General features: G+C 42.3%; 1 protein-coding gene across 5 annotated transcripts; it reads right to left on the minus strand.

The window, feature by feature from the left end:
* Window positions 1-38,475: 38,475 nt before the first annotated feature.
* On the minus strand, window positions 38,476-109,249 carry SLC28A3 (solute carrier family 28 member 3). 5 transcript variants are annotated; one of them, XM_030567705.1, is made up of 18 exons: window positions 109,106-109,249; window positions 91,293-91,376; window positions 85,082-85,161; window positions 79,012-79,103; window positions 76,484-76,673; window positions 73,204-73,348; window positions 69,821-69,934; window positions 67,029-67,106; window positions 58,799-58,879; window positions 58,599-58,679; window positions 57,386-57,511; window positions 56,039-56,169; window positions 54,966-55,134; window positions 53,207-53,404; window positions 47,441-47,522; window positions 46,375-46,473; window positions 42,232-42,355; window positions 38,476-39,607 (listed from the first exon to the last, which is right to left on the minus strand). In XM_030567705.1, the coding sequence occupies exons 1-18, from the start codon at window positions 109,169-109,171 to the stop codon at window positions 39,481-39,483; spliced, it is 2,067 nt and encodes a 688-aa protein (XP_030423565.1). In that variant the 5' UTR covers window positions 109,172-109,249; the 3' UTR covers window positions 38,476-39,480. The 5 variants fall into 5 exon arrangements, with proteins under 5 accessions (XP_030423565.1, XP_030423566.1, XP_030423568.1 ...); XM_030567706.1 differs by lacking the exon at window positions 91,293-91,376; XM_030567708.1 differs by lacking the exon at window positions 46,375-46,473.
* Window positions 109,250-117,802: the final 8,553 nt, after the last annotated feature.

The raw sequence follows: 117,802 nt of genomic DNA on the forward strand, positions 1-117,802 counted from the left end.
GCTGGTACTCAGGCAGGTACTGGTGGATTTCTCATGAGAGGATAGCAAGACCCACAGTATTGAAAGCAAGAACCAAAATGCAAAGTTTTAATATTAAATTTCTAAGAAGTTATGGGATAACAGTTTAGGGAGAAAATCAAAGGCATTAAGATGCAGTACAGAATAGCCAGGGACCATAGCTCCCAGGCCAGTGATTCCATGATGATGTGTCCATATTATGATGAGATGGATTGTGTCATTAGCAACACCCCAACCATGGACCCCCATCTTAGACTGGGCTGTTTAAAAGCACCAGGCAGATCAGTGGATTAGGTGGATGGGGGAGCATACAGAGCCAGAGGATGGCGAATTGGAGCTAGGCCCAGAGTCCAAAGACCTATTCACGGAGAAGTCCAAAGTGGCGGGAAGACTTGAGATGGATGTGGCAGAAGGTCTGGCATCATAGCTTGTTAAGATGTGTGCTGCCATTCTGGGTTAATTACAATGAAGGAAGGAATGGGGGGAGAGGGTTCACCTGCTAAGGGCCATTCTCGATTACTGTTAGGAGAGATATTACAAAATGGAGTGTGGCTTTTTGCTATAACCAATATAGTGATATCTGCAGAGAGTCTGGAATCACAGCTATGAGAGGTCTGACCTGTTCTGTTAACCTCAGTTAGACACTGACAGACACCCAATAATGATAATATAAATATCAACTGTGCGACTATGTTACTACTATGTTACTGACTGGACACAAATCAAACATTAGGAATGGCAATATACAAAAACCTGTAGGAGAACACTTCAATCGCCCTCGACACACAATAGCAGATTTAAAGTGGCCATCCTGCAGCAAAAAAACCTTCAGGACTGGACTTCAAAGAGAAACTGCTGAGCTTCAGTTCATCTGCAAATTTGACACCGTCAGCTCAGGATTAAACAAAGACTGTGAATGGCTAGCCAACTACAGAACCAGTTTCTCTTCTCTTGGTGTTCACACCTCAACTGCTAGAAGAGAGCCTCATCTTCCCTGATTGAACTAACCTTGTTATCTCTAGCCCGATTCTTGCTTGCATATTTATACCTGCCTCTGGAAATTTCCACTACATGCATCCGATGAAGTGGGTATTCACCCGCGAAAGCTCATGCTCCAATATGTCTGTTAGTCTATAAGGTACCATAGGACTCTTTGCTCAGTAGTAACATAGCAATCATGTAAAAAGAGAGAGACGGGATCACTGATTTGCCCTATCTACTTACTATACCTGACATTTAATTTTAGGATTATAAGAGGATGGCCCTTGGGCAAGCATCTTTTTTTTTTTTTATTTCTTCTCGATATGACCTATGAAAGCAAAAGGCCAAAGGGGAGCTGAGCCCAGAGGGGTACCTGAGACCCACTAAACAGGCCAACACTGCAGAGCTCATTGGTACATCCAAACCCTCTTCCAGTGAGCCACCCCACTCAATGCTGTGCTCTGGTAATGAGTGTGGGGACCAGCTACTCCTCTTTCTCCTGGAAGCTGTCTGTGACCTCCAGAAGACAGCACTGCATTAGTTACACTCAGTTCCCATTTTTGGGCTTCCCTTTGCAAAAGATGAAAGCTAGAAACATTTACAGATTTTCATATCACATGGGCAGAACCCTATGCCTTTATCTGGGCCTGCCCAAGGGTGTAGCCACACCTCACAGATGGAAAGTCAAGCTTACAGGAGCCCAGATGAGTCCATGTGATCATATTTTGAATATCTGCACAATTTACTGTGAGCAACCTCTCATGTGGTATCTCAGGTGGGCATAGCTGGCTTGAAGGACAAGCATTACTACCATTTTGCCCTTTCAGTTTGAGACCCTCTGCTTGGCTAGCTTGTTTCATCAACTTGTTGTGTCACGTCTTTTAGAGTATAAGCTCTTTGTCACATGGACTGTCAGTTACCATATGTTGGGACAGTTTCAGCCACACCTGTAATTTTCCATTGTCCCTGGTACCATATTTAATCATTCTTTGGTCTCAATACTTCATGGATATTAACCCAGATCTATTTATTTCCTATCAATAGTGGTTCCTAGCTCATGGTCTCCCTCTTTGGGGATGCCGTCACTGCAGACTGAACTCGGGCTTCTACTCAGGTGTTGCCCCTAACTTCCCTCTCATTCACACATAAAACCCTCTCATCAGAGCATGGTGGTGCCTTAAACTCAAGCTAGCTGGCTCATCTGGGGGCATGAGCTAAACACTGGTAGCCTGTCCACTTTCCAATGAAGAGGCAGGCTAAACCACTTGAATGCTGATAGTCCTCCCATGCCTTCCGGTAATTAATTCCTACTGGGTGTCCAGACAGACAGATAAGCTCTCCCACAATTTACTGGGAAAGAATCCTAGAGTGGTTCAGTTTACTGCAGCACAAAGAGCTGTGGGATGTACCCTGAGTCATCCTGGAGAGAGACAAAGGAGAGAACACAGTAACTCAGATATGGCTTTTTCACTGTGGCTGCTCAAACTCAGGCTAGGCTAATCCAGCTGCTCAGAACCCAGTGCCAATCACTAGCATAAATTGCAGTGAAAACATACAATTTGAAATGAGTGTCTGGAGTTCCTAAAATTAAATCCTCTGAAGGCTTAGGAACATACCAAAAGTGTTGAGGAAGTTCAGGAGCAGTGAGTTATCTGTTCCATTTACATAGTTAGGAATTGTTTATACTTAGAACTTTAACAGTATAGCTATTTCAGAATAAGAGTGTCCACACAGGGGCTAACATTGAAATAATTATTCCAGAATAGCTATTTTGCTACATTTCCAAGTGTAGACAAGTTCTTAGTGAAACCATTAGGAAGTAGCTTGAAACCACCATTGTACCCAGAGATTACTTTTTAATCCCCTTCCTGCTTCTCCAGTTGGGCACCAGTGATACTGCCAAGAAGGACCTTGAGCAGATCACTGCAGACTATGTGGCTCTGGGAAGAAGGATAAAAGAGTGTGAGGTGCAAGTCATGTTCTCGTCCGTCCTCCCTGTAGAAGGAAAAGGCCCAGGTAGAGACTGTTGAATTATGGAAGTCAACCAATGGCTACGCAGTTGTGTCGGAGAGGCGGCTTTGGATTCTTTGACCATGGGATGGTGTTCCAAGAAGGAGGAGTGCTAGGCAGAGACGGGCTCCACCTAAGGAAGGGGAAGAGCATCTTTGCAAGCAGGCTGGCTAACCTAGTGAGGAGCAGGGCCACCCAGAGCGGGGGAGAAAGTGGGGAAACTTGCCCCAGGCCCGGCGGCAGTCTGGATCTTCAGTGGCATTTCAGCAGCGGGGGGCCCTTCAGTGTTGCTGAAGACACGGAGCAACTGAAGGGCCCCCCGCTGCCGAAATGTCGCTGAGACCCTGACCGCCGCCGGGTGAGTACAAGCGCTGCAGCTCCTCCGCTTTGCTCCAGGCCCCCTGAATCCTCTGGGCGGCCCTGGTGAGGAGGGCTTTAAACTAGGTTAACCGGGGGAAGGAGACCAAAGCCCTAAGGTAAGTGGGGAAGTAGAATACCAGGAGGAAGCATGAGCAGGAGAGCACACAGGGAGAGGACTCCTGTCTCATACTGAGAAAGCAGGACAATCAGCGAGTTATCTTAAGAACCTATACACAAATGCAAGAATCCTGGGAAACAAGTAGAGAGAACTGGAAGTCCTGGCACAGTGAAGGAATTATGATGTGATTGGAATAACAGAGACTTGGTGGGATAACTCACATGACTGGAATACTGTCATGGATGGATTAAGTTTAGAAGTGTGAGCAACAAGGGTGATGTTGTGGTGGGAGTCTGCTATAGACCACCACACCAGAGGGATGAGGTGGACAAGGCTTTCTTCTGGTAACTAACAGAAGTTACTAGATCACAGGCCCTGGTTCTCATGGGGGACTTCAATCACCCCGAAATCTGCTGGGAGAGCAATACAGCGGTGCACAGACAATCCAGGAAGTTTTTGGAAAGTGTAGGGGACAATTTCCTGGTGCAAGTGCTGAAGGAACCAACTAGGGGCAGAGCTCTTCTTTACTTGCTGCTCACAAACAGGGAAGAATTAGTAGGGGAAGCAGAAGTGGATGGGAACCTGGGAGGCAGGGATCATGAGATGGTCAAGTTCAGGATCCTGACACAAGGAAGAATACGGACCCTGGACTTCAGAAAAGCAGACTTTGACTCCCTCAGGGAACTGATGGGCAGGATCCCCTGGGAGAATAACATGAGGAGGAAAGGAATCCAGGAGAGCTGGCTGTATTTTAAAGAATCCTTATTGAGGTTGCAGGAACAAACTATCCCAGTGTGTAGAAAGAATAGTAAAAATGGCAGGCGACCAGCTTGGCTTAACAATGAAATCCTTGCTGATCTTAAACACAAAAAACAAGCTTATAAGAAGTGGAAGATTGGACAAATGACCAGGGAGGAGTATAAAAATATTGCTCAGGCATGCAGGAGTGAAATCAGGAAGGCCAAATCACACTTGGAGTTGCAGCTAGCAAGAGATGTTAAGAGTAACAAGAAGGGTTTCTTTAGGTATGTTAGCAACAAGAAGGTGGTCAAGGAAAGTGTGGGCCTCTTACTGAATGAAGGAGGCAGCCTAGTGACAGAGGATGTGGAAAAAGCTAATGTACTCAATGCTTTTTTTTGCCTCTGTCTTCACAAACAAGGTCAGCTCCCAGACTGCTGCACTGGGCAGCACAGTATAAGGAGGAGGTGACCAGCCCTTTGTGCAAAAAGAAGTGGTTCACGACTATTTAGAAAAGCTGAAGGAGCACAAGTCCATGGGGCTGGATGCGTTGCATCCAAGGGTGCTAAAGGAGTTGGCAGATGTGATTGCAGAGCCATTGGCCATTATCTTTGAAAACTCATGGCAATGGGGGGAGGACCCAGATGACTGGAAAAAGGCTAATGTAGTGCCCATCTTTAAACAAGGGAAGGAGAAGGATCTGGGGAACAACAGGCCAGTCAGCCTCACCTCAGTCCCTGGAAAAATCATGGAGCAGGTTCTCAAGGAATCAATTCTGAAGCCCTTAGAGGAGAGGAAAGTGATCAGGAACAGTCAGCATGGATTCACCAAGGGCAAGTCATGCCTGACTAACCTAATTGCCTTCTTTGACAAGATAACTGGTTCTGTGGATGAGAGGAAAGCAGTGGACGTGTTATTCCTTGACTTTAGCAAAGCTTTTGATATGGTCTCCCGCAGTATTCTTGCTAGCAAGTTAAAGAAGTATGAGCTGGATGAATGGACTATAAGGTGGATAGAAAGTTGGCTAGATCATTGGGCTCAATGAGTAGTGATCGATGGCTCCATGTCCATTTGGCAGCTGGTATCAAGCAGAGTGCTCCCAGGGTTGGTCCTGGGGCTGGTTTTGTTCAATATCTTCATTAATGATCTGGAGGATGGCATGGACTGCACCCTCAGCATGCAAACTAGGAGGAGTGGTAGATACACTGGAGGGTAGGGATAGGATACAGAGGGACCTACACAAATTAGAGGATTGGGCCAAAAGAAATCTGATGCGGTTCAACAAGGACAAGTGCAGAGTCCTGGCCTTAGGATGGAAGAATTCCATGCTACAGACTAGGGACTGAGTGGCTAAGCAGCAGTTCTGCAGAAAAGGACATAGGGGTTACAGTGGACAAGAAGCTGGATATGAGTCAACACTGTGCCCTTGTTGCCAAGAAGGCTAATGGCATTTTGGGCTGTATAAGTAGGAGCATTGCCAGCAGATCGAGGGATGTGATCATTCCCCTCTATTCAGCATTGGTGAGGCCTCATCTGGAGTCCTGTGTCCAGTTTGGGCCCCACACTATAAGAAGGATGTGGAAAAACTGAAAAAAGTGCAGTGGAGGGCAACAAAAATGATTAGGAGGCTGGAGAACATGACTTTTGAGAAGAGGCTGAGGGAACTGAGATTGTTTAGTCTGCAGAAGAGAAGAATGAGGGGGGGATTTGATAGCTGCTTTCAATTACCTGAAAGGGGGTTCCAAAGAGGATGGATCTAGACTGTTCTCAGTGGTACCAGATGACAGAACAAGGAGTAATGGTCTCCAGTTGCAGTGGGGGAGGTTTAGGTTGGATATTAAGAAAAAAACTTTTCGACTAGGAGGGTAGTGAAGCACTGGAATGGGTTACCTAAGGAGGTGGTGGAATCTCCTTCCTTTTAAGGTCAGGCTTGACAAAGCCCTGGCTGGGATGATTGGGGATTAGTCCTGTTTTGAGCAGGGGGTTGGACTAGATGACCTCCTGAGATCCCTTCCAACCCTGACATTCTATGATTCTAATCATAAAAATTAAAATCTCTGGATACAACGATACTCAAATACACTTATGTTGCCATGATACTTTGGGTCAAGTTAGCAGTTGCATACATGTATTTAAGAACTTAATTTGGCCATTCCAAAGCATCATTTAAGTAAAGTTACTCAAAGTGGCCAAAGACAGACAATTCACAATTAAGATCCCCCGTAACTTATGTTGTTAGCAGTACACTTAACTCAGCAACAACACATTTCACAGCTCTTTAGTAGTGTGTTAGCAGTGGTGGATTAGTCACTGGGCCATAAGACCCGTGCTCAAGGGCCCCGGCCAATCCCAGAAAAATGGATGCCTCCGCACAATGACCCACTCTGCCTGCCTGGGACTCCTGTGGGCAGAAGGGGTGGGGAGGGGCCCCCACTTGTTCTGGCCCAGGGTCCCACCAACTCCTAATCCACCTCACAGTGTTAGTGTTTCTTACCTTAGTATTACTAACACTTTTGTGTATTATTATAGTAGGGTGTTTCATGGATGGTAGCACTGCTTATTTTGAAACACTTAGTTTATCACTCATTTCTAGATAAACAGGAATGGATTTCAATTTAAGAGCCTGCCCCTGCTCATATAGAAGTCAATGTCAAAACTCAAATTGACTTTAATAGGAATAAGATTGAGTCCTTAAACTGTAAGATCCATACCATGAAGAGTTCATGGCAAATTTGGGTGGGAGGAGGATAGGAGTACTTAGAGATACATTTTGTTTATGTTTTGAACAAACCCAAGAGCAAACATTTTGAAACACTGCATTTTTTATGAGTCAAAATCTGATAAGCTCAGAAAATCTATTGCTTTCCCATTGTACAAAGAGCTTCTCCTGAGAGTGTTCCTTATCAAAAAGTTCCCTGAGGCCTGGTCTACACTGAGGAGGGTGGGATTGATCTAAGTTATGCAATTTCAGCTACATGAATAATGTAGCTGAAGTCGACATACTTAGACCTACTCACTGCAGTGTCTTCACTGTGGTGAGTCAACTGCTGCCGCTCCCCCGTCGACTCCACCTGCGCCTCTCACAGTGGTGGAGTACAGGAGTCAATGGGAGAGTGCTCGGGGGTTGATTTATGGCATCTAGACTAGACATGATAAATCGACCCTTGCTGGATCAATTGCTGCCTGCCGATCTGGCAGGTAGTGTAGACATACCCTGAGATTCCCTTATTTCCCACCCTTTTCTGTGCAGGGCAGTTTCACTCACATTGGTCTTTATTAAAATGAGTGCTTGACAACCGCTGGGCAATAACTATATCCATTCCCTGCTTGTTCTCCCCTCTTGATGCCTATTGGGAAGCACTTAACATCTTGGATTCCTCTTACAATAGCTGTATCCAGACAATTTGGGCAAAAGCTGGTTATCAAACAAAACATGATTTGGATGACTTGTGCTATACCTAAACATATAGAAAATCATTTAATCTATCTGTTTTCATGATACCATTCAGCTTCTCTGATCTCCTGCTTGAACTTTGCTTCTGTTGATGATGTCTTTCTCTCCCCTCACTGAAATATATCTGATGAGTCCTTCTCCCAGTAAGACTCCTGGCAGCTGGCCACTAGGAATGGACAGTAGGCATGACAGACAACTGGAGTCTTGCCCAATTTTTCTGGTGAATGGTTTACAATCTACAGGCGGTGGTGAGAAGCTGGAATTTTCCTGGAGGTGCAGCCTAGTTGAAAGGTTATGCCATTCCCCTTGCCTCTTCAGTGCGGCTTAATTTTCTCTATCCCAACTCACTTTGCTACATTTTGTTAAAAGGAATTGCCTTGTGTACCTTGATTGCTTCCGAACATTTTAGTGTCACTTGAACCAAACTGCTCCTGCTGTTTTATGTATGAACGCATAATGAATGAACCATGAGTCTTACGTTTCTCATGCTACAGAATCAACCAAGTCTATTATCTCTGTCACATTTGGCACCTGCAGCTGTTTAGAGCTGTATATGGAGGAGCAGGAACCTGTGTGGGCCTGCATACCAGGAAGCCTTCAGAAAACAGTTGGATCTTTGTTTCTTAAACCCTTTGGGGGCAAAATGTAGCCTTTCTGGAGAAGCACATCAATATAAAATGCAAGTAGGTTTAAGAGAAATTCACCAGGAAAATCCAAGTTCAACATACGAACTTTTGAAAATTCTCTCCTAAAAAGTTTCAACTACATGCTACATGAGTTCTGAAAAGGTTTATTTTGGTGCCAGGAAAACTGTTTGGGTGCAAACAGGAGGCTCCTCTCCTCCAGCCAGGACTGTTATGTTTTAGTCTGCTGAAACACGATCCAGAAAGTGCAACTTGCATTCAGCAGATGCTTGTGTGACATTTGTATTCTGAATTTGTGCGGTGACATAAAAGGAAGCTTCTTCAATGGCTATCCTGGAAGAGCTCTGCATTCTGGGAGTCCAGCCCAAAAGCAGAGGGAGGAAGAGTGTTTGGATTCCATTCCATTTTGCTGAATTTGTAGTCAACAGATGACCCACAAACGTGAACTTCTTCTGATTTCTCGCTTACACCTCAGGTGCCTTGCCATGTGAGGACGGCAAACTCATGAGTTATGGTGGAGACTAGCTTTCCATTACAAGTCAAATTTTTTAAAAGTTCTTTTCACTTCAGGTTTTGCATGTGTGCTCTGTTTACAGAAAAGATTTTTCCCCTTGATTCTCAGGTGATTTGGAGAGCATTTGAAATCTGGGACTCAGGAAAAAAAAATGAATGGAAAATTCTTCTAATGTTTTTTTGCCATTTCATTCTCAAAACAACTTGTATTAGAAACTTGACATGAAGTTCATTTGAAAAATCCTAATGAGATCCTTTACCATGATGGGGAAAGGCATAAGAAACTTAGAAAGTTAGAATAATCTTGTAGGTTCTAGAGAACCAGATGATACCAAATGACTGCTGGAGATCTAAGCTTTCATTACAAAAAAGTATGTTGGTCTCTTTTCCTTGCAGAGTTAACTTTAAAACCATCATCAAATTATTTCAAAATGTAAAGAGATTGTCATTGAAGTTTATCATAGAGATTTATCTGGGAAAAAATCAAATCAAAACATCACAGACTGACTCCCACACCATCTTTGCTTAACTCTCCTCTTGTTTGATAACCCTCCAGCAGCAGAGATCCTATCTTCTCCTTCCCCCTGTGGTCCACCGAAGGGAGTTTTCATTCCCCTTTGTACTCCTCCTAGATTTTTTGCATGTGTTTCCAGTGACATTAGTAGCATTGCCACTAGGAGAAACTGGAATTGTTGTATTATGCAGTATTTAATAGTGGCTGTGTTGCACCCAAGAGCTGGCTACATTACGTGGTGGGAGAAGCAATATCCTATACATAATCATTACAACTTTGTAGGGCACTGTGAGGCTTAATTTCTGTGGCAAACTGCTTTTAGCTCCAAGGATGAAAGATGTTACAGAAATACAAGTATTATTGATCCACCAAAAATTGTGACTCATGAAAATTAAAATTTAGAAAACATTAATTGTTGTAAAGGAATGAATCTTCTACTTCACAGCACTTATAAAGTAAAAATGATCCCCAGCCCCAATCTTCATTATATGCTGCATTGCCACTTAAAGGAATGATGCTGGAAAATGGAGAGCAACCAGGGAAATGTCTGACATAGAGTTGCCAACCCTCCAGGATTGTCCCTAGTCTCCTGGAATTAAAAATTAATCTTCAGTTAAAGATTATGTCATGGAATAGATCCAACCAAAATTGGCAGCCCTATTGGCATATTCACTTAAAAACAGCGCAACAATAATAATACAGCTTCCATTAATATCCAACATAATGGGGAAGTAACGTCAAATAAGTAAGTAGATAAAGTCTGTAGGCTAGTCTCAGCAGATATATACTTTGAAAATGATCACCTTATGTATATAACAAAAATTAATGGATTCCTTAACAATCCACAGATGCCCAAACTACAAACACACACAAAAGGATAACTTAGAAAATGCATTAGATGAGAAGACTATTAATGCACTAAATAATGGGAAAACAGAGGGCCTGGATGGTTTACCAAGAAAATTCTCAGAAGTCTTTAAAGAAACCCAGGGCTCCATTTTGTGTGCAGTACTCCATGTGGCCTCTGAATGTGATAAATCACCCAAGACATTCTGGAGCATTCTTATGTAAAGCTACAGACGTGTAGTCTTTATCTATCTTATCAGCAAAGTACTTGTAAAAGTATTGCCAAAAAACTGAATCTATTATTCAGTAAAACATGAGACTCAAGTTAGCTTGTTAATTTTTTTTGACAATAAACTTATTAACTTTGATAAATGTTAATCAGAATAAATACAACAGAGGCCATTGACTACAGAGAGTTTTTTTTTAAGCACTGATAATGTCCTTGTTCAGCAACAGGAGTTGTCCATACACCAAAGAGTTTACAATCTAAAAAGACAGATAGATAGAAGATGGTATATGCTGGGAGAGACCCAGAGGAGGATTTAAAAAAAAATCTAAAATGTATTTTGGGGGATTATTTTTCTAAGAAAATGCCAGTTTCTCAGTAAAAAGAGAGGGAAAACATAACAGAAGCTTATACTTACCAGCTAGAAGAGAAAGAGATACTGCTAGTTACAAAGCACAAAAAACAAACAAAAATGTGCCATTGCATTTCTGCACTGCAGATCCAGAGGTATCATCACCACTAGCTCTTCCAGTGCTTTTCATCAGCAGATCTCAAAGTGCTTCACAATCTTTAATGTATTTACCCTCACAATACCCCTGCGAGGTAAGGAAGTGCTAGTATCCTCATTTTACAATATGGGAACTGGAGCACAGAGAGATTAAGAGACTGGTCCAAGGTCAGACAGGAAGTCTGCGGTGGAGCAGGGAGTTGAACGCAGGCCTCACAGTCTTAGGCTAGGGCCCTAACCAGCAGACCATCCTTCCTTTCTTCCTCATGTTAGGGAATAGATGATTCCCTCTTCACTCTACTGTTGAGCCTGTGGTTAGAGTTATGGGCACCTCAACCAGAGGAAGACTGCATCAACAAAAATGCTTCATCTCCTTAGAAGACAAGATTAAATGGACTGTTGTAAATATATTAAACTTGATGAAAAGATGGAAGAAAGTGATGGAAAATAATCAGTGGAAAAGTGGAAACACTTAGGAGGGAGGGGAATGATTTTGTGTGGTCCAGGGGGTAGAACTGGATATAGGTCTATTAGGCTGAGGAATAGCATGCTAAGTAACATGGTTGAAGCCCCATTGCGTGAATCATTTAGAATAGACTACAGAAAGCACATGCACAACACTTAATCTGGGTGTGGGGGGAAGTGCTGGTCTGTTCCCTCCTGTGGGCCACAAGTCTGAAGACAATCTAAAACAATGGTGAGCAGGCCCAACCTGAGGGCTGTGTGTCTTACACAGAGCCATAGGCTCTTCCTACCACATACATCTCCTGTAAGTCAGAGCATTGTCCTTAACTCCCTGTTGTCTTCCCTCACTGAAGGACAAGCAGGACACAGAGAATGAATCCTCTCACTATTCTCCTTAGTCTCCTGGTTGGAAAGTTATACTTGGCTTCCTGGGCTAGGTAGGTGGATTGCCAATGGCCACAGGACCTCATCAGCTGGCTAAGGATATGGAACTTCCCACAGCTTGGGTGTGGGTCACAGGCAGGAGATGGCACTGGTATGTGGAGTGAGTGTGAAGGTATGCACTGTTGTAGGAGGGGAGGGAGCTTGGGGATGCCTACAGTGTTACTTCTCATTGGGGCCACCAAGCTTAAGGCCAGCCCTGTGGCTGGGCCATAATGAAATAGAAGATTTTCCCTCCACCCTGTCTAGGCCAAGGTTTGCCCAAAGACTCACTCTGGGCTTAATCTGGACTGTCTGCCTCTCCCTTCATCTGCACATTTCTCATGGGAAAATACAACAACAGCAAGAGGATTTATACATAGACAAATTCTAAGTACAGTTGTGCATCTTGCTTTTCTTGTCCTTGTTTCTCTATTCCTCTATTTATCTTGTCCCTATATTTTCCCCTCTCACTTTCATGTGCATTTCATCCCTTTTCTTTCCTTCTTTCTTTCTCTCTTTCTATTGCTTTCTGTCACCCTTTCTTAGGTCTACTCATCTCCCTCTCTCATCTTTTCCAGGTTAACCCTTTAAACTCTTTCCTGCCACCTTTTCTAGTTACCCCTTTCTGTCTCCTCCTCCCCAATTCTCTCTTCTCCTGGCTCCCTGATTTCTCTTTTCTACCCTCATTCTTCTCCCTCTCTTCTGGTTCTCCAAATATTTCTTTCCTTCTTTTCTAGCTCCCATATTTTCTCCTGCTTCCATACTTCTCCCTTCCCTACTATTTCTGGCTTCCTGTAAGTTATAAAGCTACACAGTAGTTGCTGTTTGTCTCAGGGTAGTTAGTGCATTACAAAGAGAGCAGGGTTAAGACTGTTCCAGTGACCGTAACTGTGCATTTCATATTTTGTGAATTATTAAATATTAAAATTAATACGAAAAGAAACCCATTTCCTAGCTTCCTAAATGTTTGTTATTCGAATATCACTGTCAAGGTTTTTTCCCCACTTTGAACTTTAGAGTACAAGAAGTGGGGACCTGCATGAACACTTCTAAGCTTTATTACTAGCTTAGGTCTGGTACACTGCCACCAGCCAGAATTTAGTGTCTGGCACACTTTCTGTTCCCCCAAAACTTTCCCTGGGGAACCCAGACCCAAACCCCTTGGGTCTTAAAACAAGGAGAAATTAACCATCCCCCTCCTTTTCCCCCCAGACTTTCCCCTCCCTTGGTTGCCTTGAGAGGCTTCACACCGATCCAAACTCCTTGGATCTTAAAACAAGGAGGAATTAACTATCCCCCCTCCTTTCCCCCCACCAATCCCTGGTGAGTTCAGATCCAATCCCTTGGATCTTAAAACAAGGAAAAATCAATCAGGTTCTTGAAAAGAAAGCTTTTAATTAAAGAAAGAAAAGGTAAAAATTATCTCTGTAAAATCAGGATGGAAAATGCTTTACAGGGTACTCAGATTCATATAGACTAGAGGGACCCCCCCACCCCCAGCCTTAGATTCAAAGTTACAGCAAACAGAGGTAAAAATCCTTCCAGCAAAAGAAACCTTTACAAGTTGAGAAAACAAACATAAGACTAATCCACCTTGCCTGGCTATTACTTACAATTTTGAAACATGAAAGACTGATTCAGAAAGATTGGGAAAGCCTGGAATGATGTCCCATCCCTCTCAGTCCCGAGAGTGAACAACGAACAAAACAAAAAGCACAAACAAAGACTTCCCTCCATCAAGATTTGAAAGTATCTTGTCCCCCATTGGTCCTCTGGGCAAGTGTCAGCCAGGTTTACTGAGCTTCTTAACCCTTCACAGGTAAAAGAGACATTAACCCTTAACCATTTGTTTATGACAACCACAACCAGGCTCTCACATGTTCCATGAAGCTACATAGGGTGTCGCACCTTTATACGGCCCTGGCTGCAGATTAGTGCCCCAAAATCCAAACTTCTATTAAATATTTTTAATAGAAGTTTGGTAACAAAAAAAGCATTTAAAACATCAGCTACGTATAACCAGTGCAGTGAGTCTGCACATGGCATGAAACAGCTCAGAAATATGAGTTATTCATCTGTCTCAGTGGGAGGTGAACTCTGAAAGCTAATGATGACAATTTACAATATTAATTATTTTGCTGCTGATCATTTCAGCAGAAACATCCAGATAGTGTATAATCCCCAAATTCCATGCAAATCATACATGAAAGTTTTCTGAAGAGGATTTTACCTAGAGGAGAATGACTTTGTAGCCCACCAACAGTCCCTTGAGCTGTCCAGTCATATATTTTCATAGTTCACTCTCCTCCCTCCCTCACCTCAAAAAAGAAGAAAACCAAAAACAACAAAGCAAAATATAGTAACAAGACTAAATTTTGACTTGGGTTGTGTGCATACAATGTCCTTTGGTGAGACGAGGGTCACTTTTTCTTCTTAAAAACATTGAGATAGCCTCTCTATATAAACCACAATGCAGATAAAATGTGCTTAAAGCTCATTACACACACAGACCCTGCCCCCTCAGGGTCCTGATAATATTTCAAGCTACTTAAAAGTCACTCTTCTGGTTACCATGTCATCAGACCCTTGATATGTTTTCACAGAATTATAGCTCACGGCAGTGATTTTTCCTCTCCCCATAAAATATACTCAGTTAATACAAAATTAAATTTGAGAATTTAATCCCTAAATAGTCAGGAAATTCAGAGTCAAGCTTCCCACATTAACTTCAATTCTTCCTTTTGCAACAAGGCCTGGCTTTTGGAGGCATGTTGAGCTAGTAGAATAAATCCAGGCGGCAATACATTGATTCACATAGGGCTTGATCCAAAACATGCTGAAAAGAGGCAGCACAGTCTAACGGGTAGAGCACTGTGCAGCTACTCAGGAGAGAGAGGTTTTATTCCCAGCTTTGAACTTGGGAAAGCCACTTTTCTGTTTTCCCTCTCACCTTTTGTCTATTACGGGCCAGACAGAAATCACATTTGTTTGTGAATACTCTCACTGACTTCACCTGGATTAAGGTACTACTCAGTGTGAGTAAAGGTATTAGAATCTGACCTTTAGATTGTAAAATCATCAGGGCAGGACCCATTTCTCACAGCCTCTGCAGCTCTGATCTCAGTAGGTGTCACTAGCCACTACTGTAGTGAAAATAATAAACAACAACAACAAATGAAATCAACTAGAATCTTTGGACTTCAGTGGCGATATCACACACTTTTTTGCTACACTCTTCTTAGTTTAACGTCTCCCAGCAACTCAGAATCATATACAAGGCTGAATAAAATAGTAATGTATAGCCTTTGGGAAACAGCAAAAACAAATAATAATGGCAACCCATCCAAAAGAAACAGTAACTTACCTAAGACTCTATTGCTTGGCTCTGCAGTCTTTGAGGTCTTCTTCTGAGCCATCACACAGGAGCTGCATGGTATCATTTCAGTAGAACCCTAAAAGGAGAAGAAATTGAAGTTTTTAATTGTTTGCATACTGAATGGCCCATTGGCCTGGTTAGTTCAGTACATATTTCTGTAATAAAGTACATGAACTAATTGTATTTTAAGATCCCCTTCCAGAATTCCTATATCAGGAATAACATATATACAGCACGTATAATTTACTAAACCCATTCCTGCATTATATTTCCCTGAAAGCAACATTGGTAGAGTCTATGTGTATTTCTTTTCCTGTTCATACTGTATATTTGTATGTGTTACAGAACACAAGGATCGCTTATGCATACCCTTAACCAATATTTCATGCCCATAAACCTATCTTCCTTATGCTACAGGTACACTATACACTCTGAGTCTGATTCTCATTGAAATCCCATTGAAATCAGTGGAAGCCTGTAATGGAGTTAACAAACTCCACATTGGGTATAGGCACAAGGGACAGGAAAGTCTTCCATGTTACAGGCAATCAGGCTGATCACATCCTGCACAGCTGCCAGAAGTGCCAATCATGGAGACATGCACCCACAGCTGTGACCAATAAAGAAAACAAGCCCAGTTACAGGGGAGGGGGAAACACAGAAGGAAAAGGAAGCAGAAAGGCAACAATCCCACATCATGCTGCCTCTGAGAAACCAGCAAGGAGACAAAAGGAGACTTTAGCCCTGGAGCTTAAGGGCTGATAACTTAATTGAGTTAAGAGTTTATGGACTGATCTAACTGCAGATAAATTGAAGGGGACCAGTTAGGAACCAGCTGGGACCCCTAGAGAGATTGCACCAAGAGCAGAGGACAAAGCTTTTCCATTAACTTTAGTGAACTTTGGATCAGGTCCTACACTACTTAGCCAGTAATGCTGTGATCCTTTAATAATACATTAGATTGGAATGATTTTGAGGACTCTGTATACTCATATGTTAGTCTTTACAGCTTATATAATGCCATAGATACCAAGAACACCTTGTAGAAAAGCTAAAGAATTCCCTCCCCAGAAGAACTTAACTTAAATTAAGATAAGAACAACAGGAAGAGACAACACACAGAGGAGTTGGGGAAGGGCAGGTTAAGGAAGAGGACAACATGATAATGCAGTCACTTGAAAGATTAGTACATGGTTAAAATATTCTTAGTTATATATTAGGATTAAGGTAAGAAATGGATTTGGAGACGGGATTTAAAAGAGGAGAGGAATGCAATGTAGCTGATGGGATCAAAAAAGTCATTCCAAGAACAGGGAGTTGTGTGAAATAAAGTAAAGAAGTGAGGCCTGGTTTAAACTACAAAGTTAGGTTGATGTAAGTTGCATTAACCTATTTGTGAATATCTACTCTAAAACTTGTCTGTGGCTGATGTAAATGCCCTGTTACAGTGACACAGTAAAACTGTCACTGAATGGTATGGAACCATGCTTGACCTGCTGAGGCAGTGTAGGTGTGACCTGTGTCAATCCAAACTGTTTTCCAGCAGCTGTCCCACAATGCCCCATTCTTTGGGACAGTGACTGCTGTAGTCATAACTGTAAATGCCACTGCCCAGAGATCATGGAGACTGGAAACCTTCATCCTCTTTAAAGCCCTCTGTGTATTTTTGAAATGACTTTTCCTGATTACCTACCTTGGGAAGCATATCTAGCAGCTCTCCCTTGTTGTGTGCAGCTGCCCAACCAACCATGCAGGTTCCATGCACTAGATGCTCTCCAATGCCAGGAGGCATTGGCTCTCCAGAACCTGTGGGAAGAAGAGGCTGTGCAAGCATAACTATGGACCAGGTGTAGAAACGTGGACATCTATGAAAAGATTGCATGGAGGATGCAGGCAAACGAGTTAGGTCAAGAATCATCATCAGTGTTGCATGAAAGTGAAGGACTTGCTTATTTTACAATGAGCTGCATACCATATTGGGCGGAGATCCCACCAGCTCCCCACAGACCACCATGGATAGCTTAGAGGAACCTGAGACACAGAGCCCTGCCATGAACAGTGAGAAGAAGGAGGAGCAGAAGAGCTAGGGGGAGCGGGCTCCAGCAATGCCATAAGCCAGGCCCTGAGGCTCCACTGAAGTCTAGCCAGTTCTGGTAGCCACATACAGATGAGCCCAATGAAGGGGAAGGACTTTGAGTAATTATGCGCATGCATTTTTCCTTACAAAGTTTAAATATAAAGATGTTGCCCAGACCATCCCCAAGTTGACAAGACACGAGTATCAAGTTTTCATTGTTTTACTTTTATGAGAAGAGGTAGACACGCAGTAGGCAACCTATGGCACATGTGCCAAAGGCGGCACATGAGCTGATTTTCAGTGGCGCTCACACTGCCTGGGTCCTGGCCACCAGTCCGGGGGGGGCCTGCACTTTAATTTAAATTTTAAATGAAGCTTCTTAAACATTTTAAAAACCTTATTTACTTTACATACAACAATAGTACAGTTATATATTAAAGACTTAGAGAAAGAGACCTTCTAAAAACATTAAAATGTATTACTGCCACGCACAATCTTAAATTAGAGTGAATAAATTAAGACTTGGCACACGACTTCTGAAAGGTTGCTGACCCCTGAGGTAGAGGTACAACAAACAAAGGCAGAGTTGGCATCAGCTTTTCTTTCTTCTGTTGGATTAGGTGGGGGCAGAGGGCATACAGAGCAGTTTTTTTATGTACACAGGGATGTCCCCTTTATTCTCCAGAGAGGGCTTGAAACTTTCATGGAGATACTCTACAATTCTTTCCTGAAGCTTTTTAGGAGTAGCAGCCTTAGTTCTTTCTGTGTGGTAGGTCACACAGGTCACACTTTCCCACATTACTCCATGATGAGTTCAACTGGCATCATTGCAGTAAACCAGTTAACAGCATATGGGCCTTGACAGCTTTGGGACACGAGTAGCAGCTCTCTGTGCCCTTGTTAACCTCAGAAATGAGATATCAGACTAAACCATCACCAACTGTAGAAAATGCCAGTATTCAAAACCATTGCCCTATACTTGTACCCACGGAATAGGGACCAAATTTTTTTTGTTTTATGCAGCTGAAATTCTTTCCCCAACTCACCCTTGGTGGGCCACACTCACAATGGCTGGGGCTGGAGAGGTGCTGTGCAGGGCCATTCCAAAGCTGAAGTGTCAATAAGTGTGTCTTATTAAAAGTTATGAGAATAAGGGAAGGCAGTTTTGAAACTCTTTCCCTTTCCATTGTGACTGTAAATCCAATGACATGTCTGTCTGTTTTCATCAACATCCTCTTGCCATTGTGGCCTTGAGGGGTCCTTCTCCAGAATGCATGACCATGATGAGAAGTAGAAAGAGAAGGACTAGGAGGACATGTTCAGTGAGAGATTCTGCTAGGAGGTGCTGCACTGGATGTAAGCAAAGGGCCTACATGGCAGATGGCATGGAGAAAGAATGAACAAACAGGAAAAAGGGACAGGAATTCCAGCAGCAAAAGAGGGAGATGTATCAGGAAATAATGGGTATTCTCAAGAAGCAAACCCAGATGCTGCAGACCCAAGTTGACCTACAGGTCCAAAAATCCCAAATTCCACATCCTTTGCAGTCCTTGGAGAACTCCATAGCTGCAGCTCCCTACATCCAACATACCACATGACATCCCAGGCTGCATCCTTACCCCTATCACTTTACATCAGAGGACAGCAAGGAAAACCACTGTTTCATATACAGTGAAGTGTGAGAACCATTTTTGGTGTATGTGTAGCCACAACAGACTACATTTGTGCACCGAAACTGACAAAAATGTTTGCTGCCTTTTCAATTTCAAAGTCCCATATGGTTAGTTGGTTTAAAGTTTGCATTGTGTTGCCCGTTAGTGCAGAAAAACAATATGCAAAAACCATTTTTGCCAGTCAATAAAGTTCACAACACATACTGCAGAATGCATAGCAGTACTTAAAGCACTTGGTACTTGTAAATGTACAGGAAGCATCACATAACTCATACCTTCAGGGTAACATAGTTATATTTATAAATGTACAGCAAGTACTACACCATTGCTAGCAGCACACATGCACCAGCCCAGAGAACAGTCCAGGACAGAACACTACTGTGGCTGACCATTGAAGCGCTCTTTCAAACCTCCTTTAACCACATAGCTCCATGCTGAGCTCTGGTAATGGCCCCTGTGTCTGGCTGTTTAAAGTCAAATGCTTCACCTCTGCCATCCACCCTCGTGGCAGTTTTTCTCCCTTTACCTCACAGATATTATGCAGCAGGCAGCTATAACAAGTGGGATATTTTAATCACTGAAATCAAATCTAGTGAGTAAACACCACCAGCAGCCCTTCAATCTATTAGAAGCACATTCAATCACCATTCTGCACCTGCTGAACCAATACTTGAATCTTTCCTTGGTGCTCTCGAACTGGCTGATGTACAGTGTTATGAGCAAGGAATAGGCTGGGTCCTGCAGAATCCCCACTGACCTTTCAGTATCTTCAATGATAATCCTCTGGTTGGGAAAGAATGTCTTTAATTCCAGCTTTCTGAACAGTCCTATGTTTAGAGAAACAAGTATCATGCACCTTCCCTGAGCTGCCCACACTGATGTCGGTGAAGCATCCCTGGTGATCTACCAGCGCTTGTATCACCACAGAAGAACAGCTCTTTCTGTTAATAGATGGGAATAGGGAAAGGTGGGTTTGTGCCAAAATAAGGATATGTGCAGTGTCTATTGCCCCACTGCAGTTCAGGAATCCCATTGCTGTAAATCTATCCACTACATCAGTGGTTTTCAAACTTTTTTTCTGGCGACCCAGTTGAAAAAAAATTGTTGATGCCCGTGACCCAACGGAGCTGAGGATGAGGGGTTTGGGATGCAGGAAGGGGCTCTGGGTTTGGGGGGGCTCAGGGCTGGGGATTGGGGTGCAGGTTTCGGGTATGGACTTAACCTGGGTGGCTCCTGATCAGCGGTGCTGCGGGGGTGCTAAGGCAGGCTTCCTGCCTCTCCTGGCACCTCAGACTGCACTGCAGCTAACAGCAGGTCTAGCTCCCAGGCAGAGGCGTGCAAGTGGCTTTGCACAGCTCTCACCCACAGGCACCAGCCAATGGGAATGCGGAGCCAGTGCTCGGGATGGGAGCAGTACATGGGGCGCCTAGAAGCTGGACCTGCTGCTGGCTGCTTCCGGAACAGGTAGGGACTAGCCTGCCTTAGTTGGGCAGCACCGATAGGACTTTTAACAACCCGGTCGGTGGTGCTGACCAGAGCTGTCGCGACCCAGTGCCTTACATTCCATGACCCAGTACTGGGTCACAATCTGCAGGTTGAAAACCACTGCACTACATCTTGCACGCTGCTGACAGTCACAGGCCTGCATAACAGGAGACTATTAATTAACCTACATAGTTGTGTGACCACAGCCCTCGCTATGAATTTTTCAAACTCCAAAATGATTTCTCATTGACTATTAGCAACCTGGCATTGCAAACTTCCACAGTGTGATCACCACTCACTTCTCCACTGTCAATATAGCTCTCATTCTGGTGTCCCTGCACTAGAAGGCTGAGGCAAGCTCAGCACACAGATCCAAGAATCAGGGGGTAGCCGTGTTAGTCTGTATCCACAAAAACAACAAGGAATCTGGTGGCACCTTAAAGACTAACAGATTTATCAGTTAGCCTTTAGGAGCCAAGAATGTGACCTTTTGCATCCGAAAATGCTGCAGCACTGCTTGCTGTCCTAAATCTGAATTATGATGCAATCCCTTCAGTCAGTGCTCACGTCTTGGACTCAGAAGCAGCGCTCCACTGTCTGCAGCAGCTCTTTGAATGCTACCAACAACCTTGAATTGTTTTTTTGCTATGTCTCTTAGCAAACTGTCCTCAAAGAAATCATCACGTCTCCCATCATTGCATTACTTCTTGTGGGTTTGCAAATACAGGAGAATTGTGTGTGCTGTATTCGTAACATTGATGAGAACAGTGCAGAGCTCTGTGGGCTCCATGCTTTTGTCAGAGATGATGTACACCATAAAGTGCAATGATGGGACATGGATGGCATTAGGGGATGGAGAAAGTTGCATGCTGGAAACTTGAGTCCTAGCTCCCAGAGATCCCAGCACAACTCATTTCTGTCCCACAAAACACTGCAATCAGCTTCTGAAAGGCATTGTGCTGGAGGGTGGCACATGGCACACAGATATCTGTCCATGATGCACTACACTTTGCATCTACACAAGCACTCCTGGTGAGTATGCCCGCACCAATGCAAGCAACAAAGTGTGCGTGCACGAGTGATATACAAACTTCAACAGTTGTATGCTACTATAACTTTTTTTGACCAAATTTGTCATATAGACATGACCTGAGTCAGAGAAGAACATGAATAGGGTAACTTTGAGATGTGGGGGAGGAGGAACAAGAGCAGAGAGGTGTGAGGGAGCTAAATTGTGGAAGGGATTTTAGGAAGAGCTGAACACGGCAGAAGCAACTGGCAATGTAGATGATTTTAGCATCAGATTTTTGCATGGGCTGGAGAGGGCTAGGGTGACCAAATATCAAGTGTGAAAAATCAGGATAGGGAATAGGGGGTAATAGGAGCCTATATAAGAAAAAGCCCCAAATATTGGGACTGTCCCTATAAAATTGGGACATCTGGTCACCCTAGAGAGGGCTGAGATGAGTTTCGGTGAAGGTAGGGAGAAGGTAGCAATAGTTCAGGCATGAGACAATCAAAGCTTGGATAAAGGTCATGATGATGCATATTTTCTAGTGGTATGCTTGCACAATAGTAGCCCAGCTTGGATTCAAGTATTATTAGTCCAGCAAACACATGAGATGGAAAACTAGGGTCTTAGAGTACTCTTAATGTTCTGTCATTTCAGTCCTAAGAATCCTCTTATGCCTAGATAGGATAAAGCCAGATGAGACTATTAACAGTGGAATGCCAGGAAGCTCAAAGTGAGGTCACCATCTCATAGAGTGCCTGGTCTAGGGGATAAGTGCAGCTCAATCTCAACTATTTCTAGAGTATCCATCACCATAGTATCTAAGCACTAGCTAACTGAAGGGATGTTGTGGCAGCCAAAAAATGAAACTAAAAGTTTCTCCAAAGTTGAAAAAGTTTAAAGAGGGAACATTAATTCCAGTCTTGAAAGATTTCCACAGAAGGCACACTTAAATTTTACTGTAGCAATTACATTTTTGAAACTGAGTAAATCTAAGAGCTAGGAGGAAATGCTGTTGCCAGACAACGTAATGAACGATAAACGTATCAGAGTTTCATGGTGGAGGGTCAGGCTGTAACACTTGTCTGACCCCATATACATTTCATGGGCATAAATCTTGTAAAAATATTTTTAGCAAACTAGGTTTTAAATGCAAACACTATGTGCTTATTATCTCATGAACAAACATAGGTTTAAGCAAATTGATTTTATCAGTTACCGTAATTCCCCTAGAGAACCTATTGTATTTCAGACTTATGACATATGTATATTTCTGAATATTACATATTCCAAACACAGAACATCAATAAAAGTCAGAATTATAATATTAATGAATGCAAAGCTTCAGTCAATTCAGGACAACAAAGTACTCTTCTGTTTTAGAATATAGATATAATATGGAAATCTGCCAACAAATCTAAAATATTTTATACATTGACTGTTTCCTAATAGTTGATATTTTAAAACTCCTCTCTTATTTTTTTTAAATAATTCATCCTTTATTTTGGTGTTCATGGGGTCAGTAGTGGGGAGTGTGTGTTTGGGGCAGATTAAACTTTTCAACAGACTTGTTTTGAATAGGACATTCCTGAGTGTTCCAGATTCTCCTATCTGTCTTGAGAAGTCAGTTAACAAAACTGCCCAAACATTGTGGTACGGCTCACCCCCAATCCCACCAGATGTGGATAGCAAGCCACTAGGCTTCTCTGCAAGATGACATCTTGTGAAGAGATAAAGGAGAGTCTCACAGGACCTTATGGTAGGTGCCATAAATTCAGAGGAGCAACCAACATTAGGATGCTCTTGAAGCTTTGTGGTCCACATCACTAAGCATGTTTTGGTATTCTGATGGAGTTTTGAGGCTTGTATGCAGCTCAATATGTTTCCACAACACTGTATCATAGGTATGAAATATTGAACATTGACGCAATATCAGGATGCAATATAAGAAGCATAGAATGAAGGGGTTTGTAAATTTTTTGGGGAAATTTTTGATGTGCTGATAATTAAAATACTGGTATTTAGAAGGAAAGAAAATAAATCCAACATAAAGAGGACATAACCCTTTGCAAGCTGGACACTTCACACCCCTCCTGTTTTCTTGGAAAATTGTCCCAGGAAAATTTAATAATACAGTGGCAACCACGGACAACCTCTACACCCCTTTCAGAATTCTTAAAAGCTGCTTGTACTTCCTTACCTAGTATCAAAGTCTTTCATGTGGTCACTATCCCTTCAACTGAGAGCGGACAGGACTATTTCTTGATTGGACAGATGCAAGAGATATGCACATACACTTCACGCTAAGGAAATAAGTGTTCCCCTTCCTACAATCCCCTGTATGGGGGTCTCCAAATCACTATTTCAGACCTTGCTATATTTTTTCAGGGTTTAGCTTTTCCACAATGCTTATGCTGTGAGAGTCAAAGAACCTGATTTCCATCTGGAAAGCTCACACAGAGACAACGGCAAAGGCAATTTTTAAGGGGGTGGAAGAGAAAGGTACTGTAGCTTTAGGTGACCACTCTAAAAGGACTGTGACTGCCTCCAGAGGGGCTGCAGAGTCACTAAGGGCTTCTCTGCACTGTGGCTTTGGGGTGTGAGGGTCAGAATTTCAGAAGAATTCAGCTCCCTAAATAAGGACCAGATTTTCAGAGGGCTTCAGCTCATTTGGTATGGAGCTCTTTGAACATCTGGCCATAAGTATCACATGGTGAGTTGCTGGGACCTTAGCATTTGGAAAATGTGGCCCTTATTTAGGTGCCTAAAAGGGAGCTGAGCTCTTGAAAATCAGTCCCCAAAGTCTTGTTTACACTGTGTTTTTTGTTTGTGTATAAAATACACACTAGGCTGAGTCACTTTTTACATTGGTGCAGCGTAGCTGCATTAGGGGTTGTATCAGTTCAGCAAATATAAAACCCAGCATAGACAAGCTATCCAGGGCAAGTAGGATGGACACCAGAGCGGAAGCAAGAGGCATCTGTTGTCCCTTGTCCTCTTCAGATCCTCTAAAATGGATTTCACCTAGTCAGGAAATTCACTGTAACTAAGTAAGCAAGATTAAAAATAATACATTTTATCCTTAAGTGCTCCTATAGTTTGCGTCAGAGTAATGAGAAAACAGAGATAGAGATTGCACTAACTAGAGGCATTAGACCTGCACCTGTATCACATTTTTATGAAACTAATAGTCAGATAAGGTAGTTTTGTTTTTCTGATTAGGCTGGGAGTTAAATTAAGGTGATGACTCAGTTACATTTCCATTAGTCATTTAGTGTGTTTGTGATTTTTTTAATATGTAGCATTTAGGCTTTTGGAGTTTGTTAGTTTTAAACTCCAATGTGCAGGGCCTACCAAAACAGTTTTAGGGTCTAACCTTGGAAACATTTACATACAGGAGTGGCACGTTGAGACTTGAGCTAAGGACTACTCCCGTGAATGAAGACTGCAGGTTCAGGTCCTTGAAAGAGAAGTCTATAGGCCTGCCATAACATTTCTAATCCTACAGGATGGAGACGCCATTATCAAACTGTGTTTATGGAGTGGATTGGGTCCCAGTGTCTCAGCTGCACCCAGAAGTGGTGGGCACAGCAGAAAAAAGGGGTGTATGCAAAAGAGCCCTTTGCACCCCATCTCCAATGTTGGGTCCAAGTTTACACTCACATTGTCCTCAATGTAGATTGAGGCAACAATCTTAGGGCTTCTCTAAACTATGTTGGTTGACAACAGACACCATGGGTGGTTCTGGCAGTTGGGGATCTCTGGGATATAGTGTTGTTGCAAACAATGGCATACACCTGACTCCAGGGGCAAGGGCTGGTTGGTGGTACTGGAGTTCCTTTGGCAGTTCTACACCATCTACATAAAAAGAATCCTACACTGGCCAGATCTGCCAGGTTTTAAGGATGCTTTTTGCTGGGAGAGTGTTGCAGAACTACATTAGTGGACCAGTGAATTGGACCCAATGCTCATTTTAGCATTTGACTGTATGTTTAAGGTTGTATTTTCTGCAAAACTATAGCACACAAAAAGATTCTGTATATTTAAAACCCCATAGAACCACATATTTATAAAATGAAACCCACTCCAGCTCCCCCAGTGCAAGCAAGACTGGGAGTACTAGTGTAGAGTGGCCACCAGCAGCGTTAACCCCTGGTCTGCCTACACTTGAAAACTATAGTGAATCATCATGGTGAGTTGTCTGGCATGGACACAGAGTCTCAATGGCCTTGTCCATAAAAAAAAAATGAAGCTGCAATTCACCACCAGTGCTGAATGACAGCTCTGGAGTTTGTTGGTGTAGTCACAGCCACAGTGTTGTGTTATACCCTTGACACAATAGTAAATGAGAGATATTATTTGGCTCAGTTTAGTAGTTCTTTAAAATCCAGGGACTATGCCATAGAACTAGTTTAAAACAATGCTGGATGTTCATTCTCTTGACTGGAAAGACACTAGGGTATATTTGTACTATACTTCAATAGTGTACCATCAGTGTCTGCTTCATTTGTACTGTTTTTAATTTAATCAAGAAAGCACCTCTATGATTACTAATGTACACAAACAACCCTGTCTCTCATTACCTTGTCTGCCACACCTTCTTTAGCTCTTTCTGCTCTAACAACTGGATTGAAAGCTCTCTTAGGCCAGGACTGTCTTTGGGTTATTCGTTTGTGCAGTGGGGCGTACTCCCTTTTTGGGTTCCTTAGGAATAAATAATAATAGTGTATTATTTTCATAATGTGTTTTGGGATAAGGTTTGCCTCCAACACTGCTGCTGAACAGAACAGCGTCAAGACCAACACAAACTTATTTTGGCCTATTCAGAAAGAAATGTCTCAGTGCAGCATTTTGAGCTGGGACATATTTACTATCTGGGGCTCTTTACCAGATGTAGCTGAATCCCACAGAACCAACAACTGAAATCGTAACAGTAGTACTGAGTGGATTATTTCTAGTGGGAAAATTTAATAATTTACAATGCCCCAAGATAACCCCAGGGCTGGATTTACACTTTATGCGCCCCTAGGCACAGCATCTTCAGCGTCGCGCCCCTGCCCTACGCCTACAGCTGATCTTTGTGTTGCACACAGTTTTAGAGAGGTAAGGCAGACCTACAATGCTGGTGCCCCTAGGCACATGCCTACCATTCTTAATTGGAAATCCAGCCCTGGATAAACCTCATTTCATATGTATTCAGGGCTAAGGGTTTGCACACATCTGAAATACTCCAGCAGCACAGCTGCAGAGCTTCTGTTTAGATACTCACTGCGATGGAAGTGTTCTCCCATTGGCGTAGCTAATCCATCTCCCTGAGAGATGGTAGTTAAATTGATGGAAGAATTATTCTATTGATGTAGCACTGTCTACACTGGGGGCTAGGCTGGCTTAACTACGTTGCTCAGGGATGTGGATTTTTCACACGACCGAGATAGTTGGATTGACTTCACTTTTGAGTATAGACCTATATATTGTCTCCTTGATCCCTCTGTATTGGGAAAGGAGACCTGCAGAAAAGAGGGAGCTGTGCCTTTCAATAAGATGCAAGTCTCAACATTTCCCCCTCAAAATAAATGAAAATAAACTATTCAGATGATCATTTTTCCCTCTGGTTATTTTTTACATTAGGAATATCAGGTCAGGTCTTACAGGTCTTTGGTGGTCTCAGATGTTTACATGTAGAAAAAAAGAGATTTTTCTTCTAACTGCTAGTGCTGCCAACTTAAACAGGGTTTTGAGAATCAAGTTAGGTCCTTCCACTCTTGTACATCACCAGAGACATCTGTGTAACTATTATTACCTTAACGGGGTGCACAGAGATGCTTGGAACATTTCTTTTTGATGATGCACAAGGAGGAACAGAATCCAGCTCATTGCCTCTTTGCTGTGTTGAATCTGTAGTGCTAGTGGGAGTAAAAATCAGTAAACTATTAATTTTGCCACCTAAATAAGCGGATGTGACTGACTACACCCAAGGAACAGTTCTGCTGAGTAAGAAGAGACCATTTTTGTCACTTCCTTTTGTGGACCAGCTAATATTGTTAGGTAGGAATATGGTGTGCAGCTGCAGAGACCAAAGGTCATTGTGATGGGATGCCTGCCCCACACTGGGCTCTAAGGGCTCAATAGAGCCCTAGGGAGGCTGTGCAGGAGACAGCCAATCAAAGGAAGGCTGAAAGACGCAGACAATCAGGACCAAGCAGGCCCATATACAAAGGGAGCTGTAGGGCAGAGGAAGGTAGTTCTCTGCTGGGAGCCCAGAGAGGAAGGGCTGTGTCTCTGGAAGACTGAGACAACTACCAGCACCCTGGACAGAGCAGTGCTGCTAGCAGGGACCAGGAGAGCGAGAGACAGCTCCTGGCTGGCTGCAGGGATTTGCAGGCAGAGGACAGAGCAAAGAGAATGCTGGGGCCATGAGGAAGTGGCCAGACAATTTGCTGCAGTAGCCACTAAAGGAAGTGGCTGAACAGTGGACTGCAGAAGGGGGAAGCACAGTGTGTGGCATGGCTGGAGGGCTGTGTTGCTGAAGAGGACTCTGCGGTCTTTGGAAAGATGTGGGTCCAAGAGGAGAAGTGATGGTGGCAAGGCACCACCTGAAGAGGGCACACTAACATGCAGTGCTAATCCCCAACACAGCCAGCAGGAGGTGCCAGTGTGGTGAGTGAACCCCATTACAGTCATCCTCTATTTTTTAAGACACTATTTCTGGACTGCTGAGAGCTTTTAGCTGGCTACATTGCTGTATTATGGAAAGTTCAAATAATAACAATTTGATTCTTAAATGCAAGCTCTCTGTGCCTTAATAAGAACAATACAATCCATTTTCAGAGAACAACAGATTTTGTTAATTTTTCCACACAGCTGTTCTTTGGATACAAATACTGGACTTTAGGTATCAGTAATTTAAAGTAAAGTAGAATGGTAGAAGGCCAGAACCAGGCATATGCAGCTCTGAAGTCCTGCTTACATCCTGAAAATAGGCCTTTTGCACAGTGATGAATTTCATCTATACTGATGAAAATAGCAGTGATGAGCTGAACATTTTTTTTCTTTGCTATTGAGATAGACCTGACCTGGAGCAGGAAGTCTATCTCATTATCCCCAATGCGCAACACACTCTGGAAAGAATTTCTAGCATTATGCTTCATAGAAGGGAAAGATATTAAAATATTTGGTACTGTCTCTGAGAACAAAAGAAATAGGAAAAAATACTGCAATGACTTAGCATGGTACTCACTCCATTTTATTTTGACTTGATCTTTTTCTTTTAATCTTTATTTGACAGCTTCTGCACTGAAAGTCTGCAAGCCTGCAGCTCAGAACTGCACCACTTGGTACCAACTGAAAGCATCTCTAGAACATATGCTGTCCTGATTAAATAGATATCTGTAGGCCAGCCATAACATTTCTAATCTTACAGGATAGAGAAGTCATTACCAAACTCTGTTTATGGAGTGGATTAAGTACCAGTGTCTCAGCTGCACTAAGAAGTGATGGGCACAGCTGAAAAAAGGGGTGTATGCAAAAGAGCCCTTTTGAGGCTAAATTGTTTCAATGGGAGATGGTCCAGTAAAGTAGCCATCTTGAACGAGTGCATCTGAAGTAAGTGGAATGAATTATGTTATGAAAACTAGGTGTTTGGTTACCACGGTGATGAGCATTGCATAAGAACCTAGCTAGAACAGTACTAGAAAATGAAAACAGCTCACTTAAGCAGATCTAATGTGTGTATATAAAAGCTTTCTCCAGCAGCTTGAGAAGCTTGTAGGCTTTGTATCTCAACCATACCACCTCCAGTTTCTAAGCCTTTCCAAGTTTTTAGTGTGTTTTAGCGAATGGTTTCAGGTCAATTTTCCATGAGGTAAGAATTAGTTCTCAGAATACTTCCACCTCCAAGCACACTTTTTCTGGAGGCAGTAAATAGTTCAGCCACAGCTACAAGAGACAAGAACAGCCATGTAAGCAACACTGTAGTTTGTTGTCACAGGTTAGAAGGTGGAACATCTCAATCTCTCTCCAAGAGAGAAAATTGAAGGACACCATCTTCTATTCTGAAAAGATTTTATAAGAATTAAAGAGCCTTCTTTGTACTGTAGAAGCTCTTGCATCTTACTGAAAACAGGTTTCTGTTCTGTGAAGTGGATTACTTTTCCATATTTAGCAGTGATAAGTATTTAAGCCCATGAGCAGGGTTTCTAGCATCTTTGGAGAGCAAAGCTATTTGTGTTTCCTTCAGCCTTCTGTATAAAAGTTTACCAGCATTAACAACTAATGCTTTTCAAGAAACATAACATTTTCCATCTGGACTAAGGTTGAGGTCAATGATCATACTTTTTGCTAAAGTTCCTTTTCGTTATCCCTCAGCAGTACTTCCAACTCCCTCTCTTTGCCCAGGCTACTATTTTCTAGCGCCACTAGCTTTGCCACCTTTAATATCTTATTCCACTTCTTAGACGGCTTGACCACATCAGCTTCCCTTTACAATTAGAATCCAGCTGGGGAGAATTCCCCAGTGCACAAACTCAATAAGCACCTCAGGTTGTCTTATGAGGCTCCTTTGCAAATGCCATTGTAGGGGGCATGCTGAGGCCTGGAGGGTGGGACTCCAGCAGAGGCTACTAGAGTTATTTGGGTCACAGAACAGCCTATAGTCAGTGTGGCAGGGCTGCTGTAACTCAGGCAGCCCGCACCCTCTCCCCTGCTTCTTAATATTACTGTGGGCCATTTTGTCTTCTACAAGCAGCCCAGAATTAGGAGGATGCAAAGATAGCACAAAACTTTCCTTACCTGCAAGTTTTGTGCTATGTCTCTTAGTATAGTACAAAATCTCACCCTAATTGTTTTTAATTGCAGTATTAATCACTTGCCACCATAATTCTACAACAACCTCAGTGAAAACAGCTTTTAACATCACTGACAAAGATTATTCAAAAGTGACGTGATTGTGGGAGATGAATGAAAGTCATTGTAGAGGGGCCTGATTTTCAGAGGCTGGATGCTCTGCACTTTATAAATCAGGCCCTTTAAAAGAGTCACAAGTTGGGCATCCTAACAGTGAGGCAGCCAAACTGACTAGTCACTCTTCAAAATTGTAGTTCAAAATTGATGGTATTTTTGTATTAAACTGGTATTGGACCGAGTTAATAAAAATATTTCTGCTTTCATTGTGGGCAACAGACATAAACAACTTGTCTCAGAGTAATACAGCGAACTAGTTTGTTACAATATGCAGGTTTTCTTGTGAAGAACTTTCACTGATGATATTCTGCCATCTAGTGATATTTATCTGAGAAGGGAAACATTCTAACAATCTGCCAGTACGTGAAAGGTGTTACTGCAAAGTACCAGTAATACATGTTTCAGAAAAAGGAAAAGATGTTTGGGAGAAAGGAAGCCACAATCTTAGTACCATGAAAGTCACATGGGCATAAAGGCAGGTCTCATTCTGGGCTGCACTGTGGACTAATTATGGCAGCTCAGCCATCTTAAAGAGGGTGTAAAGAGCTGCTTGACCATTCTGAGGGAATCCCTCTGGTACAGGGGATTCGCTGGGTGTGGTCAAGTCAGCATAACTGAGATCAAACTCTGGCTGGGCCAGATTCTGCACTAGTTACATTGGAGTAAATCTGGTATAATTCACTTTACATGGTAGCATTGCTCCGGACTTCCATTAGAATAACTGCATGGATATAGAGCTGAATTCTACTCTCAAACAGTTTGAGCAAAATTCATGGGCAGTTTTTTTTTCAGAATCTATGGCGCTACATTTCATTCACCTACCACACTGTCGCTAAATCTTTGCAGTGGCCTCCTTGGGTAGTACATGCAACACAAATGATTCAAGATACCTACAAGAGCTATTATGGAGCTTATGAACTGTGTAATCAGTGGTAGATTAGGGCAAAATTGAATGAGTTGCATGCAAGTATATATGCAAATGATGGGACCCAGTTTTGAACACTTGGCCCACAGAGCTAATAAACTAGGTAGAGTAGGCAGTTGTGGATCACATAATGGTAAACAGTGAGTGCTTGCTACTGCATGAATTTAAATGCATCTCCTGTTATTGTTTCCTGCCTCATTTTCAATCAGGTTCTATAATAATTGGTTGGTGTTGCATTAGATAATAATAATTTTCTTTCTGTCATCTATTAAGGGATTATTTACTTCCTCCTTTTGTGGACTAGAGTGGTCCTATTCTAAGTCGAAGGCCCAAGACAATAGAGTTGCCTCTGCTTATACCAAGCCTGAATTTGAGCCTATGACTGGGGGAGGGGGGGGAGGGGAGTATTTGCTCTGTGATTTCTAACTCTTCCTTAATCACATGCCCACAATGATCTTGCCCTCACAATCCATCTGTCTAACAACTGCCTGGTCCTCATCACTGTACTAGCTGACCACTTCATAACCACTGATAAATGTACTTTCACAACACCTCTATGGGATAGGGAAGTATTATTCCCATTTTACAGCTGGGAAACTGAAGCACAGAGAGATTAAATAACTTGCCCATGTTTCCACAAGAAGTCTAGAGCAGAGCCAGAAATTGAACCCAACTGTCCTGGAGTCTAAGTCCAGCGCTTTTACCACAAGACCATTTTTCCTAAATGGGGAACTCACTTTCCTAATGTTATTAGGTCATATGATTTTTGAAGCTGAGTGAGAGAAACATTCTCCTAGACCAAGGAAAAGCCTCAGGAAGAAAAAGCTACGAAAATGTGAAGTTTCTTAAAGATTAAATAATTTTATTACATTTTTCTGCACTATTAGTAAAATGCAGCCTATTTTCTGGTTTCCTCTTGACAAACCCAAACCTGAGCTCCAACCCACACTCACAACAGCTGAACACAAACCTACATGCTAACACTTTGATGAAAGGCTATTGTAGCTGCCTGACATCTAGCTACCTGGCGCCAAAGTCATCAGTCAATAGGGAGAAAAAAATCCCTGGGTCTGTTTTCACCATGGCAACCCATGCATAGTAATCAGTGTCTCTCTAGTTTGTATGCTGGTTGCTATAGTGAGTCCCTATGCTGCAGTATACTATAGCAACAAGAAAATGCCATAATTCTTGTTTGTTTACAAGGCAACCTAAAGAGGCTGTTTAATCCTGAGCCAAGCCTTGGTGATACTTCCTAGTCTGTTGTGTTGCATTTACTTAGCTACACAAGGAAAGACAAGAGCAGTGTGTATAAATACACAGGACCTGATTCAGATCCCATTTACACTAGCATTGTAATATCAGGAATAACTCCCCTGGCTTCAATGGAGTGATATGAGTTTTAAACCAGTATGAGAGCAGAATCAAGCCCAGAGAGTCAGTTTACCCTTCTTTACACTGTTGTAAATGCAGAGTAACTCCAACTTCAGTAGAATGGCTCCAAATTTATACTGGTATCAATGAGAGTAGATTTTAATTAAGGGTCCCTGACCTGAAGAATTTACATTTTAGGCCTGAGTCTGTTGTTCACATTCATGCTGAGTATTGCCTCATTCTTCAAGAAGTTCCATTCATCCCATGGGGCTACTTGTAGAGAACGACATTGTTCCCTGTGAGTAAAGGTCTGGGTTTAGGGACTCCATTTTCAACCTTATTCACACTAACAGTCCCAATGACTTGAATATGGCATTGTTCATGTAACTACTTTTTTAGCACCAGTAAGAGGTACAGAATCAGGCACAGTTAACCTTCCCATCCATGGCCTGAAGAGCTCTGTGTAAGCTCAAAAAGCTTTTGTCTCTCTGACCAACAGAAGCTTGGCCAATAAAAGGTATGACTTCAGCCATCTTGTCTCTCTGGGACCAACAATGCTACAATGCCACTGCATATTTCCCCATTCATGGCAGTTCAGAGCTCCCTTCCATTTCGTATGAAGAAAAAGCAACTCATTTTAATTAACATCCTGTGTTCATTTTGTTACTTTATAGACTACATGCCATGCCCTCTAGTTTCATTATTCCACTTTCTGACAGTGTGTTTTGGCAGTCATTTCAACAACTCCAGTCTTAGATCATAAGAAAGCTGTTTGCTTAATAAATGCCCTTGAATTGTATCATTGTTGAAACTTATCTCTTACAGGGGTAGCAACTTCTCCATATTTAACTTTAATATAAGATGTTAAATATACACGAATACAGCTCTTGTACTCTCTAATGGGTAAGAACGAATTTCTCCTACAAGATACCCTCTTTAAAGGGACATCATCAACTTGAAATCTAGCCAATTTTTTTTTTAAATGTTAAAAGTAATTTCAGGTACTGCACTTGCCCCTGAGTTCCACCGCTAAGTGTTGTGGTTTTACAATCATGTTTTCCTACTTTTTAAAATAAAGGGTGGGATATTCTGGGGGAAAGGCAATTAAAAACTTAGGAAAATGGGATTAGAAAAACCACAAAAATTCCCAGGAGGACACAGTGGCAAGTATAGTACCTGAAGTTAGCCTTAATTTATTTTTAAACTGACAAGATTTAAAATTGATAGGGGCTATTAAAAAAATCTGCTTACTCCTGCAATTCTAGCTTAGGCCAAATTGCCATGCTAATGGCAATAGGAGTCCTTTTAATTTCAATGGAAGTTCTGCCAGAGAACTTACTCCTGGGGGAATTCTGCACCACAGCTGGCGTGCATAATAAATGTGTAGCTTCTGTCAGAAAGTTGCTGCAGTTCTGCCTTTTGCCCACTAAAGGGCACTATGGTGCTAGAACAGAGCAGCCGCTCCCAGACAGCTAGGGAAGAGAAAGAGCCTGCAGTGCTTTCTTCACAGTGCCTCTCCTGCCAGGTCAGGAGACAGGGGATATGGAGAGACAGATAGAATGGGGTTACTGGGGGATCAGACAGGGGCTCATAAGAGCTAATGGGGGCGGACAGACTGGGGCAGAGGCTGAATGGGAGAGGGAGGTGCAGGGCCACATGGGGATATGGGAGAGTGTGCAAGGCTACATGGGGGAAGAGGGATGGTTGCGTGGGGGCACAGAGACACATGGGGACAGAGAGGATGGGGTGCAGGGATGCAGGGGATTGGGAGTGGGTGTCTGAGTGGGAGTGGAGGAACACATGCAGACATGAGGTGCAATGATACATAGAGGTGCAGGGACACATGGGGACAGGGACAGATGAGCCTGACTGAATGGGAGAGGCTAGGGGGTCAGCCAAGGTCTGCATGGGGGAAGCTCCTTAACAATTCCTCCTCCCCACTCCCCAACAAAACCCTGTTCCATATTTTCCACACCCATACACAACAGCCCTCCAAGTTCACCTCCAAGCTCCTTCTCAACAATTACTTCCCTCTCCCTCAGCTCCTCCGTTACCCATGACTCCCCCAAGACTATTCACTGCTTTGGAGGGGCGCAGGAAATATGGGTCTATATTGTAGTTAAAATTAATTACTCCTCAGAGTTCCATATTAATATCCCTAGTAAGGAATCTATTTGTCAAAAAACATTTCCTGAATCTTTTTTGTTGTCTATATTGTTACTTGCTGACAGGTATATTGAAATAAATTACCAAAATAATTGAAACTGGTGTTTTTATATTTTGTTATTTTGACAAATAAAATATGCAGAATTTTAAAATATTGTGTGCAGAATTTTTAATTTTTGGCACATAGTATTTTGGCACACAATTCCCCCAGGAGTAAGAACTGTAGGAGCTGGCCCAAAGTTTTGACAACAAGGCTATTTTAAGAGCATCTGTAGCACACAATACTTGTCTAATAATACAATAGATTGTTATGAATTGGGTGAAACTTCATTGAATTTAGTGGGTGTAACAGCTGCATAGTTACGTTCAGGGTAAATGTAAAAAGCAATTGAGGGTGGTTTTGTTTTTTTTTTAGTTGAATCAGATATCTGAAACACAAAAGAAAAAGCAGAAAGCCAAAGACACAGCCCTGTTAGTGTGATCCTGAGGAGGGATGGTAGGGAAAGTTAGAGTGCTTTTGGATGAAAGATGTTTGGAAATGTAAGTGAAGAAAATATCTCTTGTTGTTTCCTTCTTAATATGTTGAAGGAAGCAGGACTTTATGTACATTATTTGTAAATAAACAGGCTTGCCTCAGAGAAATACCTGACTCCACCAGGAATCTCTCCTACTAGCCAAAACAAGCCACCAGTCCCCTCAAATTGGCTAACCACTGGGGTCAAAAGGGCTAACAATATTCTAAAGCAAAAAAATAAAATGTTAGCATTTGTTTTTTTACTGATTTTTTTCTGTGTAATAATTATGCTGCTAATATAGATTATTTCCTGGTTTTTGATATTCACAGAGGCCTTGATCTAGCAAAACACTTAAACACATCCATAACTTGAAGATGTGAATAGTCCTCGTGATTTAAAATGGGATTATTCATGTGCTTAAAGCTACACAGACTCTTAAGTGCTTTGCTAGATTGTGCCCAGAGAGATCTTGTGTTAAAATAAAAGCAATTTCCTTTGATTGTATATTCCTTCTGCATTATAAAGAGTATTAATATGTTTGCTGGAATTATAGTCAATCGACTGACTAGCTTAGCTAACTTCCTAACCATACTATATAACAAAACTCCTCAGGGCCTTGGAATACATCCTTGCACCTGGTAGTTAGCATACATGATATAACCGAGCCTATTTTAACGAAGCACCTGGATTAGATCCAACACTTTATATTCTGATTTGTCAGTAACATAGGATAAAGTTGCAACCTTTCCTTGTGTGTGGGAACTGTAAAATGGGGATACTACTACTTAGGCCTCATTGCATCCTCTGAGATACTTAGTTTAGATGTTATTTGAAGAGTGCTTTGAGATCTTAGATGAAAAATGCTAAACAAAGTATTAGCAATTGGATTTTTTTTAAACTCATTTATTACCTCTCTGTCCCTTAGTTTCTTCATCTGTAAAATGCTTTGAGATCTACTGATAAGTGCTATGTACAAATGAGGTATTATTATTATTTAGCTTTGTGCCTACCAGTGCATAGTTAGTGTGAATTATTCCACAATAATTCACACTGTGCCATGGTTTACTGATTAATAACAATTACTGGTTTTTACAGAAACCATTAAAAAAAGTAGGAACAGTATGACAATAAACAGGGAATATATGCTGTATATATACACTATGTAAACTTTTAATAGGTTGATTCTTCCCCACCCTCCTTCTGTTTTAGGAGATAACCTATGATGTTCGCTGTATGACACTGTGCATGTGGAATGACTCTAGAAATGTTATCACCAAAGGAGCCTGAACTTTTAAACTTCCTGGGAATGTGGTTAGGAGACCAGCACCACTTGTTTATGAAACTTTGGATTCTGAGACAAGCAGGACTGTTGGCAGCTAGGCTGTTAGAAATTTGGCCTGCTCTGGGCTTTTCCAGTTTATTGGATTAGTCCTAGAATATATGAGACTTGGTGCTTCTTTAGCACGTTGTCACACCACTACCACAGAAGCTCTGACAGTGGATACTGTCATTGACAAAAAATGGTCTTTTGGAAAGCATGAGCGCCCTTGATAACAAGTTCCTTCTGTTCTCTCTACCTCACTTGTTCTGTATTAAGAGCTCTAGGAACAGGGTGGGCTGAACATCTCTGTCTCTAGATTCCTTTAACTGAACGAACAGGAGGCCAGGTAGCTGATCTGTTTGCCCAGAAGCAAGCAGAACAGTAGAAAACTCCTCTAGGAAGGAAACACGCCAAATCAACCAACTGGTAAAAAGATTACTCCCTCAAGTCATACAGGAGTCATTTTTGAAAGTGAGAAGGGACTTACCACCTGCGTACTTTTACTAGAGAGAGTGGTCTTGCAAGCCACGCTTGGAAATGCAGTCACAGCAATGGTAGCCATTTTAGAAGGCTGAACTGGGGTGGAGCATGCTAGGAAATAATGAGAAGTAGTAGAGAGCGTCTGTGGGTCCTATTAAACAGGATCCCTCTCTCATTGATAGGAAAAAAGGTTCTACATCAGGGAAGTTGAGGAATGTTACTTCTGGTCCCAAGTCCCATTGCTATCTAGGAAAGAGATTTCAGGATTAGCTCTGACTTTGCTTTTCTGCATAGCTAATATTTTTGATTTTCTGTTTATTAAGAGTATATGTTTCTGCATTTCAGTAACCCTAAACTTTCAAAAATCACAAGTCAGGCTCCACCAAAAATCATGAGATTGACTAAAAGTCATAGGATAAAAACATTCTGGGTTTTTTTCTTCCGTTTGGTTTCTGAGCCTTTAGGATGAACTTATTTCATGTTTTCAAGCTTTCATCTGCAAACCAGGAGGGCTACAAACTTACCTTAAAAAAGAAAAACCTGAGATTCTCAAGCAATCTCATGATTCTAACAGTTGGGGCTTTTTAAAAACAACAACAACAACAACAACAAAAAAAAACCAACCGAGCAAGTATGTGAGCCTTGCAATAAAATAATGAGAGATGGCAGCACTGGCATTTGCTGTTTGTGTTGGGGCTGAGGTAATAGACATCCTTCTTTTTATACACACTCTCCCTCCTCAGTTTTACAGAGTGTGGACACTTTTCTGAAGGAACCTAGAATCAGAAGTGACTATCACAAATCCCAAGGAAATAGCACTAACAGCAGTGGCCTAAGGGCTTGACACAGCCATGTAAGGATAAAAATTTAATGAACCAATTAGAAGTGCCAAAAACAGGTTCTCAGGTGTTTAGATGGAAAAGTGAAGGGTTTGTTAGGTCTTATTTTGGTAGAACTGGTTGACTTATCCCATACCTGTATGAGTTAAGTTGGTGTGGGAATCTCAACCAACAATTTCCTCAGATTTTCAAATTTAAATTCTTCATTTTAGCTTTATAGTAACATCTTTGGCATTAACATGGTCTTGTGCTGTGGAAATATATACTACTAGCTTTAAAAAAGTAAACTCCATGAAAATGTTTTCAGGCTCAAAAGACCTTGGTGTAACTTATCATGTGAAAAGAATAAAGCCTAAATCATGACACATATACTCTTCATTTTTTTAAAGAAAATTCTTGACATAGGCTAATCATCATATTTTCTCTAAATAACAATTAAAAAAGCCCAGATCTCTCAAATATAGAATAGCTTTATTATGAAAAGGCACAAAATATTTTAGTTTGTTCTGTCAATTTAATCTCAACACATTTTAATAAAATATATACAGCTAGATGACAAATAAAATGAGCTAGTTTTCCCAAAAGAAGGATTTTTGTAATGCTGACAGATTATTCTTTTTTCATGGTTAATTTCCGTGTTCGCGTTCTCCCCATGTCAGTGACCTACAGAGGCCTGATTCTGGTATCATTCACATAGGATTTACATCAACTTAACTCCATTGATTTCAATGGAGTTACTCCTGATTTAGCCTGGTGTGATACCAGAATCAGACCCCAGAATTGCAATAAAAAAGGAACCAGTAGTGATAATACAATGAATTTCACCTGCAATCTCATCTGATTTGGAAATTAAGTCACAACTGGACGTTTCCAAATATACAGTTACCATCTTTCTGCAAGAGCATGAAGAATCCTGCTACAGAGATTTCAGACAGCAAACAAGGTCATTTGTCTTAGCAAAGTAAAAAACTTTAGACTCAGTATTATAAAAAGAAGAAATACCAATGGCAGTAGATGACAGTTTTGAACATGGGAAAATTACAAATCAAAACTGAACAGCTACCAGTGCACTGGGCCCTGTTCTCCCCTCACAGCAGTTTTACACTAGACAGATTCCATCAAATTCAGTGGTGTTACCCTGATTTACACTGGCGCAAGAGAGAGGGGAATCAGATCCAGCAGGTAGGCCCATGATGGTAGTTCTCACATTCTCTTCAGGCTGACTTCATGACTGGAGAACTGATCTGGTTGTCTAGGCCTGGTTGTCTTTTTATTTACCCCAGAATAATTTAGGAGTAATTCCACTCAAATCAAAGGAGTTGTACTGGTGTGAAAGGAAACTAAGGCTCAAACTATTGCACATTCCTTAAGCAGAAAAATATTTCTCCACTCTTAATTTCTTTCCACCTATCCAACAAACAGATGTGACCCTATTCCAGCCTCTTGGTTATGACTGGTCCCAGTTCAAAATAATGAAGTGGTCCAACTGCAATTAAAAGTTGGAGAGTCCAGTATTTGGCAACATCCTCTCAAAGAGCTTAGGCTGTAGTTTCCTCCTAAGAAGATCTCTTGAGAATTGTTTGCAGTGGTGCTGGTGAAGGACAGAGAAAAAAAGGAAGTCAGGTTTATTTTCACAATATACATATTTTGGCCAGGGGGGTTAGAATGTAAAATTATCATACTTGAAATGGGACTTAAAATAGACAGTTCTAAACCCCTGCAATGCTAAAATGCCCATATGTCCTGGTTTTACTGGGGCAGTCCCAGGTTTCTATATGAAATCTCTGTGCCCCAGGAAATTCTTCCAGGACAACTGAAACATTCCACTGAAGATTAAAAAAAAAATCTGATTGAAAAAATGAAACAAACTGTCTGCTCAATATCACTATGCTGAGTAGAACTTGCTCTGTGTTTACCAGGAACAAAGAATCAAGTAGAATGAACGTTCAGTGTGATGAAAATTGCTTGGAGTGAATGGAATCTGCCAATGAGAGATGATCCCAGCAGAGCTGGATTTTTTGCTCTAAGTAAATGTTAGCCACATCTGTTCACTATTTTGTGATAAACTCATTCAGAACACTGTTACAGGAAAAAGTCCTCCACTCCAAGTAATATGCATTTAATCAGAAGAAGCTAGTGGTAATGGCACCAACATACCAGTTTAAACAAACAAAACCATGTTTGCCTATGAGTTTTTGTAACCATAAAAATGTTATCATAAAAGCGTACAAGGTTTTGATTTTGAAAATATGGTCATCTTTCCCATTGCATATGCAATATTGAAAGCTACTTTTCATATAAAGTCATCCAAGCTAGAAACATATTTGGAAATCTTAAAATAACAAAAATAGAAAATTAATGTTAGGACTGTGACCTAGATCTGTATTAGAAAGAGAGAAATTCCAGCTGGAAGTTTAAGTTGCTACAAATCCTGCAGGATGCCCTGTAAGGTCACATTTCCAGACTCTTGCGTGCAGGGACAGGAATGAATAGCAGATCCTTCTATGATGTAAATTGTCAAAGCTCCATTGAAGTCAGTGGAGTTAGTACAATTTACACCAGCTGAAGATCTGTGCCAGAGAATACGTTCAGGCTACATTACAGCAGCATCTATACTATATTTACTTTATAAATTATATTTTGGGGCTTTTTTTTGTATATTTGAATAACTTTCCATAAAATATTTAGTGGGACAAAGTAAATAAAGATACGAAATAAATAAGGACTATATTAAACCAGGTTTATGGAAGTGTTTCTATGATTTATCCTAAAGTCTGTCTCAGTCATCACTGCAATTATACAAGGGCTACCTCCTCCCCCGACCCACAGAGAAACCGGGAGTGGATGATGAAGGGATACAGAAAACACCATAAGGTTCCTTTGATTTACATTTGTTTAAGAGCAAAAAGAATCAGATCCTTGATCCTTAACAGATAATAGATTTATTGTGGAAGTGAAAGGAAGGCATATTAGAGGGAATAAAATATGTGCCTGCCATAACTCAGAAAACATAGACCTTTATTGCCTCATGTCATAATCTAAACTTGGTTTAATATACTCCTTATTTATTTAATATCTTTATTTACTTTGTCCCTCTAATTCTTTATGGAAAGTTATATAAATATACAATTTACCTCTAGACCTGTTTTGGTTCAAATGTATACAATATTTTCTAAAGAAAAAATGTTCTCTTTTTAACCAGACACACAGATTGTTGGAGGAAAAGACGCTGGCCTATCTCAGATATGTGGTTATGGTCATGTACTGTGGTCAGGGTCAGCTCCAGGCACCAGCAAAGGAAGCAGGTTTTTGGGGTGGCCAATGGAAAGGGGCAGCACGTCCGGGTCTTCGGCAGCAATTTGGCGGCAGGTCCCTCAGTCCCTCTCTTCCTCTTACAGCTGCTGCCGAAGTGTCGCTGAAGAGGAAGAGAGGGAGTGAAGGATCCGCCATTGAATTATGAAGCGTCGCGATTGAGCTGCTGCTGAAGTGCCACTGATTGGCTTTATCTTTTTTATTTTTTTTCTCATCACCGCTTGGGGCAGCAAAAAAGCTGGAGCCATCCCTGACTGTGGTAGTTCAAATACTTAAGGTTTTAATAGTTTTAGAGATGAGCCCTAATCATAACACAGGATCCAACAATACTCAGACTTTGGGGATGTGTGCTTCTGGGTAAAAAATGTGACCACCAAAACAGTGATTCAAATGAGAGTTCCAGATCTAAAATTCACTTGAATTTCACATTTTGTTCTGAACTTCTCAGCTGTCTCATCTCTAGTTGATATCTGATAGAGAGGAAATGCACAATTACAAGAAAAACAAACTGGGTTAAAATAATTTTTTGAGGGTTGCAAAAATCACATGCAGCCAGTGGATGGAGATAGACCAGATATTCAAAATAAAATCAGGCTGTTGGATGTCCAAATGCAAAGCTAAAGAGCCCAAATGAGTGAAAAATTCCATATGCTCTGGACGGTAACTCTTATATTCCATACTTTTGAGGCACTACATGCATTGTTCTGATTATTTACAACGGAAAATGTTATTTTGGTTCCAAAGCAATGTCTGTGGACATTGATTTTTTTTCCTTATATTTCTATTACATATTCCTTTATTTACCATGGTTTTCTAAAAGATTGCCATGAAAATACAGCAGCCCTGGGGAATAACTGACTTCACAGAATTGACTGCAAGAGAGAATGATGCACTCATAAATACCTGTTAAAGAGATCTTGGCAGCATCCAACTACTTTTGTGGTGTTGCTTGGAAAATTTGTTACATTGAAAGCATCTCCTAATAAAATGTGGCATGGAACCTCCACAACCGGTACAGATAATATTCCTGGAAATTGAATACGGTAGTGTCAGTTTCCTTTAATAATAGAAATAGCTAGGTGGGTGTCTTCACTTGGAAAAGAGATGTGGTCTTACCTCATGTTAGCTAACGTGGTAACTAACATGAGGTAAAATCCTAGTGACGACAAGGCAAGTTGAAGATTAAATAGGAATTAGTAGGTCAAAGTAAAGGTTAACTCATGTGACACTACAAACAGCTGTGTCTTCATTAGGATTTTTTTATCTCATGTTACTTACATCAGCTAATGCATGGTAAAGTAAGAATATTCCTTTTTTCCTGAATACAGGGCCAAAGATACCACACTAAACTCAGAGAAGAGTGATGGACAGTTTCTTCCATTCATATCATATGACACACAATGCTGCTGAAACAGGAGAGGCCAGATTCTGGGTGAAGCTCATTCATTTCAGACACATCAAATCCTTTGTTCCAGTTCTGAAATAACCTCTCTTTAAAAATTAGTGGACAGCTATCTTCCTTCCTCACGCTTCTTGCTAGGCACTGAGTAATGTCATTTTTCAAATAAGTTCTTATGTAACGGTTGACATTTAGAGGGTTTATCTCCTGCCAGCCAGGAAGGAAAAGCCTTTTTAGTGATGGTGATATTAGGTCTGTATGGGTGTGTCCGCACTTGAAGCTAGGGGTGTGATTCCCTGCCTGCACAGGCATGCTAACGTAGCTCCCAGAGCTAATACACTGCAAATAGTAGTGTAGTTGGGGCAGCATGGGCAGCAGCGAGTAGCGGCAGGGGTTAGCAATACAGAGTACAGACCTTCTTGACCCCCATGGGTACATACTCAGCATGGCTAGCCCATGCCATTGCTCCCTGCTGCCTGTGCAACCCCTTGCTATGCTACTATTTTTAGTGCACTAGCTCAGTGAGAGCTAGCGCAAATATATCTACATGAACTGGGAGATATGAGCCAATTTTCTAATGTAGATATAGCCTCTGAGAGACCAACAGTGACCACAATTTGAGCATGGCAGTCAGTGGCCCATGAATTTATAGAGAGCTTAAGCCTAAGGGTAAAATAAGGAAAATATCTAAGTGACTTAGGAATCTAATGGGACTTAGGTTCCTAAGGGTCAAATTTTCAAAAGTATTTAGGTGCCTAATATCAATGGGAATTAAGTGGTTAACCTGCTTTGGCACTTTTGAAAATCCCACTACGTGACTATCTGCATCTTTAGGCACCTAAACACATTTGAAAATTCTAAGTCACTTAATCCCTTCTGAAATTTTACCTTAAAATCTCCTCTCATATTGGTTTCATGTCAGTGTGACTTTGTTAACTAATATGGAGTCACTCCTGATTTACATCAGGGTAAGTAAGCAGAGAATTAGGCCCATTGTTTTGGTAGCTTTGGGCATAAATTTTAAGTTCTGCCAAGCATTTTCCAAAATATAAAATATACAAGTATAAAATGGACTGAAGAGAACCATGTTCATTAACGTCTATGGCAGGCCTGCACAACTCGTAAAGCTGCGAGGGCCACATTACTCCAAAGAAAACAGCTGAGGGCCGAAACCCCCCGACCCTGCGGAAACACCTTCCCCAGGACCTCCCACCCCCTAGAAACACCCTGCTTCAGCACCGCCCAGCCCTGCAGAAACAAACCCTCCTTCCCCAGCGCAGCCCCACCAAAACAGCTGTGGGCCAAAAAGGAAGGTTGGGGGTGGTGAGGAGATGCTTGATTTTAAATCAACCAGGGGCTCCCAGCTGAAGAGGTGGCTGGGAGCTGTCAGGGGCAAATTAAAGGGCCCGGAGCGCCTGTGGCTGGGGGAACCCAGAGCTTGGTGGGGCTGGGGCAGGGATTTAAAGGGCCCAGAGCTCCTGCCGCTGAGGGGAGCCCAAGCCTTTTAAATCCCAGCCCCAGCCCATCAACTGGAACTGCGGCTGGGATTCAAAGGGCTCTGGGCTGCCTGCAGCCACGGGGAGCCCTGAGCCCTTTAAATCTCAGCCGGATTCAAAGGGCTCTGGGCTGCCCGTGGCAGCGGGGAGCCCTGAGCCCTTTAAATCTCAGCTGTGGCCAGGAATCTCTGTGGGCAGCCCAGAGCCCTTTGATTCCCGGCCGCAGTTGGGATTTAAAGGGCTCTGGGCTGCCCGTGGCTGCGGGTAGCCCAGAGCCCTATGAATCCTGTCCGCTGCTGAGATTTAAAGAGCTCTGGACTCCCTGCTACTGCAGGCAGCTCAGAGCCTTTTGAATCCCAGCCAGGGCTGAGATTTAAAGAGCTCTGGGCTCCCTGCTGCTGTGGGCAGCTCAGAGCCTTTTGAATCCTAGCCGCGGCTGAGATTTAAAGGGCTCAGGGCTCCCTACCGCTGCAGGCAGCCCCGAGCCCTATAAATCCTGGCCGTGACTGGGATTTAAAGGGCTCTGGGCTCCCTGCCACTGCGGGCAGCTCAGAGCCTTTTGAATACCGGCCACGGCTAAGATTTAAAGAGCTCTGAGCTCCCCGCCGCTGCAGGCAGCTCAGAGTCTTTTGAATCCCGGCTGCGGCTGGAATTTAAAGGGCTCTGGGCTCCCCACGGTTGCGGCAGCCGAAAGCCCTTTGATTCCCTGCTGCGGGCCACACAGTGAGCCTCCACGGGCCGCATGTTGTGCAGGCCTGGTCTATGGAGTTTCAGGACTTGGACCCATGTCTACATATACTCAGAAAGTGGGGGGAGGGATAGCTCAGTGGTCTGAGTATTGGCCTGCTAAACCCAGAACTGTGAGTTCACTCCTAGAGAAGGCTACTTAGGCATCTGGGGCAAAATCAGTACTTGATCCTGGTAGTGAAGGCAGGGGGCTGGACTCCATGACCTTTCATTCAGCATCCTTTCCAGTTCTATGAGATAGAGTTACCACAAATTACTTGGATTTCAGAATTTATTCTAGGCATAAGAAAAGCATTAACTATGGGAGAAGTGGGTGGAGTACAATTTTCTTTCCACAATAGATTTTAGTATATACAGATTTGCCTATGGATGTTCTGGGTTCTTAGTCAACCCAGGACCTTCAAACTACACCGTTTGCTAAGATTTTCTAATGCTTCGGTTTTTCCATGCAAGGTAAAGTTGTCATTTGTCAAAAACTCAGAGAGCTGTAGAACTCATGTAATGTGCAGCGTACTAGTTTCATAGCTTTCAAAAAATGGTAAGAGCTACATGGGGCCATAATGAAAAAAACTGATATACTTAAAAGTGGACTTTTCTGATTTGGGACATGATCTGGCTGTGCTATTTATGCACCAAGATCCTGTCCAAACTAAAGAAGCATCAATTCTTTGATTTAGAGAATGACAGTTCTGGATATTAAATGCTCAGAAAAGAAACTGCAAGTTAGGGGGAAAAAATTGTTGCATGATTTAATCACAGCTGATTTTTTTGGGAAATCTCACTAACTGGCTAATGAATTAACCCCTACAGTGGTTTGATTCCTGATATTACATCCTCTTTTCATTTCCTCTCTGAGATAGTAATTTCTTTGTAACTCATGATTCAGCTTGAGACTTTTACCCACATTTTGATGGGATTTTGAAAATAAAGGCCTAGTTTCTGATCTCACTTATACTGGAGTAACTTCATTGAGTTCACCGCTGTGACTCCACTCTGAGAATGGAATCAGTCCCATTAAAAAATAAAAGTACTCTATTTCCCCCACTCCTCCCCCTCTTGTACCTCTTCTTTGCCTTCTAGTTCTAAATTAAACCAAGATAAAGATGTGGGAGAGGTCCTATAACTCACCTGTAACTGGTAATTATCATTTCTTCTAGATGTATCAGTAATTATACGTTGACTAAAAATTTAAAAATTGATGTCTTAGATGTAAAAGACAAACTAGGCAAAGTCTTTTTATATGTCAAATTCCAGGAGATCTTCCTCACTAACAACTTTTAACCATCTCAAAGCCAGGAGTAACTTACAGGTAGATAACATGAATGAGCTCATTTATAAAATTAGTATACTAACATACTGACACCTCGTGGTCAGTCAGAGATATTACAAATTTATACACAGTACCTGCAATACAAGCTGTCATGAAGCAGGCGACAGTACCGGCAATCATCGCCCTAAAGGCACTATCAGCAATATCCCTTTTTCTGGAAGGAGCCATAGATGCTGGGAAGAAAATTAGAAAAAATCAAATAAAAAGAGGATGAAATTCCTAGGAAGCATATAATCTAGAAAAGTAAATTGCAAATCATGGGACTGACAAATAGGGGCAAATAAAATAAATCTGAAATTCTCAGGGAGATATGCAAACACAAAGTATATACATGTTTTTCTTTCTACTAAAAGGTGAGATGCAAATAAAAAATGTAATTTCCATTTACCTCAACAATATGTGCTGAATACCCGGCTGAAGCTGGCTCATAGATACCAACTACAGTGAAATCGCTTTTTTCCCCTTGTATCAGACTGTCACACCCATTGATTCCTGCTCCTCTGTGTTGCCCCCCCCCCACCATTCTCTGACAGCAGAGCTGTCACAGAACCCAGTGCAGACAGGAGACAGCCTATATAGGATCAGGTCAGACTATTTTTAACAGTACATTCTGTTTTTCAAAGTTCATTTTTAATTTTTTGATACTCCTGAAGAACAGGGAAGTTGGAAGTTTATAAACTGATTCACTTATATGGCATTCTTACAGAAAGTAAACCAATATTTTCCAAAATACCAGCAAGAATACAATGAATCTAATGAAATGGTTTATTTTGTGCAAAGTTTGAGGGTCTGCTCTATAGCACTGGCTGTCAATGGCCAAGCAGGGAGAGTATAACAGCAGAGGACCGCCAGGGCATAGGACTGCCCTGACCACACCCCCAGCCACAGGAGTGGAGCATAGGGATTGCCACAGCAGCTTCACACCACCCAAGGATCCCACTAAAGCTCTTTGCTGGCTGATTCATTCAGGTTTAGGGCAGCTTTACACTGAGGGAGAGGCAAAAGCTGCCCTAATGCAGCTGAGAATCCGGGCCTTGTTGATGTGTTGCAGTTCATCAAGAATGTATTCCATAGAGTGGTTTTATTTTTAATTATACATGCAAACAAATTGTCAAAATGAGAAAAACATATTGTTCTTACTGAGTCCTCCTATCACCATTCCCAGAGAACCAAAATTTGCAAATCCACAGAGGGCATAGGTGGCAATGGTTTCAGAACGGATCTAAAAACAAACACACACACACACCTCAGACAGAAAATAAATTATTCAATTGTTTGAAAGTTTGCAGATGATACAAAATTACTCGAGATAGTTCAGTCCAAAGTGAAGAGTTATAAAGGGATCTCACTAAACTGGGTGACTGGGCAACAAAATGGCAGATGACATTCCGTGCTGATAAATGCAAAGTAATGCAAATTGGAAAACATAATCCCAACTATACATACAAAATGACGGAGTCAAATTAGCAGTTACAACTCAAGAAAGAGATCTTGAAGTAATTGTGGATAGTTCTCTGAAAATACCTGTGCAATGTGGAGCTGAAGACAATGTTCGGAAGCATTAGGAAAGGGATAGATAAAAAACAGAAAGTATCACAGTGATACCCATACTTTGAATATAGATTAGAAAAACATCCAATCTTGATTTTAAAATTATCCGTGATGGAGAATCTACCACAGCCCTTGGTAAACTGTTCCAATGGCTAATTACCCTGAGAGTTAAAAATTTGTCTCATTTCCAGTCTGAATTTGTCTAGCTTCAAATTCCATCCATGGGATTGTATCATACCTCTCTCTGCCAGACTGAAGAGGCTATTACTAACTATATGTTCCCCATGTAGGTACTTATAGACTCATGGTTCTCAACCTATTTACCATTGTGGGCTGCATAAGCAGCTGTGTGTGTGTTATGTGGGCCACATCAACACAATATATATACTACCTGTACATCTACCAAAAAATCAAACAAAAAAAAAGGTTTAGTATTTGTTATATGACAGCCATACAATTGATATAATACCTTTCATTTCAACACTGGCAAATGTCTATGAAGAGCATTTTAAATTAGCAAAACAAGTCAAAACATTAACTGTTAAAATTAATTAATTTACTGTAAGAGTTATACCTCTGTGCAGTTATAGACTATAATCAAGTCACTCTTTAATTTTCTTTTTGTTAAGCTAAATAGATTGAGCTCCTTGCGTCTATCACTGTAAGGATTTTCTAATCTTTGTCATTTTTGTGACTCTTCTTTGAACCCTCTCCAATTCATCCTTGAATTGTGGGCACCAGAACAGGACACTGTATCGAGCAGTGGTCACACCAGTGCCAAATGCTGAGGTAAAATAACCTCTCTATTTCTCTTGAGATTTTCTTCTTTATGCATCCCAGCTCAAGTTCAGGTGATTAAAGGGTTGTCTGGATTGGGATTGAAAATCCCAGAGGGTTGGATTATCCAAACTGGTTTAGGGCTCCTGCACTAGCTGGAAATGCTGCAGCTTAGGAGGCATTCACTCTGAGGTAGGACAGGTGGTGTTATTAGCTGAATGCTTCCTTCAGGGGAAAGGAGCACATTAAAATTGTTATTGGGGCTCCCCAGGAACCCCAGGGGCAGAGTCAGGATCAGTGCATCCCCTGGCTGCCCTTGTCAGTGCCGTCTTCTTTTGGGGCAACACTTGCTCTCTATGGACCTCAGAGCAAAGAGAAGTTTGTATTGCTTTCCATTTCCAGATGCTCACTTCTTTCCTCAATGGACTTTCCACTGAAAAGAGCCACTTGCAGGGTATATGATAGCTTCCTGAGGGTGAAACTAAGGGTATGTCTACACTACAGGATTATTCCGATTTTACATAAACCGGTTTTGTAAAACAGATTGTATAAAGTCGAATGCACGCGGCCACACAAAGCACAATAATTCGGTGGTATGCGTCCATGTACCAAGGCTAGCATCGATTTCTGGAGCTTTGCACTGTGGGTAGCTATCCCGTAGCTATCCCATAGTTCCTGCAGTCTCCCCTGCCCATTGGAATTCTGGGTTGAGATCCCAATGCATGATGGTGCAAAAACAGTGTCGCGGGTGATTCTGGGTAAATGTCGTCACTCATTCCTTCCTCCGTGAAAGCAACAGCAGACAATCATTTCGCACCCTTTTTCCCTGGATTGCACTGGCAGACGCCATAGCATGGCAACCATGGAGCCCGTTTTGCCTTTTGTCACTGTCACCGTATGTGCACTGGATGCCGCTGATAGAGGCGGTACTGCAGTGCTACACAGCAGCATTCATTTGCCTTTGCAAGGTAGCAGAGACGGTTACCAGTTGTTCTGTACCGTCTGCTGTGCCACTGTAAATTGGCGATGAGATGACGGTTATCAGTCATTCCGTACCGTCTGCTGCTGTCATGCGTGCTCCTGGCTGACCTTCGCTGAGGTTGGCCGGGGACGCAAAGACAAAATGTTGTATCTAAAAATAGAGTCAGTCCTGCCTAGAATATGGGGCAAGTGTACTAGAGAACCAATGTATCAGAGAACCAGAGAGCACAGCCGCTCCATGTCAGATCCCACAGAAATTATGAGCTGCATGCCATTCTAGGGGGTGTCCCTGCAACAACCCCACCTATTGCTTCCCTCCTCCCCCAACCCTTCTGGGCTACCATTGCAGGGTCCCCCCATTTGTGTGATGAAGTAATAAAGAATGCAGGAATAAGAAACACTGACTTTTTAGTGAGATAAAATGAGGAGGAGGCAGTCTCCAGCTGCTATGATAGTCCAGGCAGTACAGAATCTTTCCTTTAGACATGAAAGTGGGAGGGGGGCTGAAGGAGTTCAGGCCCCAGTTGCTATGATGAGGACGATTACCAGCCGTTCTGTACCATCTGCCAGGAATAACCGGGAGTCATTCCTATTTTTACCCAGGCACCCCTGGCCGACCTCACCTGAGGCCAGCCAGGAGCACTCATGGGCTGATGACGAGGACGGCTACCAGTCCTACTGCACTGTACCGTCTGTCATTGGGGAAGGGAGGGGAGAGGATGCTGCTGTTCATTGCCCCAGCACCATGTCTACCAGCAGCATGCAGTAGACATACGGTGACACTGAAAAAAGTCAAGAAACAATTTTTTCCCCTTTTCTTTCATGTGGGGGGGAGAGGGAGTAAATTGATGAGATATACCCTGAACCACCCCGGACAATGTGTTTGACCCTACAGGCATTGGGAGCTCAGCCAAGAATGCAAATGCTTTTCGGGGACTGCGGGGACTGTGGGATAGCTGGAGTCCTCAGTCCCCCCTCCCTTCCTCCATGAGCGTCCATTTGATTCTTTGGCTTTCTGTTATGCTTGTCACACAGCACTGTGCTGTGGACTCTGTATCATAGCCTGGAGATTTTTTTCAAATGCTTTGGCATTTCGTCTTCTGTAACGGAGCTCTGATATAACAGATTTGTCTCCCCATACAGCGATCAGATCCAGTATCTCCTGTACGATCCATGCTGGAGCTCTTTTTGGATTTGGGACTGCATTGCCACCCGTGCTGATCAGAGCTCCATGCTGGGCAAACAGGAAATGAAATTCAAAAGTTCACAAGGTTTTTCCTGTCTACCTGGCCACTGCATCCGAGTTCAGATTGCTTTCCAGAGCGGTCACAGTGGTGCACTGTGGGATACTGCCTGGAGGCCAATACCCTCAATTTGCGGCTACACTAACCCTAATCCGATATGGTAATGCCGATTTCAGCACTACTCCTCTCGTCGGGGAGGAGTACAGAAACTGGTTTAAAGAGCCCTTTATATCGATATAAAGGGCCTCGTTGTGTGGACGGGTGCAGCGTTAAATCAGTTTAATGCTGCTAAAATCGGTATAAATGTGTAGTATAGACCAGGCCTAGGCTACAGTCCTTGAAGAAGCCAACCTAATTGAAAGGTATGGGAAAGCAGGGAACATGGAAATGGAAAGCTTTGCTCCCTGCATCTCTTTCCCCATTAACTGCATTTTAAGCCCACACTGAAGTCTGAGGAGTGCTCTCATAGGTTTCCTGTTGATTAGAAGCTCCTTTGTTCTTGCTCCTGTTTTCTGAGAACCAATTTGTAGATATTTGCAGTCATGCGGCACATATGCAAGAGAATGCTTGTCAAGTACTCACTCTATCTGCTTTCCCTAGAAACGGCTTTGTTTCCTGTGATTTCCCTGCCTTCACTTGTACTCTCCTAGCTTTGAAAAACAGGAAGTCTTGTTGTTATGGGCTGTGGGGGTGGATCAGAGTGCTCTCTCTCTCTCCGAGAACATAGATATATTAGAGGGGTCTGAGGTTGAATAGAAGTTAAATCTGAAAACCCAAACACCCTCATGTCCAAGCCATCAGGTCACACTTAAAATTGCTACTAGCAATTTCTAATTCCTGCAGTAATGATAATAATCCTTTGCACCGCAGCATATGTTCCGGAGGATGAAGGGGGCATGTTCCTCTCAATGCAGATGCAAGACTAATGCAGTCCCATCCTTGATTTTCCCCCTTCTCTCCAACCTTTGTATGTGGTTGCATCACTAATTCCTGGCTCTGCCATTCCCTCCGTCCATGACCTTGGGAAAATCTCTTAACCTCTGAGCCTCCCATGTTTCTACATCTGTAAAATGAGAGTGATATTTATTTTACTCAAATCTATCTTCAGTGAGCAGGAAAATGATACTTTGCAAAGTGCTTTGAAACCTATGGATGCAAATTCTTATGAGTGCTGTGCATGATTATTATTTTCTCATGTGAGGATCTCAAGCTCTTTACCAAGGACAGTTAGTTTGACTGCCTGTATGAACCAACAACAGTAGCTCTTCTGTGCCACAGAGGATAATAATAAAGTGAGATGTGACCAGGTAGCCAATGGCATCCATCTTTCAAAGCTCAGGTTTACCCAGAGATTTAGAGCCACATACTGTTCTTTGTTAGGGTACAATGAGTTAATAACTCTGCTGTTGAAAAATATTCCATAGGATCTTTAATGACCATAAGTGGTTAAGATATCCATTTTAAATTTTATCTGAAGAGAGGGCACCTCAGTATCACTAACACTGGGTCACAGATTCAATCCTGGCTCATAAGGATGGATGGCCAGAAAACAAAGATTTTGTTTTGTTAAAAACATTTTGAGATTTTGACATATGGTTTTGTTCCCATGCAGGACAAAAATGAGACCTTTTAAATTTTTCATAAGAAAACATGAGAGAGCCCTTGCCTTATTCAGAGTAGATTCTTGAATCTGGGTTTGCCACATCCCCAGTGAATTCCCTAATCATCAGGCTATTCTGAGGTGCATGGGGCTCGCTCACTCTTTCTCTCTCTCATTTTGACCAGAAATTCTGTTGGGAAAATTTTGGTAGGAAAAAGTTGTGTCTAAATTCATTTGACCAGCTCAACTCAGAAAGAAGAATGCCACCTAACTAGGTCTTGTCTACCTTGGCAATTTGCCTTGATTCCACCAATCGAAACCAAGCCTGGCCCTATTGGTGCAAACCATGAGCTTGGGCTTCCAACTAGCGTAGCTACATTTGTGCCTGGCCATTCTGTACTAGAGTAGGACAAATTCCCAGTAGAGATAAGACTTTAGTCTCTAATGCCACTTCCTGTGGCACACTGGGCTTTCCTTGGAGTTCTTTAATTCTAGAAGTGACCAGGCCTGACCTTGTCTGGCTGGTAAGAACTGACATGCTCACAGCCCAGGATGGCATGGCTGCAAGAACATAGCTGGGTCTGGAGAAGGATGAACTTGTAACTGAGATCCATTGGGGAAAGATCAAAAGAGGTTTAACACAAGAGAAAATGTCAAAGTAATGGGCGCTGTTGTGATTCCACTAAAATCAGTGGAGCACCATCAGGTAAGAACCGGGCCCAGTAAATCAGTAGACTATAAAATGTTACTCACGGTCATATATTGCTTCACACCACCAATGTACACGGGCCCACCTTTCTCCCGCAAGTGGATCAACATTGAAAGACGCTCGTAAGCCACAAATTCATTGAAGAAAGTCTTGTAACCTAGGAGTCCACCGACAATAAAACTATCTTCCCAGTCTACCCCCATCATAAAAGAAAATGGCATGAAGACATAAGCACAAATGATCTGCAAAATATACAAGACAGAGAGAAGGGCTGGGTGCACAAGCCCAAATATTTGCGAATCACAAGAGAAAACGTCAATCAAAGAATCAATCTTTAAAATAAACTTCTATATATAGTTTAAAAAAGTATGTAAAAATAGTTCTTGTCATCTTGCTGCTATCTCTTTAATAGTCTGGGGATTTTTAATGGTAAAGTCTACCTGAATTATCACAAAAGTAGCAATTTAAGGCTCAGCTCCAACCAAAGTACTTAAGCATATAGTTTAATTTTATGCCTCATGTTAAACACATGCTTACAAGCTTTGTTGGATTGCGGCCTAAAATGGGGGCCGTGGTTCAGGGAATTGGTAAGAGAGAGGGAGGTTTAATTTTTCATCTGACGTAATCTGGTGTAGCTACACCGAGGAAATGAGTGTTAAAAAAATGTGTTAGCTAACATGTTTTAATTACTATGTTGACCACCACCTAGGGTAGACAAAGGGTCTGCCTGTGTCTAAATGATGTACAGCTTTAGCTATACTGGTATAGTTAAGCCGTATACTCCCTCCTTGTATTGATATAAAAGTGCTTATAGCAGTATGGCTTATTCCTGTATGGGAAGAGGAGTAAGCTATACTAGTACAAGGCACCTTTATACCGTACAATTGTGCTTATAATATTTTGGAAAAAAATACCTCCCTCCTTCCCCCGACCAAAATGGCTATATCTATACAAAAACTGCGTGTAGACCAGGCCAGAGACCATTTGGTTTAAGAAGTCTCTTAGCCCAGCAAAATGATGTAGGTATGTCTTACAATTAAAAATCTACAAACTCAGCTAACATATTTTTAAACACAACTTTGTGTAAACTAGGAACTAAGTGCTGTTTGAAACCATGCCAATTAAAACAGTTTCTGAAACACCTCTTTTTCCCTGTGGAAGGGCCGGTCTAAACTGCAAAGTTAGGTCACCTTAACTACACCGCTATAGTCTGTGAAAAATTTCAGACCCTGTGTGATGTATTAAGCTGACGTAAGCCCTGGTGTAGACACTGATAGGTCAACAGAAGAATTCTTCCATTGACCTACCTCTCAAAGAGGTGGATTTATTACAGCGACGGAGGAACCCCTTCAATCAATGTAGTAAATGTCTACACTACAATGCTATTGCTGTGCTGCTGTGCCATTTCTTGTGTAACATAACCCTCACAAGCTTTGTCTAGGTAAGGATAAAAGACTCAGTGCAGTGGTCTGAAGCGAAAGCCATTGTGGGTGTTTAGTGAAGTGTTAATTGTGTGGCTGGTGCATGCAAATAGCTCTTCTGGTTTTTCTATTCATTGACGGTAGCTCTGGCACAGATTAGAGCTAAAGCAAACTCACTCTGTACAAAATGGCAGCCTCTTTGGGGTGAAGTCGTAGACACTGATGGCTACAGAATGTTTACATTGCAACAGGTATTTTCACAGATTATTTTGTTATACAGGGATTTAAAGGAGTTGTTCTTTTAAAAAGAAATATATATTTAAATATCCAATGTTTGATTAAAAGAAAGACAAATCATGAAAAAAAGTTATGGGGACAATACCTCGAAGTTCAGCTGTGGGTAGTTAAACATATTCCCCAACCAAGACAGTGATGAATCAACGAAAGAGAGCAAAGCAAGAAAGGCGATCAGGTTCACAGCAATGTTCGCCACCAATGGGATGGAGGCAGAGGCACCCTGACTAGCAGCTTCCAGCAGGTTTTTTGAGTCTCTTTACCAAGGAAAACGAAAAGAAAATTTGAAAACTAGAGACATTTTCCAGTTCACGAACAAGTTGAGAAACAGTAAAGGTTACACTACAGTTGATTATAAACTAGCTGTTTACATTAGTGGACACCGGCCTGGCTCTCTCAAGTGTTCTGGAGGGGGTGCAGAGGGGCCACCATGTGAATGAAGCCTCTAAGAGAAATTCTGGCAGATTCAGAATTCCTCCCAGGAGATCCCAGGAAGTGACCTTGAAGATGCCGTCAAGCTTTGCCATCCTTGGAAAGAGTGGAACATGCTCCTCGTTCATCTCTGGCTCTTTGGGGCTTTGATCCAAGGCCTACTGCAGTCAGTTGCATCACTCTTTCTGTTGACTTCAGTGAACTTTGGATCGGGCCCAGGCACTGCTCATGCCTGCAGAAATGAAGGTGTAGACACTATGCTCACCACAGGGTCAAGGTCAGGTCTTACGCAGAGGTGCAAGCTGATGAGTAGAGACTCCTTGCATTTTCTGCCTCTTTGCACTCCTCCACAGGGATTTTCTTGATCAAAAATTATATGCACTGAATTCTCTGATTTTTGTACGCAAAATAATCTACTCACCTTCACTTTTGCTTACAGGCATTTAGTACGTGCTTCTGAGTAAAGCAAAGGCAACAATAAACAAATAGAAAAACATCCCGTAGAATTGCCCTGGACTTCTGCAGTTCTGTCTGTGAAAATGCCAGTGGGACAGCTACACCTCTGTACAGCTCGGTCTGTTTGTTCTTCATGTGAGTTCAGAAACTATTTACTTTTGGTTTCCTTAGTGTGTAATTAGTATAATGTGTGCAAAAGCATTGTATAGCTCTCATCAATATAATATTTGAGCACCTATGTATATTGCTATTTCTCGGCATAGATCTACTTACCCTTTCTCCATTTTTATACCACTCTTCAGAGTTATTTGGGATATTTTAGTCTCAGGCCAGAATAGTTTGGAGATAGCCAGTGATGCTGGTGCTGACATCACAGAAGCAGTTAGTAAATGGGAGGCTGAAACCTGGAATTCCAGATGCCAGAAAATAAGCTTTGGTCAATTCATCTTAACAGAACATAGAAACGGAAAAAAATTCCAGAGAAAGGCAATGAAAATCATTAGACACCTGGAGGATTTTTCATATAAGAAGAGCTTGAAAGAACCAGCATTGTTTATATGGGAGAAGAGTAAGCAGAAGTATGATACAGGGATACAAAATAGCGAATAGTATGGAGAAGACCACTTGTTTACCTCTGATGATGATACCCTCCCCACTGGCAGAAGCTGTGGCAAAAGCAGCGATGGGGGAGTGAGAATCAGACCCCGTAGCCTCAAAGCCCCTGAACAGCAGTGATGTCAGCAGACTGCAGTCCTTAGCTGGAACTCTGGACATTCTTTTCTTCTTGATTGTTTGGCCTGACCTCCTCCTGCCTATATTCTTTCCACCCTCTCCTACATAGCCCCACATGCATCTTTTCATCCCTCACCCCCTGCAGTGTCTTGCATCCCTTCCTCCCTTTTCCTATTCCCTTAATCCCTTAGCCCCTGCCCTTATAATGTATATTTTTAATGGCTTGACAAACATCAAGTCAGTTCCACAGTCACCCTGATCATTCTGCGTGTATGTTGTATCCCTTTCCTTCATCCATCTGTCGTGTCTGTTAGACTGTAAGCTCTATGGGGTGGGGAGTGTCTTATATGATTGCCTAGTTCAAAGGGGCCCCAATCTTGAATGGGACTTTTAGGTGCTACCATCATATAACTAAATAATAATAAATCTCAGAAATATCTGCTTGAGGCCACTGCTAGGATCCTGGAGCAGTTGAACCATGCGTATATTCCACTATGCCAGTTCCTACTGCATGTAAACTATAAATATAAATACACAAATACATCCATTATTCCCTCTGCACTAGAGCTGGATGAATCTCTATATTACCAAAGTAAACTTTTCTGCTACTGAATGCTGCACTAAAGGTCAAGTCAATGGGTCTAGTTTCCCATACACATATGAAGATAGTCATAATGGGAATTACACATATAAACCTTGGACACATTGATGGAAGCATTAGACCCACTATTGGTCAGGAATCTCAGCTATAGACATTCTTCTGATTCAAAGTGCTCTTTGAATTTGAATCCATAATACCCGGAAGGGAATTAGGACTGCTACAGGTGCAACATGTAAAGGGGATTTGAACACACACTATATTTTCATGATTTATTTTCCCCTCCTTACCCCAAAAGAAATGTATGCTCCTAAGACACTGCCAGCGATGGTTGAGAACCCTGAAGTCATGATCGAGTGGAGTTCAGACTTGGTAACATACGGTAAATAGGGCCTCACTAAAAGAGGAGATTCTGTCTGAAAATGAGAAGCAACAGTCAAATGAATAATTTCTGTATAAACCCTCACAGAGTGGCCAGTTATTTTATGAATTAATGCTAGACACAGTTCAATCACAGTGTCTTTGGTGCTATCAGACAGTTAATGTTTGTGCTGACGAGTGCTTTGAATATGGGGCTTTCTCAAGGCTAAATGCTGTTTTCAGGTAGTGCAATTGTGCTGGACACCCATCCTACCTGGCTGAAGGTCATTTCTTGGTTGCTTTAATGTAGTGGTTCCTAATCTTTTTTTTTTTCTTTTACTGGAGTCCCCATTGTCCTGTATGTCCTAGGGCAGGGGTAGGCAACCTCTGGCATGGGTGCCAAAGGTGGCACGCAAGCTGATTTTCAGTGGCACTCACACTGCCTGGGTCCTGGCCACTGGTCCGGGGTGCTCTGCATTTTATTTTGTTTTAAGTGAAGCTTCTTAAACATTTTAAAAACCTTATTTACTTTACATACGACAATAGTTTAGTTATATATTATAGACTTATAGAAAGAGACCTTCTAAGAACGTTAAAATGTATTGCTGGCACGCGAAACCTTAAATTAGAGTGAATGAATGAAGACTCGGCACACCACTTCTGAAAGGTTGCTGACCCCTGTCCTAGGGCCATGTCCTCACACAGTTGACCCCTTATCTTATGTTTCTGCCATTCTCTCGCCTGTCCTTTTCTATTTCTGTTCCCTTTCCCCCATTCTTATCCTATTTTCATCGTCTATTAGTTTTTTTCTTCTTTTGCTTTCTTTCTATTTTTAGACTAGTGCCCTCGAGGGGGGTCTGTCTCCCAGCTTCATGCCAGAGCTTCATGTGTGAACATAGTATAACCTTCAGAATTTACCCGATTGTGTGTCATTGATGATTTATAAACTGACAGAATTCTGGCTTCCAAAAAACCAAGCATCTAACCTGGTACATTAGAGTCCTAACTTCACACAGAAGGGATATTTATTGGAAACAGAAGCTCATTAAACAGCGGTATTTCACTTCCCACATTCCAGGATTTCTGTCTTTTAATAGGTGAGTGATTAAGGGTACTAGTCTATTTTTGTATTTCATAACTCACGTGTCCCACAAATATGTTGCCAGCTGCTACTAGGGATTCAACAGGAGTTGTCCCCAAGGTAACCTGCATTATCCAACCAACCTAAAAATGATAAACATTAAATTTTAAAAATGCCACAATTTGACTCTATGAGTGCAACAGCTGGGTAATACTTGAATATCTCAGATAAAAAGCATTAACAAAATTCCGTGCTGTGGTACCTTTTTAATGAGCCATTGCATGAATCCAACATGGTAAAGCATAGACACGACTGTGCTGAAGAAAACCACTATTGGCAGGACCTAATTTGGAAACACAAAATTAAGTAACTTACAATTTTAAAGAGTTTTTCTTTTCTCTCTGTCTGAAAGAAAAGGCTAATGTCTTTGAGATACATTCTGGTTTTGAAATCTTTTAAAGATCTTGCAAGCTCAATCATTCAACTTTAACTATTTAGTTCAGAAATTGTTTTACTCTGGAACCCCTAGAGTTGTTTTCAATGTAGATGTGTTGAGTTTGGATGAATTGCTTTTCATGGATTTGGATACTTTCCAGATCAAACTGTGATAGTTTTGAAATGGTTTCATGACCATATATTGCAGGTTGGCTGTAGCCATGTTTAAAGCACCTCAGTAGTCCGCACTCAGATACCTACTGGACATTAGCAGCTGCAAATATCTGGATCAAAATTCTGTAAACTTTGTGCGTTTCAGATGTGGGGTTTGGTAGACCTGCATTGCAAAGTTCAGATCTGGAACCAAATTTACCCATTGTTATACGAGAACATAAGAATGGCCATATTGGGTCAGATCAATAGTCCATCTAGCCCAATATCCTGTCTCAGACAGTAGCCAGTGACAGATGCTTCTGGCACTTGGAGGTTCAGGGGTACCCAGAGCATCAAGTTGCATCCCTGACCATCTCGGCTAATAGCCATTGATAGAACTATCTTCCATGGAGTTACCTAATTCTTTTTTTAACCCATTTATACTTTTTAGCCCTCACAAAATCCCCTGGCAATGAGTTCCATAGGCTGACTGTGTGTTGTGAGAAGAAGTACTTCATTTTGTTTGTTTTAAATCTGCTGCTCATTAATTTAATTGGGTGAGCCCTCATTCTTGTTTTATGTGAAGGGGTAATTAGCACACCTTTATGCACTTTTTCCACACCATTCATGATTTTATAGACCTCTATCATATCATCCTTTAGTCATCTCTTTTCTAAACTGAAAAGTCCCAGTCATTTTAATCTCTCCTCCTATGGAAGCTGTTCCATTCCTCGAATCATTTTCATTGCCCTTCTCTACCCTTTTTCCAATTTTAATATCTTTTTTGAGATGGGGTGACCAGAACTGTGTGTAGTATTCAAGGTGTGGGTGTAACATGGGTTTATATAGTGGCATTATGATATTTTCTGTTTTAATATCTATCCCTTTCTTAATGGTTTCTAACATTCTGTTAGATTTGTTGACTGCCGCTGCACTTTGAGCAGATGTTTTCAGAGAACTATCCACAATGATTCCAAGATCTTTTTCTTGAGCAGTATCTGCTAATTTAGACCCCACAACTTTGTATGTATAGTTGTGATTATTTTTTCCAATGTGCATTACTTTGCTCTTATCAACACTGAATTTCATCTGCCATTTTGTTGCCCAGTCACCCAGTTTTGTGAGATGCCTTTGTAGTTCTTCGCAGTCAGCCCCAGACTTAACTATCTTGAGTAATTTTGTATTTTTGGTAAATTTTGCCACCTCACTGTTCACTCCCTTTTCCAGAACATTTATGAATATGTTGAACAGCACAGGTCCCAGTATAGATCCTTCAGGGACCCTGCTATTTACCTCTCTTCTTTGTGAAAACTGACCTATCCTACCCTTTGTTTCCTATCTTTTAAGCAGTTAGTGATCCATGAGAAGACCTTCCCTCTTATTCCATGACTGTTTAGTATGCTCAAGAGCCTTTGGTGATGGACCTTATCAAAGGCTTTCTGAAAGTCCAAGTACACTGTATCAACGGGTTCACTTTTGTCCACATACTTGTTGGCCTCTTCCAAGAATTCTAATAGATTGGTGAGGCATGATTTCCCTTTACAAAAGCCATGTTGACGCTCTTGTTCTGTATGTATGAATGAAAGGAAAATTTTAATTTGGATCTTTATAGGTTCAGGTCCAGATCTGGATCCAAGTTTCCCAGAAGTTTGAGAGGGTTTGGATCAAAGGTTTTGATTTGGACCCATGTTGACCTGACCTTCGCAAGATCAGGGGCAATTTGCTTATCACACTCCCATCTAGTTTAACTGTAGATTAACAACACACACAATATTAACAAAGTCCTCTTCTTGTCATTATTGAGGTGAGCTCTACTCCCCTTGTAACACTGATTATGTCAGTGTTGGATGTTTGAGCTTTGCAGCAGTGAGCAGAGTCACTAAGTTCCTTAAAAGTAACTCCACAGGGATTGTATGGCAGTGAAACTGAAGGAAAAGAACTTTTTTTAAACATATGGTTTAAAAGAATCACAAATGAAGTAACACAGGCATGGCCCACAGTCTGGCAGGTAATTAGCTGCTTTTTGTTCTTCATCCTGAATTAAAATTGGATCATTTGGTATGTATATATCTTAAACACACAGGAGCTCAATATTTCTATGCTAGTATGTAATAGAGAAAAAATCTCTCAGTACAGGTTCACGATAAGCCAGAGAGATAAGTAATGTTTAAACCAATACCTCTAAAGCCAGAAAGCTTTTTAATTGTGCAATTGAAGGAGTCACACGTCATAAATAATGAACATGAACAGAATAAAAAAAAAGTATAAAAAATCAAATGCATCAGTACTAAAGTATTTGTCAAGAAATTCAATTCTTAATTATTCAGAGGAAAGTTTCTACCATAACTTATACTGATGAAGTTCGAAAAACAGCCTCTCTCAAAGTATATTAATGTAACTCATAGCCATAACTGCCTCTGCCCTTCAAAAGAGTTACTATTGGGATACTTCTAGCTTGACCCTATTCCTCTAATGCATTTAATCATTTAAATTGATATTAGTTAACAGTCAGGGGAATCTTTAGCATTAGCTTGTGATGCACTGAGGGTTCAGGATTTAGGGAGAAGTATCACAGAAGTGAGATTAAATAAACCATCAAACGGCCACCACGCTCTTTTTCTAGACATAATCCTTACAATGGGTCTCAACTTTCTTCTTATCCCATATTCTATACTTAAACTTGTATCCCTACAAGAGATGCAGTTAAATGGAAATTCCACAGATTCTAGGAGCATGATTATCCTGCAGGAAAGCATTGCAGGGAGAGGAAGAAGCCTGGTGGCCATGAACCAAAAGAAGCAGATGATCAAAATTACAAGCAAATATCTTTCCTTTCTCACAGCCCAACTGGAGGCAGAAGGTTTCAGTGTAGCTATGGGAGTGTGTGACAAGTTGGAGAGGGAAAGAACGAACGTGCCATTTAAGAAGTGACACTTACTACTCCTCTGTCATTCTCACTACACATGTCAGTGGCCAATGCTGTTACAGGCTTGTCCCTGATAAAATCACTTTACAAACTGACTTTAAGAAACTGAGTTTTAAAAGCAGTTTGCCATTGTGCACGTGAAGTCAATTACAGGTCCAGTTTTTGTTCCCAAAATTCAGGATGTTCTAATTGTGATCATCTGCACCGTTGATTGGGTATGGAACTTAGTGAGTTAGTTTTTAAAAAATCAGTCCCTGATTATTTAATATGATAGAAACTTTTGTGTCAATGTCTTCAACAGAAAGTGGCACACAACCAATTAGCATGTATCCAATTACTGAGATGACCTGTCATACCCAGGCTAGCTTTTATCTAGAGCATGGAGGAGTCAATTTGAAAATGTCAGACTTTCCTTCCCTAGTGTGACCCAGAAGAACTGAACTACATGCAGCATGTGATAAACTATTTTCACATGTTGCACCCACCCTGATTTCTCAGTTGTGCTGTGCTCACTGGCCCATATTAGACAAACACAAAGAAAAAGACCTTAAGTTAATGTTAGGGAGGGTGCAAAAGCAGACTGTTTTGAATGTAGGAATAACAGCCTTAATTCTCACCAATATGCCTAGGTCTTGCAGGGTTCTCTAAATAGGGGGAAGTCACATACATTGTAGATACAGAAAAATCTATGCACAGCAGGCCAAGTTAAGGGTACAGTATCAGCCTCTCTTTCCTTTGTTTGGTTAGTTAGACTGTGAAATGTATTTGACAATAAAAGGTCAGAGGCTCCCCTCTGTTCTTCAGCAGGGAGCAAACATGCACTGACTGCATGAAACTGGGCTAGAAAACGCAGAACGAGTAGGGCGGATACCAAGTGTCATGCTTCTTGGGCCCCCAGGTAGCTTATTCCTGTGCACCACTCATTTGTGGTTCTACGGGTGTATGGCTACCTGAATCAGAGATAAAAGGGAGATTTTTCCTGTATGCTTTCCCCCCTTACTTTCTAGGCTGTGACCATGCATGAAGAATGTCAGCCCAAAGAGAATACATAAGAGAACGTTATGAGTAAGGGTACTATTTAATCACAGGTATTTGTAGTAAAAGTCATGGACAGGTCATGGACAATAACAAAAAAATCATGGCCCATGACCTGTCCATGACTTTTACTAAAAAGACTCCTAACTAAATCTTAGGTGCTGGGTAGGGGGGCGCTCCCACGGATGCTGCTGCTCTCCGGGGGGGTGGGGGGAAAATCAGGGGGATGCTGCTGCTCCGTGAAGCGGGGGGCGCCACCGCCGCTGCTTCAGGTTGGGGACGGTCTGGGGCCCTGCCATCACTGCTGCTCCTGGACCGCTGCTCTGGGGCAGTGCCTGGGACCAGCTGTCTAGGGTCAGCAGCACTGGCCACTCCAGGAGTCACAGAGGTCCCAGAAAGTCACAGAATCCATGACTTTCCGGGACCTTCGTGAAAGACTCACAACCTTAGTTATGAGCAAATGTTAAGAAGGTCAGAACAGAAGCTGGAACTCAGCCTTAACAATGCCCTGTTCTAACTGTGCCCACTATGCTATGCTAATGCCCATGAAGGTGAGTAAGGGCTTGTTTATGTGGAAAAGTTTCACCAGTTATACCAGTATAATTACACTGCTGTCATTAAACCATTATAGTTATACCAATATAACTCACTGGACACTCATCTACCAAAATACAAGAGTCCTCATAGGGAGTTATGTTGGTATAAACATAGCACTTCAAATTCACATTCTACCATATACCAGAATAATTTCCTTGTGCAGACAAGTCCTAAACCAGGAATAAATTAAATAAAAGTGAACATCTAAATGGAAAAAGTAAGTCTCAAAAAACTTTTTATGATTGTATGTCTGTTAGCTACAAATGTTACATTCATTGCTATTAGTGTAATAACCCCACAAAGAAAATAGAACTATCTCGTTGTACCTTTATAATGTGTTTTTGATTAGCCCCACTGTTACACATCCACGACTAATTCTGATAAATATGAGAAATCACCTTTAGACCTACAGAAGTGTCATTTGACTTCTCAGCCATATCACCTACTGTGTATGTAGGGCATGACTCTGAGATGCTGAGTACTCAGAACTCCCATGGAAGCTGGGCATTGTGAGTGCTCAGCATCTTGCACAACAAGACCCCAAATAAGAAGCAGGCGGCAGATGATGTATCGGTGCATTCTAGATTTGAAACCCTTGGAAGATTCTCCAAACTCAACCATTCAAACTAGACTCTTACACTTAGTGAACCAGAAACCTCTTGGCATAAATAAAGAGCAAGCAGTCAAAAAAACCAAAATCCAATAACATTTCATTTCTAAAGAAATATAAAAGATTTAATTCTGACAAGTAAGTTTTAGCTGACCTATCTTTACTTATGTCAAGAGGCAATTGGGTGTGATCTTCTTACATTATGGAGCTGGGAAAAGGGTAGCATCACCTGCCTACAGAGATATTTATAACATCTCTGTTTGTGAGAGTAATTATTTAAATAATGGGTTTAATCTGGGCTACTTTTTCAAAAATAGGTCTACATTGTGCCTGAAAAACATGCATGTACACACACAAATATGCAATAGTATGCATATTAAAATTAACCATTTTCTGCATGTATGTACATATTTTGTATGGGTAATTACTGCTTTTGCATCTGCCTGCCTATTTTGTGGGCACATCTTGGATACCTGTTTTTGAAAATGTTGCTCTTTATGTATTTAGTGAATATGACTGCAGAGGATAAATCCTAGCCCACATTTTCAATGACTCTTGCCCATGTATATAGGGATGTCCTCTTCTGTGTGCATGGCAGGATGGCTATGTACAAAGTTTTATACATGCACTTACTCTAATTAGCAATCTGATTAGAACTGTGTGCAGCCAAAGTTGGGATCTGGACACTGAGTCTTATTGCAGACACTGGGTTATTGCAAAGGGGCAATCCAATTATCCTGCTCATTCCCCTCCTCTCCTGGGCAAACACAGTTTTGGGTGGTACCTCATCATCTCTTTGAAGCTACCGCAAAATACAGAGCATTAGAGTTCCCCTTGCAAAAAATGGAAGATAGTAATATGACTTTTGACCAGCTTGATACCCAAGCACTGGAAAAATTGTCGCAAGGGTTGGAATATGCAGGAGGTAAATGGACTGGCTGGGTCTGTTTCCTTAAATGTATCTTTTACTCAAATTGGAGGACGTCAAAATCCAAGGTAAACCATATTGATGATCAGCCAGAGGGAGGATAAGAAGCTATTTATGCACCAATGTGTCCCAGCTGCTGCTTTATTTTTTTTTTTTGGCCTACAGTAGGTGGCCCATAGGCCAATGGAGGGCTGATGGGAGACTCAATCACCTGCTTGACACGTAATTAGCATGCATATTCCTAAACTGAGCCATGTGCAGTTCTGAAAATAAGCAGCATACACACAGTTTTGAGGCCACATCAACCATGGAGCCCATTCTGAGTTGTCTGTCCTTCATTGTGAACATATTTTGCTAGTATCCAATCCCACTTTAAAATTTCCACGTGTGTCTTTCTCCAGTTTATTCCATAGAAAAAGGCACATATGGATGTTTGAACACATGCAAACTTTTGAAATGTAGCCCAAGCTAACATATCAGTCTACAACATGATTTTATCATTGCTGGAGCATTTTTTTAAAAATAGGCTATAGCTCCATGTGCAATCAAATTCTTATTCGTGCAATGCAGTCATCATGCTTTCACAAAAAATACAGTGACTGTGCATAGAAATGGTCGCTTAGGTGCCTGACTGTGTAAAAGTGAGAGAGAGTTGGAAAACTGAAAAAAAAATATTTGAAAGAAAAAAAAATATGTTCCCTTCTGGTTTTTGTTGAAATGTTGGGGTTCTTTTGCTGATTCTTTTTCTAAATTTTCTAACTATCTTTAGTAATAACCCACTATAAATGCACAGTCATGGGAATTGTGCATGGAAACAGAGGCGTACAATTTCTCATGAATTGTGTACTATGTGTACCTTGGGCCTTCAAGGCGGCAGAGTGATTCAGTGGGTCAAGTATGAAAACACAGTGTTCCCCTGACTGGATTTTATTACTCAGTGTTTGTGTTTAAAGTGCACTAACTGTCATCTACAAAAGAAACAAACTAGGTTGGTCTTATATATCTAGGAAGCTAAATGAAAATAATTCCAGTCTGGGCTATCACCTCAGTCCATGGGAGAGAGAAGGTATAAGAGCTTGGATAGAGAGACATTTCACCTTCTTATCTCCTGGAACAATGGGTTCAATGATAGCCCATTTCCCAACCTATCTTCTCAGGAAGGGAGAGGAGAAAGGTAACTTGTCAGCTCTTTCAAAGAAGGGAAGTACTGTTGACTTGTGATGAGCTGCAGCGAGAGCCTTGGGTAAAAAAATTCTTAATTCAAAACAGCTTCTCATTTTGTTCCCTAAACAGCTATTTTTATAGAGCTTCTTGCCTTCCTACTGATGAACCTTATTAGTCTGCCTTCTCCAGCCCTGCCTCCTCTAATTCTTTCCACCTATCCCTGGTATTTATAAGACACCTATTTCCATGGTATCTCAGTACTCCCATCTTTCCTTGAGTACTTGTGGGAGGGAGGATAAGATAGGCAGAAGTTAACCACTGACCAGGTAAGACCCCTGTATCCTGCCATGCCTCCGTTTTGAAAATGTGTCTGCTAATACTGTCATCCTGTCGAAAATGTAAATTGCTGCAGCTGGGTTAAATAAATTTAGAGCAAATAAATGCATAACATTAAATGGCAAGTTTAATCCCCAGTTCCCTAACTTTTTCATAGTGTGGGTCACTGGGGAGATTGTCCCCTGGACACTTCCTCTCCCATTGGTAATTTCATACATGCTGTAAATCATACATGGAACATGTTTTCCAATGAAACTCTTTTTGTGGCCAATTATATGTAAAATACCATATATATAATAGCTGTTTACCTTAAAGGCAAATAAATGATCTGTATATTTTTCATCGAACACAAATTTAGCACCGTCATCAGAGTATTCCAGGAAAATCTAAAGAGAAAAACCAAACAAACAAAGCATCTGTTATAAGCAAAGGGTCACTGCTAAATAATAAGCAAATATTGCACAGATTTAAAAAAAATCATAAAGGGTGAGATTGGCTGTTGGCCTTATTGCAGGTTTTTGGCCTTATTGTGGGGAGGTGAGGTGCCTTCCTTCTGTTCTGCATCTTGTCCAATGAACAAGTATAATTGTAGTTCAGGATCTGCTCTCTAGGACCCAGTGGTGAACATTGCCTCAAAGGGAGCAGATGAGAGACATAGCCATAAGACACACTTGCCCATCTGTACCTGACTACTGAGCTGGTCAGCTGTGGGAAGGGGAGTAGCGTGCACCATCCTAAACCTTCCCTTGGGGTAGGGCAGAACCACCCAGCCATGTGCTCATTATTAATTATTATTATTATTTAATATTTGTGTTACAGTCATGGCTAGTGGCCTCAGCTGAGATTGGGGACCCATTAAGCACAGTTCAACATGTAGTAAGAGACAGTTCCTGCCCCAGGACAGTGGCGAAATGCTAGTCCAAAGGAAGTGTTTATTTTTCACTCCGCACAAATGCCATTGAGGTGCATCTGCACATTCTATATGCTGTTGGCAGAACTTCACAGGGCAACTATGAGCAATAAGTTAACCATTTTCAAATTGAAGCCTGAGGGCAAAAAGAAGGTATTGTCAAAAGAATGGCCATGTGCCAGGTGGGATCAATGTTTGAGTGGCCCAACCCCATCTGAATCAGAATGGCAAGGAAAGGATGGTAGGGACTCTTGTTTCCTGGAGATTAGTGGCCATACTTTTGGATTCATTTCTGCAGGGGGTAATTATATTTTAATAAAATTTTTATGTGGGAATAGTGCCGCATTATTTGTCTACATTGGATTATTCACCTGTACCTTTTAAGAGCTCTCAGAGAGAGACACAATATCTTTTTGTGCCAAAAGTTTGAATTCTCCTCACTGTATAACACTCTGCCCACCTTTTCCACTGTTACTCTCCAGCAGTGGATGGTTTTTTTACATCAGTTGTCTTGCAGGCTGGCCACATGTAGGAGCTCACATTGGATGCAGCCTTCACTCCAGCAATGCTACAAAGTCATGCTAGTTTCAATGAGCAGCTTCTTGTGCAGAATTCTATCTCCATCTCCACTTATGTTTCTGCCACCAATGCTTGAATTTTATTCCTTCTGTTTCTTCTATCGCAGGTCATCTGAGAACCATGGGGTCTGTGGGGGCAAGGAGTGTAGGCTTTGGTGCTAGCGTGACAGTGGCTGTGGTGATAGTATTTCATTAGATCTTCTATTATATGGCATTTTAGTGGACAGAGTTTCTTGCAAGGATGTTTCAGAATTGGACCATGAGCTTCTGTGAGTGGACCAGTATGACACTCTTGATGGTGATGGGGTGCGTTCTGATTTCAGCCCAAATGAGGTGATGGTCAACAGGGCCGGCTTTAGGCCTATTCCACCAATCCCCCGAATTGGGCCCTGCACCTAAGAGGGCCCCACGCCCTTTCCTGGCTAGAGGTGCCTTTTTAATTTTTACTCACCTGGCGGCGCTTTGGGTCTTCAGCAGCACTTCAGTGACAGGTCCCTCAGTGCCGCTGAAGACCTGGAGCAAGTGAAGGACCCACCGCTGAAGTGCTGCTGAAGACTCAGAGCACTACCTGGTGAGTACAAGCCCCATGTGTTTTTTTACATGTGGTTTTTTTTTTTAATCATCCCTACCGGGGCCCCGTCGAAACTGTTCGAATTGGGCCCCACACTTCCTAAAGCCGGCCCTGATGGTCAGTCAAGGATAGAGCATGTTCTAATTGTTATTTATTAGGCCTGCTCTACGTTACAGGGCTGGTCGACATAAGTAGCCTTGTGTCAACCTAGCTGTGGAAATGTCTTCACTTAAATTTGGATCCCAGCAACGGAAGTGTCTCTCTACGCCGATTTAGTAACACCACCTGCCTGTGTGGCATAGCCTTATGGTTGATGTAATAAGGTTGACCCAGTGTCAGTGTAGACACTGTGTTGCTTATGTCGTCTGTTACTGGCTTTCAGGAGCCATCCCACAATGCCCCACACTGACAAAACAAATGATACAAGTGCTCTTGGTGAGGACATGCACAACCAACACAAGAAGTCAAGTGATTTAATAATGGTTGTGGCTGTATGACAACGTAAGTTAGATCGACATAATTCTGTAGCGTAGGCCTGGTCTTAGGCCTGACAATTTGGCATAAGAATAACATGCTCATTTGAAGACAGTATGCAGAGAGAAATGAGGTGACTGGATCTGATTACTGGGCAGGTTACCTCACAGAGGACCCTATTTCTCCCAGGAAGTCAAAACAGTAAGGATCTGATTCTGCTCCTTTGACTTCTATGGCAAAACTCCCATTGACTTTATGGAATACCTGGTGCATTAGCCTAGGAACATTTCATCCCAAGAGGAAAAGAGGGTGACAGTTGTGTTCAAGAAACAAACATTTGACTCTGATAATCTGGCTGACTGTTTCTAGTGCTGTATTCATATGTAACAGAAGGTAGCTCTTCTGAATAGTAGGGGACTGCAGTCTTATACTGTGTAGAATATTTACAACTTTCTCTTATTAGTGTCTTGTTTACTTTTGCGGTCAACATGCTCCTGTTCTAATATAAATACCCCAATAAAGAAAATGTTAAAAAGAAAAACTTTATTTTTTTGGCTAATGCCTTACCTGTATCTGCCTACCCAGCCAATTAAATACATCAAATCCTGCTTTAGTCCTCAGAGTAACAAGTCCAAGAATAAACTGCAATCCAATTCCCCAAAATACTGGTCTCCAGGCAACCTAGCCATACAGAAAAATGAAAATACAGAAATCACTTGATATGAAAAGAAATATGTTAGTTTAACATACATATAATTAATGATGATTTAGCTACATTGTAGTGTATTGGGGCTGCCAAATGGAGCACAGAGAGGTTTCATCTCTTTGATCCAAGTTAGAACTGCTTAGATAAAGATGGAGCATTGCATGCTGAGCCCTGAAGAGCACAAACCATGAACAAGAAGAACAATAAGAAAAGAACAAGAGGCATATCCCTTCCTGTATATAGTACAGAGGTGAAATAACTGTTATGTGAATGCAACAGACAGTGAAAATGTTAACACATGATTCTTCTTTCATCATAGCAGTGAATATATCACTACATGCTAATATAACATCACAATGTTGCTCATATAAATGGATAAAGCATTGGGCTGAGAAATAGGTGACTACTATTGTCTCACTATGTGATCTTGGTAAGTCATCGCACTTGACTATGCCAGTTTCCCCATTTGTAAAACAGGGAGAATGATGCTTCCTCAACTTTGTAAAGTGCTTGAACATCTATGAATAAAAAGGGCTTAGAAGAACCTGTGGGTTTTAGGCTGCTGATGCTTCTGCATAGGAAGTTTAGGCTGGGTTTTTGTTAGAGGAGCCCCTGAAGCTAGATACCGCAGGAAGTACCACTGAGCAGGGCCTGAGTGGCTGCCCGTGCAACCCACTGATAAACTAGGAAGCCAACACAGGGAGCTGTCTGAGCAACAATGCTTGCTTGCTCATGCCCTAGGCCTTGCCTTGCTGTGGACCCTAAACTCTGACTTTTGACCCTGGTTCATCCCTGACTGCTACTTGCCTGCTGCCTCTGACTAGATGCCTAATTCTGACTTCCTGGTATCCTGACCCAGCTTGATGCTGACTTTGCTACTTCCTTCCTGCCTGCAAGTGTTCCTGAGCCTAACTTTGTGGTATCCTGACCTGGTTTGCCTCTGACCCTACTACTTGTCTTCTGACTGGAACTAGCTAACTGACTGGTGTACACAGGCTGCCCATGGCCTGGCTCTGCCAGGGCTACATGAGTGTTAAATACTATGATTACAATAATATACAAGCATTCATTATTGGGTTATTCCAGGGGTGGCCAACCTGAGCATGAGAAGGAGCCAGTATTTACCAATGTACATTGCCAAAGAGCCACTGTAATACATCAGCAGCCCCCCATCATATCCCACCCCTGCTCCCAGTGCCTCCCACCCACTGGCAGCCCTGCTAATTGGTGCCTCCCCTTCCCTCCCGATCAGCTGTTTTGTGGCATGCAGGAGGCTCTGGGGTGGGGCAAGCCAGCACTCCCGGCACATTGGAAAGTTGGCACTTGTAGCTCCAGCCCTGGAGTCTGTGCCTATACAAGGAGACGTATATTAACTTCTGAAGAGCCACATGTGGCTCCGGAGCCACAGGTTGGCCACCCCTGGGTTATTCCATCTGGAAATGTGAATGGATGACTATAACTCTATACTTCAGGCTTTCTGCTCTGCTATCACAGTTTGTATATTGTAAATCTGATCAATTTACAAGGACTGAAGTAAAGTATAGCCTTGCTGATTTGCTCCCACTTTAATAAAATAGGCCAATTAGATGTAATGAAGACCCATGGGAGAACACCAGATCTGGCATTTATTAATTCTCATTTCAGTTGCTGGTAGTAATGCTTTGCAAAGGTTTATGGGGTAAAAGCCAAATAGTCATTTCTCAGGAATGGAAGGGGCTGTCAGGAGGACAGAGTGACAAAATGAGCATCCTCTGGAGTTCTATGTGTTGCTCTTTCCCTTGGCTATGAAAAGCTTCAGCATAGATATAGAAGTGTTCCAGGAGGCTTTGCGCAATCTAATGAACCAGACAGTGGATTAATGTATGACTCAGATGAAAAATACTAGTGCTATGCATAAAAAGAGCAAGTAAAAACTAAACAAGGATTTCTGGCAATAAAAGCACAACCTTTCCAAAAATCTCCCAGTGAGGAGTACTGAAGCGACTATCACAGTTCCTTGGAAAACAAAGATAAATAAACCAACAGGCATATTTAGAAAATATAGTGAAGGGGTAAATAGAGTGAATTAGAGCATAAACCTTGCACCTCTGAGGACCTTTGAATTAATACTTTGCACTCTTCATGCTTCTCCCCTCTTTCCATGGAGTTATACCCTACCTAATGCTAATAGGCCTGGTCATTGCTACTAGGAAAAACAACATCTCTGAAGTACAGATTCATTTTGTACTCAGTCATTAAATAGGCAAAACTCCCATTGTGGCAAATCCTGACATTAATAGGAGTTTCATCTGATTAAGGACACAACATAAGATGAATAAGGACTGTAGGACATGGCTCATTGTTATTTAAAGTTTTAGGAGATACTGAAGTGTGCTTCATTCCATTTTTCCATTGATGCTCCCCTTCTCCCTTTTACTGGATACTACCAAAACAGATTCATGCGGATACCCTTCTAGCAAATGTGTCTTCATTGTCAATAGGATTATTTGAACATATATAGAAAGGGACTTAGACCACTGAAGCCTGAGTGCCAGCCAAACAACAAAGATAATTTTCACCAATTGACCCTGAGCTATTAAATGTAACATGTACTGTGGTTTTTACACAAAGTCAGAGTGAAATGGTTTGTTTTCTTATTATAGAGAAATGGTGAAAATATACTGTATAGACTTGTCTTTTAATTTTACAGAGCATAGAAAATGTTATAGTCAGAGTCTAAATCTAGAGAATCCTGGATTTTCTATTGCTCTTATTGGGCACAATTTTGCAACTCCCACGCATATTTTCTTATTCAAATTGAGTGGTGTTGCATGTAAGCAGTTCCACTGTCTTCACAAAATACACATTGACTTCAGTGGAACTCTTAACATGAAGTACCACTAAGTGTTAGTACGGGTTTCAGAGACAGGCCCACTGTGACTGCTGGTTATCAGAACAATGATTAAGATTTTTGTAAGTGTACAAGTATTTGACCAAATGCATCCATGCTTATGACCGTATAGGTATCTCTCAATACTACATTAAAACTAAAGTTGCGAAAGTCCAGCACTCAAGTTAGGAAATGCCAGAATTCAGGTTGCCTGTGCAGTACAGTAAATATAGTAACTACAGTTAGATTTTTAGAAAATTTATATCATTATGCGTAAATTGCAGTTGGCTGGGTGAAACTGTTCAGTCCTAGTGAGTACATTCTTGAGACCTAGTCAAAATGAAGGAAAAGATTAAGAGTTAGCCAAATACTTACTTTGGTTGGGTATTTGGAAAAGATCAACATCAAGAGAACATACATCATAAGCCCACCAAAGGAGATGAGCTGATTGGTTCCCTGTTTGGCAGTGTCAAAGATGAGCCAGCAAATGATAGCTGCAATGAGAACTATCCACACCACCCTATCAAAAGGAAAACAAATATATCATCATACACACTATCTTGATAAAAAGAAGAGCTATCAATTACTCCAATTTCTATTTTATTTCAGTTTTTTTCAGATCAATACTGTTACATCGAAGACCACCCATCCCAGCCTCTGAGCACCAGTGGCAAATTCTTAAAAATACATCTCTGCATAAATAGGCAATTACCCAGAGATAACATTACCCTAGCAGCAATAGGAATATAACAAGAATCTGTCAATCACATAGGGTGACCGGAGAGTAAGTGTGAAAAATCAGGATGTGGAGGGTGGGTAATAGTTGCCTGTATAAGACAAAGCCACTAATATCAGGATGGTCCTGATAATATCGGGATGTCTGGTCACCCTACAACCAAACCACCACCAGAATCCTTCTCTAATCACTGCCAAAATAGAGGAAAAATAGTTTTGCTTTTTTGCACAACTCTTGTTTCCATTTTAAATACTTTGTTGAACTTTCAGATATTTTTGGACTAGCTCTGGCTTATCTCAGACACAGCTATTCATATTATTTATTACGATCTTAGGTACCTATTTGACCCCGATTTTGGCCCCTTCGCAGTCTTTAGTGTAGGTATCCTAAAAGCCGTGTGAGAGATGGAAATGCCAATATCACCAATTTATAGATGGGAATTGAAGCACACAGAGCCTAAGGCCCAGATCCTCAAAGATAATTAGGTTCCTAACGTCCACTGAAATTATTAAAAATTAGGAGCCTGAATAACTTTGAGGATCTGGGTCTAAGTGGCTTGTCCAAATTATACAGGAAGTCTGTGAGAGAGCAGGAAACTGGACTTGGGTCTTTTAGGATCTAGGCTAGTACCCTAAACATTAAACCATTCTTTCTCTCTCTATAATTGTTTCCCAGGAAAAAATAATATGTGTGCCCAATAACAACATGCCAAAAGCTACACATAAATGAATAAATGTGTGGCACAAACCAATCAAAATTAAGAAAAGTCTGTATTGCAGGTTTTACAATAGGGCAATGATGTGATGGGAATATTTGAACAAGCTACTCTAAAATTTTTCCCATTATCCTTTGTCAAGTCTCAGGTATCAGAAGTACATGTGCCTGCAGAGTGGGGAGGGATTGAGGAATCTGTTCGTTAGCCCATTTTAACAACAATATTTTCTCTTACCTATAACCAAAGAAGGAAGCAACAAACAAGTTGCACTTGGCTGGATATTTGTATAGCTTGTCTCAATTACTGCAAATCAACACAGTATACTGATAATTTATTTTATATGGTCCTTACTACTGTATTATCTGAACACCTCACAAACATTTGTAAAACCTGTCTGTGGTAGGGCAGTACTGTTATCCCCATTGTATCAGGGCTGCCAGTGGGTGGGAGGCACTGGGAGCAGGGGTGGGAGCTGATGGGGAGCTGCTGATGTATTACGGTGGCTCTTTGGCAATGTACATTGGTAAATAGGGCAGTACTGTTATACCCATTGTACCAATGGGGAACTGAAGCATGCAGACTAATGATTTGTCCATAGACAAGCTGAAAGTCCCACATCAGCACGGAATTGAACCTAGGTTTGTCAGGTCCAAGCTAGTATCCTAACCACTAGACTAGCCTTCTTCTGTGTTATAAATCAGCACGCTTATTATGCTAGTACCTAAAATGGTCCCTGCCCTGAAGCACTTACAGTCTAAACAGGTGAGACACAGGGCGGGGGAAGGGGTAGAATGCACAAGCAGAGTGAACAATGTGATGGCAGAAAATGGCATGTTTGTGCCACATTTTTTATTAATTTTGGGGGTGGGGTTTACTTAGGAGGGGATCAGAAACAGAAGGAGGGTTAGAAGGACAGGGAAGGGTAGAAGATGGTAAGAGGGGCAGCTGTGGAGTAAACCTGAGGTAAAGAAACAGGCTGGGAAGTGGGTTGGAGCAACAGCCAGTTAGCATAGGGCAGAGAAAGTCCAGTTAAAACTAGAGAACATTCTCTGAATGTCCAGAGGTCCTGGCTTTGGCTGCTTCTGTCCCGGCTGGCTAGCGTGTCTGATTGGCTCCTCTCTGCAGTTTTCTACTACATGCACCATCTGAATCCTACTGCCCCCAGAGTGTGTGTGGGGGTCTCCCCTGCACAGTTCTGGGTCCAGAATAGTGCTGGGCAGAGGGGGTGTTCCCAGCTTGTTTTCATTTTGCCCCTTCCATCCCAGTGAACACGCCACCACTGTGACTACTTCTGTTCTGACTGTCTGGAGACAACATAATGTTCAACTTTTATAATTGGATTGAGTGGTGTGATGGATACACTGGTGTCAGTCAGGATTAACTCCAGTGAAGCACTGGATTTACATCAGTATAGATGAGAGAAGAATCAGGCCCTTTATGAGCACATATGTCTGGGGGCATCCTCCCCAGAGAAAATTCCTGCTATTAAGTGCAAACAGATCCCTCCCAAAGACCAAAATAAAAAAAAAAATTAAAAAAAATTAAAAATTGCTTTTCAGAAATGTTCTTGAGCCCTAGAATAACTGAGAAAGGAGTGTGAACTGCACCAGAGGCAGGAATTTTGGCCAATTTCCTTTTCCTTTTGTGTCAGGATTTTAACAGGATGGGAACCTTTAAGATTCCCCTCCAGTACATCACTCTAATGTGGTATTCCTTTTGCTGACAGGTAGGGGCCAGGAGGAGTTGATCCTAAGTGCTCCAAATAACCAACTACTTTGTTAATAACATGTTATTTTGCACAGTAGACATGTTTGTCTCCTGAGGAATAAAATTATGCTCAGATACCACAGTGATGGGGCCATACAATATCTAGACAGATTAGATATAGATATAATACATTGCAGGCTTCAACAATTTATTCATCTTAGATATGTATAAAGCCCTGAGAATTATGCTTTTTAATGGGGAACCTGACACAACTTGAGTGCTAAGAAATGGTTTGAATAGCAGTGATCTAATATTGGAGAAAGATTCATTCAGGGTGCTTATTAACTTGCATTTACATTCACTTCCCAGTGAAAACAGTAAAATGGTTTTTTAAAAATGGTCCCAGCGAAGTCATAAAATTTATAAACAGCTAAAAGGCTAAATTAACTTAATGATATTATGTCCCTCTGCATAAGTAAGAAGCCAGTTTCATTTACCATTTTAGCCAAAACCACTGCTGTTTCAGAAACCTTTCACAAGGGGAAAAGAACTCAGCTATTTTGTCTTCATATCTGGCTATTAAAAAATCCCAGCAGATGAAGAAGATGGCTAGAACAGTGAGTACAAAAAGTGCCAGGGCTCTCTGAAAATTCAGGACACATGCTGCGATGACTATCATCAGGTAAGCTGTCAAGGAAACAAGCATATGTATGTCAGTTACACCTGTCCTGTAAAAAAAGCAAACAAGCAAAACACACAACAGATGGCTATTTACTTACTTGAGCTTTAATTAGGAAATAGGAAAGCAAAGCCTTGATTCAGGAAAGCACTTGAACATGTACTTAAGTTCCACTTGATTTCAATGAGACTTGAGGATGAGCTTGAAGTTAAGCATGTGCTGAAGTGCTGTCCTGAAGGATAGCTTCCTGATTCCTGGCTTAAATGTCAACAGTATTATTACATACAACATATTCGGTCATTATCAAACCGCATCACTGGGAAGTGAGGAGAGAAAAGGATTCTGGTGTGTGGCCAAAGCAAAGTCCATTTTTAAGGTAGCAGCAAGATAATAATAATAAACCAAACTCATAAATAGCACTATTCATCCTTAAATCTCAAAGCAGTTTACCAAGGAGGTAAGCACCACTAGTAGTGTTACATATGGTAGTAGAGTAATGTCCACAGTTTCATTAAAAACAAAACCAGTAAATGTTCATTCAGATTACAGGCCTGGTGCCAGAAGTATGCGGTGATGTGATGCAAACAGTTGTCAAAAGTAGACACAGAATTTGGATAATGCCCTGTAATTGGGTTAAGGGAGTTTTGAAGGCTGGAAGCCAGTAAGAGGGCAGGAAGTATTTCTAGGAGAGAGAGAGAGAGAGAACTAGGCCCTGCTGAAGTAAGCGGCAACAGTAGATACCAAAGCTACTACATTGATGTGCGCACTATAAACATTTCAGGGATAAATAGTTATGAGGAAGAGGAGAGCAATGCAGTTAAATAAGAATGGTTGGAACCTATAGCTAGCAGATGGGATAGGAGGAGAGATGAGATGGGACCTGGCTCATGGACATGGGGCAGGGATGAGTAAGGGATAAGTAAAGAAACCAGCAGAGAAGAATCTAATAACAACTGATTTAAAGTGTACATTAAACAATAATCCCCAGATTAAACAAGAAATAATTTTGCTCCTGTATTCAAGTAATCCAAATAAAAATGGGCTTCTAGGGGCATCCATGAAGTGTTTCTGGCTGAATAAAGCCTACCATATATTAGAAGAAGGCAGTTTCTTTGATCACTGGGGCAAAGTGAAACATCCTATGAAGCAGCATGTGTTCTGTGCACAAACAGAGTGATTTAAAAATAATGGAGCCTATTCCATAAATAAGGAGAAGCATTCAGAGATTTACTTCTGTAAACTGGCCTATGCAACAAGGGCCTGACTCATAGCCTACTGAAATCAATGGGAGCCTTTCCAATGACTTAAATTGGCTTTGGATTAGGCCACAAATTTGCTGCCTGCAGTAACTAGCTACAAATGGATTTGGCACATGACAGTTTCCTGGATAAAACGTGGGGCAACAGAATACTTAATACACATAAATAATTACCTGCTTTTGCATGCCTATAACAATGAAGCAGTAGTTTCTTTTCCTTTTGTAAAGCAAGTTGTATATATTAAACACTGACATGTTCTTGGGAAGCCTCTCTCTTGAGTTATTCTGAGAGTTATTGTAAGAGTTTAGGTCGGAGACCTCAAAAGGAAGCTCATAAAAGGACAGAATGGAACAACCCAATTTACTGCACAATCAGGAGAGGGACAAATAGGACCATTTGAATGAGTTCTGTATGTATGCTGGAATGCTGAGGCTTTATCGCATGACCTTTCCATAAAGAAACACTTTGGCCTGGGCACTGAATGGCTCAGGTAGGAGAATGTTAATAGGACAAGGAGCCTTTCGCTTCTAGAACACTGATTTGAATCCAGTCTAAATCGATACTAACTAAAAATCATTAGTATCTCATTGCTGTTTAGTGGTGTATAGTATAGGAATTTGTAGTCTCAAGCAAACTCCTAGGAGATATAATTTAAGATAACTGACCCCACTGTTTCAGCAGAGAAACTGATCACTGAATGGACATGGTGACTGAACTACCCTTTTCATCCCTAAATGTAGTCTGTCCAGGTGGGGGGTGAAGCATATTGGTGGCACAGCATATGGAAGCTTCCACTATTATTGCTCTTGCTGTATTTGTCTGCTGAATAAATGGAGAATTTCAGTCTGAACCATTATCCAGGACTAGAATTCACTTTAATCTCCTATATCTTCTCAAAAACAGTCAGAAAGATTTGATAGACTTTTATCTGTAAAAATGTCTCATAGTTTTCCAGTATGTTATCTCAATTAAATTCTACTTTACACTATTTCATTCAAACATTGATAGCAAAACATGCATAGCCAGAAATCAAAGTAAAACTGAAAGAGGGTATAGTTATTTCCTATGGTTTTAAAAAATAAAGTACCTGCTATTAAAATTCCATATATCACATATCGAATTCTGGTTTTGTATTTCTTGCAAAAGTCACAGACTTCCTCATATTTCCTTTCCAGATACCTAGAAGTACACACAAGCAACCAAAGCAAACAGAACAAAGAAATAAATCCCACCAAAGCAGAAAGAAGAGTAATTCATATAGAAACATTGCAGCAGATCTATCAAAGCTTCTGGACTGCCAGAGTTAATTTTGCATTTCCAAAGTGCAAAATAAAACTCCTTTGACAGTCTTGGCTATCTTTTGGAACTATTTTAGTATTAGTTGTTTGACTTTGGACTAGTAGGATGAAAATGGATTTGTGAGACTCTTAAAAGGCCAAAATTTTGAAAGATTAAGATGTGGGTCTGTCCACACAAAATGCACATGTAAATGCACAACTGCACTGTGTACACAATTACTGTAACTGTGTGGAAATTAGATAATGGAATTAAAATAAACTAGTTAGGCTCTTAACTAGTCATTAGTGTACTCGTTACCAGATTTGTGTGCACATCTGCAATAATCCTGAGCTTTATTGCAAAGATGTAGTTTTTTGTGCATGCCAAACTCCATGCACAAAATCATTGTAGTAATTCTGGATCTCTTGAAAATATAGCCCATCATTACAGGCACTCAACATTTATCAAACCTTTGATTATATGGAAGCTAAAATTATCTAGTGTGTCCAAATACTGTGAGTGTATCTTAGCATCTGCCCTTCCCAGGTGTTAAGTGACCCATTTTCGTTCTTTTTTCATATCTATAGTGAATGCAATGGGATTTTACCATGGTACTAAGATGTAAGGGAAGAACAGTGTAAGGGAATGAATTCACCCAGATTTTCATTAATATAATATATGGTGGTACAAAGTATGTGTCTAGACCAGTGATGCAGCTCTCTATGTGTTATGTGGGCCACCACAGAATATGTATACTACTTATATGGCCCTGAGGATGTCATGGGGCCGCAGATGCTTGCTGATTGGTCTGCAAGCACCCCGTGGGCTATGGGTTGACAATCACTGAGCTAGACAATCACCTAAGCTTTGTGTAAGCTTGGAAAGAATTCACAGCTACAGAAATGACTCTTTAAGTCAGTTCCTGACAACCTTTAGACTAGAAAAGCAAAGATATGTTTAAGGATAATAATTATCCAGACTGTATTCACATGGTAAACAGATGCAGCTGGAATCAAATATGCAGTGAAATTTAGCATGAGCTTTCTCCTTATGCTGTGGTAAATAATGATTAATTTTAAAGAAACAGGAAATGACACATGCCACTGTAATGTGACTCATTTTTATCTAGTTCAGATTAGCACTCAAACAACAGATTAGGAAGCAGTTTGCTCACCAGGTCAAACAGTAACAGGTCTTTGATAAATGTTATTTGCTTCTGACCTGTCAGTTTTTGTTACTGGAATTTCTATTGCCATACAAATTATAGCTATTATTTCATAGGACATTAAGTTACCCACTAAGCCTCTGCAAAGAGATTAGGTACAAGGAAAAGGAAAGAAAGCTGAAGAGAAAGACACATATATAAGACAGAACAGCCTTATCGATTTTAATTGTTGGTGAACGAATTAAAGATTATTGGCGATTACCTGCAACGGTGTATATTTACAGTGATATTGTAATCGACAGATTTATTTTACAACTTAGTAATAGAAAGTTAAGATAGGGTATGTTCATGAAAGGATACAGTCAACCTGTGGAACTCTTTGCCAGATGATGTTCTGAAGGCCAAGACTATAAGTGGGTTCAAAAAAGAACTAGATAAATTCATGGAGGATAGGTCCATCAATGGCTAGTAGCCAGGTTTGGCAGTGATGGTGTCCTTCGCTTCTGTTTGCCAAAAGCTGAGAATGGGTGACAGGGAATGGATGACTTGATGATTGCCTGTTCTGTGCATTCCCTCTGGCGCACCCAGCATTAGCCACTGTCAGAAGACAGGATACTGGGCTAGATGGACCATTGGTCTGACTTATGAGAAGAGGCTGAGGGAACTGGGATTGTTTGATCTGCAGAAGAGAAGAATGAGGGGGGATTTGATAGCTGCTTTCAACTACCTGAAAGGGGGTTCCAAAAAGGATGGATCTAGACTCTTCTCAGTGGTAGCAGAAGACAGAACAAGGAGTAATGGTCTCAAGTTGGATATTAGGAAAAACTTTTTCACTAGGAGGGTGGTGAAGCACTGGAATGGGTTACCTAGGGAGGTGGTGGAATCTCCTTCCTTAGAGGTTTTTAAGGTCAGGCTTGACAAAGCCCTGGCTGGGATGATTTAGTTGGAAATTGGTCCTGCTTTGAGCAGGGAGTTGGACTAGATGACCTCTTGAGGTCCCTTCCAACCCTGATATTCTATGAGCTCCAGAGGGCATCGAGTCCAGTCCCCTGCACTCGTGGAAGGACTAATTATCTAGCCTGTTCCTGACGGATATTTGTCTAACCTGCTCTTAAAAATCTCCAACGATGGAGATTCCACAACCTCCCTAAGCAATTTATTCCAGTACTTAACCAACCTGACAGTTAGGAAGTTTTTCCTAATGTCCAACCTAAACCGCCATTGCTGCAGTTTAAGCCCGTTGCTTTTTGTCCTATCCTCAGAGGTTAAGAAAAGCAATTTTTCTTCCTCCTCCTTGTATGTGTTGTTAATGGATTGATTTGTTTCAAGGCTTATGAAAAGGAATGCTAGGCTATTGGGAGTGATTTTTTTTTTTTAAATAAATCAGTGAGGCATTGGCCTTCAAAATAAAGGACACATAATGAATGGACTTTTCAAGAACACAGGAAATAATAATCAGGCTAAATGTTAGGTCCATCTTGAAGTTTTAATTCACAAATAAAAATTTTATAGGCATACCACTACCCCCATCGTATGCCTGATATTTCACTCCCACTCTGTGTTTAGTGACATCAAAAGCTAGCTTCAGAGTAATTCAAGTGAAGCAAAGTGCTCTGTGTATTACTGTGTAAATAGAGATTTCTTTACTGCAAGTAATTATATTTAGCTACTAATGGAAGAACAAAATGACCTGGGGGACAATAATAAAGCACTGTGGATAAACCTTAATTATTTTGGAACTTTCAATGGTATTATAAATAAATCAGAATTAATAACTTCCTAACATGTGCCCTTCATCTTCTTTGCCCTTACTCATCTTCCCACTCCTACCTATCATAGATTCATTACTATTCTTCGTTCGGTTTTCACCAAGAAGGTTGGTGGTGATTGGACGTCTAACGTAGTGAATGCCAGTGAAAAAGAGGTAGGATCAGAAGAGGCTAAAATAGGGAAAGAACAAGTTAAAAATTACTTGGACAAATTAGATGTCTTCAAGTCACCAGGGCCTGATGAAATGCATCTTAGAATATTCAAGGAGCTGACTGAGGAGATATATGAGCCATTAGCGATTATCTTTGGGAAGTATTGAAGACAGGAGAGATTCCAGAAGACTGGAAAAGGGAAAATATAATGCCTATATATAAAAAGGGGAAAAGGACAACCCAGGGAATTAGACAAGTCAGCTTAACTTCTGTACCCAGAAAGATAATGGAGCAATTAATTAAGCAATCAATTTGCAACCATCTAGAAGATAATAAGATGATAAGTAGCAGTCAACATGGATTTGTCAAAAACAAATCATGTCAAACCAACCTGATAGCTTTCTCTGACTGGATAACAAGCCTTGCGGATAGCGGGGGAAGTGGTAGTAAAGCTTTACTTTAGTAAAGCTTTTAATACTGTCTCGCATGATCTTATCATATACAAACTAAGGAAATGCAATCGAGCTACTATAAGGTGGGTGCAAAACTGGTTGAAAAACCGTTCCTAGAGAATAATCAGTGGTTCAAGTCATGCTGGAAGGCATAATGAATGGGGCCCCGCAGGGATCAGTTCTGGGTCTGGGTCTGTTCAATATCTTCATCAATGATTTAGATAATGGCATAGAGAGTACACTTATAAAGTTTGCAGGTGATACCAGGCTGGGAGGGGTTGCAAGTGCTTTGGAGGATAGGATTAAAATTCAAAATGATCTGGATGAGAAATGGTCTCAAGTAAATACCGTAGGATGAAATTCAATAAGGACAAATGCAAAGTACTCCATTTAGGAAGGAACAATCAGTTGCACACATACACTTCTGCCTAGGAAGAAGTACTGCAGAAAGGGATCTGGGGGGGTGGGGTCATAGTGGACCACAAGCTAAATATGAGTCTAGAGTGTAATGCTGTTGCAAAAAAATTGAACATCATTCTGGGATGTATTAGCAGGAGTGTTGTAAGCAAGACATGAGAAGGAATTCTTCCGCCCTACTCCACTCTGATTAGGCGTCAACTGGAGTATTGTGTCCAGTTCTGGGCACCGCATTTCAGGAAGGATATGGACAAATTGGAGAGAGTTCAGAGATGAGCAACAAAAATTATTAAAAGTCTAGAAAACATGATCTGTGAGGGAAGATTGAAAAAACTGGACAAGGAGGAGGAAGAAAAATTATTCTTCTTAACCTCTGAGGATAGGACAAGAAGCAATTGGGCTTGAATTGCAGCAAGGGAGGTTTAGGTTGGACATTAGGAAATACTTCCTATTGTCAGGGTGGTTAAGCACTGGAATAAATTGCCTAGGGAGGTTGTGGAGTCTCCATCATTAGAGATTTTTAAAAGCAGTTTAGACTAGCACCTGTCAGGGATGGTCACGAGTGCAAGGGAGTGGATTAGATGATCTCTCGAAGTCCCTTCCAGTTCTATGATTCTAACATTCTAAACTTTAGAGGCATGATTCTGAGAATGGGAGTCTGCTCAAAAATGTGCACACAATGCATGTTTGCAGATGCTTAGTTTGTACACACAACTATGGTAATTGCAAATGGTTATTTAGACACTCAAGTGCTTAATTTGCACTCACAATTACAGTGATTTCCACCCTTTTTTTAAACATGGTCCTAAAAGTTTAAAATGGGAAATTGTTTCATAAATGCTAATAAAACCACAAGTTTCCAAAGAGCAGGGAGGAGTGACTAGAGAAGAATAGTTCATTTGATTATGTAAAAGTAGTTAATTACTTTACAAGTTGTGTGGCATAAAAACTAATGCTAACTGTTTAAGATAAATATTTTAATGTTATGACTGCTTGTGAAACTGACCAAATTATGGGTCTGGTTTTCCAAGTTAAGTGTGTAATGCATATTTTATGCATTACTTAATTTATGGATCCAAATTCCCAAATTGTGCATATAAATTGGATAATTGTACATGCATATGGCCAGGTCAAGTAACCCAGTTTGAATGAAATAAATTCAAAATACCTGGCTACCCAGCAGCTGAGTTTCCAGAGCTTGCTGAACTATAAAACAGGAAGACTGAGATTCAAAACTGAAAGTTGTGAAGACAATACCTAACAAAGAAGTGATAGAAATTGAAGGAAAGAGTAAAGCAGAGCACAATGTGCTTATATGAAAACTTCTCCCAACCGAATATGGCAGAAACATGTTAATTCAAAAATCAGTATTTTATCTCAAGCTCAGGAACCTATTTTATGGAGATGGGATGCACACACAACAGTGACTATCAGCTCAATTCATTGTGTAATCACTGACACCTGTGCAAAGTAGTGTAAAACACTACAAATCAGGATGGTAGTGGTTTACCTCTACTTTGCACTGGTGTGAATTACTATACAGTATGCATGGCAATGATGAATCTTGAACTTTCAGTAGGAATCCACTAACAGGCTCAACTATTATACAAGCTACTATGCAAAAGTGATGCTGTTAGATCAAATGGGCAAATCAGGTTTATGTAAAAATATTAGCTTCTCTAATTTGCAAAGATTCCTGATCATAATCACATGCTCAGTTCCATGATCATATACTTTTTAAAAAATTTTAGATATGTAGTTTTTTCATTACACAAATTACTAGGAGATACAAAGGACTGTCTGGCTTAGTAATATGGCAGCAGAATTTTTGCCTGTCATGAAGGAGGCTGAGACATTGGCAAATTTTTGTTTGGAGTGAGGGTGAAATGGGTGGAAAAGTTGCTCATTAAAAAAAAAATTTACCCTTTTAAGAATGTTTTCTCAGCTACTGAGTCTTGTTTGTTTTTATGCTGATCACTCTCGATATTGATGTGTGTATCCTCCTGGAAAACAGATACGTAAAAATATAGTGAATATGACATATTTCTTGAGTAGTCTTCAAAAGAGAAGATTCTCTTAAAGACAGCTGGGTGAGGTGGTTTTACAGGGCAAAATTTAGTTTCATTCTGTAGTTGAATCACAATCGGCATGTATTCTCAACAGGAACTCTCAAGAGTAACATCTCATTCCACTAGCTCTATTCATGACACACATTCTTTCTCATTTGTATACACAGCTCTGATTCTGCTGTGTGGTACCAACACTGTTATTAACATCAGGCAAACCCAGTAGTTATATAGGATAGCTGTCAAGTGATGAGCTTTTTGAATTTTGAACCTTCTCAAAGCCCATAAAATTTAAAAGGGGGAGGTAAAGAAGGAGATTAGCTTGTCCCTTCTGTTACTAGATGAGGAAAAGAGCCAAGAACAGAATAGTTTTGTATAAATGATCAAAAGTGAATCTTATATTGTAAGTGGATCTTGTAGCACTGCTTATTAAGGTTACTTGACACTCCTCATTATAAGATCCTGTTTTCAGTTAATTATAACTTTGCCAAACTTTAACCACTTAGGCTGAAATTTGCCATGCCAAGTGTTTGCCCCAGGCTCAATGTTTTTTGGTGAGTTTCAGTCAATGTGGTCCAGCTGCTTCCAAGAAGGTGGCTAGGGAAGACTATGTTGTTTTGCCCATGTTTAAAACATTCTGGAAACGTTTTATTTGAAAATCTCTAGCACTCCCCATGCTTTAGAATAGGGACTTGAAGTTTGGCAGGGAGGTAGCCTTTTTGTCAGGGATATCCTTTTAGGCCGATTTTCATAGAAACAACTAATCTGGCCAAGTTATAAGCCTTTAAAATTTTGTAGTTTACATATGACAGCTTTTGATTTTAACAGCTAAAAACTCTACATATTTTATCCACCTTGACCATGCTCCTAGTGCTGACCAGACTGCATATGCAATCCACATTGAACAACTGAGCATGCTCTATCCCCTCACAACTTTTACAGGTAAACAAACTGGACATGCCCAATCCCCAAAGAGTGACTGAGCATGCTCCAGACCAGTGATATGGAGGCTCAGAAGGACTTTCCCTGTAACAGCAGTTCCCAACAGCTCAAGACTGGGGTGGGGCCAGGTACTGGAACTGAGAGCAAGGAGCCTGTCTCTTCTGTGCTCTCTGTGACCCTACCCCATGCTGGCACCTATACAGTGGGAAGGAGGAAACCACCTGATTTGAATGCAGAGGGGACAAAAGGCAGCGTTGGAGGAGGGAAAGAAGTAGATTGAGATAGTTACTTCAGGGAGGAAACTGACTAGAAGTTGGCAGGGACATGCTCCTTCATAAGCCATATTTCTCTGAGGTATAAAGTATGCATCAAACATAGCCAGAACACTTTACTGATGCAACCGTACTATGGACTATACATTAATCTCCAAAGAAGATTTTTTTCAGGTTGGCTGGTAGTCTGGAACAATTGTGTGTTGAGTAATTTTAGTCTTTGTACGGCATAAATATTTATGCTACTTACATTCACAAAACTAGTTTATAAATCAAGACCTATCAACACCTGTCAGTGCTTTCTCCCCTTCAATCGATTTTTTTCTGCTGCATATTATACACTCTGTTGAAAGTTCTGAAATGCCCTAAGTTAGTTTCTTGGGAGACCATTTGAAGCAAAACAGCTCAATGGGAAAACTAACAAAATAATTAAAGTGGCCTGTAGGGAAAAATTTTTTTTGCTCAGAAGCTGCCACTCATTTTCCTATGTGATAGTCCAAAACTACATGGATAGAGGTCTGTTTTTAATCTTCATGATTCAAATTTCTATGAGAGGGCCTTGAAAGCCTTTCAGCTCTGTGGAGCTAGACTATTGTATATTATCTGCCCTATTCTACTTAACTTTGATTACTCTCTTTTTGATATTCACTGGGAAATAAAATGAAAATCAATCGTGAATCAAACCACTCATACCGTAGGCAGTATTTGCCAACCAAGGGGTTCTTTCCACTGTACCTCTGTAGCAGGGTTCTATCCTGATGGATGTAAAGGGATGAGGCCATCAGAGTGCCATTTTCTCTATAGTTAAATTAGGGTTATACTGCATCTGTTCATTTTGGATAGGCTGAATCAAGATACTCAAACCTAAATTACAGCTGATCACATAGAGCGAAGTAAATGTGCCCATTTTTCATTCTGTCTTCCCAAGTGAAACCTCCTAACTCTCAGTTTTGCCATGATACAGTCATGCTTAAAATACTTGAGCCACATTACCCAAAACAGTGGGGGCTAAAATATTATTTTGAGTGTCTTGGGAAGGGAGCAATCTTGGGGGTCATAATTAAGGCTATAGTTTTGTTATGGAGGTTGCAGAAGTCATGGAATCCATGATTTCCAAAGACCTCCATGACTTCAGCCTCGGCAACTGGGAGCTGCAGGGTCCCACCAGCTCCTGCAGTGGCAGGGAGCAGTAAGGTTCCGCCTCTGCCTGAGGCAGCAGGATCCCAAGCTCTCAGTTGCCATGGGCAGAGAGGTATTCCACAGCTCCCAGCTGCCACAGGCAGGGAGGGGTACCACACAGCTCCCTGCCAGCCAGGGCAGCAGAGGGACCCCCGCAGCTCCCTGGCTGCCACCGCAGGGCAGAGGAACCCCTGTAGCTCCCCAGCTGCTACTGCGGGGCAGGGGGACCCTTGCAGCTCCCCGCCGCCACAGTGGGGCAGTGAGACCCCCCAGTTTTGACCTCATTTCCTCAGTTTTTTCCAACAAAAATTACAAAACTGACAAATGTTTGTTTTCAGCAGTTTTTGGCTGAAAATTTGTTGTTTTTGTTGAAATTTTCTGTAGAAAACCACTAATTTTCTTATCTTTTCTTATATACTCCTCATCTTCCTAGAATCTTAGTGCCTCATAATCATTAATGGATTTTATCCTCATAGCACTCTTGTGAGGTAGGGCAGCACTATCCCCATTTCCTTAGAGAGGGAACTAAGGAAAAGGGTAGATTAAGTGACTTGCCCCAAATCATGCAGGAACTCTGTGGGTGAGCCAGGAGTCAAACCCAGCTCTCCCAAGCCCAGTGCCCATCTTTCTGCCTTCTAGCATGGGCTGGGTCTTAAGGGCACAATCTTACCTTACCAGTACTCTTTCTAACCTGAAGAATTTCACTGATGGCTCTTTAGATTAATTTGTAGTTCCACTTTAAAAAAAATATTTTTATTTATCTCTAATACATAACACTCTTATAAAGGAATGGCTGTTTGTAAAGTGGGTTTCTTTTGTTCCCCTCTCCTATTTAAAGTAGACTATAACAAAGGTACTGAATAGTTAAGGTTTTGAAAATAATTATAATTTGCCTCAGAAGCAGTTGCAATTGTCTCATGTGACACTGGCTCTCTTGGCTGACACACCAGGGACTGAATGCGTTGGGTGACCTCCAGAATTAAAAGCATGAACTACTGCAGCTTGAGCTATAGCTCTGTAGCTGTGGTCTGTAACAATTCATATCTTCAGGGGATTGGCACAGAGGCGGAATGGTAACACCCTCCCCAACCCCCACTGGATTATATGTTAGCAATTTCTTTAAATATCTCTGAATCTATGTCTATTGAGTTAAAATATTTAAAAAATATGAACTTGGAATAGAATTTGATTTTTTTGGCTTTCAGACTCATTGTGTCTGAAAACATTTGTTAGGGGTCCCACACTGCTGTGCCCTTTTAAGTCTACAATATTTTAACTGAGGACCTCCGCCATAACCCTCCCAGCACTGCTAGAAATTACTGTAGCGTATGAGCTGCTGGAGTGTGGTACAGACCGTTGAAGTTTTGCTAGTGAGCATTTACCGCATATTTCTCCAAGCAATTGGATTTACTTCCAAAAAATAGTATTTTGGGGCCCACCACAAACACAGTGGGCCAGATTCTGATCTCATTTTGACCCATGTATTTTAGGAGTAACTAGAAGGATTCCAGATATACAGTGCTGCAACAAAGATCAGAACCTGGCATAACATGTCACCAGTGGAAGAGCAGAACCGTTGTAGGCAATCAGAGTAGCTAGTGATGAATTAACTCTTTTTCTTTCCCTGGATGAAGTCTAAAAAATGTTGGCCTTGCACACTCATACCTTATTCCTTGCATTTAAGGGCAGCAAATGAAAAACTTGTTACCACTGCTTGTAGGCCTCTTGCCACCAAACTCAGTCACTGGGCAAGACTTCAATATAGGCAAATATATTAACTAAAGCATCTAATGGAGCTGCTTGAAATATGAAGATTTTTTTGTGAAAATATTGATGAAATCTTTGCTGTGCACTAACTTCACCATGCAGACAAGCCCTAAGATCAAGTTCCGGAATTGTCTGACCTTTCGAAGGTAAAGGAAGGAATGAAAACTTTTGAATTTCAACATTTTTTGACTAACTCTAGTGACTCACCACATAGAACCATAGGACCATAGAAGATTATGGTTGAACGAGACCTCAGGAGGTCAATTCCCTGCTCAAAGCAGGACCAACACCAACTAACTCATCCCAGCCAGGCCTTTGTCAAGCCAGGCCTTAAAAACCTGTAAGGATGGAGATTCCACCACCTCCTTAGGTAATGCATTCCAGTGCTTCACTACCCTCCTAGTGACATAGTGTTTCCTAATATCCAATTTAGACCTCCCCCACTGCAACTTGAGATCATTGCTCCTTTGTCTATCATCTGCCACCACTGAGAACAGCCTAGCTCCATCCTCTTTGGAACCCCCCTTCAGGTGGTTGAAGGGTGCTATCAAATCCCCCCTCACTCTTCTCTTCTGCAGACTAAAAAAGCCCAGTTCCCTCAGCATCTCCATGTAAATCGTATGCCCCAGCACTTTGATCATTTTCGTTGTCCTCTGCTGGACTCTCTCCAATTTGTCGACATCCTTTCTGTAGTGGGGGTCCCAAAACTGGACACAGTACTCCAGATGTGGTGGGCCAAGTCATACAGCCAAAGAAAATGAAATAGAAACATTTGATGTAAAACCATCTGTATAGCATTTCTGTCACCCTTTGACCATTGAATGTTGCCTCTTATTTACTCTTGCCCTGGGATTTGGGCCATCTAGTGGATGGGTAATTACAGCGCAAAACCAAGTATGTGCTCAAATCAGAGAGAAAGGGTTTCATTTTATATCCAGTCTGAAAAATAGCCTCACTACAAGTGTTGGTGAGCGAGACTAACATTTTCACTGTGGTTTTCCAAAAAACAGCAAAACCTACGAGGAAGAAAATACTTCTTTCAGTGTCAGTGGATTCTGGAAAGTGGAATTCTATTTGCTTATGGTCAAAAATGTTTACAGTATAGAATCTGCCCATGAGGTTTTAGATTAATAAGTTAAATAAAACCCATAACAACTCTTTTGATAAAGACAGAGAAAAAAAGATCAGGGGCCTCATAGTAGCAAAGAATTTACCATAAAGGACCACATTCTACTCTCAGTTACATAGATTTGAATGTGGAAGAGCTCCATTGCTCTTTAGACTATTTATAATACTTTCTGTGGAAAACTGTCACCACTACCTCTGCAGGTATATCAGCAAATTGAGCTGCAGGTGTAATTTCCAGATTTAAAAGGTATAACCTTACTAGAGCTGATCTAGCTGGGAAGCTAAAAATGGCAGTGTAGCGACAGAGGTGCAAAAGCAGCAGGAGGGGCTACCCACCTGAGTTTGTACCCAAGAAGCTAGGCATATACTTGACATGGCTAGCCTGTTCCACTGCTATGGTTACACTGCTGTTTTTAGCTTCCTAGCTCGTTCAGAGCTAGCAATGTCTCTTCAAGCTGGAAATTACATTTACAACTCAAAGTGCAGACATACCATATGTCAGCTCTCTGCCTTTAGTACTCATCATGACCAGCATTACTATGCCCCATGTACATTTTGGATAGAGCTGTTTTAATGGATTTCTGAGAACAGGACTGGCTCACTGATTTCAGTTCTAATTCAGTTATTCATTTTATTCCTGGATGTACTATCACAAGTGCATATTTATTTTCTGCCTTGACAGTATTACCAACCCTACTATGTTTCTGGTTCATTCTGAGTGTAAACATGGTTACTCTAGTGACTGGATATTATTTAATTTGAAGAAAAACAAAAACTTACTGGGTTACTATGTACAGCATCCCTGTTTTGTAAATTCCTGCTTCTTAACCCCTCCTCATTTATAACATCATCTTCAGAGTCATTCTGAGAAATATCAAAATTGTAAACAAGACGTTAGTTCAAAACCAGAATCAAACATCTTTCTTTAATGTAGGAATAGTTGAGACTCCAGTTGTGACAATCATGCTTCTGCGCTTTACTTTAGCAAGACAGAAAAAGTACAGAGTTGCTCTGTGCTCAGATACTGATCTGCATGCAAAACTCAAGGGGAGAATGGAGGAGAAAGGGGTGCTGTTCTCTAGATAGGTTAAGACCAAAGTATATTATTCCCCCATCAGCAGTGAGTCCAATCTAAGTGTATGATAGATAATAAAAAACAGTTTATAGATGGGTGAGGGAATTTCATTTAAGGGTTGGTGAATCGTGGATGGACAGAGGTAAGTTGTCTTAACTAAGGCCTTATCTGCACTACAGGGAAAGATCAATCTAAGCTATGAAATTTGAGTTATGTGAACAGCGTAACTCAAGTTGATGTAGCTTAGGCCTGGTCTACACTATGCGTTTACACCGAATTTAGCAGCATTAAACCGATTTAACCCTGCACCAGTCCACACAATGAGGCCCTTTATAGCGATATAAAGGGCTCTTTAAACCGATTTCTGTACTCCTCCCCGATGAGAGAAGTAGCGCTGAAATCGGTACTGCCATGTTGGATTAGGATTAGTGTGGCCACAAATCTACGGTATTGGCCTCCGGGTGGTATCCCACAGTGCACCATTGTGACCGCTCTGGAAAGCAATCTGAACTCAGATGCAGTGGCCAGGTAGATAGGAAAAGCCCTGCAAACTTTTGAATTTCATTTCCTGTTTACCCAGCATGGAACTCTGATCAGCACGGGTGGCGATGCAGTCCCAAATCCAAAAAGAGCTCCAGCATGGACCATACGGGAGATACTGGATCTGATCGCTGTATGGGGAGACAAATCTGTTCTATCAGAGCTCCGTTACAGAAGACGAAATGACAAAGCATTTGAAAAAATCTCCAGGCTATGATAGACAGAGGCCACAGCAGGGACTCAGCACAGTGCTGCGTGACAAGCATAACGGAAAGCCAAAGAATCAAATTGACGCTCATGGAAGGAGGGAGGGGGGACTGAGGACTCCAGCTATCCCACAGTCTCCCAATGCCTGAAGGGTCAAAAACATTTTCCTGAGTGTTACAGGGTATATGTCATCAATTTACACACTTCCCCCCCGAAAGAAAAGGGAAAAAAAAGTTTCTTTTTTCAATGTCACCCTATGTCTACTGTATGCTGCTAGTAGACGGGGTGCTGCAGCGCTGAACACTACCATCCCCTTCCCGGTGGCAGATGGTACAATGACCGCTATCCATCATCATCATCACCCCTTGAGTGCTCCTGGCTGGCCTTGGTGAGGTCGGCCGGGGGCGCCTGGGTAAAAATGGGAATGACTCCTGGTCATTCCTGGCAGATGGTACAGAATGGCTGGTAACCGTCTTCATCATAGCAACTGGAGGCTGAGCTCCATCAGCCCTTCCCTTCCCCCCCCGCCTTTCATGTCTAAAGAAACGATTCTGTACTGCCTGGACTATCATAGCAGCGGGAGGCTGGGTTTCTCTCCCCCCGTCACCCTTTAATGTCCTGCCTGGACTATCATAGTAGCTGGAGGCTTCCTCCCCCTCATTTTATTTCACGAAAAAATTCAGTGTTTCTTATTCCTGCATTCTTTATTACTTCATCACACAAATGGGGGGACACTGCCACAATAGCCCAGGAGGGTTGGGGGAGGAGGGAAGCAATGGGTGGGGTTGTTGCAGGGGCACCCCCTAGAATGGCATGCAGCTCATCATTTCTGCGGGATCTCTGGGGCTCTGACATGGAGCGGCTGTGCTCTCTGGTTCTCTAGTATGCTTGCCCCATATTCTAGGCAGGACTGACTCTATTTTTAGACAAAACATAAAGAAGGGAATGACCCGGGCAGTCATTCCCATTTTTGTCCATGCGCCCCCAGCCGACCTCAGCGAGGCCAGCCAGGAGCACCCATGACAGTAGCAGATGGTACAGAACGACTGATAACCGTCACCTCATCGCCAATTTACAATGGCATGGCAGACGGTGCAATAGGGATGGTAACCGTCTCTGCTACCTTGCAAAGGCAAATGAATGCTGCTGTGTAGCACTGCAGTACTGCATCTGTCAGCAGCATCTAGTACACATACAGTGACAGTGACAAAAGGCAAAATGGGCTCCATGGTTGCCATGCTATGGCGTCTGCCAGTGCAAGCCAGGGAAAAAGGGTGCGAAATGATTGTCTGCCATTGCTTTCACGGAGGAAGGATTGAGTGACGACATTTACCCAGAATCACCTGCGACACTGTTTTTGCATGGGGATCTCAACCCAGAATTCCAATGGGCGGGGGCTACTGTGGGAACTATGGGATAGCTACGGGATAGCTATCCACAGTGCAATGCTCCGGAAATCAACGCTAGCCTTGGTACATGGACGCACACCGCTGAATTAATGTGCTTGGTGTGGCTGCGTGCACTCGACTTTATACAATCTGTTTTACAAAACCGGTTTATGTAAAATCGGAATAATCCTATAGTGTAGACATACCCTTAGATCTACAGTAACTCCCTGCTTAACATTGTAGTTATGTTCCTGAAAAATTCTACTATAACCAAAATGATGTTAAGCGAATCCAATTTCCCCAGAAGAATTAATGTAAATGGAGTGGTTAGGTTCCAAGGGAAAAAAGATATATATATATATATATATATATATATATATATATATATATATATATATATATATATATATATATATATATATATATATACACACACTGTGTGCACACAGTATAAGTTTTAAACAAACAGTTTAATACTGTACACAGCAATGATGATTGTGAAGCTTGGTTGAGGTGATGGAGTCAGAGGATGGAAGAGGGTGGTATATTTCCCAGGGAATGCCTTGTGCTAAATGATGAACTAGCACTTGGCTGAGCCCTCAGGGGTTAACACATTGTTGTTAATGTAGTCTCACACTCTACAAGGCAGCACAAATGGAGGGAGGAGACACAATAAACGCATGGCAGTGGCTGCAAACATTCTGTGCAGAAACTGAACCCACACTGATGAACCCACGCTATCCCACTGGAGTGCACCACTTCCTCCACTTTCCAAACTGCCAGTGAGTGTGCATGTGTGTGTGAGTGAGAGAGACAGAGACACATACCGTGTGTGTGTGTGTGTGAGAGAGAGAGAGAGAGAGAGAGACGCACATTTCCCCTTTAAGTCCACTGACCCCACTCTAAGTATGCTGCCTTTTTAAGTAGATCAGCAAGTTGAGACAGCAGCTGCTGCCAGCAAGCTCCCTCCATCCTTAGCCCTGTAGTGTCCCCCCCTGCTCTGTGGAGATGGGGTACAGAAGCAGGGGGCAGGAGCGGGGGAGGAGGACACCCTGACATCAGCACCCCTCTGTCTCCCTCCCCCACTTGCCCCTGTGCACAGCAAGCAGGAGGCTCCTGGGAGCAGCTCCAAGGCAGAGGGCAGGAGCAGCACATGGCAGTGTGGGGAGGGACACCTGAAGTGCCCAGCAATTGATAGCCTGCTGGGTGGCTGCCACACAGGAAACTTAGGGGAGCAGGGAGCTGGTAGCGGGGCTGCTGGCCCACCCTGGTTCCAAGCCCCCACCAGCTAACTGCAATGGGCTGCTCTTCCTGCAAGCAGTGGACAAAGCAGGCAGCTGCCAAACAACGTTATAGGGGAGTATTGCGCAACTTTAAAAGAATCCCCCTGCCCCCTGGTGGAGGGGATCTTGAGGTGGGGTGTGTGTAGTGGGGTGGTCACCTGCTCCTGCTCTAAAGGGTTGAAATCAGCCCTGGGAGAGGGCTGTGGCAGGGGGCAAGCAGCCCAGGCTGATTGGGAAGCAGCCTCAGCTGTGGTCACGTCCCAATCAGGGCTCAGCTGGCCCCTATAAGAGGGCAGTGGGCCAGGAGCAAAGACAGTTTCCTCTAGCTGTAGAGGGAGATGGGCCTGGCGGCAGGGAGCTAGAGGCTGGGTACCTGAGTGAAGCAGGGCTTGGGGAAGGCTACGAGAGCTGGGGAGCTCCAGCCTGGGAACCCTGTAGGCTGTGGCCTAGTATAAGGCCAAACAGGTACTGGGGTTGCAGGGGACAGCCCAAGGCTAGGTAGAGGCAGCAGGTCCAAACCCAACCTTGCCAGTGATGAGTGGCTTATACTGCAGTTGGCTCCAGTGAGCGGGGGCTAGTTGGTGACTGGCAGTAGCCTACAACTGAGGTGATGTGGGAAAGTGGGTGGGGATTCCCATGGAAGAGGGAGACCCAGAGATGGTGGGGTTACTGCCGGGGGGCAGCACCTCAGTGGAAAGGGGCACTGTGGTCCGGGAGGGACATGGGGGCTCAGCGGTCGTGAGACACTGGCCTGCAGAGGGCGCTCCGATGGCTGGTGAGCTAATCCCCAGGACAACCAGCAGGAGGTGCCACAAGGTGAGTCCTACACCATTACACCCGTCAACTCCGCTTACTCTTCTCAATTCGGTGGAGTACAGGAGATGACGGGAAAGCAATCTGCGGTTGTTTTAGTGGGACTTCACTAGATCTGCTAAAATGACTGCCAATGCATCGATCACTATGTGTGGATTCCCCGGTAAGTGTAGACAAGCCCTAAGTCCTATGACCTGAAGTAAATATTTCACTCAGTTATTTAAAAGAAGCCATTTAAGAGTTACTCAACTGAAATAGCAATATTTCTTATGAACTCATCCAATTGCTTTAAGGATCTTGATACTGGCAAATATATGAATGCTAAGAATCTTAAATTCAAATAAGTCCCAATATTTCTCTCTTTTCCCTGAGGTTACTTTATATCTCTTCTTCAGGAGTACATAGTCTAAACAATCTGGTGTTTAACAGAAGTTGTTGGTACTTTAAATTACAGTAGCATTTCAATATGAAAATTATTACAGGAATTATTTAAGTCTAGTCTGTTGGCAGTGCTTTTGGAAACATTAAGTCATCAACGATGTTGATGTCATCACATTGCAGTAGTGCTGGACTGGAAGGTCGCTTCTTAACAATGCTGTGTTGTGGCTTGTCTGTTCTTTGTCATCTTGATTCTGTTTACTTGCATGGCTGAGATGAGATGAACAGCCTAAAATGAAAGCGCTGAGTGGTATCTCACTTCAGATAGATTTATACCCTTCTCTTTCCATAGTCTCACTAAAGGTGGCAGCCACACTGTGCTACGGAGTAAGTCTTCCAGAAAACGTAGAGATGCCACACCGTGTGTACTCTAGATGCAGTATTGGGTTTCCTGAGATGCACCTCCTGTTGGGACAGAAACAAAAGCAGCCCAGTTGCAGGCTGCAGCTACACAAAGCAGTAGGAAGTTTGTTTTCTCATTGCTGTTCATGGTTCTGCCAAAAAAAGGATTTATCTTGAGGCGTCAGTAAGATACTATATACACACCTCTTTCAGAGGCTTGGCTGGATCCAAATACCTGTTGCTGTCACCTCTTCACAGGCCCCTTTATGGGATGGTCAGCTCCTGAATATGTAATCTGCTAAAGCATATGTAGCAAAATTGTAAATTTTCTTCACTTCATATTACTTTTGTCTTTGTGGTATGACATTTTCAGAACATCTTTACAGATAGAGTTTAACTCTTTCTTTTATTCAACTCATTTTCAGAGATGCCCCTTTAGTTCCATCAGGATTTAATACACGTTGAAATTCCCTTTCAAAAGAGTCCAAAAGCTTCTGTTTACTATACAGAAGTCTTTGAGCTTTCAAAATACGTCCTTTTAAATGTAAATGATTCTTAGAGAGAGTCTTTAAATTTATGCGGTCATCAAAGAAGGTATTACCTCTTCTTAATAACCTTTGGAAAGGTGGTTCTCGTCTGAGCATCAGGGTCCACAGGTCTCAACTGTCAGCCCAGGACTCTCTAGGAGTCAGTATGTTCTGACCTGCCTCCCAGTGGTCGGTTAACAGTCGCTAGAACTCAAAGCTCAGCTCAGCAGAGGATGCCAGTCCTGGGATCTGACTGGCAAAGCTCTAAGGTTCCTAACTGGTTCCCTGCTTCTATTTAAACCAAGCAGAGGAACAGGAAGTCATTTGTGGAACTGGAGTGTTCCCTGCGTAGGACTGCCTCCCCTACACTACCTGATCCTGCTGTGTGGCTTTGACCTCCTGGTATCCTGAACCAGCCTGCTACTTGATCCTGACTTCCAGTCTGCCCTCTGTCTTGTCTCAGACTCTGATCACCTGGTAATCTGACTCTGCCTGGCTCCGGACACCCGGGGGTGAAAGTAAAGCCAAAGACTTACCAATATGGGGGCTGGCTCCACGCTCCATCCCTTCCACGCTGCCTGGCTCATGCCGCCCAGGGTTCCAGCAGCGATTTAAAGGGCCCAGGGCTCTGGCCGCTGCCATGGCAGCAGCAGTAGCCAGTGGCCAGAGCCCTGGGCCTTTTTAAATTGCTGGCCCAGGGGCTGCTGCTCCTTCCCCTCCCCACAGCGGCAGACAGGGGGGCGGGGAGGGGGAGGGACAATGACATTAAAGCATTGCAGCAGGGTCCTTTGCTGCAGCAGTGGTTTAAAGTCAGCTGGGTATGGGCCAGTACTGGCAGCCACTTTTTATCAATACACCGTACCAGCCCATACCGGCTTACTTTCACCCCTGCTGACACCTGACTTCTGGTCTGGCCTTTGGCCTGTCTCAGATTCTTGACTCCTGGTATCCAGACCCAACCCATCTCCTGGCTCCTGACTTCTCTGACCACTAAGTCAGATCACTCATGTCCCAGTCGTGAAACTGAGTTTGGTCAGGAAGTTGTTTAACCATTGCCTGAAAATTAATTAATTCCCCAAGTAATATAAATATTTGATACTCAAGTGGCTTCTTATATTAGTAATCATTTATAAGATTACTTTACTCCACATCAGTACATAAAAGATATTACTACTCACACAGCATTGGTATCAGTAAATTGTCTTACATGGTTGAATTTAGATAGAACCCATTTGCAAGTGAACATCACAAAAAAAGGTTATAGCATCTTAAGCATTTAAGGAATAAACAATCTAAGGTTTCCACCTTTTAAGTGGAAATGTGACCTTAGATATAACCAAAATATTTCCCAGCTATACATATTTTCCTTAAAGTTAAACAAACGAATACTTTAGGCTATATAAAAATCAGTGTCCCCAAGAATATTTCCAGAATTCTTTGTATGGATTTCAGACTGAGGTTTTTCTCCTTGAAGAGAGGAGGGAGGAAAGAAATAATGACAAGAGACTCCTGGTTCAGCTTTTGTGGCCTTGATACATCCAGAGTCAAACATCATTTTTCTTTCAGATACTAGGAAAGGTCTATCTTCAGATCCCAGTCGAAGGGGGAGGAAAACCACTGTTGTGTGTTCACACTGACAGCTGCTTGTGCAATAGCATGTTCACACTTGCAGCACTATTTGGAGTGGTGCACTATGGGCAGCTTTCCCACAGAGCATCTCTTTCTCTTTTGCTGCTAAGAACTGTGGGAAGGCGGAGGGGGTCATGGGACATCCTGGGTCCAGTCCCAGTGCCCCATGATCCATTGCTTCTCATCCCAGCAATCCCTCTGCTTCTATCCGCATTTGGTGCCATCTTTCAACGGTTTGTGTACCGTGTGCCCTGCCTGTTTTAGGCTGCAGGAATGGATCTTGAACTGCTGACCAGTATGCTGCTTGCTCTGACCAACATGTCATGAGTGGTAGTGGAGTTATTCCTTAAACTACAAAGGCAAGAGGAGTGTGATGTTGATCTTGCCACGCGTAGTAGCTATGATACGAGATTGCTTGTGGCTTTCATGGAGGTGCTGACCACAGTGGAACACTGCTTTTGGGCTCGGGAAACAAGCACTGAGTGGTGGGTTCACATCTTGATGCACGTCTGGGATGATGAGCAGCGGTTGCAGAACTGTCACATGAGGAAAGCCACATTCATGGGACTGTGTGATGAGCTTGCCCCAGCCCTGTGGCGCAAGGTCACGAGGATGAGAGCTGCCCTGTTGGAGAAGTGCATGTGGAAGCTGGCTACTCCAGACTGCTACCCATAGGTCGCTAACCAGTTCAGAGTGGGAAAGTTGACCGTTGGACTATTGTTGATGGAAATGTGCAGGGCCATTAATCGCATCCTGCTCTGAAAGACCATGTCTCTGGGCACATGCGTGGCTTTGCACAAATGGGCTTCCCTAATTGCTGAGGGGTGATAGACGGCATGCACATTCCAATTCTGGCTCCAGACCACCTAGCACATTAATTGCAAGGGGTATTTCTCAGTGGTTCACCAGGCGTATGTGGATCATCTCTGTGAATTTTAAATGTAACATTTTACAGAAATAGTATGTTTGCAACACAGAAAACACCGATTCAGTGCTTTAAAACACAGCCAGTACTCACACACCTGTCACTAACTTGCTGACCTCAGGCAAACACACATGAGCCACAAGACCCCCACAGCCGCAGGGGCAGGGTGAATCATTGTTTCCAGACCCTCCTGTACACTGGGCACATGGCTTTTGGGGAGAGCCAGCACTATATGGGGGGCCTGATAATCATTCCTGTCCTCACACTTTCCACAGGATGGAAGATATTGTCTGTTACAGCTATCCCCTATTCCATTTTGTTTCTTACAGCTGTCCCCAGACTCCATTTTGTTTTCTGTTCTCCTGTGGCCGCCCTTCCCTGGCTGTTAAGTTGTTTACCAGGGCCACTGCCGTTCTCAAAGGGAGGGCCCCTTAAGTTGTTTAATAAGAGCCATTGCCCTTCTCAAAGGGATGGCCACTTGTGCTGCGTGCTAAGTGGGACCACTGCTCTGTTCAAAGGGTTAGTCCAGTTATCACCTCCTTGAGCCTGGGCTTGGTGTAGGGTAGGCAATGTCCAGAGCTGCAAAACCTAATGTGTTTTTAAGATCCTGGGCATGAGTCATAGGCCTCATGTGCTCTTGAGTTACCTATTGCACAGGACTATGTCCAGGCATGTCTCTGGGCTTACCTTCAGTTTTTTTCCCTGTGCCCCCTCCCCTGTGACAGAGGGAGCCTATCAGGATTACTGGCGGGAAACTGCCCAAGTTTGCCTTTAAAACCAGACATTTTTGAAACACACCTCAGAAAGGTTCCTGCATTGCTGCCTGGTCTGATCAGCCAGGGGTTCTGGGGGGTCCTTTCTCCGCTCTCGTTTTATTTTTGAGCGTACCCCCGTTTTTTGAACGCCCCCCCACAAAGAACGAATTGCTACCTGAGAGATCTCCTGATTATTGAGACTGTACTGAGCCCTCCTTGCCTCTTCTGATGTTGCTGCTGCTTCTGCCTTTGCTGCTGCCTTGGGGACTGGTAAGAATCCCTCTGTAAAACTTTCTATACTTTTATTTAATTATTTTAGCTGCTGGCTCTGTTTCCCCAGCACACAGACTCAAGCTAAACCTTGGTCTGTGTCTTAAAACCTCTCTTAAACTCTAGGGCTCTTTGCCGCTAAAAATAAGTTTGTGCCGCTGCTAAGCTCTGCTCCTGTGGGCTTTGCCTTGGGGCTCTCTGCTTTCAGCTGTATCCACTGCTGTAGCCACCATCCCTTAGCTTCCTTGGGAGCTGGGTCCTGGACACATACCACTCTGCCCTCTGTAACCTCCCCATAGCATAAGGTGCACCATAGGTCTTGTTTTTTTTAGTTTAATAAGTCATAGTTTGTTAAGATTGTAGAGCTTGTAAGTTTCAACTGCCTCGTTATAGTTTACTGTTTTGTTGCTCCGTATAGTTGCTTGTTATAGTTTTGCTTAGAATTGTGATATTTGTTGTTTTGCCTAGTCGTTGGTTAAGATAGATAAGGTTTTTGCTGCTTGAATTCATCTCCCCACTGTCCCGATCTCTCCCTGAACTTTCCCGTGTCTGTTTTCCCCCCGCTCCAATCTCCCCCTCTGTGTGCTCCTCCGTGTCTCCCTGTTATAACCCTTTGCTGCTTTTCCCCCACATCTGCACTCCCTCCGAACTTCCCAACTCCTTGCTGCTTCCCCCCCCCCCCTGTCTGCATCACTCTCCGAACTTCCCAAACCCGTTGCTGCTTCTCCCCCTGTATAACTTCCCAAACCCTTTGCTGTTTTTTTTACCTTTGTTTTGGTGTCCGCTTGTTGCTTAAACCTCTCTCTAGCCCTTCTTACACTTCTCCGCTGCCCTCCCCTACTGAAGATCACCATCACACTGCTCCGTTGTCCTCACCCTGCAGGGCTTCAGAGTCTCTCGCTGCTTCCAGCCGCTCGTCTGCATACCACTAATCACTCACTCCCCCCCCCCCCTGTTTCTTGACCCAGCCTTTATATTGATATTGTATTGTTGTACTGTAACTCACATTTTACTTGTAATTATAACACCCCATTGGTTGCCTCCACTTTTCTAATATACTTTGTATTTACATTGATGCCACTGTGTTACATTGTGTATCTAGCTATTAACTCATATAGAAGCTACCATTTTATCTTGCATTTCTTTTGGGTACGCTTTGCATTTCCACACTGTATCTAGAGTTGCTTATTGACTGTACTGTACCCCACTTGCTGTAGCCCACTATTAGAACTCCTTACACTGTTCAATAAGAAGAACCCCCCAATCGTTGTCTATTGTAAACACCCTATACACCCCATCCCATCGTATATCATTATTAAATTCCCACCACTTCCTTTTTTTTCCTTTAATAAAGAAATTAATTGGAACCCAAGCTGTGTGGTAATTGCTCCCCAAGATCCCATATACCTGCAGGCAGGGACAGATATCTCACTACTTTCCACAGGAAATTGAGGGATGGTCTTCTTCAAGCCTGTGGCTTCCGCCTTCACCTCTATGTGGCTTCCCTGTGTGCAGCAATGGTCCCCCTCCCCCTACTGTGATGGCACAGAGGCACAGGAAAGTTACTGTTAATGGGGCAAGAAACAAAGCAGCTCTGCCGAGGAACCTGCGGCAACGGATTGCCCAGTATCTTCATGAGAGTTTCCTGGAGATCTCTGAGGGAGATTCCTGTGAAGTGATGGAGTCTATCAACAGCCTGTTCTGTTGTTCAGAATAGGCATGCAGTGGGAGACAAGCCTGCTTTCTGCAACCCTCCTTCCCCCAACAAATTGCTTCAGCAATTCCCCAACTCAGATCCACTTACCAGAGGCCTCCTCTCCTGTTTGTGCTTTGCCAAGATCTGACTGCTGTGACTGGCTAGGCTCCTCCGGGATAGAAAAGAGCTCCTGGCTGCATGCATCTCTGGCCTCCGAGCCATCCTCTGCCTCTGGGTCCTCCTCCCCCTCTTCGTCCAAGATTTCCTCCTCCTGGCTCGGTCCACTCTTGACTGGCACGTGAGCCAATGAAGTATCCACAGGGGCCTTCACAGTGGAGGTGGGTTTGTCATGGAGTATCACGTCCAGCTCTTTGTAGAATTGACAGCTCATGGGCGCAGCACTGCAGCGGTGGTTTGCCTCCTGCGCCTTGTGGTAGGTGTTCCACAGCTCCTTCACTTTTACCCTACACTGCAATGTGTCCCAGTCATGGCCCCTTTCTATCATGCATCTTGAAATCTGTCTGCAGGTATCATAATTCCTATGGCTGGAGTACAGCTAGGACTGCACAGCTTTCTCTCCCCAAATGCCAATGAGGTCTAGCAGCTCGGCATTACTCCAAACAGATCGCCTGATGCATGGAGCAGACATGGCCACCTGGAAAGATGCGCTGAAACCTCTGCACGCATCACCGAGCAATCAGGAAGGGGACTTTCAAATTTGCAAAGGAATGTACGGGGTGGGGATGAGGGTTGGTCACCTGAGAGCAGGGCAGTAGAGTTCAAACCAATGACCAGAAAGGTGAGAACAGGCGTTGTGGGACAACTCCCAGAGACCAATCCCAGTGCTGTAATCGCCAGTGTCTACACTGGCACTGTCATGGTATCTTTCCCCAATCTGAACCTTAGAGTCCAAAAGTTGGGTACCAGCATGAATTCCCCTAAGCTTAATTACCAGCTTAGATCTGATACACTGTCACCACCCAAAAATATATAGTGTTTTGGGTCACTCTGGTCCCCCCAAAAACCTTCCCTGGGGACCCCAAGACCCAAATTCCTTGAGTCTTACAACACAGGGGAATAAACCATTTCCCTCCCCTGCTCTTCCCCTCCAGGTGTTCCCTCCCTGGGCTCCTGGAGAAAGAGACAGATTCAAGCTCCATGAATCTAAACAAAGGGATTTCCCCTTCTCCCCTCCCTTCCCTGTTAAGTACAGACTCAATTCCCTTGAGCCTCAACAAGGGGAACAAATCAAACAGGTCTTAAAAACAAAACTTTTAATAAAAAGAAAGAAAAAAAAGTAAAAGTTATCTCTGCAATTTAGATGGTAAAAGTTACAGGGACTGTCAGCTTATAGAAACTGGAGAAAAAGCCTCCTCCAGCAGAAATACAATTTAAAATACTTCCAGCCAAATACACATTTGCAAATACAGAAAACAATCAAAAGACTATAACTGCCTTTTTTACTAAATACTCACTATTCTGAATATATAAGAGACCGTAGCAGGGAGATTGGCAAGAAACCTGGTTGCACGTCTAGTCCCTTCCAGGACCCAGAGAGAACAAAGCAAAACCCAACAAACACAAACAAAGGCTTCCCTCCACCAAGATTTGAAAGTATCTTGTTTCCTGATTGGTCCTCTGGTCAGGTGTTTGGTTCCCTGTTTGTTAACCCTTTACAGGTAAAAGAGACATTAACCCTTAACTATCTGTTTATGACAGGCACTGCAGCGCTGTAGCCCCGGCGCAGAAAGCTCTACACCTCTTGGTGGGATGTGTGTGGTTTTTTTTTTTTAAGAGCACTACAACTGCACAGTTTCTGCACACTAGTGGCTTGGCAGTGTGTACACCTCAGAAGTTACAGCGCAGAAAGCTGCTTTACTATGCAGAAACTTGCCAGTGTAGATGAGGCCTAAATGACATCCTCTTAGTCTCAGAAGACAGGTCTATTTGCCATAGTCTTTCTACATAACCATGTCTTTTGAATTTAGAACCATTTGGTTCACTTCTTTTGCACTTCCTCCACTTCTATCACACCAGTTTTGAATAAGAATAGTCTAGATGTGACTCCACAGCAATCTGTTAAACAAAGCCAGCAAAGTTTCCATTATCAGTGTTTAGTATTCTGTCTAGACATAGTACACATCCAAGAATTTTTCCAGATGATGATGATGAAAGATGGGCTGGCATCAGACCACAGAGGTAACTACTTAGAGGTTACAGATTGTTTAGGAAGGATCTGTTATATTGTTGTTAGAGATTAGTCAGGATAACTTTGAACCCCAATGCATATCTGGTGTCTATTGACGTAAATGATGCTTATTTGCTTTTACTGTGTGGAAATATTTGATTTGTTTGCACAATTAGAATAGTTGCATGTTTAAATGTAAGTACATAATTGTTCATGCTTTTTTCTGTCTGGACATCCAGAGCCTTTGGTTTTTAATTGACTGTAAAGTCCATCTTCTCAACATTTCAGACATTCATTCATTCAGCCAGTTGCAAATGAAGATGTCTTCTATGTGATTCACCAAATCCCATTCCCCCCAACATCCCGCAGCACATTGTTCATCCTGGCTTCGTTCTTCATCCTGCCTTCTCTGTTAACTAGCATGTCACTATCATTTATAAAGGCATCAATCTGCATGTTCTATCCTGAGACACAATTTTCCAGATCAGTAATGCTGAGGTCCAAGAATAGTGAGTTAGGGATTTTTAAATCAATTGTTGGCAGCATATGCTGAAAGAGTTCAAAGTTACTGAAAAAGAGAGAGAAATTGTATTGAATTCAAGCAAATGGCACTCCCATGTATGGCGCAGAGAGATGGATGATGAGCCAGCAGAATTAAATTCAGTGGGCCCAAAGTGAAAGTGCACTAATAGTGTAAATTAAGCCCACTTGTGTACATTTGATATTTTTAAAGGTTTAAATCAGCTGTGCAGAACAAGGCAGCTGTAAATCCATGATACAGTGGGTGGACAAGTAAGAATGATGTGACAGACAGGCTAAGTGTGTTGCACAACCTGGCTTATAGAAACCAATAGAGAGCTGCTCACTGTCACAGCAGACAACACTTTGGACAGGCAGAGAAGTAAAACCAGAGGAACTGAAGCAGAAAGAGAAGAAGCAATCCTTGAAGCTGCTCATAATAAAAAAAAAAGTCAGAGTCATAAATATGATCCTGACTCCTGGTTTGTCCTCTGGCTTGTCTCGGGCTCTCATCTCCTGGCAGTGACTGCCTACTTCCTGACATCCCCATTGCTGTGACATTCACAGCCTACCTGTGTTTAACTTAATTTATACTTTATGTCTGCTGGTTACTTTAAAAGTCAGGTGGTTTTGAGTGTATTGGAGTCCTTGTCACAACTCCTCACTAGGTACCACCTCCCATAGGTCTGGGGAGGAGGAGCTGAAACTTCTTGATTATCCACAGTTATAATGAGAGCCCAGAGTCTTAGCACTGACTTAGAGCAATCTTCAGACAACAACCCAATTAGGGTGTTTGAATGATGAGCCAAGTTAGCCTCATGGCTATACAAGTGGGAACTGAATTTTGTTACTGAATAGATTGTGGCTGTAATGCCACAGCCCTGAGTAGATGACAGCATTGCACAGATGTCCAGACATCAAATCCGTGAGGTGTTCACAAGTGTGACATTAACAGTATTCAAAGTTAGATGACACAATATTGCATAACCTCTGTACCACACTACTTATGTATATTGTAGAGATATAAATATGAGAGAGAGCGAGAAAGAGAGAGACAGACAGGTGAGACACAGGTATTTCAACATCTAACACTGACGTTCTGTTCAGTAAATACATAGCAGCTATCTATGCTTAAACATACACAATGATTTATGTTCCTTAAATTATGTGACATTTTCCAATGCATACATCTGTTAAAAGCCTGAAGACATTGACAAAAATGATTTGTGTTAATTCATGAGTTCTAGCTATAAGGTATCTATTTAAACAAGGAATTTAGCATGTAGGTTTTATAGTTGCAGTGAGGCCATCTTGTGTTATACTGCAGGGGTAAGAGTGTGCTATCGGGGATGGAGTGCAGGAGGAGCTACATATGTTGTGAGCCATACATGTAAGCAGCTGACACTTATGAATCTTCATCACTCCTTTTGCTACTTCAAAATGATTTTTTATACACTAAACGGTGCCAGTTCCCTTATATGGTTTTAACTGTAGTAACTTTTGGATTTGTAAGGGGTGCAGTGGCTGTTGTACAAGTCACAGGCATTCCTCTTGTTCTTTAGAGACACTTATTGGAAGCTGAAGCTGTAAATGATGAGGGGAAAGTGCTTATATGACAAAGACGGCAGTTTCTTAGACATACGTATCATCACAAAGCAGTTGGGAGAGGAGGTGCACTGGGGCCATTACTACAACTAGCTCCAGTGGGATCCATGTAACACAAATGAGAAAAAGTTGATCCTAAGAGGGGCTGAAAGCAGGAACCGCTAAAGACATCAAATGTACTATAGAAAAGGTTATACCCTGTGGTACAGTAAGAATGCTGTTATATTATCTAGGGCTCTGTGAATTATTTAAGTATTTGTAGCCAAATGGAAACTGAAAAAAGCCCAAATATTTATACAAATAATAAAAATAAGTAAGAAATAATAAGTAGAATAAATTGCTCTCTTTATTTGTGTTCTAGCCTGTCTGTCAATGTACACTCTCTCTACATTGCAAGACAAATTGTCTTTCATGCCTGATGAAGGGAAATGCAGATATGACCCTTTGACCACAAACCAGTTACCAGTAAAGTCCACTGAGCACCATTGAAAGCTGTCTTATTTACTTTTTAAAACAAACTTACTGCAGCAGATTTACCTTGTCCCTGTCTTATTTTCTGTTATTTTGTGGTTTAATCATTAAACAGTTCATACACATCTGAGAGTTTGTTTATAGCGTGGTACAACAGATTCAAAGGGATTTAAATTAAATTAATCACTTTCCTCAATGCCATTATAGTTATGGCCTGGAGAATTGCTGACTACTTTGACCTTTTTATTGTATAGCAGGGAAATTATTGGTTGTTTAATATAATACAACCAGTACAACAGAAACTACCAGACATCATGTCTTTGAAGACAATAAGGGCCTACTCTATGCTTAAGAGAAACAGACAGAAGGAAATAGGGGGAGCTGACGATCCTATTTTTCTTCTTGGCCTCTGTCAAGTGATTTATTTTTGTGCACAGGAAGGTAAACATCATCTTCTGATTTTCGTCCTTTGAGGGAATGAGTAATGTGTTACAAATAGGATCCCTATATAATGAAATCTTTTTGTTTTCTTCCAGCAAAAACTTCACTACTGGTCAAATTCAGATATGATAATCTGGAGTATGCACCACTGAAATCACTTGGATCAGGTCATAGGTGCATTCCACTTTCATTGATTTCCTAGAATTTGAACTCTCTTATACCAAGTCTGAATTTGTTTTGTGATTTAGCTGTAGCACCAGAATTGCAATGTGCCCTTTGTGTGTTGAGGTAATTTCACTTCACTATGACTGAGGTTTCTCTCTGTCTGAGCTCACTGTAAGACACTGCACTAGTAATAACTATATACCATTGCTGGGTTTAGTTCAGTCAGCAAAAATTTTTATTTGGAAAAAAACCTCTAAAGTTGATATCTGGTTGGTGTGAATGTTTCCATTACCATGCAGAGTATAAAAGGAGTAACATATTATTCTGGATGCTCTGTAATATGAGCTTGATGCCCTATGTGAACTGTGACTGGCATATGTGCCTGGCCCACAACAGTAAAAGCCAAATACTGTCCTTCCTGCTGATCTCCCTTGCTGAGCTTGGAACAAGGTGGGTTTGGGGGTTGTGGAAGGAGAGGAAGGAGTCTGTCCTGCACAGAGCAGCTTCAGGACCACAGTCTCTCCCACAGGTGTGCCCCGGTACTCTAGGTGACAATGCTGCCTGATGGTGGATCCATTGGCCTCTCTGCTCCTTCTTCTCCTGTCCCTGCCCTGCTACTCATGTCTTGCTGTGCATGGATATGCAGGGAACCTTTGCTAAGCTGGGCTCCATGTCCCTCCCTGTAAATCCTACCTGCTCCTTGTCCCTCCCTGTAGCAGAAAGTGCTCTTGCAGTCACTGCATCTAGTGAAGGAGCAAGATTTGCCCTGAGTGATTATGTGTGTGACTGTTTCTCTTAAGGCAAGGGCAGCTCTTTGATTAGAAGTTAAGGTTTGGGGGGTCTAATACTTTTCTCCTATTAATTTTCCTTGCTTTGATGAGGCAGCTGTTTACACCACAGCGATGACTAATTCCAATGGCCTCAGCTGAAATCAAAGCAGGCACTGTAAATTAACAATCCTAATAACAACTGAATACAATTTTAGTCTGAGAGGCTCTGCACAGAGAAGATAGTGGGAAAAGTCAGTGGTGAAATCTGTGAGCACATGTGACACACTGAATTCAGGAGGCTGCATGTGAACAAGAGACTTCTCAGCAATCCCAGCACACTGGGTAACAAAGGAAGGCAGTAAATGGAGCCTCTGTAAGTGTGCCAGTTCTGGTCAGTCCCTTTATTTAAGAGCCTTGCACACTGGCAGGATAGGTCTGCAAGTGTGCTGTAAAATATTTGTAGGTGCAGAGAAGAAATTGTTCTCTCCGTGCAGATTCCAAAAGCCCAGTAATTACTTTCCAACCCCCTACAAAAATCAGGCTTACCTGAAATGAAGCATTATAGAATCCATCTGCCCCAGAAAGAGCACTGCTATTTTCTTTCAGCTCCATGTGTGTAACTTGGATAGGGATTTCTACCTCTCTGTTTAAAAAGGCAGGCTGGCAGCAGCACTTCGTTAATCTAACTAGTATTCTGTTTCTATTACTTACAGTTTACCTGTGACCACTCCCATCCTGTTACTTCATGGCCCCACCTTCTAGCTATTTTGAAACATCCCCCTGCACATAAAGGCAGGGTGAAGCAGAATTCCAAGCTTATTAAAATGACAGAAGGATTCATGCATGCAACAAGGGATTGCCTTCCTGAGTGATCCAAAAGCAAAACATGTATTTTTACATAGCTTTCGTTCACTCACACACCGAAAGCATGTAGTGCACAGAAAATCCTCCTCATCCAGATCTTTGAGAGGCAGCACTCATTTAATCTTTTGTGATGCTTGTCTTAAAATGTCAATCAAAATCTATGAAAATATCCGTTTGCAGCTATTGAAACAAATAATTAATAAAAATAGTCAAAATAGCCAGAGACCTAGGATATTAAAAGGCTTGCTTTTCAAAAGATCAGGCCCTGGGATAATGTACAGTTGTGTGCAATTGCACGTTTAAGTAGCATGCACTGTGAATGTAGTTGTACCTGCAAATTGAGAGGACAACTTACGCCAACTGCCTCCCAGAGTGTAGTGTAAAGGGTGATGCCAAACACCTCTGTGTTCTTAGGGAACCAGGGTGCAGTATCCAGCCTGACTCATGAAAGACACCCCGTTCCCCCAGCCTCTGCTTAAACCAAAACCCATCAGAGGAAAAAAAACTTGCAGAGAGCAGTGAAGGGCGTTGGGAGACACACCTAGACCCCTCCTGACAAGGGTGACAAGATTAAGACATCTCCATTAGCATACAGAATGGAGAGCAGAGACGACTCCCCTAACCTCATCTGCATGAAAGATGGGACAGAAAGACATCTCAATTTACATACAGAATGGAGAGCAGAGAACCGCACTGAATTCTGGGACCAGAAAAAGCAAGGAAGCACTGCATCATGGGAACCTCTGCTCCAGATGCTAATGAACCTATGTCTGCACACACCCAGCTCAGCAATTATCAGACCAATTCTAGTAATGAATCCTTAATTGATATCCAAAGAGTGAAGCTGCCTAGTTGCATTGTAGCTCCCTGGAAGAAAACACCACCCATAACTAAGAGTGATCAGCTCCTTTTGTCTAGTCTAAAGAAAACCCTTGAGTTATCAGCTTTACTAGAAACAAATCTATTGTTCTCCCTTGAACAATTGTGTTTTCTCTACAAAAATCCCTACTCACCCTCCAGTCAGTGTTCTGATGCTTAGATCCAAACTAGGCATCAGTTCCACTGGAACTCCATGTTCTTCTGGCTGATTATGGTGGGGACTCTGCCTGTCTCCAGTCCTCAGGACCCTCAGCTACCACCATCACCTGGGAAACCCGACCATTTCAAGCCTCATGGAGTGGGTGAGACCACCCCCCCTTGCTGTTTTCCTTTCTACCGTAGGTATTAACGTTTAATAATGTAGGTTATGTTGGTTTAGGCTCCTTGTGTAGTTATCACTAGTATGCAATAAATAACTTGTATGGTTAAGCTGGTTGCTTCTCTCTCTCTTGCTGAACCTTATTCTTTTGTGTTTTCAGCTTCCCCCATTTACTCTGCAGCAACGCTTCTTTTACCTAAGCTAAAGATCCCTGCAGTGCCCAAAATACTGTGGGGTTTGCTCATCAAGTAGGTTACTGCCAGTGCAATTGTGTTGTGAAGGTGGGGATAGGGACATGGTGAATCTGGGACACATAAGGGTAACAGCTTGAAAGTGCTGCTTGACCCAGTCCATGGAGCCCAGGGGCATATAAGGGGTCAGCTTGACAGTGTTGATTGACCCGGTCCGCTCAGACTTGCTCTGTTAATGTATGTGCGGGTCAGTGTGTGCTCATCCGGTTTTGGGGCTGGAGAAACCCAAACCTAGGGAACCTAGGTCCTGCAGGATAGCTCCATTGGGAGGGGATTTGCAGAAAGGAGGAGTAAAGCTCCATATAAAAATACAAGTGACACAAGCAGTACATTGATAAAATTTCAGAATCCCCTTCCCCAGAAAAGTAACCCGAATAAATGAGCATACCCCGAAGTAATGGGCAATTCTGGTAACAAGGGACCTTTGTGTACATAAGAATAGATTCCAGGTGTTTCTTACTGAAGCAAGCAACCAGCCTCCACCCCCACCAGCCCCTTCAGCTCTTCTTTATCCAGTATAAAGACACAAAGTCAAAAAAAAATTTCTTCTATGCAGATCATCGTTAAATGGGACTGTCTCAAAAACAATTATTAGTTTCCTAGTCATTTTGGGAACTGGAGGGATTATTGAATTGAAGGGCCCATTGTCTCTTCCATATATACAAGTAACTTCCATTAGTGTCCTGTGAGTTAGCCTATTTATACCCATTGTGGAGAGAATTGACTACAGAATCAAAGAATTTTACCTTTACAAAGACTGATACATAATTAGATCCAACGAATAGAAAATAATATCAAAAAGAGAACCTACAGCTTTTTATTTGTAGTGTTTCCTTATCAAGCTTTCTACAGGAATGGAGATAAATTTTAAAATACCAAAGTTATTTGGGAAATACATACTCCTTGCATAATCATCTTTCTTATATCTGGGGAAATCTGAATTCGGTGGAGTTACATGGTGTAAAACTGCTATCAGTGAGCTCAGATTCAGACCTATGGTCCAGGAATTTCAAATGAGGATTGACAATTTGCATGCCTACTTTTCTCTTTGAGTAAAGCTGCACCACTAATCTCCGTTCCCTTCCCTTTTTCAGCCCAGTACTTTCATACCACATGGGTGTAGCTAACATTCCATTGTCTCCTTTTATTAAACAAAATGAGCAAATGAAATCCTGTATGTGTTTACAGTATTGCAGGGTGTCAGATGCTGTTACACAATGGATAGCCATCACTTCACAACAGTTACAAGAGAAAACAAGAGATTAATGCTCTACAGAGGACAACAATTGTTGAAAAGCATGCATTTAACATCCTTCCCTTATAGCCATTCCCCAAAACAGATGGGAGGTTTTTTCAGTGCTCTCTGAGAAAGATATCAAGCTATTTGAAAAGACTGACTACAAAAAACTAACTTTCTTTGTGAATTCTGATAGACATATAGACAATTGTAAAGAAAAATGCAAGTCCTGCTAAATGGATAAACCTTCTGCCTGAGCTTTGTGCTTATATACAAATTTACCTTTGAATAGGAGAAAAGGATGGCAGTTGATATAAATGGGCAGCCTACAGCTATTGGAGGTGAAACTGATAGCCATCTTCAATGCTTCTTGGGCAACAGATACAGAAATGTAAGTAGTAAAAGGTGGAGAATTCTGGCAAGCAAATAAAGGTTCCAATCTTCAAAACAAGGCTGCCGCCACAATGTGACTAAACTATATTAACCACTAAACTCTAATCACAAGAAACAGCAAACAAAACACTAGGGATATGGCTACACTTACAGTTGTACAGCGCTGGGAGTTACAGCTGTCTTCGTACAGCTGTGTAGGGAAAGCACTGCAGTATGGCCACACTGACAGCTACCAGCGCTACAGTGTGGCCACATTTACAGCATTTGCAGCACTGTTGGGAGTGGTGCATTATCAGCTGCTTTGTGCTTTTCTTGGAAGCCAATTCCTTTCTCCTGCTTTGTGTTTCCCTCCACTGATGCATTTTCTCTCTCCAGTCCTGCAGCCTCTTATTCTCTCTGGCATACTGATTCATAACTGCTTTCACCAAATCTTCTTTGCTTTTTCTTGGTTTCCTCCTCAAGTTCTGTAGTCTTTCAGCAGGCTGTGATAGGGCTGGAGGATTCAAGGACACTTAAAAAAAACAGAAATAGAAACATTTATTACAGAGGCTGCATTGTTTATAATCACAGTGAAGGAGTTTGTAGACTATTTGTAGCATCATTTACACATAGAAAACATAGCACAGAGAGGCCACAGCAGCGAAGACATGGTGAGTAATGGGGAATGAGTGATTAATGAAGCCATGTTTCTGCCGCGACTCACCTGGGAAGGGGAGCTGCTTGAGTCAGGGCTCACTGGGGTTTCTGTGCATTGGGGAAAGCAGAGAGCAGCTGGGGGGGACCTGCACTGAACACTATCCCTACATTTTCCACAGGATTTTATCCTGCCAGATATCTCGCTGCTGTGGGTTACCTGGGAAGAGCGGGAGGGTCTTCTACAGCAATGTGGATTCCGTCCTGGTCCCTATGCAGGTTGCCTGTGTGCAGCAATGGTCCCCCCACCCCTCGCTGCACAGTGGCGCGGACGCATTAGCCTGACTGGGACAAGGACCGCAGTGGCTCTCCCTATAAACTTGCGCAAGCGCATTGTCCACGCTCTGGCAGAAACTTTTGAAGAGATTACAGAGGCCGATTACTGCGACATGATAGACCAAATCAATGGGCTATTCCACATCTAGGCATGCATGCATGCAGGCAGCCATAACCCCCACCCTTCTCTCCCAAAACATTTCCATCCTAAAAATAAAAGCTGCTTACCGGGAACCTGCTCCTCTGCTTCTTCTTCACCAACAAGTTCCAGCTGCTGCGACTGGCTAGCTTCCTCCTGGCTTGAGAAGAGCTTCTGGCTGCATGCCTCCTGGGACTCTGGGGTGTCTCCCACCACCTCAGTAGCCTCACTCTCGGTTTCCTCTACACCCTCCCCCTTCTCTGAACTGTCCATTGTGGTCCTCGGATTGGCAGTGGGGTCACCCCCAAGTATCGCATCCAGCTCCTTGTAAAAACAGCAGGTCGTGGGGGCAGCACCTGAGCGGCGGTTTCCCTCACGGGCTTTGCAATAGGCACTCCTCAGCTCCTTTACTTTAACCCTGCACTGCACCGCGTCCCGTTCATGGCCCCTTTCCAGCATGGCCCTTGATATCTGGCCATAGGTATCGTAATTTCTACGGCTGGAGCGCAGCTATGACTGCACAGCTTCCTCACCCCAAACACTGATGAGGTCCTGCAGCTCGCAAGTGTTCCATGCTGGGGCTCGTTTGGGGCGTGGAGGCATGGTCACTGATTGATTGATTGATTACACTCCACACCTGGCTGAGCAAACAGGAAGGGGATTTTTAAAATTCCCGGGGCATTTAAAGGGTGGGTCACCTGAGCCCAGAGCAGTGGAGTGCGAAACGATGAGCAGAGTGGCTGAAAGGGTATGCTGGGATACCTCCTAATACCCTGGAGGCCAATAAAAGCGCTTTTGCTGGCCACACTTGATGAGCAGCGCTGCATCACCAGCGCTGGAATTGTTACACCCCAAGCAGACCAGGTGTACAGCCAGCGCTGCAGCCAGGGAGTTGCAGCGCTGGCCATGCTTTGCAAGTGTGGACACAGAGTGAGTTGCAGCGCTGTAACCCCATCACTAGTGCTGCAACTCTCAAGTGTAGCAAAGCCCTCGGACTCTGGCAGCATTCAATTTGCTCTTCCAAGTCTGCTTTGAAAGTCATTCATTCAGCCTTGCTAGACCATATTATGCAAATCAAATTGTTTCCGTACATTTCCAGTAGCTGAGCAGATTAGAATTTTTACAGAACCCAAAGGCCTCAATCCACATCAGGGCCTCATTGGTGTAGGCATGGTGCCAACACATGGACCTTGTCTACACTAGCAAGCTTAAGTGCAGTAAAGCAGCTTTCTGCGCTGTAACTCCCAAGGTGTACACACTGCCAAACCACTTAGTGTGCAGAAACTGTGCAGCTGTAGTGTTCTAAAAAAAAAACACCCCGACGAGAGGCGTAGCGCTTTCTGTGCCAGGGCTACAGTGCTGCGGTGCCAGTGTACACGCCATGGCAATTACAGTGCTGCAATTGGCCTCTGGGAGTTGTCCCACAATGCCTGTTCTCACCTCTCTAGTCATTAGTTTGAAATCTATTGCCCTGCTCTCAGGTGACCGACTGTCATCCCCACCCTGAAAATTCCTTTGCAAATTTGAAAGTCCCCTTCCTATTTGCTCGGTGATGTGTGCTGTGGTCTCAGCGCATCTTTCCAGGTTGCCATGCAGGCGCCACGCGCCAGGTGACCTCCCCCTCCTCGGAGCAATGCCGAGCTGCTGGACCTTGTCGGCATTTGGGGAGAGGAGGCTGTACAGTACTCCAGCCATAGGAATTATGAACCTGCAGACAGATTTCATGATGCAGGATAGAAAGCAGCCATGACTGGGACACATTGCAGTGTTGAGTAAAAGTGAAGAAACTGTGGAACACCTACCACAAGGCCAGGAGGCAAATGCATACTCAACAGTCATTCTGCACTTGCTCTGCATGTCGTTGAACTACTCCTTGCTTCTGTCAAGTTGCCCCGTGTATGGCTTCATAAGACATGGTATTAAGCGGTAGGTGGGGTCTCCCAGGATCACAATGGGCATTTTGACTTCCCTTATGGTGAACTTCTGGTCTGGGAAAAAAATTTCTGCTTGCAACTTCTTGAACAGGCCATTTTACTGTGGTCAGTACCTCCATGAATGCCACAAGCAATCTCGTATTGTAGCTACTAGGCATGGTGAGATCAATGTCATGCTCCTCTTGCCTTTGTAGTTTAAGGAATAACTCCACTGCCACTCGTGATGTGTTGGTCAGAGCAAGCAGCTGTCATAAACAGATAGCTAAGGGTTAACGTCTCTTTCACCTGGAAAGAAGTGATCTGAAACACCTGACCAGAGGACCAATCAGGAAACGGGACTTTTTCGGATCTGGGTGGAGGGAAGTTTGTGTGTGAGTCCTTTGTTCTTGGTCTTCTGCCTGTCTCTCTCTCGGCTATGGGAGGATTTCTGTTTCCTGCTTTATAATCTTCTGTTTCCAAGTTGTGAGTATTGAGATCATAATATAATAGGGGTTATTGTTTTTTTTCTTTTGTATTTACATGGTATAGTTGCTGGAATGTTTTGAATTGTATTCTTTTTGAATAAGGCTGTTTATTCATATTTCTTTTAAGCAAATGACCCTGTATTTGTCACCTTAATACAGAGAGACCATTTTTATGTATTTTTCTTTCTTCTTATAAAGCTTTCTTTTTAAGACCTGTTGGAGTTTTTCTTTAGTGGGGAACTCCAGGGAATTGAGTCTGTGCTCACCAGGGAATTGGTGGGAGGAAGAAGTCAGGGGGAAATCTGTGTGTGTTAGATTTACTAGCCTGACTTTGCATTCCCTCTGGGTGAGGGGGGAAGAGAGATTAGCTCTCGGTACTTCTGTTTTCCAAGGCTGGAAACGGGGAGGGTGGAATCCCTCTGTTTAGATTCACGGAGTTTGCTTCTGTTTATCTCTCCAGGAACCCAGGGAGGGAATACCTGGAAGGGAGAAGGGAAGGGAAATGGTTTATTCCCCTTTGTTGTGAGACTCAAGGAATTTGGGTCTTGGGGTCCCCAGGGAAGGTTTTGGGGGGACCAGAGTGCCCCAAAACACTCTAATTTTTTGGGTGGTGGCAGCTTTACCAGGTCCAAGCTGGTAACTAAGCTTGGAGGTTTTCATGCTAACCCCCATATTTTGGACGCTAAGGTCCAAATCTGGGACTAGGTTATGATAGCAGCACACTCGTCAGCAGTTCAGGATCCATTCCTGCAGCCTGAAGAGGCTGGGTGCACTGTACACAAACCATTGAAAGATGGTACCAATGCGGACGGAAGCACAGAGATTGCTGGGATGCGAAGCAATGGATCACGGGGCATTGGGCCAGGACCCAGGATGCCCCACGATCCCCTCAACCTTACCACAAGTCTTAGCTGCAAAGGAGAAAGAGGTGCTTTGTGGGATAGCTGCCCAGAGTGCACTGCTCCGAATAGTGCTGCAAGTGCCGCAAGTGTGAACACGCTATTGTGCAGGTAGCTATCAGTGTGAACACACAACAGCGGTTTCCCTTCTGCGCTCTCTGAGCAGCGCTGTAACTGCTGACACTGTAACTTTGCCAGTGTAGATGTGCACATAGGAAGATCTTGTCCCAGCCCCAAAGAGATTACAATCTATACAGAGAAGACAGACAAAGGTTTGAGGAGAGGAATGCAATATATAAACAGAGTAAGGGTTGACGAATTTTTTTTTTAAATCATGAATGTGGTGGTAGCAACTTCATAATTAAGGGCACTTTGGACTTTTTCATTTAAAACAGCACTAATATTCCTCTGCTGCTGTGGTTCTCGACCTCTTCAGACTCCTGTGCTCCTTTCACGAGTCTGATTTGTCTTGCGAACGCCCAAGTTTCACCTCACTTAAAAACTACTTGCTCTTAAAATCAGACATAAACATTCAAAAAAGTGTCACAGCACACTGAACAATTGCTGATTTTCTCATATTTATCATGTAATTATAAAATAAATCAATTGGAATATACATATTGTGCTTACATTTCAGTGTGATGCTTGAGTCTGTATTTCACTTGAGCTTTGTCATTCTGGGAGGCACTGAAGTGACAGCAACAATTAAGTTTTTCTTCACACTAAGTCTATTCCTACTCCTTATGGCAATCATAGCAGAAAATAAGACTAACAGAAAGATATGTTGACCCAAAAGGTAACAGAACATCCAAAGCATAGTTCCCAAGGTCAGTGTATTCTTTTGTACTCAACACCAGAACTGGAATCATTAAACTTCATTTGCAGACCACGATCT

Source organism: Gopherus evgoodei, chromosome 6 (genome assembly GCF_007399415.2).
Source record: "Gopherus evgoodei ecotype Sinaloan lineage chromosome 6, rGopEvg1_v1.p, whole genome shotgun sequence".
Classification (NCBI taxonomy): domain Eukaryota; kingdom Metazoa; phylum Chordata; order Testudines; family Testudinidae; genus Gopherus; species Gopherus evgoodei.

Bases quoted from the DNA above. Each gene is read 5' to 3' on its own strand.
- SLC28A3 (XM_030567705.1), bottom strand. From the start codon at position 109,171: ATGGAGCTGAAAGAAAATAGCAGTGCTCTTTCTGGGGCAGATGGATTC. The intron at 91,377-109,105 runs GTAAGCCTGATT...GATATTTCTCAG, and splicing joins TCTATAATGCTTCATTTCAG to AATGACTCTGAAGATGATGT. The intron at 67,107-69,820 runs GTAAGGCATTAG...TTTTCTCTTTAG, and splicing joins GGCTGGGTAGGCAGATACAG to ATTTTCCTGGAATACTCTGA.